The following is a 144,179-nucleotide window of genomic DNA, read 5'->3' as shown; positions in this document are numbered from 1 at the left end:
ATGGCGGCACCTGGCGCCGTATGTCCAGTGTAAAACACAAAACAAAGTTGAAAAACTCCTCCCATGTACTTTTTCTCAAGAATGCACAGGATAAGTTGTTCTAGGAACTCTCTAGTTTCAGTTTAGACTCTAATATTAGAGGGATGTGCACTCACATATGAGCTGTGTAGCCTGGGTTCGAATGTCAACCCATCTATAAACTGCCACCCTGGGCACAGTTGCTGGAAGCTTGGAGAAACACTATCCCGTGGATAGATCACCTATCCAGCAGATACGTTTTACCCACTATGTCGGTTCTGTTGTTCTAACCCTGAATAACTTTATCCGCCGGATAAATTAGTGACACTGGTGATGGCAGCTGTAACCATCAACCACGCCATTCTGTTAACATCATTCGTTAGGGCGTTGGAAAATTTACTCCTAATGACCTCGATATGGTCCTCTGCCGCCCAACACAACATATCGCGTTTGCTTAGAGAAAAATTTGCCTTCCTCTTCACCCGCCATGATTGTTTTGTAAGCAAACAAGTTTTGTCAGGAAAGGGAACCGTCGTAAAGGTGTTTACCACCATAATCCTGCACTCATTACAAAATGGGTTTTATTTGAGAATTACAAGTGCAGATAGAAAAAGACTGACATCAAGATTGAGACGCAAGGAAGGATGGTTCAGGTCACGAAGAAAGACTGCTGTATGAACAGGCATAGGGTGCAGGTTTGTGAATGACCCAGGGATGAAACAGAAAGGAAGGGAAGAGGAGGAAGCATTAGAAGAGAAGAGTATTTGTAAATGAGAGTGCAGGAATAGTAAACATTTCAAAATTGTCATTTTAAATATTTGAATTAGTGGCGTGAGTGGGGAGGAGGAAGAAAGTGGGAGAGGAGGAGAGAATTTGTTTGGGGACTGAACGATTGAAAGAATGAGCTCAGAATGAGTGTGCAAGTTGTGGGGTACCATGAACTGGTGTGGTTGTGGGGTAGCCAGAGCAGGTTAAAATCGAGCTCAAGACATGAGGAAAAAAAACAGTGCTTTGGGTCAGTCAAACAGGAATGTTTATTTACAGGAATGTTTACAAACAGGAATGTTTATTTACAGGAATGTTTACAAACAGGATGTTTATTTACAGGAATGTTTACAAACAGGAATGTTTATTTACAGGAATGTTTACAAACAGGAATGTTTATTTACAGGAATGTTTACAAACAGGATGTTTATTTACACTAAAAACTCTTCTATAAGGGTTGTCAAATAATGAATGACTTTTATTGTTATTTGTGGTGGTTTTGAGAAGAAAAAAGAAGGAAACTAGGGAAATATTTTGAGGCATGGTGGAAAAGGACATGTTTGACAAAGTAAAGAGTTTCGGAAGGATTGAATGAAGAAGTGAACCTAATTATTGAACACGCTGCCAACAAGGAAATCGATGTACAATAAAAACATGAGCCAAGGAGTCTTTTTGTTTTTGTTTTTTATAGGAGAAACAAGGAAGGAATTAGAATGAGGGTGGAAATGAGATAGAAGAGGCTATCAGACGAAGCACAGACAAACGGATGTGCAAGCCTGTTCCAGGTTGGGGGGAATTAAGTAGGCCCAAACTCACCGAGGCAGCTCACGTAAGATCAAAATAACCAAAGGGACACACAACAAACACAGTAATGAGCACATGTTACGATACGACCAACCACACACAAATTAAAAATTGTGCAACAATTTTGTTTTGCCCATCATATTTTTTATTTATTTATTACTAGCAGGAGTACCCGGCGTTGCCCGGTGATGTTCTAATCCTGTTGGCATTTTGAAGAAATCAATTTGGATTTTTTTTTCCTATTTTTTTGTGGGTGCCGACAACACTTCCCTACACCCACAAAGGAAAATTTATATTTAATATTATAATATTACACACACATAGTAATTGGGGATAATTTAATATTACCTTTCATATAGTTACAAAGGCCCAGGCACCACAGAGTGATTTTTAAAATCCCCCCCCCAAAAAATCGAACTTCCTTTTTTCAAACTTTTCTACTTTGTCTGCCTAAAACACTTCCAGGCACTCACTGATGAACCTCTGAAAGTTTGACAAAGATCCATTCAGCCAATTGAGAAAAATGGTGACACAGACAGACAAACGCCCCTCTTATAGAATAGATGCACCACTTTGCAATGGATGATGCAAATTGAAATTCAAAAACTAGCATATACTGCTCGGAACATACTCTTGGATATATCTAGCAAACATGTATCCAATACGAAGAAAACGCTGTGGGTCAGTCAAACGAGGTTTTGGTTATTTCAACAAAAACACTTCTGTGAGGGTCGTTTGAAAGGTTCTATCAACAAGCTCCTCACAATAGTGTAAACAAGCCATGCAAAAACAAACTAATCATAAATGGTTTTCCAGTTTGCTTTCTTGCTTTCAAAATGACAAACTGGAAATTTTTCTTTCTCCCATCCCACCCTATTCATTGCCCCTCCCCATGTAACTTGAGATTTTTTAGAAAAACCACCCCATGGCCGGCCAAGCAACATGCAAATCATGAGTGCTTGAGGCTAGCGGTCCACCCTCTGATAACTCGTGTTTGCCCCTCTCATTTTAGTTTCCCAGCCTCGGGCCTGGGCTGTGTAAATACAGCTCAAAATTAAAATGGTTGCACGTCTGTGTGGGGCTAGACACAGGCCTGCCAGTCCCTGTGTGATGGATTGCAAAGCTGGCTTCTTCTGTTTACTCAGTTCACTCGAGCCTAGTGCCTTCCCAGGCGCCTAAGTGTCAAAGCCTCTCTCTACGCCCTCTGACCTTTGGCCTATTAGTCCCTGGATTGGGAGTCTCTGCCTTTTGGGCCATTGTCCAATCTCAGCACGAGGCGTGAAACGCGAACGAGGGGCTGCCTTGATTTAGGTCCAAATAAACTTTGCCAAACTTTAAAGAAGCAAAAGCATTTACACCTCAAAAGAGGCTGGCACTTAAATCTCTGTAAAAGTCCACTACTTTGGGACAATAAGCACGTCGCCTTTTCAGGATCAGAAATATACTGCCTAGTAGATGCAAAATTAAGTGTCTTTTGTTGCATCATTCAAATGCATATCAAGTAACTTTAGTATATTGAGACAAATTCTTTTTGTTCAAGAAAAATATATTAACACCAAATTTTGAAAGCATTGAGGATATTATATTGACCAAAAAAAGATGGACAATGATATTTCAGTTTGGTTTCTCTTCTTGAGGTGTTTGCAGTCAACTGTCGAATGAAAGTCTTGAAAAATAATTTATCAAAACAAATAAATAAACAAACATGGAAGCAATGTAAGCACATTGTGAAGATATATGCCAAAGATTAACCTTTTAATAATTTTTAATTCGCCGTAAATGGAAGAGCTAAATAAGTAATGACGTATGATACATACACACAGGATTGGGTGATGGTGAAATTGGAAAGATTAAAATTGAGAAAAGGAGAAGAAGGGAGCATGAATGACAGAGGACTGAGAGGAGGACAGGGGAGTGTGGGAGGAGTTCTATGTACAGAAGGGGAAAATAGTTTGGGAGTTATGGGGAAAAACAAAGGGAAGTATAGGGAGTGTATATGGGAGCAAAAAAGGGGGACAGGGGACAGACAGATTGAAAATACCTCCTTATTTGTGTACAGAACATACCTCATCACATTAATACTTCAACCTATGACCAACACCATGATTCCATCTCATAAGTACTGATATGAACATATATAAATATATATATATATATATATACAAACAAGTGAGATACCCGTGCTACGCAGTGAACGATACATGAAAGCCTGCGTGGAGTTTGCAAAAAAGCACCGAAAGGACTCCGATATTGTGAGAAACAAGATTCTGTGGGCTTTCATGTCTCTTTCACTGAGGAGAGGCTTCCGTCTGGCCACTCTGCCATAAAGCGCAGATCGGTGGAGTGTTGCAGTGATGGTTGTCCTTCTAGAAGTTTCTCCCATCTCCACACAGGATATCTGGAGCTCAGCCAGAGTGACCATCGGGTTCTTGGTCACCTCTTCTTCACCTCTTGGTGAAGGGCCTTGGTCTTCACCTCTTCCTCACCTCTTGGTCACCTCTTCTTGGTCACCTCATCTTGGTCACCAAGGCCCTTCTCCCCTGATTGCTCAGTTTGCCCGGGCGGCCAGCTCAAGGAAGAGTCCTGGTTGTTCCAAACTTCTTCCATTTAAGAATTATGGAGGCCATTGTGCTCTTGGGAAACTTCAATGCAGCAGAAATTTTTATGTAGTCTTCCCCAGATCTGTGCCTTGACACAATCCTGTCTCTGAGCTCTGCAGGCAGTTCATTTGACTTCAGGGCTTGGTTTTTGCTCTGATATGCATTGTCAGCTGTGAGACCTTATATAGACAGGTATATGCCTTTCCAAATCATGTCCAATCAATTGAATTTACCACAGGTGGACTCCAATCAACGTGTAGAAACATCTCCAAGATGATCAAGAGAAATGGGAGGCACCTGAGCTAAATTTCAAGTGTCATAACAAAGGGTATGAATACTCACAGTCACGTGAAAAACTAAGTTCACCCCATGTAAAGTTTTGACTTTTTAAACATATTTCAACATAAAGCTATTTTATCTTCATTTCAACAATATTGACAGATAAAGGTGACATAATATAACAAATATCATGAAACATTTACATTTTGTAGTCCATTGTATAATTTAAATAAACATAAATGTAAATTTCGCATGTGGAAAAAGTACACCCTTGGATCTAATCGGTGGTATTGCCCCCTTTGGCAGAAACAACCTCAAGTCGGCGTTTTTTTATAACTGTCTCCCAGTCTCTAACATCGACTGGGAGAAATTTTTGCCCACTCCTCCATGCAGAATGCTTTCAGCTGTGCGATGTTTGAGGGGTTTCTTACATGCACAGCTCGTTTCAAATCCCCCCACAACATCTCGATGGGATTTAGATCTGGGCTTTGACTTGGCCATTCAAGAACCCTCCATTTCTTTCTTTTCAGCCATTCCTTGGTGAATTTACTGGTATGTTTAGGGTCATTGTCATGTTGCAAGGTCCACCTTCGGTTGAGCTTCACTTTCCGACAGATGGCCTCACATTATCCTCAAGCACCCTCTGGTACAATGAAGAATTAATAGTGGATTCTATGATGGTGAGTTGCCCAGGCCCTGATGCAGCAAAGCTGCCCCAAACCATAATATTTCCACCACCGTGTTTTACAGTTGGTAGCAGGTTCTTGTGGTCAAATGCTGTCTTTGGTTTTCGCCAAACATGTCTTCTGGTACTGTGGCCAAATAGCTCTACCTTTGACTCATCTGTCCAGAGCACATTGTTCCAGAAGTGCTGGTCTTTGCCGAGGTGTTCATTGGCAAACTTTAGTCTTGCCCTGATGTTCTTTCTGGACAGCAAAGGTTTCCTCCTGGCACACCTCCCATCTCGATCAAATTTGTGCAGCCTCTTTCTAATGGTCGACTCGTGGACTTTGACATCAACAGTGGCAAAAGCTACCTGTCGGTCCCGTGATGACATTCTGGGATTCTTAGAGACTTCTTTCAGCATCTTGCGGTCTGCTCTCGGGCTGAACTTGCTGGGGCGGCCTGGCCTGAACAAGTTGGCAGTTGTTTGGAATCTTCTCCACTTGTAGATGATCTTCCGGACAGTCAAATGATTGATTTCAAATTGTTTGGATATCTTTTTAAATCCCTTCCTAGACTCATAGGCATCTATAACCTTCTTTCTGAAGGCCTCGGAGAGCTCTTTTGATCGAGGCATGGTGACGCCACACACTTCAACAACAAAGAGCAAACCAAACTAAATGTCTGAGGTTTAAATAAGACAGGTTCCTCCAAGATCCTCTCTAACGATGATCTAATCATTTGCACCTGAGCTGGTGCACCTGATTCTAACTTTAGGTATTTGAAGTAGTGGTAAATGTAGGGGTGTATTTACTTTTTCCACATGCGAAATTTGCATTTATGTTTATTTAAATTATACAATGGACTACAAAATGTAAATGTTTCATGATACTTGTTATATTATATCACCTTTATTTATCAATATTGTTGAAATGAAGATCAAATAGCTGTATGTTAAAATATGTTGGAAAAGTCAAATCTTTACATGGGGTGTACTTACTTTTTCACGTGACTGTATGTCAATGTGATATTTCAGTTTTTTCTTTTTAATAAATTTGCAAAACTTTTTAAAATCCTGTTTTCTCTTTGTCATTATGGGGTATTGAGTAGATTGATGAGGGAAAAAATGAATTTAAACGATTTCAGCATAAGGCTACAACATAACAAAATGTGAAAAAAGTGAAGGGGTCTGAATACTTTCTGAATGTACTGTATTATATATATATATATATATATATATATATATGTGAGAAATAGTAGATGTCGATGTGAGAATTAGTAGAGGGCAAAAGTAAAAGTAGATGTGCAACCTGGAGTTGGAGAAGTGAAGAAGTGGTTGGTTGGCTACATGTGCATACTTTGCACAACTGCACTGTTTGCAGAGAAAAGGGTGTGGTAGCTAGCTTAGAGGTAAGGACACTGCACACGTAAGCATCCAAGAGGTCGTGGGTCAAAATCTAGCTCAAGGCAGCAGTTTTAGGGATTTGAGTTGAAGCTTCTGAAACCTGAGTTTGTCCCAGAAGAATTAGAGTTCCACTTTCAAATTATCACTTAAAAGCCTAGTTGACTCATTAATGACCTTCAGGTTAGGATTCTCCTGCTTGCACTGGTCATGCTCTAGCATACTTGTTCTGTCAGTCCATCTTTTGTGTTTGACTCAATGACTTCATTGGTGAAGGCAGGAAAATTATTCCAATGAAAAAGGCAATGTCATCCACAAGTAGGTGTAGAAGGAGGACACGGGGAGTGTCTGACACTTATAGGGAACAATGGATGAAGAAAATGTGTTAATTTTTCTGGATCCTAACATATAATGGGGCATATTATGAGTTCCTTGCTGTCACCAAAGCAAATGTACAGCATGCCTAGGAATCTCCACAACAGAAATTGAAAATTTGGAAAACAAAGGAGTTGTCAACCAGCAAACCTGTTGAGAAAGTAACCTGCCCTGTTGCCATACCCCCCAGAAGAGTTTAGAGGTTTTAGAATTTACTGTGCCTAAGATTAGATGAAATAAATGTCTCATCCAAACCAATGTTCTACGGTGCTATGTACAAAACCATTGTATGTTGTGAAGAACTGAAAAGAGATGAGGAAAAAGAGTCTGCCCAAACTGTGCCTACCTTTGCAAACCAGTTTTGAAACGTGGCCGACCAAGTTTACCGTATCCAACAGCAATGCCAAAATACCGAAGAAAATTAACCTCTGCTAGGGCAGTGGTTCTTAACCTTTTTAAAGGCGCCGAACCCTAACGAAACCCACCGAACACTCGTGGAACCCCTCAAATTTGAAAAAAAAATTAAGAAGAATTGCATCTTAATGCGTTTTCTGTTCTTCTTTTCGGGAGGCGATCTGGGAAATGCGTGGTTTTGTTTTGGCAAGGGCCACCCTCAAATCATTTTCGCATGCAAGCCTGCTCCTTTTCTTTGTTTTAATGTCCACCAGTTTCGAAAACGCATGCTCGCAGACATACGTTGTAACGAACGGCATGAGGATCTCAAGGGCAATTTTAGCGATGTGAGGATACCCTTCCATTTGGTGGCACCAAAACGTTGAGAGCATTGTTGTGCCGAAGAGTAGTTGTTGAGTCTGGCTCTGCTGAAGTTCGATGAGGTCAACGAGGTATTGGTCAATTGGCATCTGCCGTTGCAACGTCGAAAGTAAACGGCTGCCGCACCCATGCTGGGTATTGCTCTTGGTCTGAAAACTGAGAAATTTTAACGAAGAAAACATAACTTATAGTTACGATGATGGGATTTATTATCCACTCAACTCTATGTCACCTCAAATCCCATTATAATATTACATCGAAAACTGCGAATTGTTAGTTTTGAATTGCGACCAAAGGAGTTATATCACCTCCACCTAATTTTCTGAGTAATTCAATCATATTTTATAATCACCATCCACTTTTGACTTTAATATAACTCTGAACCCGCCCTGCATATCCACAAACATTTCCAACTTACTTTTCAATTAATCAGTAACTCCAAAGTAAGGCGCGACCAATGACACATGGCACACGGCAAGCTAATCGAGGCTATTCACTGGAATTTCCGAACACCTGCAAAGTCCAAAATCCAGTAAGTAAAGAAGCAAGGAAGCAAGTAAGCACCATCAACAGAATAATTAGCAAGTTGCTCATTGATTCAACTTACTACAGTCAGTGTGACACAACTTATCTTAAACACAGACCAGAGAAACCATGAATGGGATGGGAATACAATTACAAATAACATTTCCATTCGTTCGTAACATACATAGCAAAATAATAATAATATTAATACATAGAATGCCACTCAGTAGAGTGCATACTCCCGCCGTGGGTCAAGTTGGAATAGTACGATTTCACAAAAGTTTGAGGGAGTAATTCAGTGACAACACACGACAAGACAACACAAGACAGACACTGCACAGATATTTATATATATATATATATATATATATATATATATATATATATATATATATATATATATATATATATTGTTACGGACGCGGTTAAGATGTTATTTTGACCGAGCGGTTGGTATGACCGCGACCGTTACAGGGTCCCCGATTAGCCCGACTCCCCCAACGTTGACCAATCGCGCCACAGGTATTCAATCGGGAAACCTCTAAAGCGACCGAATGTAAAGAGGAAGAGAGAAGAAGACAGAGTACGGAGGAATAACAGGATTTATTATACACACAAGCAAAAAGAAGGAGCGATCAAAGTTATTTACAAGCAATGGATGGAAGAAGCAGTCACACAGTGAATCGTTAGCTTATACTAGTCAATTTACTTAACCCCAGGACAACGATTAGGACAGACGACGTTCACACTTACACGGGGGATATTGCAGGCAGGTATGGCTTGAGGATGGATGGTTGTTTTGGGAGGCAATGGAGGGTCCAGCGTGGATTGCTGCCTGGCACGTCCTTTTCGTGGCCTGCGGCCCCTTAGCTGCCCCCTTAGCTGCAGCGCAGCTGGTCGCACGATGGCTCGCACACACCGAGCGTTCAGGCGTCTTCCTTCTCCCCAGCAACAACGAGCGACAGCAAGCAAGAGGACGGGGTCAGAGCAAGAGGCTGGAGTGCGTCCCGCGGCGGCTTATATTGGTTTCTCACCGAACCTTCGCGCACTTTCTCGGGGGTTCCCGCTCCGCCCTCTCTTAGCCAAACCCCTTGTTCTGGGTTGAATGAGCGGGGCCGCCTTACTCCTCCCCCCTATGACGAGGGGGGCGACCCGTCTTCTCTAGCCACTCCCCTTGTTCGTAATGGCCGCAAATGGCGAAAACCGGTCAGCAGCTGCAGGTAAGGCGCCGTCACGTTGCACAGCAGTTCAGTACTGCAATAAACGGTTGCTGTCAAAGCTCAAGTGGGGGAATCCCTGGCACTTGAGCTGCAATGGATCATCGGAGGGGCCTACGCTTTATTTCGTTTGCTGCAATGCAGAGTCAATCTAGTGGGAAACACATATTTAGCCTACATAGAATAAGGAAATAAACTATTTAAAAAGATATATCGTGGCCTGTGTGTAAGTTTCATGGAATTAACTAGGAGGACGGCTGCGACCATTATTTACATTACGAGGGTGTTACACACAACAAAACCATACTTTTCACATTCGTCACACTTTCTTCAAAATTGTTACACTTCTCAAAACCGTTACACTTCTCAAATTCGTTACACTGCACCCTCCTTTCTTCAGGCCCGTACTCGGGCCTACAAAACTTTAACTTAGTGTGACACGTAGGTGTAATTCCCTCTACAATTAACCTGACCCTGAGTGTGACGATTTTAAAATACAAATAAGTATGTCCCCCTATTGCATTGCACCCTGTCTAACAGACTCAAGCCCACAGCTAACCGAATTACGGAATTGTTCTCAAACTATACATTTACGGTGGGGAGCATTATTTACAGTGACGTTATTTCTTATTTACAACGCAACCCAGGACCTGTGTTTTTTTTTCTTTTTAGGGAACAAGAAAAATAAATTCCTGTTTGGAGGGAGGAGACAGCACACATTGCATTGATGCACCAGTACCAATACCACCAAAGCACCCAAAAGCACCAAAAGCACCACAAAGCACCACTCGGTGCACAGTCACCACGGTTCATAATAAACACAACAAAACAACTGGTGGTGGTCTTCTCTTTCTCTGCTGGGCCGATGTTCTTCCCGACGTCTTCTGGCTTCATGCGGCCTACTTGGAAATAATAAAAAGCACAACTTGTGTTCATTTTTATTTAGGGCCGCAGGGGCCAACTAAGGGTGGTCCACCTGTTTGGCATAGGTGCCGCCTTACCGAGGTCCGCAAGCAAGATTCCCTGGCCACTATGGCCGGTCTCCAACAGAGGTGCCCTGCCCCAGAACCTGGGGTCCATCAAGTGGTACTTGGCCGCAGAACAGCGGTCCATAAAGTGGTACATCAACGCAATGCATGCTGGTTCTGAGAATCTCGTGCGCACAATGGCCATCTCACGCATGCTCCCCTCGGCGCCCAATGGCGCACAGGTCCTCAAGTGGGAGACAAAAGGGGGGAAGACAAATGAGCGAGGGGTAAGGTCACAAGGGTACACGTCATTAAAGGCAATGCAGGGTGAAGTGCGTACGGAGAGCGAAGTGAGAAAAACTCGTCCCTACCGTACGTCACCCCCCCTGTCACCTACACTACCCTTGCCCTTACCCCATATTTACAAGAATTTACACCTTTACAAATTCGTGACTATGTCTTGTCTTCCCCATCTTTCCCTTCTACACCAAATTCGTCTCCAATCCCTCTACTTCAAAATTTGCCATCACCAATTCATCATCAATCCTCATAAGGAGGGAGAGATGGAATTACGCACAATGTCACACCCACGTCATGATGCGTCTCACAATCCAAAACATTTGCATTAATGAAAAATAATAAAACATGGCATGGTGTGGAGTTACCTCATCTCAGGTGAGTGGATGCAGATGGTGCGAGGAGACTCCAATCCTAACTATCCTCTAAATGACTTTAACACACTTTACACTACCCAGGGTCTTTCCCTGCCAATCCATTGGCCAACTTACACTATGGGTTCTAAAAACCAAATTCCCATTGACCAAACTGTGGTGCTTCTCAATTTGGGGTCTCACTCACTCCCCCGATTCATCTCCTGGTGCCCTTGCACAATTTCTGGGCTGTGACGTGTAGCTCTCCCAGCAGGTCTACCCACCTGCACACCTCCACCACTGCAGTTGCCTCCCGAGCTTACCTGCTCCTCACCCTAACCTATCTAACTGGGGAAGGCCCCTCCTGGCTCTGTCACCCCACTCGGTGCCCTCTGGCACTGGGCTACCCGGGTCCGTCCTCCGGATCCTCGGGCCCCATCCACAACAACTCTACCCGCTCCCAGAGCCCACCTGCGGCCTCACCTGGCCGACATCCTCACAGTGGTGGAGTGCCCAAACCAACTACACACACTAACAGGCTACACGCCCAGCCATTTCCACAACACTAATGCACCCATCCAAACATCATTCTTCCACTCGCACCACAGATGCCAATATCCAACCACAATTTACCTATACCCTCTACCTAACACTTACACTACCCGCCCCGGGTATCCATGATGGGGGTCCACTCTTCCCCCATTCACACCTTCGCACCATCCACTCCACTCCATAGTTTCCATCCTACTCACTCCACGACCATCCATTCCAATACTCCATATATCCCACACTCCATGTCTTCCACACAACCATTTATTCCATACACCTGTTGGTGCACACCTGTGCACTCACACCTGGTGCCACCTGCACCCTCCTTCCTTCCTGGACCATTTGGTCAGCACAATACACAATCACCTTCACTCACTCATACACTGCTCCACACACCTGTTCAGTTGCACACCTGTGCAATCACACCTGTTCAATCCTCAAACACACGGCATCATCTCATCTAACTACTCCCCTCTGAAACTTGCGCTTCCCAGTCACCCCTTTAAACTATTGCGCTCCCACGTCATTATCATCCACACTAAACTACCTGCATCCCCACTACAGGTATCAATCACTAACTAACCTTAACGTTACCTAATGTCAATCTCTAGGTCCCTACACACGATATATCCTAACCCTCCCGGGCTAGTTTTCACTGCCATAAACCCCATAAACTAGTGCTCCTTTGCCCCCCCCCCCCCCCCCCGTGAGGGATGGCAGAGTTGCTATCCCATCACGTGGGGCATCCCTTACTACTATCAATTTGGCACACCAAATTTCAGCCAATCAAAAATTTTGCCAATCATCTGCCAATCACCGTACCAATCATCAAATTTTGCCTTTTTCTAATTTTGGGTCCAAAACACTAACCTCATCACTCGTCTACTTATTAGATCCTCTCGGTGCGCCAATTCCCTTCTAAAGCTCGGCTTCGTACAGCCGAGCAATGAATGCGGGTTGATTTGTGCCAGCGGCTGGATACGTCCCGCATTCGGGGCAGGGACGGGGGCTTACCCGGGCCGAGATCCCATGCACCACCTCGGCGCGGAGCCATCCAATTGCCCGATCTCGACCTGCCGGAACGTCTCAATAAAAAGTGGTCGCCATGACGACCCTTCCTATCGGGCTGCCCGCTCCGCCTAGTGGAGCCCGGACGCGGCCGTTCCAAGCGAGGCACAGCGTGGATCACGTACGGCGGTCCTTTCGAACCCGCCGTGGCTCGGATCCCCGCTGGTTCTCGCGGCACGCGAAGCCCGGCACGCACCGAGGGCCCGATTCGGCTATAAGTCGCTCTAACCGCTAACCCGGTTACCGTCGATGCCTCACCTGCATGCTTACACGCATACGCTACCCCTTTCTTGCCCATACATCCAGCTGTTCCCATGCTCCTCGTACCTTTCCTTACACACCTCGGTACACCCATTCCGTTCACAGACTTGGTCACACACCTGACCACCGAGCACCTTGGCACACATTCGTCGCTCGCACACCTCACCAACACACCTCTTCGCGCCCCCTCCTCGGTCACCTCCTCTGTGACAATCACAGGTGTGCTCTCACTCGCACACCCAACCACGTCCCTCATGACCAACTCAAGTGTGCATTCCCACACACGCTCTACCATTCCAGGTGTGCATCCTTCCATTCCAGGTGTACATCCTCGCTCACCTGTCACAACTAACTCACGCTCCGTGCCACTCTCACTACTTTCACCTCCACTCTCGGTCGCGCACTCACCCTTACTCTCGACAGCGCACTCTTTCCTCATGCACCTGTCCGTTACACACCTTTCTCGCGCACCCTCTTTCGTTACATCCTCTGTAACTCTCACCACAGGCGTGCATTGTCTTTCACTCTTGACAGCGCACTCTTTCCCCATGCACCTGTCCGTTACACACCTTTCTCGCGCATCCTCTTGCGCACACTCTTTCGTTACTTCCTCCGTAACACTCGCCACACCGCGCTTCCATGTGCTCCCTCGCACACGCGATACGACCGACTCACTCTCGACAGCACACTCACTGGTCGGCGCGCACTTTTTCCTCACACACCCCATGGTCGGACATTCTCGCACACCTCTTCTTTCGCACACCAGACCTGTCGCACACTTCACCAATGGCCTTTCACGAACACCCGGATCCAAACCAATCCCCAAGCCGACTGAAGCTTTCCTCACATCATATACATTGCTGAATATTTCGCCACTCACCTTGGCACCTCGTCTCCGCACCTCTTTTGCCACCTGCAAACTCTTTATTTGGTTAGTGAGCAGAACATCATCTATTGAGCACCGACCTTGTACATATTCCATTACTTCCTCCTTTATCTCCCTCTTAGTTTCTGTCCGTCCCTTCTTAATTTCACTCACCTCTTCTTCCACTTCCTCTAATTTTTGCTTCACCTCTTTTATTTCCCGCTGCGTCTCCTCAAGTTCGTCCTCTAAGGCTACCGTGACCGTCTCTATGTGCAGCCTCACCTGCCGGTCCTTTGTCTCCATTACCTCTGTCACCTCGTCCAACCTCATTGTCAGCCCCTCACGTACCATCTGACATTGCCTCTGTGTCGCTATTAAGTCATTTTTAATTTCTATTTGTGTCGCCTTTAACCGTCCTAGTACCGCAGTGTTCTTTTGAACCTGCTCCACTAACTCCGTCTGTCCCTCTGTCAGCTGTTCCACCTCCTCCGTCAGATCTTCTATTCCCCCTTGTAACTTTGCCGTCCCATTTCTCACCTCTTTCTCCATACGCTTCTCACCTCACTTTACCTCCTCGCGTAGCCCCGAGACCTCCTCACCTACACCTCGTTGTATCCCCTCTTTCATCTCCTCCATCTATTTTGTAGATGCCACCCTCATCTGTCCCAATTCATCCCTCTGAGCATCCAGTTTACTTTCTAACCCGATTTTCACCTCCTCTATCTGGTTCCCCATTCGTTTGATTTCCCTGGCAGATTGTTCCCCTATTTCCCGCAATTTGTCCTCCATCCTATTTTCTAACCCCATTAACCCATTTTTCACCTCTTTTATCCCGTTGTCTAACCCCTCAAAATTATTGTCTAACTTCCCAAATTTCTTGTCTAACCCCTCAAAATTATTGTTTAACTTCCCAAATTTCTTGTCTAACCCCTCAAAATTATTGTCTAACTTCCCAAATTTCTTGTCTAACCCCTCAAAATTATTGTCTAACTTCCCAAATTTCTTGTCTAACCCCTCACCGGTACTCCTCGCTTCGTCCCTCATTGCCCCCAATTGCTCACTCTGAGCCCTCGCTTCGTCCCTCATTACCCCCATTTGGCCCTCCAATCGCTCACTATTCTTGTCCATAAGGGCCTTCATTTGGATAATAAAGAGATTCCAATCCACCAGTGGCGCTGCTACGGTCGCGGGCGCGGCTAAATTTGGCGCCACAATAACCATGTGCGCGAGGCCGCCATTTTGTGCACCTGATACACCCTCAACCACCTCATTGCTCTCCTCCCCCCTTTCTTCCCCTAAGTCCTGGGTTACCCCTAACCTGTCTATCTCCCCCACCGACATCCGATCGCCTTGATTGTCCATGGCGCGATCTCAAAATTCGGGTTTTATAAAACAAAATTTCGGCAGCTCGTAATTTTGACCAAAAATTTTTTTCCTACACGTTTTCAAAATTTGGTTCGGGCCTCGTATCCCACTCCTAGACACCAATTGTTACGGACGCCGTTAAGATGTTATTTTGACCGAGCGGTTGGTATGACCGCGACCGTTACAGGGTCCCCGATTAGCCCGACTCCCCCAATGTTGACCAATCGCGCCACAGGTATTCAATCGGGAAACCTCTAAAGCAACCGAATGTAAAGAGGAAGAGAGAAGAAGACAGAGTACGGAGGAATAACAGGATTTATTATACACACAAGCAAAAAGAAGGAGCGATCAAAGTTATTTACAAGCAATGGATGGAAGAAGCAGTCACACAGTGAATCGTTAGCTTATCCGAGTCAATTTACTTAACCCCAGGACAACGATTAGGACAGACGACGTTCACACTTACGCGGAGGATATTGCAGGCAGGTATGGCTTGAGGATGGATGGTTGTTTTGGGAGGCAATGGAGGGTCCAGCGTGGATTGCTGCCTGGCGTGTCCTTTTCGTGGCCTGCGGCCCCTTAGCTGCCCCCTTAGCTGCAGCGCAGCTGGTCGCACGATGGCTCGCACACACCTGCTCGTTCAAGCGTCTTCCTTCTCTCCAGCATCAACGAGCGACAGCAAGGAAGAGGACGGGGTCAGAGCAAGAGGCTGGAGTGCGTCCCGCGGCGGCTTATATTGGTTTCTCACCGAACCTTCGCGCACTTTCTCGGGGGTTCCCGCTCCGCCCTCTCTTAGCCAAACCCCTTGTTCTGGGTTGGATGAGCGGGGCCGCCTTACTCCTCCCCCCTATGACGAGGGGGGTGACCCGTCTTCTCTAGCCACTCCCCTTGTTCGTAATGGCCGCAAATGGCGAAAACCGGTCAGCAGCTGCAGGTAAGGCGCCGTCACGTTGCACAGCAGTTCAGTACTGCAATAAACGGTTGCTGTCAAAGCTCAAGTAGGGGAATCCCTGGCACTTGAGCTGCCATGGATCATCGGAGGGGCCTACGCTTTATTTCGTTTGCTGCAATGCAGAGTCAATCTAGTGGGAAACACATATTTAGCCTACATAGAATAAGGAAATAAACTATTTAAAAAGATATATCGTGGCCTGTGTGTAAGTTTCATGGAATTAACTAGGAGGATGGCTGCGACCATTATTTACATTACGAGGGTGTTACACACAACAAAACCATACTTTTCACATTCGTTACACTTTCTTCAAAATTGTTACACTTCTCAAAACCGTTACACTTCTCAAATTCGTTACAATATATATATATATATTGTTACTGTCACGGTTAAGATGTTATATTGACCGAGCGGTGGTGTATTACCGCGACCTAACACTAACAGTTCCCCCGATTCTTCCCCAAACTTTCCCGAATCACCCCAACCTTTGGCCGTATCGCACCGCAGCTGCCCAATCTGGAAAAGACTAAAACGACGAATGCAAAGAGGAAGACGAAGGCAAAGAAAGGTTTGGAAATACTACTAAATTTATTTACTATTTACACACATAAGCAAAAAGAAAGCAGTCACGTTTATTTACAACACATAAGACGCAGGTGACACAGTGCAAATACTAGCTTACCTACAGTCTTAATTAACCCCGGGACAGAACAAACAAAAGACAGACTCACACGGGGAATGATGACAGGAGTTGGCTGGAAGGAGAGGATGGCTTGGAGCTGTATTGTGCAGCACGATCGGCGCGTTTAGCAGCCGCCGTTCCTTCGCGGCCCTGCTCAAAACCGCCGTCCAGGCCCCAAGCGGCTGTTGGGTGTGGTTGCTGCTGTGGCCGCCGCTGCTTTTCCAGGATTACAACAGGCTTTGTGCTTTCTGGGATGTCCTCTCCTTGGATGTTCTCTATGTTCTCTTGGTCCAATCACTCCTCACCACCGACAACTCAACGCAACCAACGCAACCACTGACCACCACAACGCAACCACTGACGACCAAAACCACCCGACTCAGATCTGCTTCTTGGACCCTCTCTCTTCTCAACGGCTTGGGCTCCCTTTTGTCTGCCGGTAAAAGCTCATCTCTCAAAGCTTGTCTCAGCTTCTCTTTTGGGAGCGTCGCGCTGCGGATTTTAGCTGCGGTCACGCCTGCTCATTCCCTCCTCTCAGCGCCTCTCTTTCTTCTTCAAAGCTCGACTGCTTGGGGAGCGTCGCGCTGTGGGTTATATAGGCCCCGCCCCTCAACCTTTGCGAACCTCCCCGATCGCTCTTCCTCCGCCCTCTCTAGCCAAACCCCTGGCTCATGGTTGGTCGAGTGGGGCTGGCTCACTCCTCCCCTCTATGACGAGGTGGAGACACGCCTTTCTTCTCCGACCCTGCCTCGTGGTCAATGGCGGTTATTGGAGGGGAGGTAATTGCCAAACGACGAAAAGGGGGAATGGAGGTTTTGGGAATGGGAATGAAGGGAATCTATCTCTTTCACTTGGTGCAATGGAGTACTTCAATTAATGGGAGACACAGCCTTACCCTAAAACACAGAATAAGATATAACTATCGAACAGGGGTATTCTATTATTGGCTGACGTGTATGCTTGTGGACTAATTATGGGATGCCCTTTGACCTTTACACAGCTCCGGAGGCAGGAGGCGCAGAATAAACAATAATAATAATTCACACAATAAAAAAAACACAATCCTCATATCCGCAACAATATATATATATATATATATATATATATATATATATATATATATACAGAATATATAGAAGATAATGTTAAAAAAAAAGAAACAAGGCAATTTCACTTACATTTTCGGATCCAGCGTTCAATTCCATATAGGTGAATGTATTATGAGGTCCGTGTGACTTAAAATAAAATTATAAGCCAGGAAAAAACGTTCGATTCATTCCTTAGGGATACAACATGTAAAACTGGCCCAAACATCAAAACAAAACTCGCTCATTTTAGGTCGTACAAGCTAATGCGACCACTCATTCTTCTGGGAAGAATCCCGTGCACATGCTTGTCACACTTATAAGTCACCTAAGTCTTTATAAGTTCATCAAATACTGACACCGCGATTGACATTCGCTGAGGAAATGTTGATATCTCTTCTGAGGTTTAAAAAAAACAGTTTTAAGCATTATACGTATCAAACGATACATTTTATGAAACGGGGAAACCTAATACACACTTTGGTGGTTTTAAAATGACAGAATGTCTTTATTAGAAAAAAAAAATTAACATTGAAGACGACGCTGCTACAAAATACACCGCTCTAACGCATAACCACGAGTTTAAACTACATTTACAACAAATATGAAAACTATTTTCATATCACAATGTTAAATATAGAATATATAGAAGATAATGTAAAAAAAAAATGAGCCCTATCTTCCAATAGTAAACAATCCTTCAAAAAATTCCTGGATCCAGAATAATATCCTGAGCTTCACCAAAAACATCAATTCTTCCTTATCCCAAGGGCAATCATCCCACCAACTTTCATCAAAATCCGTTCAGAACTTTTCCAGATATCTTGTTCACAAACACACGAACACACACACACACACACACACACACACACACACACACATACACACACACACACACACGGACGGACGGACACGATGGAATGCATTACTCCCTGGGGGGAGTTTGAGCGTAATTACACATAGATTCAAAATTGATACAAAACTAAAAACAAAAAACAAAACAAATTGCAATGCATTTCGGAGGACCTCCGCCGAACCCCTGAGACCTGCTCACTGAACCCCAGGGGTTCGGTCGAACCCAGGTTAAGAACCACGGTGCTAGAGGTTGATTGCAGAGGAAGATTGTGTTGCCTGTGAGGCAGTATTGTCGGAGGGACAAAAACATGTGGCAAAGCAATTTATAATCTCATCTAGATAGACTGATAATGATGCACCTGCAGCCTGCCTTTAGCAAGGTGAGGGAGTGGCAAGATGACCGAGAGGTACACGCACTATACCCACACAGCTGTCTAGCCTCCATTCGAATCTTGGCCCACCTACTAGCTGGCATCCTAGTGTTTGGCATTCCGGGTGAGGCATCGATGTGTCCCTTGGATGAACATTTAAATTGGGTGTCTCATCTACTTACATAGTTGGTGGATGTTAAATAACCTCGCACGGTGAGCTATCACCGGGACCCTGAACAAATTCCAAATTCCTGCTCTAACCTACAAGGGGCCTTGCAGTTGCAATCTAGGAGACCTAGATACAATTCCCACGCATCTCGATCTCTTGGTCTGTGCCCACATCCCCACGGTTAAACCGGTATTTCAAAACAAATAAACAATTCAGTTGATGACATGATGACGGAATTGTGTAGTATGAAATTACAAGATGATGATCATCCTGACATCAGGCTTATCCTAATATGCATGCGTCACTTTGAAAAACTAGAGTGCATACCTCCGTCAGACAACTCGGTAGAGCGCATACCTCTACCAGCCTGAACAGATTACGTTTTGTATCCCACTGATAGGCCGGATCTGGATCCAGAACTGAACCAAACATCAAATTGGCTTGTTCTTGTTGCCTTATCAACCTGCCCACCTAGTTTTCTCTTAATCCGTCCATATGTTTTTGAGATATTGTGCTATATATTGGTTTTGGCCATATCAATCAAAAGTGAAGAATTACTTTAAAATTCTCTGATATGGATCCGGATTCGGATCGTTACCAAAATTATATCAATTCTTCCTTGGCATGCACGCAACCTGTCCAACCAGTTTCATCCGAATCCGTCCTTAACTATTTGACATATCCTGCTTTTGCCCTATCTCCTCTCAATGGTGAAGAATCACTTCATAAATTCTCAGATCCAGTTTCGGGTCTGGATCTTCATCCGAATAAGACCACAATTGAGATATCTTGTCTTGTTCACAGACACAAACAAACAGACAGTCGTGAAAACATGACCTCCATCCACCTTCGGTAGCGGAGCCTGGTGTTGGCTTTGCGGTTAGGGTGCTGGCTTGGGATACGAGGTTCCTGGGTTCGAATCCCGGTCATCGCTGAATCAACGCCATGGGGGCCTGGGTTGACCCAGCCTGCCATCCCCCTGAGGTCGGCAAATTGAGGCCCAGTTCACTGGTAATTCCCTGTGTGTCGCAAGAGGCGACTAACAGGGTTGGTGGCAGGAAGGGCATCCGGCCATAAAACATTGCTTCAAAAAGGGGACCACGGTGCCCGAAAAAGGCCAACCCCTGCTCTGCGGCGAAAAAATGGCCTCTAAAGGTGGTTCACATTCGGTAGTGGAGGTAACAATCAGCAGGTCTGCCTCATGAGCATCATGTAACGTCTTGCATCCCCTTTCTTCAATCTTCTCACTGAGCACATGGATGAACGGTTGTTGTTTGTTTCTGGTGTTGGCCAGAAACCGCTCGTTCCTTGATTTGAGATGCTTCTCCTCTGTGAATTTCAGTACATTTTGTGAAGAACATTTTTCAGGACTTTAAGGCCAACTTCCTTTAACATATTAGCATTTTCACTTGTATCTGCTGTCACTCCAGTTGTTATGTTCTATAGGACTGGATCCTCTGCTAATGGATTTCTATCCTGGAGGAAGGACGTCAATGTTGATATGTCATCTCAATCTCTTGGTTTTCTTGCTCGTGTATCTTCTTTACGTTGGTCACTTGTGTAGAACTCAGTATACTGCTGCATGGCATTGTTGATGTCTACACAAGCTGGTCCAGCAGGTAGATATTGAGCTCGTTGCGCTTCTCACATTTCCATGTCCTCTTGTCAAAACACCTATTGTTTTAATACTTCTTTTCGAAACTTGCTCTATCACAAAATCTAGAGACAAGTCAGCCCCAAAAACGATCACTTCTTCAATGTACATGGTGTCCAGCTTCAAATCACTTGTACACATCTGGATGTTCTTTCAAGATGTTGCATAATTTGCAAGTAGACGTTAGCGGACTTTACATACAAGTTGTGTCCTGAGACAGCAAAAGAGGCAGCATTTATTTCACAGATTGGAGACGTAGATGCCAATTTCCTGTACATTCTGCTTTTTTGAACTTGTAGATTATGTCTATCATCTCCATGCGCTGAAGCCAGAGATGCAGTGAAAAGATTGCTGGGTGCCTGCTTTTCTCTCACAAACTTTTCCTTGATTCTGTCAAGAATATTCTCTTTACAGACCAACTCTACAGAACTGTCATCACTCAGTGGGATTTCATATAGCTGAGTTGTTTCTGGCAGGTTGTCTGCAGTTGTAAGCCTGCTGGTGGCTTAATAGCTAAGGTGGCTGGCTTAAAATCGCAAGGTCCTGAGTTCAAGCTCCCTACCAATCTGTTGAATTAACACCAGGTAGGTTGACTCAGCCTGTTATCCTTCCAAGGTCGGCAAAATGAGTACCAGCTTACTGGCGTGAACGAGCCTTTCGAGTATCCTGCGTCGGAGTGGCGACACGTCCAGGATTTTGCCCAATTGCCAAGAAACTGCTTCGGCAGCCCTAAGCACCTGAAGATGCAAAAAGGAGTAGTCATCATCATCTGCAGTTACATTGTGAGACTTTTGAACTGCATCACCTTCAGTGAATGTATATTGTGGATTGCATTTTACTTGAGGTAGTTTGGGCCCCCGATATGCAGGTGACTTCGCCTCAAGTTTCAAGATTGCCATTACAAGGCAGATAAAAGTATCAAATTTGGCCAGACATTCCCTCAAGAGTTACTGATTATTTTCAGTTGAGGAGCCCTTATGACATTTTTTTGAGTTTTCACATAAACACAAGAATTGAAGATGGCATATGCATTATTGAAGCCACTACAACAACAACAACAACAACAACAACAACAACAACAACATGCATTTTAAGGCCATTTTCCCTGCTAGAGCGGGGGTTAGCCTTGCGGTCCCCATGAAAATCTTCTCCATTTTGCCGTATTTTCTGCATCTCTCCTTGTTAACCCCCTTGCCCGCATTTCTTCATCTACCACCTTTAGCCAAGTCTTTCTCGGTCTTCCCCATCCTCTACTTCCTTCTACATTCATTTCCATCACTCTCCTCAACCAGTCACTTTCATCCTTCCTCAACACATGCCCAAACCATCTCAACCTGTTTCTCTTCACAGCATCCATCACAGGCTCTATTCCCATCATTATTCCCATCATCACAGGCTATATTCCCATCATTATTCCCATCATCACAGGCTATATTCCCATCATTATTCCCATCATCACAGGCTATATTCCCATCATTATTCCCATCATCACAGGCTATATTCCCATCATTATTCCCATCATCACAGGCTATATTCCCATCATTATTCCCATCATCACAGGCTATATTCCCATCATTATTCCCATCATCACAGGCTATATTCCCATCATTATTCCCATCATCACAGGCTATATTCCCATCATTATTCCCATCATCACAGGCTATATTCCCATCATTATTCCCATCATCACAGGCTCTATTCCCATCATTATTCCCATCATCACAGGCTATATTTCATATTCCCATCAGTGAAGACACTGAATCAAATTTTTGGCAATGCAACACCACAAGCACGTGATGCAATATTAGTTTGAACTATAGCTAATATTGCATGTTACTTAATTGCAAAATTAGCTATTTATGCACAATATCCCAACAGACATGTACTTATATTTCCAGCATGTGACCACACAACATAATCACAATATTTTAATAGACACGTCTTGACCGGACTCGTTGCACCAGTTCCGGGATATTGAAGCACTCCCAACTAAACTATATTTTGGGAGTGATGAAAGTGCTGAAAAATTTGTAACTCATTGTGAATCTTGGCACAAATCCTGCCATTTTAAATTTAACAATTTCAAGCTGATGGAAGAAACACAGTTGAGTCTGAAGAGAAAAGGCCCAGCAAGTGCCAGGCACTGAACATTTGAAAGTGCTTCTTCTGTGAGAAATGGAATTAGGAAGGTGATCTCTATCAGGTTTCAACATTTGATGGTGACACCAACCTGCGGGCCATGATCACTGAGCTCTACGATGCCCCATCTTCTTTCGAGAATTGTTGGAGGGGATCTCATTGCAATGGAGGCAAAGCACAATCTTAAATGCCAAGTCAAGCTGAGAAATCGTGACTGCAGTCGAATCAAAAGGTCAAACCAGGAACCAGAAAACACGAATGAGAAAGTGAATGAGTCTCGGAGTGTTTGAAGCGCTGACGAGGTACATTGAGAAAGCTGTCGATTCTGGAACTCTCTTCTTAAAGCTGCCTGAACCCCACTCTCTCGATGTAAATCATTTTGGAGACCTAGGTACCATATCAATAAATTAATCAACAAGACCATTCTGAAGGATCATTTGCTGGAACAATTCCCAGATGCACAAGAACGGTATGATCAGAGAAACACTGTTGTTATTTTCAAAAGAGTGATAAACATAGTAAAGGAGGCTGTGAATAAACGACGTTTCTCCGAAGACGCTGTTATCTTGGCCAAAGCTGCTATAATAATCAGAAAAGACATCTTCAGCCATGAAGGCTTCAAATTCACTGGCTGCTTCCCATAACAATGTCAACAAGACTCTGCCCTCAAGCCTAAAGCATCTCTTCCCCTGATCTTTAATGGCACCAGCTTGAAAAATCGAGACAGACATGAATCCCCAAGCTTGTTTCACCAGGTGATCCTCCACAACACACAGAAAATAGCATCCGGTTCTAATGTGAAAACAAGGCACTCTCTGGACTGTGAGACACCTCTCCTCGTATACATCGGCCTCAATATCCATGGACTGACCAGAAGTAAGAAATCATCTTGCAAGGATACCTTGGGAAAAATACTTGATGCAGCTGGATGTTTCTTCACGCGGTCAATGGTAAAACTGGAAATGGTGAATCCACAAATGTCACGGGTGGAAACCTTCACATCATTTCCTCATTCTGCTTTAAACTCAATCTCTCTATTCTTCCATTCCAAGCGGCATCATTCAAATCACAAATTAATACTATAGCATTAATATAACAAAATACAATGTTACAAACACTCGTGAGGTAAACAAATATGACGTCGTTCTCATGTGGTAACCAATACAGACGAATCTGCCGGCGAGAAAGGGCGGATAGGAAACACTTTGTATGGATCGAAAGTCATAATCATAATTGTAATGGGGAATTTATGAAACTTCACACCTACCTTAGGACACGTGCTGGGGCCCCAAAACGGTTCACAGAAGGTTTGGTGGGGCAACCCCAAAACTGAGGGAGGTAGTATGAAGCATCGACACTGAAGCACAAGATCCATGTCATTCCTTGACCACAGACAGCTTGCCTGGAGAATGAGATGAATGCCTGGAGAAAATGAAGAAACTCCTCTCTGCAGTTGTAAAGGCAAGTCATATTGTGACAGTTTGAAGAGCTTATTAAGACCATTGTAGCAAACCCACGACACCTTTAAGAAGTTCCATCCAAATGATGACAACTCCAAGGTAGATACATTATTGTTTCAGTCAATGGTAACAAACCACCATTTCAACTTGGTGTGGAGGTCGGTGAAGGATTTGCTCCTTATTTCACACAGATAAGCGAAAGTAGGGCAGGGATTTTCGATCAATAGACAGATTGAAATGGAGAACTTGCATGAGGAGTCAGTGGTTGCACAGTGCCTTATATCAGTTATATGTGACCACGTGGACAGTGCTCGTGGGACACAAAATGTGAAAATTTCTAAGCAACTTCTCCTTTCAGCATCCTCAGCAAGCCAAAGATATGCCCACCGAGAGGGGCAGAGAATACTAATAGAAAATGCAGAAGCTAGTAGGAAAAGGACCTACTCTCTGACATAGATGAGCAGAAAAAGAAAAAGAAGCCACATGAAACTGATGTCGGTGAACTCCAGAAATCAGCTGATCAAAATTCTGAGCAGGCAGAGGCCGCTAGCCAGCTGACCTTCATCACAAAGTCAAGTATTCTAAGAAGACCTGCTAAAGAGAAAGAGGAGCAGCTCATCTCTGTATTTTCTCAATTGGAGGAAGTGGTGCAACAATTGAAGAAATAAAATGAGATGTCCAAAGGAAAGTAACATTTAGCCGCTGATATTGACATGATATAAAACATTAGCTAAACACTCAGTGGAGCGCATACCTTCGCCTGGTGAACAGTTTACGTTTTGTATGCCACTTATAGGCCGGATCTGGACTCGGACCTGAACCAAAATCACATCCACCAAGTTTATTCATAAGTCGTCCATAACTTTTTTAAATAACATGTTATATATCGCTTTTCACCCGATCTCTCAATGGTGAAGAATCACTTAAAAAATAAATTCTTCTTGCAGCCGAATCCAAATTCAGATCTTCACCAAAATCGAAACTATTAGTCCTTTTAACACACACAACCTCTCCACCACGTTTCGTCCAAATCCGTCCGTAACTTTTTGAGATATCGTGCTACAGTCACGTGAAAAAGTAAGTACACCCCATGTAAAGTTTTGACTTTTTCAACATATTTCGACATACAGCTACTTGATCTTCATTTCAACAATATTGAAAGATAAAGTTGATATAATATAACAAATATCATGAAACATTTACATTTTGTAGTCCATTGTATAATTTAAATAAACATAAATGCAAATTTCGCATGTGGAAAAAGAAAGTACACCCCTACATTTATCACTACTTCAAATACCTAAAATTAGAATCAGGTGCATCAGCGCAGGTGCAAATGATTAGAACATCGTTAGAGAGGATCTTGGAGGAACCTGTCTTATTTAAACCTCAGACATTTAGTTTGGTTTGCTCTTTGTTTTTGAAGTGTGCGGCATCACCATGCCTAGATCAAAAGAGCTCTCTGAGGCCTTCAGAAAGAAGGTTATAGATGCCTACGAGTCTGGGAAGGGATTTAAAAAGATCTCCAAACAATTAGAAATCAATCATTCGACTGTCCGGAAGATCATCTACAAGTGGAGAAGATTCCAAACAACTGCCAACTTGTTCAGACCAGGCCGCCCCAGCAAGTTCAGCCCGAGAGCAGACCGCAAGATGCTGAAAGAAGTCTCTAAGAACCCCAGAATGTCATCACGGGACCTACAGGTAGCTCTTGCCACTGTTGATGTCAAAGTGCACGAGTCTACCATTAGAAAGAGGCTGCACAAATTTGATCTACATGGGAGGTGTGCCAGGAGGAAACCTTTGCTGTCCAGAAAGAACATCAGGGCAAGACTAAAGTTTGCCAATGAACACCTCGGCAAAGACCAGCACTTCTGGAACAATGTGCTCTGGACAGATGAGTCAAGTGTAGAGCTATTTGGCCACAGTACCAGAAGACATGTTTGGCGAAAACCAAAGACAGCATTTGACCACAAGAACCTGATAACAACTGTAAAGAATGGTGGTGGAAATATTATTGTTGGGGGCAGCTTTGCTGCTGCAGGGCCTGGGCAGCTCACCATCATATAATCCACTATGAATTCTTCATTGTACCAGAGGGTGCTTGAGGATAATGTGAGGCAATCTGTCGGAAAGTTGAAGCTCAACCGAAGGTGGACCTTGCAACACGACAATGACCCTAAACATACCAGTATATCCACCAAGGAATGGCTGAAAAGAAAGAAATGGAGGGTTATGGAATGGCCAAGTCAAGGCCCGGATCTAAATCCAATCGAGATGTTGTGGGGGAATTTGAAACGAGCTGTGCATGCAAGAAACCCCTCAAACATCGCACAGCTGAAAGAATTCTGCATGGAGGAGTGGGCAAAAATTTCTCCCAGTCGATGTCAGAGACTGGTAGAGAGTTATAAGAAACGCCTTTTTGAGGTTGTTTCTGTCAAAGGGGGCAATAACACATATTAGAGCCAAGGGTGTACTTACTTTTTCCACATGTGAAATTTGCATTTATGTTTATTTAAATTATACAATGGACTACAAAATGTAAATGTTTCATGATATTTGTTATATTATATCACCTTTATCTATCAATATTGTTGAAATGAAGATCAAATAGTTGTATGTTGAAATATGTTGAAAAAGTCAAAACTTTACATGGGGTGTACTTACTTTTTCATGTGACTGTACATATCATTTTTGGCTCTATCACTCAATAGTGAAGAATCACATAAAAAATTATACTAGCTGGATCCGGATCTGGATCTTCACCAAAATTGAATCGATTATTCCTCGTCACACACATAACCCTTCAACAAGTTTCGTCCAAATGCATCTATAACTTTTTGAGATATCCTGCTATATGTTGGTTTTAGCCTTATCTGCCAATGGTGAAGAATCACTGAAAAATTTAATACTTCTCATATCCGAATCCATCTTGTGATCTTCACCAAAATCTAATCTATTTGTCCTTGTCAGACATCCAAACGGTCCACTAAGTTTCGTCCAAATCCGACAACAACTTTTTGAGATATCCTGCTATGTATCGTTTTTGGCCCTGTCTCCCAATGGTGAAGAATCACTTTAAAATTTTTACTAGCCGGATCCAAATCCGTATCTTCACCAAAATCTAATCATTTCGTCCTTGTCACACATGTTACCTCTCTGCGAAATTTCGTCCAAATCCGTTTGCAACTTCATTAGATATTTTGTTCACAAACAGACAAACAGACAGGGGTGAAAACATAACCTCCATCCACCTTTGGTGGCAGAGGTAAAAAATCATGATCTTGAACTTAAATCGCATTAATATTTCTGTTGAAATTGGGTAATTTACTGCAAGAGCGCTCATTGAAAATGACTTTTGCTGACCTGGAAAACTCGGAAAGCTGCTGGAGTTTTGAGTGCATGAACTGTGCCATCTGCATCAACTCTGACCACCCGGGTGTTCGTGATCGAATGTTCCATGAGAGTTTCGACTGGAGTTTCCATGTTGAGTTTTCTATTGTAGGCAGGTTTCACTTCTCATATTACTGTGGTTACTGTGGTTCTGTGGTTTGTATAAATGAATATCAATCTTGCCAAGTACAATTAGGTCCTCAGATGTTGCAGATATCCTTGGAACTGGTCTCTGACTTTTCATCATATTGATGCTATCGACCTAATGATAGCATCAATTGTCAAGGCCAGTGCGAGGAGTTACTTCACTTTGGAACCAAGGTGTCCCATATGTGGAATAATATTCTGGAAATTATGGATGTAAAACTTAAAGATTTTAGGTCTTTTTCATTTTCTGCCGCCCAGACTTTTCTAGACTTTTGATATGTTATTTAGGAAATACCCCTCCGCATTTTACGCAGTAAATAAATTATTTTGCGATTTGTTTGAGGTTACAACATCGATTCGCTGGACTCGTTTATGTGTTTGGTTGTATGCAGTCATGTGTGGATGTCATTGTTGTCACCAAAGGAGATGCACAGCTGTGACAATTTTGAAAATAATTGTCTCACCCATGACAGGCTGGTTTGTCGAGGTTGAGCCTTGGGATAAGATTGTGACCCCGGGGTTTGAATCACTTCCATCTGTTTGCAAATCACAAGCACATTATCCATGGACACATCATCATAGCAGTGGCTGGCCCCTAGAAGCACAGAGCATGCATAATATGGAGCGCTTCAGTCGCGACACTCTTGCCACAAAGGGGCCTCTTGTGGATTTGAAGATGCAACTGCCTCTTTGAGCTGTAGTTCTAAAGAAGGTCGATTGAGTAAACATGCTGGAATTTTTTTCCTGATGCACAAGGGGCTATCTTTTTATTACATATGCAAAATGGCGGAATGGTATCTCTCCCGATATCGCTCACATACTCCTTCCTTCACATTCCCCTGCGCCCTCCAATCTATTTGCACTTTTCCCTCCTACCCAACTCTCCTTTTCTCAAATATAGCTTGTACTTTGTCGCACAACCTATATCAATGCACACATAATATATACAAGGTTTCCAAAATATTTAATATCAATGCGTCTCAGAATATACTAATTATTTATCTACAATATATATATATCTATATATATATATATCTATATATATATATATATATATATATATATATATATATATATATATATATATATATATATATATATATATATATATATATATATATATATTGTTACAGTTTTGAAATAAAGGTGAATTCCCCCTCTTAATTAGTTGCACCACAACATGTAGCCTCGCGATAGCTCAGTTATTTCTTCGTAAATGTAAGCGTAGTCCTTTCCTGTGTTTAGTTTTGCATTGAGTAGGCCAGTGAGCTTAGGTGTTCTTTTGGCGCTTTGCTTTGATGCTTTTGGTTTGGCGCTGAAATGCCATGCGGCAGGCCTGAACAAGTTTACCGAGGCCGAAGGGACGAGCTGCAGGGGGAGTGGCCGGTAAGCAACGAGCCACCAATCAGGGCTCGAGGGGAGTGGCTTACCACTGCGGCAGGAGGCGGGGCTTGGAACATTCGGGTAAGATCGGGGAAGGGCCATATAAGGTCCTGCCACGAGCCCATTAACCAGAACAGAACAGAACGGTGAACAGCAGCAGAATGCAGGGAAAGCTCTCCGTTCAAAGAGACCGAGACCCCTCGAGGCCGAGCCATGACAACGTACCTCCACATGGAGGGGCTCATAGTTTAGAGGACTGGGGGGAGTAGTGTACCCCACGTGGGGGAATGGTAGTGTAACCATTCCTCCCATGGGGGGGGGGGGGCATGAGCATTAGTTTAGGTGGATGGCAGTGTTAGGCCCATGGAGTGCACAGCAATGGTTGCCTCCATGGGGCACTGAAGCTAGCCGAGGGAGGGCTAGGATAATGATAGGGATTTAGAAAGACATTAGGGACAAGATTTAAGTGGTGACACCTGAACAGCAGAGGGGACGTAGAGAGTTCTGGTGGGTGTTAAAAAAGGGTGTGCATAGTGTTATGGATTCGTCACTTCCGTCGTTGTGGTTTTCATCCACTATAAGCATCTTGGGTTCCATGTACTAATATTGTTATCGTTTAAGTGAAAAGGAGATAACTGTTTTCAAAAGGTGAAAAATTAGTGTTTTAAAAGAAACCGGAAACCGGATCGGGAGAAAACCTGAAGAGGAAGAGGAGGAACAAAAGCTGAGCAAGTGAGGTCGAGAAGAAAAAGCCGAGCTGCTTTGAGGACTCGAGGAGATGCTGACAAACGTGAGTCATGAGCGAACTTTGGTTTTCCCGGGAAAGGGATTCCTGGGACAGAGTCGTGATCGCAGGGACAGATAAACCTGCGTGACGGGTTTTGCGGTTGATTCCGAAGAGAATCATTGTTGGAGAGCAGGTATGCCTCCATTACGGGCCCACCCGCCATTTCGTCTCACTCCCGCCATTTCGCATCGCTCCAGCCTTTTCACCTCGCTCCAGCCATTTCACCACACCCAGCCGTTAGCCTGGTTTGCGTGTGTAACGTGGATTTCGAGTGGGAATATGTGGTTCTCCGTTTGGGAGCCACTGAACGTTCATACCCGAAGGTGTGATTTCCCAGTCGCCTTTTGGGTGCACCTTTGCGCCTCTTTTGCAGCGTTGACTGTCAGCCGACCTGGATTCTGATCTTGATACGGCTTGTTACTTTTGATCACAGGAGCATGGATTGACTTTGGCTTGGTGCCGGGACAGAGTCTTTGGGGAATGTTCTTTTTGCTCACTTGGAGCACAGTGAGTTATTGAGTAAGAAACTGGTGGTACCATCATAGGAAGTATATGTTATTTTGGTTGTGCAATTCAAAGTATATTGTACTTGTGCTGTTATTCTTGTGTGACATTAATACAATACTTGTTTTTTGGTAACAATTGGTTGGTGTGGTTTCACCATTGGTCATTGACACACATAATAACACATCTTTCTGCCGTGACTCCTTTCGGGGCTCGGAGGTACACCATGACCGGGGTTTGGGGAGGAGCACGTAACATTAGTGTGAAGGGACGACGAGGGAAGCACGAGTTTTAGGGGAAATTAGTTAGGTAGATGATGCTGTGTGAGTGAGAATAAACGGAGTTGTGTTGTCGTGTGAATTGTGAAAAGGTGTGAGAACAAAAGGTGTGGAATGCATGGTGTGCAGATATTTGGTGTGGAATGCACGGTGTGGAATAATTGGTGTGGAATGGATGTTGCGAAGGATTGAATGGGGGGAGTGGAACCTGTTCACGAAAGCCCGGGGGGGGGGGGGGTAGTTTAAAGCTAGGTATAGGGTATAGGTAAATTGCATGCATATTGACACCTGTGGTGCGGATAGTGGAACGTAGTGTTTTGCAAGGTGCAGGAGACGGTGGAATGGCTGGGCGTGTGGTTTAATTGGTGAGTATGGTTATTGAGGCACTCCGTCGCTGGTAGCTTGTCGGCCAGGTAAGGCCGCAGGTACAGTCACGTGAAAAAGGAAGTACACCCCATGTAAAGTTTTGACTTTTTCAACATATTTCAACATACAGCTATTTGAATTTAATTTCAACAATATTGATAGATAAAGGTGATATAATCTATCTATAATTCCACTAATCTCTGTGTGTGTGTGTGTGTGTATGTGTGTATGTCTGTGTGTGTGTTTGTTTGTCTGTGACCGCTGTTTCTCGACAACCACGGGTCCGATATACTTGCAACTTGCCAGGTATATTGCTGGGGACCCGAGGATGTGCCTTTTCAAGGTTTCATATTAATTGGAGAAGTAGTTACCGAGCTATGGCGATTTCTTTACCAAACTCCGCAAGCCGTTCGCTTTGGACCAAACCATTTCATGTAAATAGAGGGGGGGGGGGGATTGTCACCGTACTCGCAAGCCGTTCGCTTTGGCTTTGCGAATGAACCAAACCATTTCATGTAAATAGAGGGGGGGATTGTCACCGTACTCGCAAGCCGTTCACTTTGGCTTTGCGAATGAACCAAACCATTTCATGTAAATAGAGGGGGGGGATATAATTTTAGATATATATATATAGTACGGGCATGCCCTAGTATAACAAATTTCATGAAACATTTACATTTTGTAGTCCATTGTATAATATAAATAAACATAAATGCAAATTTCACATGTGGAAAATGTAGGTACACCCCATGAAATGTTTTTAAAAATCTTTTTAACATATGTCGACATATCAATATTTGATCTTCATTTAAACAGTATCTATAGATAAAGGTGATCTAATTGAACAAAAAAACAATGAAATATTGAATAATTTATTCAACAACAAATTGTTGCACAGCATGCACAATTGCATGCACAGCTCGTTTCAAATCCTCCCACAACATCTCGATGGGATTTAGATCCGGGCTTTGACTTGGCCATTCCAGAAACCTCCATTTCTTTCTTTTCAGCCATTCCTTGGTGGATTTACTGGTATGTTTAGGGTCTTTGTCATGTTGCAAGGTCCAGCTTCGGTTGAGCTTCAACTTTCCGACAGATGGCCACACATTATCCTCAAGGTCCCTCTGGTACAATGAAAAATGCATAGTGGATTCTATGATGGTGAGCTGCCCAGGCCCTGATGCAGCAAAGCTGCCCCAAACCATAATATTTTCACCACGATGCTTTACAGTTGGTATGAGGTTCTTGTGGTCAAATGCTGTCTTTGGTTTTCGCCAAACATATCTTCTGGTACTGTGGCCAAATAGCTCTATCTTTGACTCATTGTCCAGAGCACATTGTTCCAGAAGTCCTGGTCTTTGCCTAGGTTTTCATTTGTTTAACTTTAGTCTTGCCCTGATGTTCTTTCTGGACAGCAAAGGTTTTGTCCTGGCACACCTCCCATGTAGATCAAATTTGTAAAGCCTCTTTCTAATGGTAGACTCATGCACTTTGACATCAACAGTGGCAAGAGCTACCTGGAGGTCCCGTGATGACTTTCTGGGGTTCTTTGAGACTTCTTTCAGCATCTTGCGGTCTGCTCTTGGGCTGAACTTTCTGGGGTGGCCTGGCCTGAACAAGTTGGCAGTTGTTTGGAATCTTCTCCACTTGTAGATGACCTTCAGGACAGTCAAATGGTTGATTTCCACTGGCCTCCGCTTCCGGTCCGATATGAAGAGGATGCAGGCGTCACATGCTCGCCGCTTCTTCGACCGGGCCACTGTCAGTTGCTTGGTTTTTTGGTGGTCGTGCAGATTATTTGGCCATTGAGTCTGCCCTCTGCATAGCCCCGGCTCTGCTCCCTGCTTCACCTGCCCGGCTCCTTCGCCTGCTCGCGGTTTCCTCGGGCACGCTCTCGTGGGTTGTGACCATCGCAGCGGTTTGGTGGCGGTTTCCCGCCGTGATCTAGATTTGTAGCGGCGGTGGTCGATTGCCGCTGCATTTGCCGCTTTGCTGTGATCAACCTTGGCCTCGTGATCGTCTCTTTGCTCCTGCCTGCCCTCTGCTTGGTCCCGGCTCTGCTCCTAGCTTCACCTACCTGGCTCCTTCTTTTCCTCGGGCCCGCTCCCGTGGGTTGGGACCATTGTTTCACCTCCTCAACCTTGGCCTCATCTCGTCTCTCCGCTCCTGCCTGGCATGGCTCTGCGGTACTCCGCCGCAAGGCTCCTTCTGCTCAATACCCGCTCCACCCCATCATGCATCTCTGCCATCAAATCAAATGGACTCCTCCGACGACCCAGGTACATTCACCATAGCTCCGGTCGTACGTTTGTATATTTGCAATCAGGTCACTCCATCCCCGTCCTCTGGTCGGCTCAGCGCACTCTCACTCTTCGTCCCAGCGCACCTGGTCACAGCAACGCACACAATCGCACCTCCTGCCTACGAACCCTGGCTAAATCACCTGAATTCATCCCTGCTGTTCAAAACAACATCAAGCTCACCCTGTTCAACACCCGGTCCCTCAACAACAAATGCCTCATCCTGAACGAATACATCCTGGATAACAAACTGGACTTTCTCTGTCTCACCGAAACCTGGCAACAACCTCTGGACTACTACACACTCAACCTCACCACACCCAATGGATATTCCTACGTCAATAAACCACGCTCGGGGGGCCGAGGTGGTGGAATTGCCGTTATCCACCGTCAAGACATCAGGACCAGCCTCATCCCCATCGCCTCATCCTCATCATTTGAACACCTGGCTTTTAAACTCTCTGGTCGCACGCAGTCAGTCATGGCTGTCGTCTACCGCCCTCCCAAGCCACACCCATCATTCCTGTCTGACTTCTCCTACTTTCTGACCCAGCTATGTTCCCTCTCCCCCTCAATCCTCCTCCTTGGTGATTTCAATATCCACATGGACTCCACTGACTCCACAATAACCACTGACTTCACTGATTTACTCACCTGCTTTAACCTCAGTCAACATGTCGACTTTCCTACCCATATCCGTGGTCACATTTTGGACCTTGTCTGCTCCACTGGATTAAATTTGCACCATCTCTCTGGCTCCGACCTCACCCTCTCTGACCACTTAGCTATCACTATGACCATCAACATCCCCACCCCAGCACCAAGGCATTATCGCACTATCAACTTCCGTAAGCTAAATGCTCTTTCACCTACCTCATTCTCATTCACCCTCTCTGAAAAAATGTCCACTTCTCCCTTCGTTGACCTCCACACCCCTTCCGGCATCACTGACTACTACAACCACACTCTCTCCTCCTGCCTTGACCAGCTTGCGCCTGTAAAAACCAAAACAGTTTCTTTCACCCATTCTGCTCCCTGGTTTACCCCTGAATTCCACCTGATGAAAACTCGTGCTCGCCAACTTGAAAGACTCCGCAATAAAACAGGTCTCACAGTTCACTCCCAAGCCTACAAGGACCACCTACAACACTACAAAGATGCCCTCTCCCGCGCCCGCTCCGCCTACTACTCTCAAATTATCCACTCTGGCTCTGGAAACCCAAAAGCACTCTTCTCGACAATAAACAAACTCCTCCGCCCCCTGAACACCACCACCCAGTCATTCACAGTAGACAACTGCATCTCCTTCCTCTCTTTCTTCCAACGCAAAATTGACAACATCTACAACAGCTTGACCACCGCCGCACCCGCTCCCCCTCCAACCACCTGCCCCCCATTGTCCTGCCATCCCCTGTCTCGGTTCTCCCCAATCTCCCCTACTGACGTCTCTGAACTCCTCATAGGAATGAAAACTGCCACCTGCACTCTTGACCCCATCCCCTCCAGCTTTGTCAAGGCCTCCCTCCCTGCTCTCTCTCCACTTATCATTGCAACAATAAACTCCACCCTGTCTACAGGCATCGTCCCACCTTCCCTCAAAATTGCTGCTGTTACCCCCATTCTAAAAAAACCTGGTCTAAGCCCTGACACCCTAAACAACTTCAGACCCATCTCCAACCTACCCTTTCTGTCAAAAGTTTTGGAACGCGCTGTAGCCTTTCAACTCAAACATCACCTCTCTGCCAATAACCTGTATGAAACATTCCAATCCGGATTCCGCTCCAACCACAGTACTGAAACTGCTCTCCTCAAAATCACCAACGACCTTCTCCTCTCCTCTGACGCTGGCAACCTCAACATTCTCATCCTCCTCGACCTCAGCGCCGCCTTTGACTCCATCAATCACACCATCCTCCTCACCCGACTTGAAACCACCTTTAACATTACCGGCACTGCCCTCTCTTGGATCAAATCATACCTCTCTGACAGACGCCAGTTCATCTCCATCAATAACTGCAAATCCCCCACTGCTCCCCTCCCCCAAGGTTCAGTTCCTGGCCCCCTCCTCTTCATCCTGGACCTGTTCCCCCTTGGTCACTTAATCCGCCGTCATGGTCTCCAATTCCACTGCTTCGCCGATGACATCCAGCTTTTCATCTCCACCAAGTCCGTCTCCACCGACACCCACTCTATCCTGACAAACTGCATCACTGAAATAAAATCCTGGCTTCAAATCAACTTCCTCAAGCTTAACTGTGATAAATCTGAAATAATCATCATTGGCCCAAAAACGCTCACAAAATCCACCCATAACTTTGCCCTCAACATCGACGGTATCCCAGTATCCACCTCCCCTCACATCCGGAATCTTGGCATCATCTTTGACCAAACCCTCTCCTTCGACAAATACACTAAACAGATCACAAAGTCAGCCTTCTTTCACCTGAAAAACATTGCCCGTCTCCGCTCATCCCTCTCCTCCATGGCTGCAGAAACCCTCATCGACGCCTTCATCACCTCCCATCTGGACTACTGCAACAGCCTCCTCTATGGTTCACCCTCAATAATCATCAATAAACTCCAATACATTCAGAACTCCGCTGCCCGTCTACTCACCCATTCCCGGACCCGTGACCACATCACCCCCGTCCTTTACAAGCTTCACTGGCTCCCCATCCCCCAGAGAATCCAGTACAAAATTCTCCTCTTGACATACAAAGCCCTCCATAACCTGGCCCCATCCGACCTGGCTGACCTCCTCTCCAGACACACTCCCACCTGCAACCTCCACTCTGCTGGTACCAACCTCCTGACCCCCTCCATCCGGACCAAATTCAGATCCTGGGGGGACAGGGCCTTCTCCATCGCTGCTCCCACCCTCTGGAACTCACTACCTCACACCATCAGAGATTCCTCCTCACTCACCACATTCAAAACATCACTAAAGACCCACCTGTTCAACACTGCATTCAACATTCAACCCACAGCATTTAACCCCTGACTATCTCTTCTCCTTCTCCCTCCTTTTGCTTTAAATATTTCCCTATTGATTCTTGTCTTTTTGCAATTGTTGTTTTCATGTATTGTTATGAATTATGTTATCCACTCTGTCAAAGCGCCTTTGAGCTTCTTGAAAAGCGCTATACAAAATAAATGAATTATTATTATTATTATTATTATTATTATTATTTCAAATTGTTTGGAGATCTTTTTAAATCCCTTCCCAGAATCGTAGGCATCTATAATCTTCTTTCTGAAGGCCTCATAGAGCTCTTTTGATCTAGGCATGGTGACGCCACACACTTCAACAACAAAGAGCAAACCAAACTAAGTGTCTGAGGTTTAAATAAGACAGGTACCTCCAAGATCCTCTCTGATGATGTTCTATTCATTTGCACCTGAGCTGGTGCACCTGATTCTAATTTTAGGTATTTGAAGTAGTGATAAATGTAGGGGTGTACTTATTTTTTCCACATGCAAAATTTGCATTTATGTTTGTTTAAATTATTCAATGGAGTACAAAATGTAAATGTTTCATGATATTTGTTATATGATATCACCTTTATCTGTTAATATTGTTGAAATGAAGATCAAATAGCTGTATGTTGAAATATGTTGAAAAAGTCCAAACTTTACATGGGGTGTACTTACTTTTTCACGTGACTGTAGGCTCTGGGAGCCAGTTAGGTTAGCATGTGAGTGGGGCCCGAGGATCCAAGGGAAGGACCCGGGTTGCCCAATGCCAAGGGGGGCATCGAGGGGGTAAGTGCCAGGGAGGGGCTTCCCCAGTTACGGTAGTTGTGAGGAGCAGGGAAGCTCGGGAGGCGGCTTCAGTGATGGAGGGGCGCAGGTAAGTAGACCTGCTGGTAGAGCCACACGACCCAGCCCCGAAATTGTGCGAGGGCACAGGGAGAAATTTGTTGGGTGAGACCCAAATTCAGGAGGGCACCACAGTGTGGGCAATGGGAATTCGGGTTCTTAGAACCACATAGTTTAAAGAAGGCCAATTGGCAGGGTACGACACCGGGTAGTTTAGATGTGTAATGTTATTCGTGTAGTTATGATGTGAGATCCCCTCGTATCATCCACAGCCATTCACCAAGGAGGACGAACTTCACACCATAAGGCTCTTTAAGCTGTTTGGAAAGTGAGACGCATCATGACGTGAGTGAGACATTGTTTTGTTCCATCCCTTCCTACCTGGGAGGGATTTGGGGACAAATTTGGCGTTGGAGGGGGATATGGGAGACAAGACGTAGAGACGAATTGTAAATACAAGGGGGGGCTAGGGTAGTGTAGCATGGGCTGTGTGGGAGGGAGAGGGCCTGGGGTGTAGTGGGGCATACGTACGGTTAGGGATGAGCTTGATCCACTCACTCTGCCGCATCCCTCGCACCGCACCAGGTATGGTGGTGTCACCTTGTTTTTCGTTTGCCACTGTCTGCTTTTCCGTTTGATTGTTGCGCCTTGTCTTCCCCCCCGCCCCAGGACCATTTGGAGGCCGAACTGTGCAGCATCTTGTTGCCAATCCATCTTATACTTATGGACCACAAGCCTTGTGGCCCCGCATCTCTGCTGTGCAGCATCTTGCTGCCAATTCATCTTGCACCTATGGACCTACTGTTGAGTGGCACTGACGCCACGCAGTTGGACCATGTGTCGAGTGGCCCTGCTTGCGAATAAAGAAAGTGTGTGCCATTCGTGAATGTTTAGATGGCCCTGATGTTCAAATGGCCTGTATGCCGGTCAGGGCCAGTCGGTTTTTGTTAGCCTGCACACAACACAAGAAGATGATGCAAGATACAAGCAGCAAGTGTCTTCATTTCCTTCCTCCATTTCTTTCTTTGAGTGCAGGTCCTGGGTTGTTGTATTGTAAATAAAGGTTAAGTCCTGTGCTTGTAAATATAAGAATGTGCCCCCCGGCTATGTGTTTAGTTTAAAAATTCCGGAAATGCGCGGATAGTTGTGGGTGTGAGTCTGCTAGATTAGCTGCTCAACGCATTAGGAGGGACATATCTAGTGCAAAGAATGTCGCACACGTGGGTTAGAGTAAATGTTAGGAGGATTACACTGATGTGTCACATTAATGGTAAAAGTAAATTGCATGCCAGACTCTACGGGTCGTTCCGACTGAGGTCGACTCGGGACGAGTCTGGTCAGAGAGGGGGGTTGTGTTGCGGTTTTTGTAAATAAAGGCAACCCCCCTATAGTTAGTTGCACCACAACATGTAGCTTCGCTTAGTCAGTTATAATATATATGAATGATCGTTTTGAGGACATTTTCCCCGCTAGAGCGGGGGTTAGCCTTGCGGGCCCCATGACAATCATGGTTCCCTGTTTGAGGCAATATTTTTTATGGCCAGATGCCCTTCCTGGCGCCACCCTTGGTCACGCTCTGACGATGCACAGGGATATTTGTACCTATTCTAAATCATATTCTGGGCATCCTCCATCGTGTGAAGTCCTTCCTTGGCACACCTGCACTCCTCACCACATACAAGGCTTTCATCCGCAGCTCAATGGAGTACTGCTCTCCCCTCTGGGCTGGTGCTCCTGCCTCACACCTAGCTCGTCTTCACGCTGTTGAAACCAAAGCATTCAGAATCATTGGAATCTCCCGCGATGACGCTATCTCCGAGGGCCTTTCACTTACTCACCACAGGCAGGTTGGTGGTCTTTCAGTCTTCTACCGACTCCTCTCTGGCCTTGCTCCCCCAGCTCTCTCTGGGCTCTGTCCCCCAAATATTCCTACAGGTCGCACAAGATCTGCTGCAACCCTCTTATGGTTAAACTGCCAAAATCAAGACTCTCTGCTCACCTTCACTCCTTCATTCCTCTTTTTTCCCACCTCTGGAACAAACTCCCTCACTCTCTTCAATCCCACACCTCCCTCCAGGTCTTTAAAACGGCTGTTCACCACCATCTCTTATCATCCCCAATCCAAAACCTTGATCTTTTCTACCCCCGCTAATTTCACCCCAAATCCACTTTTTGAGGTGTCGACTTCTTTCCTGGAAGTCCTTGGTGTCCTTGCGTTTTATACCTATCCTGCCCCCCCCCCCCCAGGCCCTCTCCCTCCCACACATCTCCCGGTGTCCCTGCTCTCAAATGTTGTGTTTGTGTGCTTCCTCCCCTTTATCCCCATCTTGTCGACCGCTCCCCTTTTTATATACTTTGGTTGCTTGTTTGTTTGATTTGTTTGATTGATAAATGTTAGCTCTTTCACGAGCCTCGACTCTGTATACAAAAAAAAAATAAAAAAAATCGGGGTACACACCGTGATCATTCATCCCAAGCAAGCTGGTACTCAATTTGCCGACCTCAGAAGGATGACAGGCTGAGTCAACCCCCCCTGGCGTTAATTCAGCGATTAGACCAGGATTCTGAATCCAGGATCCTAGGATCCCAAGCCAGCACCCTAACCACTAAGCCAACACCAGGCTAACTGGCTAAGCCAGTCAGTTATTTCTTATTAAATGTGAAGTATAGTCTCCTTCCCAGTGTTAGTATGTGTTGAGGCAGATAGAGAAAGGGTAGGCCTCATTGAAGCCTGGAATGCCATGTCATGTCCCTCAGACAAGTCTAGGAGGCCCGAGGGAGGAGCTGGAGGGCGTGGCTGGTAAGCAGAGAACAGCCAATGGGAGCTTATGGGAGTGGCCAATAACGGTGGCCAATGAGAGCTAAGGGGAGTGACTAATGAGGGGCTGTCACAACACGTGACCCCCGGCGGCCAGTGGAGGCCCGTGGAACATTCTAGTGGGGCTCAGGGGGATATAAAACCTGGCCCGGACCCCCGAACTCTCTCTCTGCCCCTGGAATCTGACGATCTCTGGCTCTGGATTCGCTCTCTGGTCTCTCTCTGTCCCGGGATTCTGAACACGCTCTCTGCCCTGTCAACCTCTGCCTGGACTACCTGCACGTGCTCTTTGCCTTGCTCACTTTGGGACACGCTACGTGGATTCCCGTTACGTGCTCGACTGAGATCGACGTCCATGCCGCGAACATCCTCGGGGGAACCGCCCAATGAGCCGTCCAGGCGAACTGCACCAAGCGGCCGCGCTTTGTGCGCGTCCCCCTCTTCCTCCCCTTCCCCGGACGAGTCTGAGGGCCCTTGTCTGGGAAAAGTAAGTAAGGCTGTTGAGGTTCTCCTCTATGTCCCTTTTCTATAACCATTGTACATTTGTGAATAAATCCTGTGGTTTATTTCCAACTTGGCCGTCTTCGTCCCTTCACCATTGGCCTAGCATTGCATAAGTTAAAACCGCTCGATCGGGTTCATAGTGATTAACGGTACGAGTTACGCGACACACAAACCACTCGGGCGTACCAGACCAGCGTGACTCATGCGAGGTTCAGCCCCCGTTCTCACAGCTGCGTGTGTCGAAGGTACTCGGGTTGTGACTGGTAACCCTTCCAAGCGTTAGCTGCGAGCTCGGGGGTTGGAATTGCCCAGCAATCCGTCCTCCATGAGTATAGCGTGGGGGCGGCCTCGTGGACTCGAAGCTCGAGGGGGAGCAGGGCTTAACCCCCCCTCAGTACGTCGACGAGTTCGAGATCTGCGACAATATATATGTATATATATATATATATATATATATATATATATATATATATATATATATATACAGTCATGTGAAAAAGTAAGTACACCCCATGTAAAGTTTGACTTTTGAAACATATTTCAACATACAGCTATTTGATCTTCATTTCAACAATATTGATAGATAAAGGTGACATAATATAACAAATATCATGAAACAATTACATTTTGCAGTCCATTGTATAATTTAAATAAACATAAATGCAAATTTCACATGTGGAAAAAGTAAGTACACCCTTGGCTCTAATAGGTGGTATTGCCCCCTTTGGCAGAAACATCCTCAAGTTGGCGTTTCTTATAACTGTCTACCAGTCTCTGACATCAACTGGGAGAAATTTTTTGCCCACTCCTCCATGCAGAATTCTTTCAGCTGTGCGATGTTTGAGGGGTTTCTTGCATGCACAGCTTGTTTCAAATCCCCCCACAACATCTCGATGGGATTTCGATCCTGGCTTTGTCTTGGCCATTCCAGAACCCTCCATTTCTTTCTTTTCAGCCATTCCTTGGTGGATTTACTGGTATGTTTAGGGTCATTGTCATGTTGCAAAGTCCACCCTCGGTTGAGCTTCAACTTTCTGACAGATGGCCTCACATTATCCCCAAGCACCCTCTGGTACAATGAAGAATTCATAGTGGATTCTATGATGGTGAGCTGCTGAGGCCCTGATGCTGACCCAAACCATAATATTGTTGCGGATATGAGATTGGCATCCATCCATATCCGCTTGTAAATATTCCCCTATTTCCTCCATACTTCCCAACTATCCCCAATCCCCCATTCCCTAGTCCCATTTTCTGTAAACAACACTCTGTAGACCCGACCTTCCCCTATTTCCCCCATTAAATGTCGCATCCAGGTCCACCGCATCTCACGTGGACAACTATAGGACATCTTGCTAGTTATTCTTAGTCTATGTCAGTTAAGGACTCGTTTCCATTAATTCTGACTCTTCGTTGCACCAGAATGTGATTGTATGGCACCGTTAGGAAGTTTAGGACCTCCCAATACCTCCCCGCAGCTCTTCCTCACGGTTCAGCAACAACAACAACAACAACAGCAACAACAACGGCGGCGGCGCGGGTAGTGCGCGTCCTCACTCCGGCTTGGTTAGCCGCCATCGAACATGTGCTCGACGGGGTTACCACGTAGGGGCTCGCTGTCAGCTCCTCGTCAAGGGCGGAGCTCGGTAACCCCCCGCACCCAATAGAAGCGGCGGACCGATCCCATCTTGGGTGGGGCCAACGAGCCGAGGGCGTGTCACTCCCCGCTGAGCATGCGCAGGAAGATGGAGGTGATGTCAGATGCGCGCTGGACTTGAAGGAAGAGAGACGCCACCTCCGAGCGCTGCAATACCTCCCCGCATCTCTGGACCGGACCGTGTTTGATTCTGCCCCTGAGCCAAGGTGCACCTTGTGCTATCGACTGCCTGTCCTTCCCTGCCATCAATCCCTGTGTAAGTCAGTCTTGTTCCGTTTGTCTGTGGTCTGTCGGGGATAGATAAGATTGTGTCTAAGTGCCCATCTTTTCTGTGCTTTACCTCTTACCTTGTAATCTACCCCTTTTCTGCACCACCAATTATATCCTCCTCCAGAGGTCTTGAGAACTGTACCCCTTGTGTCGTTTCATTTATCCCAGCCGTTGTGTCCTTTCCTTCATTGATTTAGCATAGCGCGATTTGGTCAACGTCGGGTGGAATCGGGTAAACTGTGCGAACACGGCGGCCATTCCGCTCGGCCCATCATAACATCTTAATAAGTCGTGTCCGTAACAATATTTCCACCACCATGCTTTACAGTTGGTATCAGGTTCTTGTGGTCAAATGCTGTCTTTGGTTTTTGCCAAACATGTCTTCTGGTACTGTGGACAAATAGCTCTACCTTTGACTCATCTGTATAGAGCACATTGGTCCAGAAGTGCTGGTCTTTGCCGAGGTGTTCATTGGCAAACTTTAGTCTTGCCCTGATGTTCTTTCTGGACAGCAAAGGTTTCCTCCTGGCACACCTCCCATGGAGATCAAATTTGTGCAGCCTCTTTCTAATGGTAGACTCGTGCACTTTGACATCAACAGTGCCAAGAGCTACCTGTAGGTCCCGTGATGGCATTCTGGGGTTCTAAGAGACTTCTTTCAGCATCTTGCGGTCTGCTCTCGGGCTGAACTTGCTGGGGCGGCCTGGCCTGAACAAGTTGGCAGTTGTTTGGAATCTTCTCCACTTGTAGATGATCTTCCGGACAGTCGAATGATTGATTTCAAATTGTTTGGAGATCTTTTTAAATCCCTTCCCAGACTCGTAGGCATCTATAACCTTCTTTCTGAAGGCCTCAGATAGCTCTTTTGATCTAGGCATGGTGATGCCACACACTTCAACAACAAAGAGCAAACCAAACTGAATGTCTGAGGTTTAAATAAGACAGGTTCCTCCAAGATCCTATCTAACGATGTTCTAATCATTTGCACCTGAGTTGGTGCACCTGATTCTAATTTTAGGTATTTGAAGTACTGATAAATGTGGGGGTGTACTTGCTTTTTCCACATGCGAAATTTGCATTTATGTTTATTTAAATTATAAAATGGACGACAAAATATAAATCTTTCATGATATTTGTTATATCACATCACCTTTATCTGTCAATATTGTTGAAATGAAGATCAAATAGCTGTATGTTGAAATATGTTGAAAAAGTCAAAACTTTACATGGGGTGTACTTACTTTTTCACATGACTGTATATATATATATATATATATATATATATATATATATATATATATATATATATATATATATATATATATATATATCCACAGGAACTTACATTGTAATTTTAGCTAAATTCACACAATCTCAAAAGTCTGCCATATTTTTCCTTGTTTTATTCAGCTGTCCAATTTGTATTCGCATTACATTGTTAGATGTTCTGCATAAACATATGGATAAATCTTGGAAATGTATTGTTGGTGACAATGGTTTACACTTCTTTAACTTGTATTACAAGGATCGAACATGCTGGATTTCTTTGAGGTTTTGATTCAAATGTTTCTTCACACAGAGCACTCTTTGGTGAAAGTACTGTCCCGTTATATCATACATATGTTGGTCAAGAAAGTAGATTTCTTAAGTGATTGCTTACAATTCGGAGAATGGGCCCAATGATGTATAGCACTCTGTCTCAAAAAGTTCTGGACGGATTCGGATGAAAATCTGTGGACCGTTTGGTGTGTGAATGAATGAATGAATGATTCGATTTTGGTGAATGTCCGGATCTCGATACTAGATTTCTCAAGTGATTCCTCACAATTGGGAGATTGGGCCCAATAATGGATAGCCCTAGATCTCAAAAAGTTATGGATGGATTCAGACGAAACTTGGTGACAGGTTGGTTATGTGACAAGGATTAATTGATTCATTTGTGGGAAAGATCCGGATTTGGATGCAATTTTTTTTTAATGATTCTTCACTATTTAGAGATAGGGCCACAAATGATATATCGCATGATATTTCAAAAAGTTGTGGACGAATTATGACAAAACTTGCTGGATGAGTTGGGTCGGTGACAACAACAATCTGTTTAGATTTTGGTTTAGTTCTGGATTCAGATCCGACTGATCAGTGGGATACAAAACGTAAACTGTTAAGCCTGGCGGATGTGTACGCTCTACCGTGTGGCCGTTCTAGTTTTAAACAGCTTCAATGATACAAGTTCATTTAATTCACAGGTGTGCTATATTCTACATCTTTCATGGATATTTAAAAATGGCCATAGTTAATAGCTACAGTTGGTTTGTCCAATTTTACAATTATTCTCTCTCTCCAAAAGAATATTTCATTTTCAACCAAACATCCAGAATAACGACGCAATGTATTCAAAGGCTGAAAATTGAACTCATGCTGCAAACATCTGAGCTTGTACCATCTGGTTTTCACCTGTTTGGACAAAGGAAGGAGACACTTCTGGACATAAATCTGCAGTTTCACAGTCTACATTGAACAACCTTTAACCTTCTCTACCGAAGCAAATGAGCTTACCATGCAATGGCAAGCATCTATTATCGTTGCCAGGGGAGTAAGTTTAGAAATTAAAGGAATGGATTTAATGTACAATAATTATATGCTGGACAATAAGTAAATATATGTTACTTAGTGAATTTCCCTTCGTTTCATGTGCATGACTTGGTTCTCCCAGAAGTTTGTTACGCTGATTGACTCAGTGATGTCACTTTGAGTACCTCAATAGGTAGTAGTGAGGTGTAAAAAAAACATTCAAAGCTTGGTAGCTCTTATGTAGAGAGAAAGAAAGTGTTGCCTTTGTTCACAAGTCGACAGTGAAACTTGTATACTATTTCAAGCATGCTCAATGTTTACGAACTTCACGAGGCATTGAACAGTCAGTAGCGCTGTTGCAGTTGTAGTCTATATAATAATATGCAAAAAGTGTGTGGTTAACCAAAATAAACTCCTTCCCCGCTGCCTTTCGCCCACCGCAACCCGTCCCGATTGACCGGGGGCCTCGCCCGCTACGGAACGCGATATTTCGATTTTCATGTCGTGGTCGTCATAGTCGGTGATCAACTGAAATCTGCTGCGGTGATCTACTACAATCTACTACAAGCACCTGCCCCTTAAAGGAGTGGCAATGGAGTGTTTTTTTCTCCCGGACAAGTTGGACAACTTCTCGGAATTTTGATTTATTAATTTAGCGATAACATCCAGTTTTTAAGTTATTCTGTCCAGCGGTTTATTCGATGAAAAATTTTCATACAGAGATTCTTCTATCTTCTCCTTTCCTTCTGCTATATAATAATACGCAAAATTAAGTGCAAGGTTAACCAAAACAATCCCCGTTGCAATGGTTGACTGCAAGTTCAGAAATAAAAGGCATGACTTTGAACAATATACTGTATTAGGCAACCAGTGAGTGGAATCTCAAAATCAACACTTGTGCTGTTGGGCGGTCTTTACTGCACATGTCATGGGTGAATTGTGCAATGATGTTATGAGAAGTTCCGAAAGACCTTTGGACGCACAATAGGAATTTATTGACATACTCCAGAAAGCCAGAGAAAGCCAGTTAATCTTTTTTATCAAGTTCCCTAAATTCTGAAAAATGATGAAGACTTGTAAAAAGCTTTTTTTGATTGTTTGTTTTTCTGGACGATTCACTTTTCCCTTTCGTTGTGAATAATGTACAAGAGGTCGAGATAGAAAACCATTAAACAAGAATGACCACACTGTAGTCACAACCTGCAACACAAAATAATTATATTTTTTGCCTCCTCTGTCCACTGAACTCATTCATCCTTGCTGTTGAAGGTAATTCATCTCTGAAGAAACATAATTCATCTCTGAAGGTCTTCACGGTTTGGTTCAATATCAATTACGAGTCTGATGGACAGCTGGGTCTGGTTTCAGGCAACAAGTACACACACTCCGAACAAGAATGGGTTATGTTATTATTCTCTGTGATAAAAATCCGGTTACGGACCGATTGGGAAACACGCATTAAATGCGCATATGTTGCGCCATACAAAAATTACGTAATGCTATTTTTTAAGTAGGGGTTTAAGTAATTACGCTACATTATGTAACACTAATGTTAGGCCGACCAGGAAACAAGATGCCGGCAATATTATTTTGTCGGCACTATGGTGAGAGGAGTCAAGCAGATATGGGTGTGGTCCGGCAGCTGTCTGACGAATGGGTGCACGGTCTGATAAAAAAATAAACCCCCAACAACAACAACAACAACAACAACAACAGTAATGCCAAGCTCTTGTAAACCTATGACGCTGGGGCACGATATAGTCAGGTTCACTATGTCAATAAATTATATTTCGTTCAAAATCATGGTAGATTAGCAAACCTATACATTTTTGGAAAGGTTATAGCATAAGGAAACTAAAAATCAATGTTTACATTTGGAGAGATACCTGTATGGCGGCCATTTTGGATTTTCAAAATGGCCACTGTAAAATACATATTTTGTTCTATTTCTGCCTCTAATTACCCTAAAAACTTTTTAAAATATACGAAACCTATATTTTCAGGGACAAGGAATCCAATGAAAGTATCAAATTAGTGCTATGGGGAATGGTAAGACACGAATCAAAGGTTTTGAATTGCAAAATACTGTCTTTATATTCGCGATACGTTGCATAATCAAATACATGTTATCATTTTGTACAGGCAGTTAATAACATCAAAATGTGTCACAATAATTCATATCACCAAACATACACAGGCAGTCAGCAAAATCATATATACACGTGCAGTCAGTATAACTTCACATCTGCACAGGCAGTCAATGACAAAATATACACAGGCAGTCAATGGCATCAAACATACACGATTACAGAATACGCCATTTAGAGTTCGTCATCACTGTCCTGTGTGTCGTATCCGACAATATAGTCCGCATCGTTTTCACAGTCCGTTCCACACAAGCATTGTCGGTCAAATTGATTGGCAAATCGAATTGGTCGAATGGTCGATCGAATCGAATTCGATGAATCGAATCGAATCGAATCGATCAAATTGGTCGAATGGTCGATCGAAACGATTGGTCGAATGGTCGAATGGTCGAATTGGTCGAATGGAATTGGTCGATTGGTCGAATTGGTCGAATTGGTCGAATCGAATTGGTCGGAATTGGCAAATGTAAACATTGATTTTCAGATTTTCCATGTAATAACGTTTCCAAAAATGTATAGGTTTGCTAATCTACCATGATTTTGAACGAAAAAACATAGTGAACCTGACTAATATGGACGTGAGTTTTAAACATGGGTGAAATGGATGAAGAAGTTTTTCACTTTCAAGAAAAGGTTTTAAAATAACTCCTGGACCTACAGTGTACATATACCTGAGCAATCTCAATTTAACATCACTATATAAGTATTGGAGAAAGTACTAATAGATTCTGAAAACTATTTACCTTTGATAATGTAGGAAGTGCTACGGTACAACGAATATTTTGCACAAGCTCTTATAAGTTTAAATAAAAAGAAGAAAGCCACAAACATGCAAGCTGGTGTGAACATGTGGTACAACGTCATTTGGTGTTGCTATGAAGATATAAATGCAGATACCTTTTCATACACTATATAATGATAAATACCTTGGCAATTGGTAGTCGAATAGTTGGTGCCCTTGGGATAACAGCTTGGGATGAGTTATGCTCTTTTCTTCACTCACAAGGACTAGGGTTTCAGGAATGTGTGGTTGCAGTGTTGACACAGACCTGGTTTTCAACATTCTCTTCAACTTCAGTCCCATTTGAGCAACACTTCTGATAGCCCCGGTCTAAGGTGTGTTTGTCTGAACATATTTTAACATGTTGGTTTCAAGCATTCAACATGAGGCACAGCCAACACATGCACATCCATAATATACACCTCAGAGTTTATTAGAAAGTTTAATAACATAACACCAGCACCAGGAAGAATCCAACACAAAAACCAGGGCCTGCACCATCTTCTTTTTTAAGCTGACTCGTACACCCACTCACTACAGGAGTGGCAGGGGGAGTCATGTTATTATCCTTATTAATATTGCGAATTATTATTTCTATTACTTACATTCATGTGAAAAAGTAAGAACACCCCATGTAAAGTTTTGACTTTTTCAACATATTTCAACATACAGCTATTTGATCTTCATTTCAACAATATTGATAGATAAAGGTGATATAATATAACAAATATCATGAAACATTTACATTTTGTAGTCCATTGTATAATTTAAATAAACATAAATGCAAATTTCGCATGTGGAAAAAGTAAGTACACCCTTGGCTCTAATAGGTCGTATTGCTCCCTTTGGCAGAAACAACCTCAAGTAGGCGTTTCTTATAACTGTCTACCAGTCTCTGACATCGACTGGGAGAAATTTTTTCCCACTCCTCCATGCAGAATTATTTCAGCTGTGCGATGTTTGAGGGGTTTCTTGCATGCACAGCTCGTTACAAATCCCCCCACAACATCTCGATGGGATTTAGATCCAGGCTTTGACTTGGCCATTCCAGAACCCTCCATTTCTTTCTTTTCAGCCATTCCTTGGTGGATTTACTGGTATGTTTAGGGTCATTGTCATGTTGCAAGGTCCACCTTCGGTTGAGCTTCAACTTTCCGACAGATGGCCTCACATTATCCTCAAGCACCCTCTGGTACAATGAAGATTTCATGGTGGATTCTATGATGGTGAGCTGCCCAGGCCCTGATGCAGCAAAGCTGGCCCAAACCATAATATTTCCACCACTATGCTTTACAGTTGGTATCACGTTCTTGTGGTCAAATGCTGTCTTTGGCTTTCGCCAAACATGTCTCTGGTACTGTGGCTAAATAGCTCCACCTTTGACTCATCTGTCCAGAGCACATTGTTCCAGAAGTGCTGGTCTTTGCCTGGGAGTTCATTAGCAACTTTAGTCTTACTCTGAAGTTCTTTCTGGACAGCAAAGGTTTCCTCCTGGCACACCTCCCATGTAGATCAAATTTGTGCAGCCTCTTTCTAATGGTAGACTCGTGCACTTTGACATCAACAGTGGCAAGAGCAACCTGTAGGTCCCGTGATGACATTCTGGGGTTCTTAGAGACTTCTTTCAGCATCTTGCGGTCTGCTCTCGAGCTGAACTTGCTGGGGCGGCCTGGCCTGAACAAGTTGGCAGTTGTTTCGAATCTTCTCTACTTGAAGACGATCTTCCGGACAATCGAATGATTGATTACAAATTGTTTGGAGATCTTTCTAAATCCCTTCCCAGACTCATAGGCATCTATAACCTTCTTTATGAAGGCTTTATGAAGGCTTTATGAAGGTTGTCCACAAAAAGTAAGTTCACCCAATGGAAAGTTTTGACTTTTTCAACATATTTCAACATACAGCTATTTGATCTTCATTTCAACAATATTGACAGATAAAGGTGATATAATATAACAAATATCATGAAACATTTACATTTTGTAGTCCATTGTATAATTTAAATAAACATAAATGCAAAATTCGCATGTGGAAAAAGTAAGCACACCCTTGGCTCCAATAGGTGGTATTGCCACCTTTGGCAGAAACAACATCAATTAGGCGTTTCTTATAACTGTCTACCAGTCTCTGACATCGACTGGGAGAAATTTTTGCCCACTCCTCCATGCAGAATTATTTCAGCTGTGCGATGTTTGAGGGGTTTCTTGCATGCACAGCTCGTTTCAAATCCCCCCACAACATCTCGATGGGATTTAGATCCGGGCTTTGACTTGGCCATTCCAGAACCTTCCATTTCTTTTTTTCAGCCATTACTTGGTGGATTTACTGGTATGTTTAGGGTCATTGTCATGTTGCAAGGTCCACCCTCGGTTGAGCTTCAACTTTCTGACAGATGGCCTCACAATATCCTCAAGCACCCTCTGGTACAATGAAAAATTCATAGTGGATTCTATGATGGTGAGATGCCCAGGCCCTGATGCAGCAAAGCCTCCCCAAACCATAATATTTCCACCACCATGCTTTACAGTTGGTATCAGGTTGAATGATCGTTTTCAGGCCATTTTCCCCGCTGGAGCGGGGGTTAGCCTTGCGGGCCCCATGACAATCATGGTTCCCTGTTTGAGGCAATGTTTTTATGGCCGGATGCCCTTCCTGACGCCAACCCTCAGTTGCCTCTTTCGACAGGCAGCGATACGGTGTACCTATTCTAAATCGGGGTACACACCGGGAAAGGTTCTTGTATCATACCTGGTATGTATCAGTTTCTTGTGGTCAAATGCTGTCTTTGGTTTTCGCCAAACATGCCTTCTGGTACTGTGGCCAAATAGCTCTACCTTTGACTTATCTGTCCAGAGCACATTGTTCCAGAAGTGGTGGTCTTCGTCTACGTGTTCATTGGCAAACTTTAGTCTTGCCCTGATGTTCTTTCTGAACAGCAAAGGTTTTCTCCTGGCACACCTCCCATGTAGATCAAATTTGTGCAGCCTCTTTCTAATGGTAGACTCGTGCACTTTGACATCAAAAGTGGCTAGAGCTACCTGAAGGTCCCGTGATGACATTCTGGGGTTCTTCGAGACTTCTTTCAGCATCTTGCGGTCTGCCCTCGGGCTGAACTTGCTGGGGCGGCCTGGCCTGAGCAAGTTGGCAGTTGTTTGGAATCTTCTCCACTTGTAGATGATCTTCCGGACAGTCGAATGATTGATTTCAAATTGTTTGGAGATCTTTTTAAATCCCTTCCCAGACTCGTAGGCATCTATAACCTTCTTTCTGAAGGCCTCAGAGAGCTCTTTTGATATAGGCATGGTGACGCCGCACACTTCAACAACAAAGAGCAAACCAAACTAAATGTCTGAGGTTTAAATAAGACAGGTTCCTCCAAGATCCTCTCTAACGATGTTCTAATCATTTGCACCTGAGCTGGTGCACCTGATTCTAATTTTAGGTGTTTGAAGTAGTGATAAATGTACGGGTGTACTTACTTTTTCCACATGCGAAATTTGCATTTGTTTATTTAAATTATACGATGGACTACAAAATGTAAATGTTTCATGATATTTGTTATATTATATCACTTTTATCTTTCAATATTGTTGAAATGAAGATCAACTAGCTGTATGTTGAAATATGTTGAAAAAGTCAAAACTTTACATGGGGTGTACTTACTTTTTCACGTCACTGTATGTGCCTTGAAAAACAAAATTGTACAATTCTGTTGTTCCGCATCAAAGTCATACTTGTGATGAGTATACTTCTGACATTTACTTTTTTAAATCTCATTTTAAAACCAATGCAAACTAATAAGTTGCACATCTTAGTGCGTATGGAAATTGTGATAACGATCAAATCAAACTTTAGAAAGACAGTGATTTTAAAGAATATGCATTAATAAATTTCAAGAGATCTTTTTATACATTTTTGCAATCTTAGCAGATTCAAATCCAACTCACCGTGTGCCCATTTTTATCCTATATAGTGCAACATCAAATGAAAGAGTCTCTTTTATGATGGTTTAAGCTGCTTGTAAAAAAAGCCATTTTGAAAGACTTGAGATATTTTACATATTGTTTTCATGAAATTCTGATGCGTGCCATGTTTTCATTCTAACTTATGTAATGCACGGATGTATGATTGTGCAGGAGCTGGAAGCACAGGTGCTAAAAACTCAGTCGGTTTCATAATGACTTGATTTACTGGAAGACTTGAGTGGAATTTAGCCCCGAAAAAATATCCATTCGCTGGAGCCAAGCATCTCTTTACAAGGAGAGATATGGCAAGGGATTTTGAAAATTTATGAGACATGCCCTCTGACAGTATGAGAAATACTCTGCACTTTATGCTAAATTTTATCATACTCTGCTGGAATAAAAACTAATTTATGCCGGTGTGTGACCTGCGGTCTAAGTAAGCTATATAATATACCATAAAACTTCATGCAGACAACGACCAAGACAGTAAATTTTTCCAATTTAGCCTGTAAGTTAAATTAGCACCAGTAATCATTATGCAAGTACATCAGTATCATATATCACAGCTATCACTCACGACTTCCACATTGGGCCTGAGTCCAAAGATTTCCCTGGGGACTGCGGTAAATCCTCAAGTGAAAGGTTCTATGGAAGATTTGTTAGAAGGGCCATTCTAAGGGTAGGACGACCGAGACCGCTCCGCGACCGCAAAGCTGATGCGGAGGCCTGGAGGCAGTTTGCGAAGCAGATGGATTAATTCAGGAGCAAGGCATGGCCGATGGAGAGCGTTGGGCCGTGGGACATACGAGGGCCAGAGGGGCCACTCGAGGAGGGGCATACTTGCTGGAGAAGTCTTCACAGGGAATGTGTCCTTGGTGCCCGTGAGAGTTCTGCTTCACAGAGAGGCACTTACGGTGGTAGCGGAAACGTGCCCGCGCCCGCATCACATTAAAATTGTATTTCTTTTTTTTGAGTACATTTCACTTTGGAGTTGATTGTAAAATTTGATTAAAAGCCTCTGTGACTATAAATCTCAAAATGAAAAAAGAAATAAAGACTGCTGAAATTCTCTCTGTTCTCAAACTTGTCAAACTTGAGCTTAAAATGGCAGTTATTAACTTGTAACACAATATGGTGCAACATTTTTCTTTCATCTCTCAATTCATTTGGAGGAGTGAGAGTTTGAATCCATAGAATAGTGGATAGAGAAAAAAAAATAGGACTGCGGGTCCTGAGGTTCACCTGGATCAGGAGCAACAGTCACTCAAAGCCCTCACAGACCCCCTCAGACCCTGATTTTTTATGCCGTGAACAAACTTTGGCACAACATGGGCCATGAAGGTTGTGATCAAGTTTCATTGACATTGTGTGTGTAGTTTCGGAGAAGAGAGAAAATACCTATTTTTTTTAGGGGTGGGGGATGGGTAAACTCTTCCCCTCCCCCCCCCCCCTTCCCAGTAGACCCCTCAATGAACGCAGATGTTGATACAGTCAATACACCTTCGTTAGGCATCAGATATGAAGTTTATGGCCAAGTTTCATCAAAATCGTGTGTTTGGTTCAAGTGATAATGACTGAAGTGTTTACAGACTCACTCACTCACTCACTGAGTGACTTACATACGGACACGTCTCGATCATGTATCCTTACCGGACTAAAGTCCAGTTGAGCTAAGAATGTGTATGAGAAGTGGTTTATGTATTTGTGTTTATGTAAATATAACACTTTTGTGTACATACTTTGTGAATGTGTGTGAGTGGGTCAGTTGATAATAATTAACGTACAGTCGATGCCACATGTCCCACGGATCCAGTTCCCCTTCCTCCATACCTCCAGTTTATCATTTTATTCAATGATAAAGCCAACCCTCTTTGCCCTGTATGTAAATATGGACACCCAGAGTGATCTGCATGGGTTTCGGTTGGTCTTCGAGGACCTGCTTCAGCCCACCCCTTTAAGAGCAGATCGGATAACGCCAGATGAGTTGGGCATTTGGGGACAGACGAGTTGGGGAATTGGTGATCAAGGTGAGAAGACAAGTTAGGGAGTTAGCCATAGATGAACCAGAGCTTGTGGCTGCTGTGCTAGTTGCATTGGAGTCGGGGGCCCAGGCATTTGGAGACTGGCGGAGATCCTCACTGCATCCCAAACCAGTGGTGCCATCTGTGGTCTTTGCATGACCCACGTACCTGAGGCTGGCCCAAGAGCTCCCCATTATGACACACAATCTACGTCTCCGTTCGTATTTTATATTCGTCCTGTACCAAGTTTTCAGTGGATTTGTGTGTGTTTTATTTTTACTCTTTGCATTACTATTTTAATATCAATAGATTATTGGCAGATTGTGAGTCTGCCCATCTTGCTCTGGAGTCTTGGTGGGCATGGCAGTAAGGCAGTGGAGGAAGCCATTGGTTGGAGGCCACATAACCACACATCCATGCCCATGGTCAACAATCCTCCACCTCCTCATTAATCTACTCCTCTCCCTCCCCATCCTCTATCCCCTCCACCACCTCCCCCCAACCCTTACATGGAGGAGGTACACATTATTAAAGCTGAGACCAAAGCCCAAACATCAATTTTTTCTTTGCAATAACAGAATAGAGTACCAAGAAAGTTGGGAACTTTATTTTACAGACTTTTATTGAAATAAAGGGAAAACTAAATGTATGTTTAACTAGCAGGAGCGTTGCCCGGTGATGTTCTAATCATGTTGGCATTTTGAAGAAGTCAATTTTTTTTTTCTATTTATTTGTGGGTACCTAAAACACTCCCCTACCTACACCCATGAAGGAAAATGTATATTCAATATTGTAATATCACACACACGAATCGTGGATAATATAATTTATTATCACATTTCACATACCGATAAAGGCTTAGGTAGGCCCAATAGAGCGATTTTTTAAATTCCAAAAATAATCGAACTTTTTTTTCTATTTTTTTTTTTTGTTGTTGAAAACACTCCCCGGCACTCATTGATGAATCTCTAAAAGTTTGACGAAGATCCGTTCATCCACCTCTGAGAGAAATGGCGACAGACAGACAGGCAGACGGCTCTCTTATAGTATAAAGTAAGAGACTCCACCAGCAGACTCCACCAGCAGACTCCACCAGCAGTCTCCACCAGCAGACTCCAGCAGCAGTCTCCACTAGCAGACTCCACCAGCAGACTCCACCAGCAGGCTCCGCCAGCAGACTCCACCAGCAGTCACTTACACACTATTTATCCAATGAATTAATTTCTCCAAAAATACTCCAAATTGTAACTTAAAGTGATTTCTTTCTTTTTACAAAGTAAAAGTTCAAAATTAAAATGCAGCTTGGCAATGCAGGCTTAACCATCGTGCCAATGAAGGCTTAACCCCCACTCCACCTCTCAAAGGGTAACTCACATGTAAACTCAGCAATTCACACGTAAATGCCCAAACAGGGAGGGGAATGGTGAGTGGTGATGGAGTCAGGCGAATGGAGATTGTATGGATGGTCTTGCATGATCATTGTTGATGTATGAAATGTATGATTATAAATGGGTGTGTGCAGATGTTAAGTTTAGACTAAATTAACGTTAATAATTGGATTAGTACATAGAATATTTGCAAATCCACTGGTTAATTGAATGGGGTAGGGCAAAAAGGAATATCTCCACCCGTCCCGTGTATAAATAATGAATAGTTGGTCCCTCATTGCATTCCTACTAATATTTAGTACTTTAGATTTGCTAGAAAGCTGAAATTTTGCATATTGATGTACCTCGAAGCCATGATTCCGGAAGAAAAAAAAATCACAAAACTGTCCATAAATATCTGTAATGGTAAGTCTGCCGGTGGAGCTTCGCTCCGTTCACAGAACATCACTTGACCAAGGCCAATGTCTGTCTGCCTGCAGTGGATCACCGAACCAAAAGTTTATCATCGACTTGGGAATGGAACCCAGACCAGACAGCTCAATGGCAGAATGTCTATTTCTCTAGCAGCCTATTGCACAATCGTTACTGATCTAAATTCATTCAACGTATCAAAAAGGAAAGATGCTATCCTAAAAGGATATACACAGATATAAGAGGAACTTTGGAGGAAGCCAATCGTGTCTGCGCTACACAAACACCAGATACCTTCACATATTGACATACAAGGCACCTACTAGTCCTGCCAATATCCTTGTACACCTCGACCTCAAATGTATTTAGCTACCTATCTAAGTACAATTTAAACCCAAATACTCCTTCTGTTGCCACTTCGCTTCCAGGCAGACTATTCCATGCATAAAATCCTCTCTGAGTGAGAGATCCTCTCCCTTACTACTGTCTGAACTCTCCTCTTCTTTACTCTCAGACTAGGGCCCCTGGTCCTATCACTGTATATTTTGCTGAAAACTATTCTGCACTTATTTTGTCTTTACCCTTCATTATTCTAAACATCTCAATCGAATTTCCCCTTGCAATCACCTCTTTTCTAGTGTATAAAGTCGTCTCCTTCAACCGCTCCTCATAGCGAAATCTAGTTTGCTTCGGAATCAATCTAGGAGGCCCACATTAAACCCTCTCTACGGCAGCGTATCTGCTTCCTCAAATGTGGTGAGCAAAACTGAACACAATATTCAAGATGCGGCCTCACTAAATTCCTGAATTAAACTACATGGTATTCAGAGAACACTTACCGTTTTTTTCTGTATTTTTAAGGGTTTTTTCCCTTGATCCAATATGGCTGCCAGACCACATGACCAATGACATCACAAATTTACATTCTCCAATATAATTGTTGCTTAGATAATGCTCAAGAAATTTCAAACTGATCCGACTAAGCGTTGTACTTGTCGGATTATACTTTATCCCATACGAATACGACCTAAAACCCAGTTAGTTGTACCTTTAACTGTCTGATTGATGATAACTCAAATTGACTCTGCTCTCAACTTCATGCAATGTGAGAACGTCTACAAGATGAGGAGAAACAATGTTTGTTTTTCACTTCGGGTCATACGCTCCAACCCTTCACATTTCTCTTTGACTTAGAACCAGAAACGCAGCCTCCTTATTGCCTAGCAACCCATAACACCATAAACAATCGTTCTATTTTATAACTTTTTACATTAGAAAAAAAATTAAAAAAATTTGAACCCTGCTGTATTATCAAATATTCATTGCTCTTTCTAACGACTGACTCACTGACTCATAGTGGGGCAACTTAGTATAACAATTGTGCATTTTGTGAGGAAAGCACCAAATTTGGCACACTAGTAGAATATCCTATTATGAACAGACTTGGATATTGGGCCATCTAAAATTCAGCCCCTGATGGCTGTGGCAGCCATTTTCCAAAATGACACCTTCAGCTTGTTCCGACGAATTGCATCATCAATTGGCTTGGTCCTTTCCACCAGGCATTCTCTGGTGAAAGCCTGGAACTGCTCTTGGCCAATCTTCTTCACATTCCTGACAGTCTCAACTGCAGCAGGACCTGCAATTTCCTTTGTGTCAAGGACAAGCAGATCCATGCTCTCTTCCTCAAAGGGGTTGCCAAGCTCTTCTATGACGCTGACAAAGGCGCGGACATCGTTGGTGAAAGAGGTCTGCACACTTGGTGTCTGGTCGTGATGACGTGTGTCCTCTCGCCTCCCCCAGTGTTGATGGCCATCTTGGAACTCTTCTATGGCCCTGGCAACTTCTGGCCCGGCAATCATCCAACGCCGCAGTGCACTTGGGTTGTCGGTGAGGCCGACTGCTCCACCATCTCCTTTGATGCAGGCGTTATTCTGTTCATGCACCTGGTCGATTGGGATCGAAGAGAACACCTTCTTCGTCTTCTGTACAGTGAAGTTGCCAGCCCTGAATTATCTGGCTACATCTGGGTGCTTCATTGGGAGTGCAACCATGTCCCTCAGGTGAACAGGGACCCACCTGGCATAGTGTGTGTGGTCGAAGGCATGGAACCATGGGACCAGTTCCGTCAGGGCATCAAGGTACATCGTGAATGAAGCCTGCCGCAGAGAACGCACGTAGACCAGTACCAACATCTCTAGTTCCAGCACAGTTGCCCAGTACTGAAAGTTGGGAATGTCTTCTCCTCTCTGGTGATACCAGTCTTCGAACTCAGGCAGGTCTTCTGCATCATCAGCATATGTCATACAGTGGCGTTCATACGCACGGTGTTGCAGGATGTGCAGTGCCACTGCAGTGATTTGATGAGCTCTTCTTGTGCGGGTGACGTGGGCAGCTCGCAGGAAGGAGTCGGCCGTCCCTGGCGTTGCAATCTCAGCTTGAAAATCTGCAAAATCTGCAAATCTTGCAAAAATCAAATCTCTGAATCTGAGATGGCCCAATATCCAGATCTTTTCATAATATGATAGTCTACTAGTGTGCCAAATTTGGTGCTTTCCTCACAAAATGCACAATTGTTATGCTATATTTAGCTTAGCTGCCGGACTATCATTACACACATTTTGCATGCTATCTGTGGCTGCTGGTTGCATCATTGCTGGGAGCGCAGCTGTGCCGCTCATGCAGTGTCCTCTGGTTCAAGTAAGTTGGTGCTCATTTTGCCGACCACGGAAGGATGACAGGCTGAGTCAACCCACCTGGTGTTATTTATCGGCACAACAGGCACTCAAACTCAAGACCTAAAGCCAGCCACCTTAACCGTTAAACCCACACCAGACTGACTCACTGATGTAGATGTGTAGTACTTTTTATGTGGACTATAAAGCTGATTTTTTTTTTTGCATTTTGCATACTGGTACAGCTTGAGGCCCCGATTCCATTAAAAAAAAAACTCCGTAAATGGCAGTAAATGAAAATATCTTCAAACAAAAGATGGCCCTTGGAGGGGCGGAGCTTGAAATACATCGGTAGCGCATCACTTCCTCGGCCGGGAGAGGGAGGATTTGACTGTGCATAAATGAAGAGCTCATACTACTCACTCGTTCTTCATTTAATTGATTTATTTATCTGTTTCAGACTGCAAGGATGCCCCACAAACTTCTAGTGTAATGAAAAGGAATGGGGGTTAATTAGGTATAGTTATTTCGTAAATGATGCAAGCATGTCTGTTGTAGCACCCTGTTTAGTAACTGCCAGGACCATGTGTATAGAAAGCTCCTTGTCGCCCTAGAAGCCGTGTCTGTCTCCTTCATATTTATCTCTCTGTATTTAATGTTTCTTAATCCTTCCCCATTTTACTTTCGTACCTCCAGTAGCGGACTGGGTCTTAAAACCGGCCCGGGCATCCTTCACCTAGGTCGGCCCATTATTCATTTATATGTTGCTTATCTGAGAAAATAGACGAAATGCTTGAAAAAAAAAAAAACTAAATAAAATCCACTAAAAATTAAATTTATTTTCAGTAACACAAGCACATGTCATGTCTAAGAGAGTAGGTGCCTGCGCAGTTCGCTGCTTCTGGCAGCCACACCATCAATGATATCCTTAGTGTCAAGTTTGGCCAGGATCCCTTTTTCCACAGACATCAACATGAACGCCTCAAGATGTTCTTGTGTCATTGTACTTCGCAGACGGCTTTTGATTCTCTTCAAAGCAGAGAAAGACCGTTCTCACATGCCACTTGTGACACAGGCAGCGTTAGCAGCAGCTTGTAGGCAAGCCCAATGCTCTTGTAGACATCAGTGAAGAGGTTCAACTTGAGGAGCACCTTGTAGCAGCAGAGAGGACAGGCTTTACATGACTTACATGTACTTGGCAGAGTCTTCCTGTCCTGTTCAGACTCGCTGTCCTCCTGCACTGTATAAGCATCTGCTGCTGATTGTTTCAGTGTTGACCATTGTTCTCCAAGGCTTCGCAGTTCTTTTCGTAGTTGTTCCGCAGTGACACCATCATCAAATCTCAGCAAATGTTTATGCAGCTCTTCCATAGCTCCCGATGGCACTTGATCAAAGTTCCTTGGGTGAAGAAGTGAGAGATCAGCATACAATGTTGATCTTTCTGATCTGTCAAACCGCTGCTCAATGCTGCTCACAATAGTGTCCACTATTCGGTTGGACACTTCAATGCGATACTTCTTTACTGGGTCAGAAGCTGATGTAGCCCCATCTATGGACAGTTCGCCATCAATACGTTTGTGCTGTCTTTGCCGTTTTATAGGAAGGGACTCTTCCATAACAAGATTTACATCCATTTCATCCAGCTGGTCATTAGCCCATTGAACAAAGTTTGCAGCTGCATCATGACAAGCTTGGAAGTCATCCCGTAGCATCTGCATATTCTCTAGCAATTCATCCACCATCCGGTGCACAGTCAGCAGATCCAATTGCACAGTTTGTAGATACTTGGAGAGCGCTGTAGTGCAGGAGAATACTTGCAGATATACTTGTGCAGTCAGAATTGTTTCAAACTGCAGGAGACTTGCAATGTATCCCTTCACCTTGGCCTTAACAGCTGCTTGGATCTGGTCAGCAACTAGTATGGCATTAAGAGTGGTGATAACTTCCATGAAAAGCGCTCCAGTTGGGTTGTTGAATGAACCAAAAACCTTCTTCAAGGCGGCATCCTTTGACCACCATCTCGTTTCTCCGATAGTTCCCATTCGTTTCACAGTAGTGGAGTGTCGACTCCAGATGTTCATTCACTAATAAGATTCCCGAAAGAATACTGCAATGTTATTCAGTAGTGAGAACAGTGATGCGCTAGTCACCACAACACTTGTAGCTTCGGTCACAACGACATTTAACACATGTGCGTGGCACCAAACATGGATCTGCATTGGAGCTTCCTTTGATAGCAGAGTACTGAAGCCTTTGTAGCACCCCTGCATGTTTGCTGCACCATCAGTTGAGTTTCCAACACAGTTCTTGAGGTCAAGATTCAGTCCTAACAAGACTTCAGAAACAAGTTGCACAAAAGCTTCGCCAGTACATTCCTCACATTTCACCACACTCACTAATCTTTCTTGGATAGTGCCAGTGCTATCAACATATCTAAGAACAACAGAGCACTGGTCTTGCTTGAGTTGAGATGTCTTGAGTGGTATCAATTTCCACAGCAAACATGTCTGTTACTTCTTCAGAAATCCACTGACATATCTTATCCTGGATAACTATGATAACATAATTTACTGTAGTTTTAGACAGCAAAGTTACCAAGGAGCCTCGACCTCGTGAACTCTTTGCCTTCTCATGTTGCTTCTTGCTGTTCTGGACATTCTGCAGGAATCTGCAGGAATCATACTACCGAAGTAGTTTTACAACTTCCAGAAAGGCACCATGGTCGATCTCCTCATTGTCAAGTGTGTATGCTGCTTCTTCATTACTTCCTCTGTAGCTCAGTCCCCTCTTACCAATGAGTTTGACCACATCCACAACTCTTTCCATCACTTGTCGTCTCTTTCTAACCTCATCATGATGGCTACGTGCGAGCAGGTGAGAAACGCTGGACTGTTGTCGATCTACCAGTTATGCTGTAGAGCATCTCAAATGAAAAGAAAAGCGTTCATGTTCTTCAACACGTGTATGTACATGTCAGCAGTCAGTCATTCCCTCGATGAACGTGGACCAGTCTGAGGTGCTGGAAAACGCCAAGTACACTGAACAGTGAAGAGAATGATTGTCCTTGTTGTATGACAACCACCATCTGTTTGTCCCATCTTTTCGCATGAAACACCGCTTGACCACTCGGTTGTCAGTTTTTTGATTAGGGTGGTAATTCCAAAACAGCAAACAATCTTCATCTCTACATGGTTTCTTAAAGTAGTTAATCGAGGGGTATTCCTCCTCTGCAAGTGTAGCAGCTGCAGCAGGTACATCTCCCTCAGCTGACCGCACCTGTTAGTGTTCACCAATTTGCACCAATTCTGCCCCTTCAGCTGCCAATTGGTCATCTACTGATTCAGCTGCCACTTGATCACCTACCAATTCAGCTGCTGATGGTCCAGCTACCGATTCAGTATCCTTATCCCCGTGTTCACTGACTTCACCAGGCCCAGTATTAGTACTCTTGAACAGATCCAAAAGGTTTCTGCACTTTGAAACACTATCTGACAGTTTCTTTTTCTTTCGATCACGTTCCTTCTCAGCACCTCCGTTTCTTCTCTTCTGGTTTGCTTTATCCATTGTTGGTTACAGATGCAGATGCTGAAATAAAAAATTAGCATCGTAAGTCAGTTTGCGACATTGTTATCAATACTAGATCAGTAGTCAGTAGACCTATCGAAACTAACTTGGCCTGTCAGCTCAAAATCCTTTTTACTGTTGATTTGGTAGTTTTTACAATGAAGGAAACATGTATCGGGAGTACATACGACATAGCGATTGTGAATGTAACAGCTCTGAGGCGTCTTTCGCTTCGCATCGCAGTGACAGTGAGCACCAACATGGCGGCTGTAAGACTAAAATCTGGCTTAAAACCCCCTCACCTCACAGCCCACAGCCTTCAACCAGACATATTAACACGCTCCTCCCCCTTCATTCCCGTTCTTCAAAGCAAAGCGGTAAAAATTGTTGTGTCGCCATTATATATGACGAGCAACGGTACCCGCCCTGAGGGCGGGGCTTCAATTAGGAGGCGCGATTTATTTTAACATCCGTTAAATATCACACGCAAATAATCAAAATCTAAACAGTATTTTTAGAATTTCAATTAAAAAACCACATCACTGTTCATATCGATAAATATTATTCCATCGTGTTTCAAATCGTGATTTAGACAAGTAAAAATTTGAGGATTTTCGAATAGTGTAGGCATTTTGTGTTAAAAGTGATTAAACAAGTTTTTTAGGATAATTCGAGGGTGCTGAATTCAAAAATGCTGTTTAACCGCTTCAATTTTGGAGTCTTAACCTTCAAATTGTAAAAAACAAAATGGCCGCCATTTTCAGCATATATTTTGCCATAACTTGAATTTTAAGCAACATAGAAGGCTCAAAATAGTGGCAATACCCATGTTTGTGATACTGAGGATTCCAAATTTACTGTTACCTAAGTTGTAACTAGTTTGGTTTCGCCGCCATGTTGAATTCCAAGATGGCCGCCATATTTTTGGTAATTTCTGGGGTGTATTTTTTTATGTACATCACTTTCACTGGTCAAATGCGCTTTTAGCAGCTCTGAAAGGAGGTTGAGTAATACTCTTAGAGTTGGCATGTACAGGTAAGATATCATTCATGGCATCAGGAATACTCAATGTAGTATTTTTTGAGAGTTTGATACCATCTAGGAGACTGCCAGCAGGTGGTCCTCTCTGCCAAGCAGCAAATTGTGTGGCATGGAAGGAGTTTTTCCCATCAAGCGTGTTTTCGTTAATATCAATATTGTCAGCAGAGAAAAAAACGAAACGATCTTTCACTAAATTGGGTGGTAAGACAGCCCCACTTTCATCCATTCCTTGCAGCGTACTCTCTGCTAAGGCTGTGTCTAATCGACGTACGTCTGTGTAGCTTATAACATGTCCAGCATTGTGAAACATCTGCACTAGTTCCTTTGAGCGAGTTGCTTGGTGCAGGGCACTGCCTAATCCGTTGTGTTTTGGAGTCAAGTGCTTGTCACCACTAGCTGTGTAAATCAAATCTTGTGCAATACTGAGGATGCGGCATCGTCTTACTGACTCCTCTTTGCTTTCATCATAATCCTCATCAATATCTTGCTCTAGTAGACGCTGGCCGCCCAGCATCATGTTAAGGAACATATACAAGCTATCGGGTACGCATTCTATTGCTGTCTGCTCACTGACGTCCACTCCTTCATGTGCTGGTTGTGAAAGAATATCACCTCTTAGTTTCAGAGCAACATGTACCATAGAGAGCAATTAATCTTCTTCCTGTGGTTTATAGGTGGGGATTGTGACTGGTGTCGTCATCCTCTTCACGTGTTATCTTTGAAATGGGTATGTGGGCAAACTTCAGTGGAACAAAGACACTGCGTCGCTCACTTGCTTCGTTATCACGAAGTACAAGTATCTCATAGAATTCACCAATCTTATCTGCCAATTTATCCGTGAAGGTGCTCATTCTGCTGGTAAATGACACTGGAATATCTATGTTGGATTCTTCAGCAATTGTACAATACCGGTTCTACACTTCTTTTAGCTCTAATACATGACCGTGCTCAGCAGAATACTTGAGCTCATCGCAAAGCCACAGCATTGCAATATCAGCATGTTGAGAATCCTGTTTAGTTTGGGTTGTCTTTCTGGTGAACTGCACATAGCAGGAGAGATGGTACTTTCCTTCTGCGGCAATTAGGTCACTAACACCAGCAACACGCACTCGCATTTTTTTTTCAAACTCAGAAGCTTCCAATATTTCAGTGCTCTTCTTGAAGGTGGTGACTGAAGTCAACTTCTGCTTGGCCTTGTCCTCTTGGCAGAACATGCAGAATTCCCAATTAATGGGCGGTGAGCTACTACGACGATATGAGGAAGGTTGGGTTTCTGTTCTTGATGCTGATGAACTAGAGGACGGGCTACTCTCTGCCAATGAGTCCGCCTTGAGTTTATCTAGTTTCGTTTTGTTTGTATACATAGCATAGCATGATTTATGCCAAACTAGTTGTTTTTTAGAGTCGTGTTTCAGGGCTTCTGAGAGTCTGTCAACTGCATCCTTGTACTTGACATGTCGTAACTTTTGTCGCTCGTGGGTAACATTTGATAATGTGTTGAGGCCTTTTTCTGTGGCAGCAAACAGTTTATCGTTTGTCTTTATATCTTGGCATATTATGCACAGGTTGAGCGAAACTGGGACAGGTCTTTTAAGGCTAAGTAATGCATCCATGGTGAGGGAGTTATCGCACTACCTGTAATAAAAAAGAAAACAAATTACAATTAACGTTTTAAATTACTCATTTCTTATTTTCAGAAAATAATCATCATATCCATATTCGTCTACCACGATATCCAAAACCAACACCTCAGCCATCGACTCACTTATCATGTTCATTTCTGAACCACTTCTCACCTCAAACTTCACAATTTGACATCCATGGGTGGCATCAAAGTAAGGGGGTGAAGTATGGGCGTCAAAGGATTTTAGCAAGACTGGGCACCTACGCAAAGGTGCCTCAGTGGTGCTTCGCTTCGTTAATGCGGTGTTAACATGTTTATTCCCGTGACCGAGTCACATATCAGTAATGCCCGCAAGAGGGTGTTAATAGTGTTTACAATCACAGGTATACAATACATGTATAATCAATATACATGTCAATAACCCAGATAACATACTGGCGGAGAGCTCTTCCATGAAAGGGTGGCTATGAATCACGCGATCGAATGGCCTCCACGGTTACCGGACCTGACCCCATGTGACCTTTTCCTCTGGGGTCACATGAAGGCGAAGGTGTATGTAACTCAACCACAAGACCACAATTCCTTCATTGTCTCATTTTACTCGCTTTTCAAAATAGTCCAAAGCACACTTTGCAAAAGACTCCAGGCGTACTATATTTCAATTTGTTTCTTTGTATTTAAATCCAACATTGTGGCCATCTTGATGATCAATATGGCGGCCATCTTGGAATTCAACATGGTGGCGAAACCAAACTAGTTACAACTTAGGTAACAGTAAATTTGGAATCCTCAGTATCACAAACATGGGTATTGCCACTATTTTGAGCCTTCTATGTTGCTTAAAATTCAAGTTATGGCAAAAGATATGCTGAAAATGGCGGCCATTTTGTTTTTTACAATTTGAAGGTTAAGACTCCAAAATTGAACCGGTTAAACAGCATTTTTGAATTCAGCACCCTCGAATTATCCTAAAAAACTTGTTTAACCACTTTTAACACGAAATGCTTCCAACATTTTATATAAGCACAAATTCTCAAATTTTTACTTGTATAATTAGTGATATCAACTGTACGCTTTTCTTTAGGGAAAAAAATTGAATGATTTTGTACGGTACCTCTTCTTCAGCTTAGAACTTCAGGATACACGACATTGCTGATTAAAGTTCCTTTTCTCTCTTTGAAGTTCTTGGCAAACATTTTTATATTGTCACTGCTGCCAACGCGACGCCATGGCATTATTCATAACATTCATTCATTCATTCATTCATCTAATGATCATTAAACATTATTCTTCCGCTCATTAAACGTTCATTAAACGTTCATTAAACGTTCATTAAACGTTCATTAAACGATTAAGAAAATAAAAACGAAAAACATTTCGAAATTACGTTCACACCGTCTCATCAAACACTACGTGAACACAAAAGTCATAAACATCGTCACAAACGTTACGTTACGTAATTCAAACCGTGAACACATCGAATATTGGAGAGCCCATTGCGCAAACGATTTGTTTTCTCTGGTACGTGTTACTGGGCGGGTACCGTTGCTACTAATTATAATGAGGCGTCTGGCACGACCTTTTGAACTTTTGATATTTAGCGGGGAATCCCCGGGGATGGAGGCGGAAGTTTTCCGTGACAAATTTTTTTTCAGCAGTTTTGTTATCCAGCCCAGCGGCCCATTTTTTACTCAGCGGTCCCAGCCCACCGGGCATTGCCCAAATGCCCTATGGCCAGTCCGCCCATGCGTACCTCCCATGTGAATAGAAAGTCAAGATAGTCGTGCTATCTCTGGGGGTGGTGTTGGAAATGCCGCAACCACATGTGCCATCTTTGGTGTGCAGTCGAGACATGGCAAACACGTGTGTCATATCCAGAAAGGGACGGACCCAGTAGCAGATGATGTGAGGGACGCATGTATACAAAGCCGTCGCAGAAGCACCGAGGACATAGAGTGTGACCCAGATCGCAGGGCCAGTGGAGTTCCAGAGAAGACCCGTGGGCCAAGGAGATGAGTCAGAAAAAATCGGCAGCCTTAAACCCCAAGCACACCCAACAATACCTCATTGACCGATGCCTCACTGTCTCAATTCTTAACAAAAATAAACCGGACGCAATAATTGGGCTTGCTTACCATACCAGAGTTCTGGGGAGGGGAGGGGTGGGTACAACACTAGGGATGAAGAGGCGAGGGGAAGGAGGGAATGGTATCAAAAGGGAGCGCGAGGCTTCCCTCCTGCCTGGTGGGTGAGGCCTACCAGACAGGATGAAGGCCGAGGAAAAGCTGGAAGGGAAAAGAGAAATGACAACACAGGACAAGGACTAAAAAGAAAGGAGAAACAAGCAGACAAGATGGGGAAATAAAAAACGCGCAAACAAGTACAACAGGGCACACTGGTACAAGTACAACAGCACAGAGCACAAATCACAAAGAAAACCTTGTGCCAAAGAGGCTCCTAAGCATGTGCCACATGCAATGTCAAATTTTCTTTTTATACTAGGGCTAAGGCTCGTAATAGAGCTGACACACACACACATACACACAAGGACATACTGATGAGACAAACACTCAACACAGCCACTGAGCTTGGTGGAAGTGCCGTCACCACTGTCACTTTCCAGGATACTCTGGGTACCAGCGGTCATAACAATGGTGCCGCTTTTCTCACAGCTGTACACAATTGGGCATTTCCTGAAGAGGAATTTCCTCCTCCCCATGGATGCCAACCAATGGGGATTGTCCATGCCCTATCCTTTTCAAGCAAGGAAGCAGCATGTACCATTTAAAACTTTTTGGTATGACTTGAACCGGTCCAAACCGGATGGGTGTTTTTTAGGAGACACCATCTCCTTACTGGATAGCCGTCAGCTCTTTACGGGAGCGCTTCTGCCCTTTGCCGGGTGTTGTTTTTGGTCATGTCTGGGTGTCACAGTCACCCTCACCACTAGCAAAGCCAGTGAGGGGTGTCGGTTTAGTCGCTGACAACCCGACAATAAATGCATTTGGGTAGTGGATTCTCAAATGCATTTACCATTTGGTACCACTACCCAAATGCGTTTATCAAATCGTATCGCTGGAAATCCAACTACGGCAACAACCATCCAACCACACGTCCTCACACGGTGGCACTTCCATACACACAACACGCATCTGAAACCACAAGCCGCATTCTATGTGAGTACAACATCAGCATCACCCACAAAACTTACGAGCACAGCTGTCAAAGCCAAAAGACCAGGTGAACAAATTTGACGGAAAGAATGTCATCTACAACATACAATGTGAAGATTGTGAAGCCAATTATTTGGGCCAAACATCCAAACGCTTAACCACAAAGCTAACTGAACACCAACGTGCTGTAAGATGGCAAGACAGGTTGTCATTGGTTGCACCCCACATACACACACACACACACACACACACACACACACACACACACACACACACACACACACACACACACACCAACACACATTCTCATGGAATCAGACCAGGATCTTTGAGAGTGAACCGCGAGATTATCGAGGCCTGGTACTCTGATAAAAACTCCATCGACCAACACATCATCTTACATCCCACATACAAAGCACTACGCAATCAATTACAACGTCAAAATCGGCAGAGTCATTTGAATGCAGGGCAGCCCTGTGATTGGCAAGGACTTAGACCAATCCCTCAGTTAAACCGTCCCCAACGGAACTTAACGGTTAACACCACACTCAACGCCTCTGAGGAAGAGAACTATTTTTTTCTCGAAACGTCAGGCTATTAATAAATAATTTTTAATTATTTTTACTGCTCAGTGTACTATCCTCTTCCAATATATATATATATAGATATATATATATATACATATATATATATATATATATAAATATATATATATATAATTATATATATATATATATATATATATATAATTATATATATATTATATATATATATATATATAAATATATATATATATAATTATATATATATTGTTGTGGATATGAGAATGTTTTTTAAATTTTATTGTTGTGGTAAAATGTTGTTGTAAAAGGTTGTTGTAAAATATCACCCCTCCTCCCTCCGTTTGTGGTTGTATAAAGGTCAAAGGGCGTTCCCGTAGTTAGTCCATAAAACATACATGCAGGACACGATATATCTTTTTTGACAGTTATATCCTTATTATGTGTATTAGCATAAGGCTGTGTCTTCCATTAATTGAAATACTCCATTGCACCAGTGAAAGAGAATAGATCCCCTTTCCTTCCCATCCCCAAAATCTCCATTTCATATTACATCCCCTCTCGTCATTGCCGAGCCTCGATTGCCCATATTACCTCCCCTCCAATAACCGCCATTGACCACGAGGCTCGAGTCGGGGAAGAAAGGCGTGTCTCCACCTCGTCATAGAGGGGAGGAGTGAGCCAGCCCCACTCGACCAACCATGAGCCAGGGGTTTGGCTAGAGAGGGCGGAGGAAGAGCGATCGGGGAGGTTCGCAAAGGTTCAGGGGCGGGGGCCTATATAACCCAAGGCAGGGCGTGTCCAGGAGGAGATGCGTTTTTACAGAGGAGAGCAGAAGACAGAAAGGCCAGAGAGTTGGTCACAAGGAGTTGGTCTGAGTCGGTTGTCAGAGGGAGTTGGTCTGAGTCGGTTACCAGAGGAGGGTCAGTGGTCAGTTGGTTGCGGTGAGGAGTCGGTGGTGAGGAGTGAGAAAACCAAGAAAGAGTTGAGGGTTTGGACCAGACGAGTGGGACAAGGCCTGGCAAAGCACGCGACGTAAACAGCAGCCAAAACAGCAGCGTGGGGCCTGGCCTGAACGGCGGCTGCTAAACGCGCCGGTTGTGCTGCGGGACCCCCTTTGGACCTCCCTCTCCCTCCAGCCATCCACCTCCTGCTTTTCCACCCTTCTTGTATACGTGAGTTTGTTTTGTTTGTTCTGTCCCTGGGTATTTAATTAAGTCTGTAGGTAAGCTAGAATTTGCACTGTGTCACCTGCGTCTTATGTGCTCGTAAATAAACTTGATTGCTCCTTTTTGCTTGTGTGTAAATAGTCAATAAATTCAGTCGTATTTCCAAACCTTTCTTTGCCTTCGTTTTCCTCTTTGCATTCGTCGCCTTTGTCTTTTCCCTATTGGGCAGCTGTGGTGCGATACGGCCAAAGTTCTGGGTGAATCGGGTGAGTCGGGGATCCTGTTAGGTCGCGGCAATACCACCGCTCGGTAAATAACATCTTAATCCGCGATCAGTAACAATTGGTGTCTGGGAGTGGGATTCGAGGCCCGAACCAAATTTTTAAAACGAATAGAGGGGAAAAAAAACAAAAACATTTGGTCAAAATTACGAGCTGCCGAAATTTGTTTTGTGTAAAGCAAAACCCGAATTTTGAAATCGCGCCATGGCTGGTCAAGGCGACGGGATGCCGGTGGGAGAGCTAGAAGAGGGGTTAGGAGTAACCCAGGATCAAATGGAGGGGGGCAATGAGGAGGCGGTTGAGGGAGTATCAGACGCACAAAATGGCGCGCTCACGCACGTGGTTGAAGAGTCCCAAAATAGCGGCGCCGCGGAGGGCGAGCCCGCGGTGGCGGCTGGGGACGCTGGGCAAACCGGGTTTGACCTCAGATTATTCTTGACCCAACTGAATGCAAAAATGGATAGGATGGAGGGGGTAATCGGGAACCGGATGGATGCTCAGAGTGAGCAATTGGGAGTAATGAGGGACGAAGCGAGGGGTACCGGTGAGGGATTAGACAAGAAATTTGAGGGGTTAGACAACGGGATAAAAGAGGTAAAGAATGGGTTAACGGGGGTGGAAAACAGAATGGCTGCCCAGGAGAATCAGTTAGAGGGGGTGAAAAATGGGTTAATGGGGCTAGAAAACAGGATGGAAGGCAAATTGCGGGAGACAGGGGAGCAATCCGCCAGAGAAATTAAACAAATGGGAGAGCAGATAGAGGAGGTGCAAATCGGGTTAGAAAGTAAACTGGATGCTCAGAGGGATGAATTGGAACAGATGAGGGTGGCATCTACAAAAGAGAGGGAGGAGATGAAGGAGGAGATACGACGAGGTGTGGGTGAGGAGGTTTCGGGGCTACGCGAGGAGGTAAAGCGAGGTGAGAAGCGTATGGAGAAAGAAGTGAGAAATAATACGGCAAAGTTACAAGGGGGAATAGAAGATCTGACGGAGGAGGTGGAACAGCTGACAGAGGGACAAACGAAGTTAGTGGAGCAGGTTCAAAGGAACATTGCAGTACTCGGAGGGTTAAAGGCGACACAAAAAGAAATTAAAAATGACTTGATAGCGACACAGAGGCAATGTCAGATGGTACGTGAGGAACTGACAATGAGGGTGGACGAGGTGACAGAGATAATGGAGACAAAGGACCGGCAGGTGAGGATGCACATAGAGACGGTCACGGTAGCCTTAGAGGACGAACTTGAGGAGACGCACCGAGAAATAAAAGAGGTTAAACAAAAATTAGAGGAAGTGGAAGAAGAGGTGAGTGAAATTAAGAAGAGACGAACAGAAACTAAAAGAGAAATCCAGGAGGAGGTGATGGAATATGTGCAAGGTCGGTGCTCAACTCATAATGAGGTGCTCACTAACCAAATAAAAAGTTTGCAGGTGGCAGAGGAGGTGCGACGACGAAGTACGGAGGTGAGTGGCAATGTATATGATGTGAGGGGAGATTCAGTCGGCTTGGGGGGTGGTGTAGACCCGGGTGTTCGTGAGGGACCAATGGTAAGATGTATGACTGGTCCGGAGTGGATGGACAGGGGAGGTGTGCAAGGAGGTTTGGCTATGGGGAGTGAGGGGGGTGCTGGTGAGCAAGGATGTGGGGGTATGGCGTGGGTAGCGGGTTGCGGAGGGGCGACCCAGGCATCGACACCAGGAGGGGTAGTGTTTGGAGGGACGGGGGACGCGCGGGAGCCCCCCGGGAATAACGTACTGTGGGAGCCCGAACGGGTTGGTCCCGCGTTGATCCCGCAAGGAGTGACGCGCGGGGTCCGACCTTCGGGCGCCCACAAGGTCCCACTCGCGCCGTATGACGGCAAGAGTGATTTGAGGGCGTACCTGGCGCAGTTTGAGTACGTGTGTAAAGGCAACGGTTGGAATCCGGACGAAGGTGGAGTACACCTGGTAGGGGCACTGCGCGGTGCGGCGGCGGAGGTGCTGACAGCTTTACCACCGGGTGTTCTCACCCTGCCGGCTCTCCGTGCGGCTTTAATTAACCGTTTCGGTATCGAGCAGCAAAGCGAGCTTGTTAAAGCTCAACTTGCGCAGCGTAAACGCAAGCCCCAGGAGACCATCGGGGAACTTGCTCACGATATTCGCCGCGCAGTAGGGATTGCACACGCGGACATGGCAGCGAGTTCCCAGGAAAGCCTGGCGCTGGATCACTTTATTCAGGCCCTTCCGGATCTGGAGCTCCGACAACAGCTCGCCATGTGGCGCCCGCAGACCATGAGTCAGGCGGCCGACGCTGCAGCCCGTTGGGAAGCAGCGAGGCCCCAGGCCCGGGGAGGCGAGCGCCACGCAGTGGCGGTGCGTCAGATGGGGCCCGTGATGGGGGGCGGCCCCCCAAGGGGGCCCGCCCCCAACGGGGGCCCTGACCTGGAGAGCATGGTCCGGAGGTTAGTGGATCGGCGCCTGGCGGGACCTGGACCATGGCAGGCGGCCCCAGCGGTGGCACCCGGTAGTCCACGACAGAGTACCCCAATTCGGACATACAGGGGGGGGGGGGGGGGATTTGGAATACCGGAGGCAAGCACCTTACCAGGTAAGGTGCTATAATTGTGCTCGGATGGGTCACCGTGCATGGGAGTGTCGAGCTCCGCGCCGGGACGTTTCCCGCCAACCGATGCCCTCAACTCTGCCCCGTATCTAGATCGGCCTAGCCGACCTCAGACACCCCCCCGCCAGGGCCCGGGAAACTAGAACGTGCCGGGCATGCAGGGCGGTGTTCGGCAGTAGGGGATGGGGAGAAGCCCTCGTTGACGCGACAGGTCATTCATTGTGGCCGAATTGGGACGGGTAGTTTGACAATTCGGTGCAAAATTGCCGGCGTGGGGGTAGACGCCGTGGTGGACACGGGAGCCAGCGCTACGATCATCAGCCCCGTGGTCCTTAATTCGAGTGCAGACGGCTGGGGTAAAATCCAGCGTCTGGAAAATCATAGTTTGCAGTTGGCTACCGGGCAACGGCTCCGATCATAGGGCGTGGTTTTGTGACCCTCAAGTTGGGATCGGTAAAGCAAGAGATAGAGGTTTGGGTGGCGGAGGTGTGCGACCCATGCTTAATAGGGTTGGATTGGTTGACTGCCAGCGGTTGTAAAATCGACTTGAGTCGGGGGATCCTGCGATGGGGAGTGGAGGAGCTACCATTGGAGGGGGTGAGCACGGCCGAGAGGGTGGAGCTGGAGGCTCCTGAGGCCGTGACCATCCCTCCAGGGGCCGAGGCCATCGTGCCGGCCCGATGGTCAGCTCGCCCGACATGGCAGGAATCCTGCGGCCTGGTCGAACCGGTGGCAGCGCTATCCATACCTGGTTTAATCGTGGGCCGTACCCTTGTAAAAACGGACGGGCCGGTGGTGGCCGTCCGAGTAATTAATATTAGCACAGAACCACGCACTATAGTGAGGGGCACGAAGGTAGTCGAAGGTAACTGGCTGCACCCCAGTTAGAGAAGTCGCGTCAGTGAGGGGCGAGAACGTCCAGCCGAGCCGGCCCCAGGGGGAGCCTTCAATAAGTTCTAGGAATTGGCCCGATCCCATTTGCGAGATGGTAAATCGTAGTAGTGTAGAGTTGGGAGGTACCCAGAGGGAGGCCTTACACAAACTGGTTGGGTCCCATTTGGACCTCTTCTCCTTGTCCACCGAGGATATTGGACGTACGGGCCTGGTGAAACATCAGATCCACACCGGTGAGGCCCGGCCTATTCGTCAGGCCGCCCGACGGCTCCCTTGGAGCAAGAGGGCGGAAGCTGACGAGCAGGTTGAAAAAATGCTCGACGCAGGTGTGATCGAGCCCTCGGGAAGTCCTTGGATGTCACCTGTTGTGCTGGTCAAAAAGAAGGATGGGACCACGCGGTTCTGCGTGGACTATCGCCAGCTAAACAACGTGACACTCAAGGACTCATATCCCCTGCCAAGAATTGATGACACCCTCGATGCCGTTGCGGGCTCAAATTGGTTCTCGACTTTGGACCTCAAGAGTGGGTATTGGCAGGTGGAGATGGATAGGGCAGGGAAGGAGAAAACGGCATTTTCCACAGGTAAGGGACTGTATCAGTTTACTGTGATGCCGTTTGGTTTGTGTAACGCCCCCGCCACCTTTGAAAGATTGATGGAGCATGTACTAGGCGGCATGCCATGGCAATCATGCCTGGTGTACCTGGATGACGTCCTAGTACATGCCAAAACGTTCCCCCAGGCAGTAGCTAATTTGGACCAGGTGTTCGGGTGCCTCAGACAGGCAGGGTTGAAGCTGAACCCGAGTAAGTGCACTTTGTTTGCAAGAGAGGTGGCCTATCTAGGTCACGTGATCGGCCGCGAGGGGGTAAAAACGGACCCAGACAAAATTAAAGCGGTAGAGGAGTGGCCCGCACCACGTACCATCAAAGAGGTGCGTGGATTTTTGGGACTCTGCGCCTACTACCGGCGCTTTGTGGCGAAATTTGCGGAGTTGGCCCGTCCCCTCCACCGGCTTACGGAGAAGGGGACGCGATTTAATTGGACACGGGAGTGCCACGAGGCCTTCCAAAAATTGAAGGGGTGTCTAACATCCGCACCCCTTCTAGCTTACCCCACTAGTGACGGGGCATTTACCCTGGACACGGATGCGAGCCAGGAAGGATTGGGCGCAGTTTTGTCTCAGACACAGGAGGGCGTGGAGAGAGTGATTGGTTACTATAGTCGGGCCTTAAGTAGGCCCGAGCGAAATTATTGCGTCACTCGCAAAGAGTTATTGGCCATGCTGGCTGCCATGAACCATTTCCACCCGTACCTGTACGGGCGGAAATTTTTGGTTAGAACTGACCATTCCTCCTTGCAATGGCTCCTTCGGTTCAAGGAACCGGAGGGCCAAATTGCAAGGTGGTTGGAAAAGTTGCAGCAGTACGATTTTGATGTGGCCCATAGGGCCGGGAAGGCCCATGGTAATGCGGACGCACTCTCTCGGCGTCCTTGTCTGGGGGAAAACTGTAAATTTTGTGCGAGACACGAGGAGAGGGAGCAATTGGGCGATTCTGCCCCGATTCTCGTCGTCCGGGCAACCCGGGTGAGAGGGCCAATTTTGCCACTAACCGCGGACGAGGAATTTGGAGATTTGGCATGGAGCACGGCCCAGCAGGAGGATCCTGTCCTGGGGCCAGTGTTCATTTGGGTCAAATTGGGGCAAAGACCAAAGGGGGAAGAGGTCACCCCCCTCGGGGCGCAAACAAAGGCGTATTGGGCTCAGTGGCAGACCCTGGAATTGAAAGGCAACATCTTGTATCGCAAGTGGGTGGAGGTTCCCTCTGATAGAACTTCCTGGCTGGTGATAGTCCCTGACAAATTCAAGAACGTCATATTGCAACAGGTGCATGGTACCCGCTCCGGCGGCCATTTGGGCAGGACAAAGACAATATCTCGGGTCCGCCGGAGGTTCTATTGGGTGAATATGGGGCGCGACATACAGGACTGGTGTCGGAGATGCGACGCCTGTTCTGCCAAAAAGGGACCAGCACGGAGGATGAGGGCCCCCCTTCAATTACATCAGGTGGGGGCCCCCCTTGAGCGGGTGGCTATGGATATTCTAGGACCGCTGCCCCGCACCCGCCAAGGTAATAAGTATATCCTCGTTGTAATGGACTATTTCACCAAGTGGCCGGAGGTCTATGCCCTCCCCAACCAAGAAGCAGGGGTGGTAGCACAGGCTAACGTAGAAGGATTTGTATGTCGGCACGGGATTCCACAGGAGCTGCACACCGATCAGGGTCGAAATTTTGAGAGCCAATTACTAAAAGATGTGTGCAGACTCCTGTCAATTCGGAAAACAAGAACCACGCCCTTGCGGCCACAATCTGACGGGATGGTGGAACGGTTCAACAGAACATTGATACAACAACTGGCATTGTTCACCACCACCCGTCAGGATGACTGGGACGAACATCTCCCATACCTGTTGATGGCCTACCGAACTAGCCAGCACGGGGCCACCGCATGCAGTCCAGCGTTGCTTATGTATGGGCGGGAGTTACGGGCTCCCGCCGACTTGCTATGCGGTCCCGTGCCAGATACCACGGATACACCGTCGAGGGAGGGTTACGCACGTCACCTGGAGGAAGGCATGGAGCGGGTCCATGCCTTCGCCCGCCGCCAGCTCCATCTGGCGGGGGCCAAGATGAAGCGCAGGTACGACGACCGGAGCCAGGGGAGTCAATACGCTCCGGGGATGAAGATTTGGTTCTTTAATCCCCGGAGGCGGAAGGGAAGGTGCGCAAAACTCACCTCCCCCTGGAAAGGCCCAGGAGTCGTCCTGTCGCAAATCTGTGACGTGGTCATTAAGATCAAAATGGGGCCACGGACCCCCCCTCGGATCGTCCATGCCGACCGGATAAGACCTTATGCCGGCGAGCAGGCGCCCTCATGGATCGCCTCGGCTCTAGATGCCGAGGCAGGACCCAGTACCTCTTGCGACGGGGGCTCATAGCGTCAGAGGCCTGGGGGGATGGTAGTGAGAGATGCCCCGCTGTGGTGGGATGGCAACGCTGCCATCCCTCACAGAAGGGGGGGCAAATGCGCAATAGTTTATGGGGTGGCTATGACAACCGAGCCAGGGAGGGCTTGGATAATTGTAGGGATCTAGTGAAGATGACATTAGGTAACGTTAAGGTTAGTTAGTGACTGATACCTGTAGTGGGGACGCAGGTAGTTTAGTGTGGTTGATAATGACGTGGGAGCGCAATAGTTTAAAGGGACGACTGGGAAGCGCAAGTTTCAGAGGGGAGTAGTTAGCTGAGATGATGCCGTGTGTGTGAAGATTGAACAGGTGAGAATTGAACAGGTGTGATTGCACAGGTGTGCAACTGAACAGGTAATGGAGCAGAGAATGAGTGGTGTGGAGAGGGTTGGAGTAAGTGGTACGGAGTGGTGTGCATGGTGCGAAGGTGTGGATGGGGGAAGAGTGGACCCCCTTTCACGAGTACCCGGGGCGGGTAGTGTAAGTGTTAGGTAGAGGGTACAGGTAAATTGTGGTTGGATATTGGCATCTGTGGTGCGAGGTGAAAGAATGGTATTTGGATGGGTGCATTAGTGTTGTGGAAATGGCGGGGCGTGTAGCCTGTTAGTGTATGTAGTTGGTTGGGCGCTCCACCACTGTAAGGATGTCGGCCAGGTGAGGCCGCAGGTGGGCTCTGGGAGCCGGTAGAGTTGTGGATGGGGCCCGAGGATCCGGAGGACGGACCCGGGTAGCCCAGTGCCAGAGAGGGCACCGAGTGGGGAGAGCGCCAGAGGGCCTTCCCCAGGTAGATAGGTTAGGGTAAGGAGCAGGTAAGCTCGGAGGCAACTGCAGTGGTGGAGGTGTGCAGGTGGGTAGACCTGCAGGGAGAGCTACACGTCGCAGCCCAGAAATTGTGCGAGGCACCGGGAGATGAATCGGGGGAGTGAGACCCCAAATTGAGAGGCACCACAGTTTGGTCAATGGGAATTGGTTTTTAGAACCCATAGAGTAAGTTGGCCAATGGATTGGCAGGGAAAGACCCCGGGTAGTGTAAAGTGTGTTAATGTCATTTAGAGGATAGTTAGGATTGAAGTCTCCTCGCACCATCTACATGCACTCACCTGAGATGACGTACCTCCACACCATGCCATGTTTTGTTATTTTATTGTGCAGATGTTTGGAATGTGAGACGCATCATGACATGGGTGTGACATTGTGTTTTGTTGTTCCATCTCTTCCTCCTTATGAGGATTGATGATGAATTTGGTGATGGTAAATTTTGGATAGAGGGATTGTGGAGACGAATTTGGTATAGGGGATATATGGGGAAGACGTGACAGTAGTGACGAATTTGTAAATGTGTAGATTTTTGTACATATGGGGTAAGGGCAAGGGTAGGGTAGGTGACAGGGGGGTGACGTACGGTAGGGACGAGCTTTCTCACTTCGCCCTCCGCACGCATTTCGCCTTGCATTGCCTTATTGATGTGTACCCTTGTGACCTTACCCCTCGCTCAATTGTCTTTCCCATTTTGTCTCCCACATGACCTGTGCGCCACTGGGTGCCGAGGGGAGCGTGCGTGGGTCGGCCATTGTGCACCCGAAATTCCCAGAACCAGCTGTCTGCATCGATGCACCACATTATGGACCACATGTCTGTGGCCGAGCACCACCTATGGACCTCATGGGTTGGGGCATGGCCCCTCTGCTGGAACCGGCCATGAGGGCCCGAAATCTTGCTGGCGGACCTTGGCCACAGGGCACCGATGCCCCACAGGTGAACCACACGTAGTCGGCCCTGTGGGCCATAAATAAAGAAAATAAAAAGGACACATTGGGCACACTTTATTGCAAATAGGCCGCCAGTAAGCAAAGCAAAAGAATGACAACAACTGGAAGAAATAATAATAACCAGCAGAGGGAGCCGAAGAGCAAGAGACCACCTGCAGGGTTAGGGGTTGTTGATTTTATTTTTATTGAACATTGTTGAACAGTGATGACTGCACCGATTGGTGCTTGAGGGTGCTTTGGTGCGTTTTTGGGTGCTTTAATGGTGCATTGATGCAGAGCAGACTGTCTCCCCCCCAGAAAGAACAATTACAGGTCCTGGGTTAGTTTTGTAAATAAACATAGCGTCATTGTAATAATGCTTCCCACCGTCAGTGTATAGTTTGAAGACCATTCCGCAATTCGGTTAACTGTGGGCGTAAGTCTGTTAGGCAGGGTGCAATGGAGCAGCGGGACACATTTATTTATGTTTTAAAACTGTCGCACTCAGGGTCAGGTTAAAAGTAGAGGGAACTACACCTACGTGCCACACTAAGGTAAAAGTTATAGGCCCGGGACGTGCCTAAGGGGAGGAGGGTGCAGTGTTGTGGATATGAGAATGTTTTTTTTTTTTTATTGTTGTGGTAAAATGTTGTTGTAAAAGGTTGTTGTAAAATATCACCCCTCCTCCCTCCGTTTGTGGTTGTATAAAGGTCAAAGGCGTTCCCGTAGTTAGTCCATAAAACATACATGCAGGACACGATATATCTTTTTTGACAGTTATATCCTTATTATGTGTATTAGCGTAAGGCTGTGTCTTCCATTAATTGAAATACTGCATTGCACCAGTGAAAGAGAATAGATCCCCTTTCCTTCCCATCCCCAAAATCTCCATTTCATATTACATCCCCTCTCGTCATTGCCGAGCCTCGATTGCCCATATTACCTCCCCTCCAATAACCGCCATTGACCACGAGGCTCGAGTCGGGGAAGAAAGGCGTGTCTCCACCTCGTCATAGAGGGGAGGAGTGAGCCAGCCCCACTCGACCAACCATGAGCCAGGGGTTTGGCTAGAGAGGGCGGAGGAAGAGCGATCGGGGAGGTTCGCAAAGGTTGAGGGGCGGGGGCCTATATAACCCAAGGCAGGGCGTGTCCAGGAGGAGATGCGTTTTTACAGAGGAGAGCAGAAGACAGAAAGGCCAGAGAGTTGGTCACAAGGAGTTGGTCTGAGTCGGTTGCCAGAGGGAGTTGGTCTGAGTCGGTTACCAGAGGAGGGTCAGTGGTCAGTTGGTTGCGGTGAGGAGTCGGTGGTGAGGAGTGATAAAACCAAGAAAGAGTTGAGGGTTTGGACCAGACGAGTGGGACAAGGCCTGGCAAAGCACACGACGTAAACAGCAGCCAAAACAGCAGCGTGGGGCCTGGCCTGAACGGCGGCTGCTAAACGCGCCGGTTGTGCTGCGGGACCCCCTTTGGACCTCCCTCTCCCTCCAGCCATCCACCTCCTGCTTTTCCACCCTTCTTGTATACGTGAGTTTGTTTTGTTTGTTCTGTCCCTGGGTATTTAATTAAGTCTGTAGGTAAGCTAGAATTTGCACTGTGTCACCTGCGTCTTATGTGCTTGTAAATAAACTTGATTGCTCCTTTTTGCTTGTGTGTAAATAGTCAATAAATTCAGTCGTATTTCCAAACCTTTCTTTGCCTTCGTTTTCCTCTTTGCATTCGTCGCCTTTGTCTTTTCCCTATTGGGCAGCTGTGGTGCGATACGGCCAAAGTTCTGGGTGAATCGGGTGAGTCGGGGATCCTGTTAGGTCGCGGCAATACCACCGCTCGGTAAATAACATCTTAATCCGCGATCAGTAACAATATATATAATTATATATATATATATAATTATATATATATATATATATATATATATATATGGTGCTTATATATATATATATGGTGCTTATATATATATATGGTGCTATATATATATATATATATATATATATATATATATATATATATATATATATATTAGCTTGGTGAGGCTCGCTGCGCTCGCCTCTCCAAGCGTTGTTACTGAGGCACAGGCTTATTTTAGCTGAGGATAATGACTGTACCTGAGTTGCTGTGTTGTCATGATGTACACCAATAATAATACAACCAAATACTTTGCACAAATGTGTTTGTTGTGTTTGTGATATTACATTTTTATAGGCAATTTAGATTGAAGATTTAGGTTGAATGTTTTTTTTTCAAGAAAGAACCCCTCAGCACATACCTAGGGGAGGGGTAGGTGCAGACTGGAAGTTTGGGACGATTACACCTCACCACCACGTAATTCAAAACACCTCACCACCAATGATTCAAAACACCTCACCACCAAGTAATTCAAAACACCTCACCACCAAGTAATTGAAAACACTTCACAGCCATAAAACACGTAATAAAAACACCTCACCACCAAGTAATTCAAAACACCTCACCACCACATAATTATAAATACCTCACCACCATGTGATTTAAAAACACCTCACCACCAATGATTCAAAACACCTCACCACCAAGTAATTCAAAACACCTCACCACCAAGTAATTGAAAACACTTCACAGCCATAAAACACGTAATAAAAACACCTCACCACCAAGTAATTCAAAACACCTCACCACCATGTGATTTAAAAACACCTCACCACCATGTGATTTAAAAACACCTCACCACCACGTCATTTAAAAACACCTCACCACTACATAATTCAAAATACCTCACCACCACGTGATATTAAAACACCTCACCACCACATAATTCAAAACACCTGACCACCATGTGATATTAAAACACCTCACCACCACGTCATTTAAAAACACCTCACCACCACATATTTCAAAATACGTCACCACCACGTGATTCAAAACCACCACAACGTTATTAAAAACACTTCACAACCACGGAAACAAAAGTTTGAGGGAGTCGTTAAGTGACAAGACAGACACTGCCCAGATGTGTAGATATATAGATAAATGACTGTACCCGAGTTGCCGTTTTGTCATGGTTTAAACCAATCATAATTCAAACAATTATTTTGCACAAATGTATTTGTAATATACGTGATATCACATTTTATAAACAATTGAAGTTGAAAACAAAAAAAAATTCCCCAAAAATTCAAATATATATATTGGAAAAAAATTCAAATAAAACACCCTTAGGACATACCGACGGGGGAGATATGTGCATACCAGAAGTTTGGTACGATTTCACAAAAGTTTGGGAAAGTAGTTCAGTGACAACACAAGACATGACAACACAACACAGGACAACATAGGACAGGACAGACGCTGCACAGATATATATCTATATATATATATATGTGTGTGTGTGTGTATGTGTGTGTGTGTGTGTGTGTGTGTGTGTGTGTGTGTGTGTGTGTGTGTGTGTGTGTGTGTGTGTGTGTGTGTGTGTGGAATTTTTTTTTAGCCCCATTTAAAAAAAATTCTTTCACACAACTTTCAATGTTACAGGAACCTGTTTACATGAAAAACAAACAAACTTAAACAAGAGATTACAATGATGTCTAAAAACACTCTCACATGACGTAATCAAACTCTTAGCACTTTAACCCCTCTCTAACATGATGGAATACATCTTCTTAGCACGAAGCACAAAATCATTCTTAACATAACTAATTCTGGCAAATCTAATGAGCTGAGATGAAAACACATTGTAGCCTATCTTAACCGGTACATTACTAGATGGGAAAGTATACAAGATAACTGGAAAACGAAAATAGTCAACTTCATAATACACATTTGCACTAAAACAATTATTGTTTCCAACTGTAATCTAGAAAGCATCTGAAAATGCAAAGGCAGTCGCATCCGTTTGTATTCAGATGTCTTTGTCTTCTTCTTCCGTATGCTCAAAATAACGAAAACGATTTTAAAAAATATAGAAAATGAAAATTGATGATTTTATGCAGCCTTCACCTTTGAGCTTTAGATCTAAAAAAAAAAATCAGCTTCTAGCTTTTGATTGGTGAACCAATTATGTGACCCAATATGCAAATTCTTAAAATTTCAGGTCAATTGGATGAAAATTGACAATTTTATACATCCTTGACCTTTGATCTTTTGATCGAAATAAAACAATGGGCTCCTACCTTTTGATTAGTGAACCAATTTAGTGCCCCAATATGCGCATTCTTAAAATTTCAGGTCAATTGGATGAAAATTAATGATTTTATGTGATGCTGACCTTTAAGCTTTTGACCAAATTAATAATTTGCCTTCTCCATATTCTCATAATAAACCTTTGTTGCAAATTTGATGACAAAACTCAAATGGTAAATTTACATTTCGGGTCAATTGGATGAAAATTGATGATTTTAGGTGACAATGACCTTTAACCTTTTGACCTTTTGACAAAATTATTAATTTGGCTTCTCGATATTATCATAGTAAAGCTTTGTTGAAAATTTAATGACAAAACTTTAATGGTAAATTGGAATTTCAGGTGAATTGGATTGAAATTGATGATCTTAAGTGATGCTGACCTTTGACCTTTTGACCTTTCACAAAATTATGAATTTGCCTTCGTATTATCATAATGAAGCTTTTGTGAAAATTTGATAATAGCTCAAATGGTAAAAAGTTACGGCCTGGACAGACACACACACATGGACAGACACACAGACAGACACACGAAAGTTATTCTAAAACCCTGTCTCCTGTTGTGCAGGGGACGGGAAAATAACACCGGGGCACTCGCTGCTGGTCTGGGTATGTAATTTTCCCACATATATCAATTTAATTATTTAATACTGTTCATTAATCTAATTGCTTCGCTATGCTCCCCAATAGTGCAGCAGATAAACACAAAAATTGTGCATTTTACGAGAAAAGCATGAAATTTTTAACATAGTTAGTGCATACCATAAGGTTTATTTTCAGATGTGGAGGGAAGTCAGATTTGACCTCTGAGAACCGTGAGAGGTCAAATCCAAAATGGCGGCCAGTCCACCGAGTCTAATGTTCAAACGCGCTTAATTTTGGAACCAAATAGTGTAGAAAAACATTGTAGGTGTCATTTTCAACTAAATTGGGGATGCCCAGAGGTGAATGATGCTTTCAATGAACTCCTAGGCATGCCAAGTGAGGTCAGTGAAGGCTCAATGTTACTGCTAGAGCGATTTGTGGTGCTGATGTACGATAGAACCAGTGAGAGCACGGAAGTGAATGATGCCAGGAAACAGCTCTTCACACAGATGTGTAGAACTCTAGAGAACATTCCTCCAACCCAGGCAACACTCAAGCAGCACATCAAGCACACTTGCTACCCAGAGCTAAAGCTAAAGCTAAAGGCCAACTGTTGTAACCAGGCATTGGTCATGGATCCAGAGATGCCAGACCCAATGACTGGGGCTGGACAAAGGAGACAACTGGGTGGCAGCCTCTTTGGACCACTCTTCCTGAAGCATCAAAATTGTGCCATGAATTGATCGACTGTGGCTGCAAGAAAGGGTGCACTGGACGCTGCAAGTGTGCCAAAGCTGCATTCAAGTGCACTGCACTGTGCTTCTGTTCTGGAGACTGTTAGATTTTGATCATTAGCAATTATCATCATTGCACTTGATTTAATGTAAGCTTTGGTGGACATACTTGGTTAACTACAGTTATTTTTTCAGAGGTTATTGCAACATTCCTTGCAGTGTAAACACTTTTTTTTCATCATTTCTGGTCTTTGGGTGTTCTGTACCTATCCCTGTACCTGAAAAAATAAAGTTTTAAAAGTTCAAATGAACTTTTTCCAATAGCAGTTCCAACTGCAGTATCATAAAAATAGATATTTAACGTAATTTGACCTTGACCGTGACCTAAATGCATGTCCTTGAGTTCTGGCGATCTCAAAAGTATCACCAAATGAATGGGCATCCCCAATTTAGTTGGAAATGACACCTATAAGCGCGTTTGAACATTAGACCCAGTGGACTGGTGGCCATTTTGGATTTGACCTCTCACGGTCCTCAGAGGTCAAATCTAACTTCCCTCCACATCTGAAAAGAAACCTTATGGTATATACTAACTATGCTAGAAATTTCATGCTTTTCTCAAAAAATGCACAATTTCTTAAAATATGAGAGCTTATCCGCTGTACTACAGTGGTGTTTGTAATAGCGGACATGGATTTGTTCCCCCATTGGAGGAAGACCCTCTCGTGTTCAGGCCGTTGGTGCTCCGATGTTTGCGAGCAGCTAGTGCCCCGGATGCAGTGACGGAAAGAGAGTGGCAATTATATGTGTGGGAAAAGTGCATGCTCAGTCAGGGTCTCCCAGAGAGCTCAGATGGCAGAGCACTGGTACAGTTTTCTAGAGGGCCTGGGTTTGGTTCCTGGTCTGGGCATGTAATGTAATATTCCCACATATATCAATTCATCACCAAAGTCTCTTTTTTTTTTTTTTTTTGGCAGGAAATGACATGGCACCATTTGTTTGATATTATGAACAATCCACCACGAATTTAGTAGTGTGCATATTGATTTTAGCTGCTATTGACATGATGTTCTCAATAAAGTCAAGAGTGGGCGGCTTTCTAATAATAGGTCAAATTTCCTAAAAGCAAACAGTGCTGGTTTTATGATTGTGTGTTGGATCTATTTGGAAGGTATTAGGTGATTTAATGTTCATGTTGGAGTGGTTTTTCTGGTTATCTGCAAAGTAAATGCTAAAAAGAATTGTCACCTTTATTTTCGAATGTTCGACGACAAAGAGCAGGTAATGATTTGGATATTTAAGCCCGGTGTAATAGTACAAGCCGTATGTAATTATGTGTGATAGTAAATCTCTCAGGCCTCTCGTTTCTCATGCAGTAACCCTTGTGAAACTCAATTTGAAGTCCATTCCATAAATGCACTTTGTGGAGGATTACAATCCATTCGAATACCACCAATTACGAAAAGCTTTCCGAATTAATTTGCAAATAAACAATATTCATAACTGTGATTACATTAATGTAACAAAAGGATTACAAAAAAGAAAGAAAGAAAACATTTATTGCCGATTGGATGGGAAAGAGTCCAATGTATAATATTTTCAGTGGCAAGACCAATGGCTTCAGGTCTTCGTTCTTACTTTCCCTCATCGCTCCTCCATCCCTCGCTTTCTTCCCTTCCTTCCGCCTTTTAAGAGCAACAATTTTGTTTCATCAGTTTAGTAAACACTTTGTTTAATACTCTGGGTTTGTTTGACGGCAAACAAACTCCAAAAAGATCCACATACAAATTGGTGCCCTAATGCTTTTCAGGCAGGTCGTCGCATAACATGGTATGCCATCCTTTTTGAACGTGATGTTACTCTGACAGTCCTGGCAGCCTGCATTTACTAGAAAACTAAAAATCAACTCATGATTTTCAAAAAGAGTTGACCGCTGTGTCCCAGTACCATGGCCAAACTCCAACTTGCCCTAACCCTATAACTACTGTTGCAGAAGAGATAGGCACCAGTGGGTGACCATTACAACTTATTGATATCCACTGCCATTCTTGCCACCTTAACCTTTGCTATAGTTATGGGACAAACAGAGATTGGTGTAAACGTTTCTGTTGATGTTTTGGCGTTAAACAGATTGCTCGTTGGATATTGCTGTCTTGTGAAGAAGATGCTGATTGGTTACATAATGCAACTACGTGCAGAAAACTTTCTAAAACAACCAAACCAACACAAAAAGCTTCTCAGACTTTTGCATTGGTGAATGCATTTTTTTTTTTTTGGTCTGCCAAACGTCAGCAACAACCACAGCCTTGTTGCACCTTCAAGCAGAATGCAATGCTATTCCAATAACTGCGTGGAAAGAGTGCAATGCAGCGATCTAATGCACTTTTTCCTTATTCAGGATGGCATATTGCTGGATTTGTTATCCAGTGAAGTGTTCAGTAAATACTGAATATAACGACCCACGAAAGGCACTTAATTTTCTGCCTAGTTTGTTAAACATGCGAACGTAACAGGAATGAGGAAATGATGATCTCAAAAACTCTTGAGGTCACGGATGTCTTGTCGAGCCCTCGTAAAAAATGTAATTTGATATCCTTGAGATTATGCTATCAGCCATGCTCCAGTGGATGATAGGACATGGTATATTATCTTTAGGTTCAGGCAATCATTCTACCATTCCTCTGCTGCCTCCCACTCCAAACACATCCATCTTTTCGCATCCTGGTGCAGCCTTGAGTGACAGACGAGCACCTTTCTTCTTTTCACAGTTACTCCCTAGAAAATAAGCAACTGTCTGAATCTCTTCTATCATAGAATTGTGCTGGGAGTCTATCTCTGAAGAGTGTGATGCTGTAGGGATTACTATATTATTTGACTGAGAGAGCTCAATCTCAACCCTCTTTGGAAGAAGTGTAAAAGCATAAAAAAGAAAGCACGTCTGAAGGATTCCAAAAGAGTGTTGCAATTGATGTGACATGCCCAGTATAAACAGTTAAAAGCAACAGCTCAAAGTTTTCCAACTTCACTTCATGTACCTAATATGCTATCTTCCTTTAAGCAGGAGAATAGCTGCAGGTGTCAGACATTTTTCTCTTTGTGACCTTTCCCTCCCTCTGCACACCAGGTGTAAAATCCTCAGGCGACACGAGAAACATCAAAGCTCGTGATATGACGAGCAATGGGATGCTTTAGTTGTTTATCATTCCTGCTGGACAAGCTGGAAGAGGCTTCAGTCTGTCATTTCCCATGAGAAACAAAGCTTACACATCATGATCTGCTCACCATCAGCTAAAATATGATTTCATGGACATAAATGAGAAGATATACATCAGAAAACTGTCAGCAAAAATACGACAAAACTGTCAATGCCCATTCTAGTATATCTAGAAGAACTGTAAATGATGTATTTAAAGGGTCATTTAATCCAACAGGAATATTTCCTATTTATTTATTTCTTTATTTGTTTGTTTGTTTATTTATTTATACATACATACGTACTGTATAAGTGTGTGTGTGTGTGTGTGTGTGTGTGTGTGTGTGTGTGTGTGTGTGTGTGTGTGTATGTGTGTATGTATGTATATATATGTATGTGTATATAGTTTGGAATTTAGTTTGGAGTTTTTGTACGTTTGGTTAAGTTTGTGGTGAAGTTAGTTGTTGAGTGTTGTTTGTTTCCTCCCTCTGCAGGAACAACGAAATGATTGTAAATATTTGATTGCATCATTGTTAAGGGGATTAGAATGTTAAGAAGCACAGGTAGGAAGTCCGACTCACTTCCCACAGCCCTCCTGATTTATTTCATAGGTTAATTAAGTGTGAGACAGTAAGTGTTAAGACTGGAATGGTAGCGCCTGCAGTGAACCTTGCAGGAGCTAAGGTTCCGGGGGGTGGGGGGGGGGGGCTGTGTTATGTCGGTGGGGGTAGTGATATGTAGAGCCAGATAGATCTGTGTAGGTAACGTGCTTCGTCTGTCACGGTAAGGAATCTACCTTGTAATAAGTTTCATGTGTCGGCGTTTTGTCGGTTAAGAATATACCTGTGAGCATACCAGGATGTTCGAGTGATAAGTAGAGTTAGGGATTAAAGAATAAAGCCCCTATATGTCTCCCCTGGTCAGCCAAACCTTTGTCCCTTTTGGCACCGCAACCACTTAGACACTTAGTTCGGATCTCCTTAGTGCAACATTAAATGACTCCCTTCCCTGACAGTGACTTCGGAAGGAACAGGTAAAGAAACCAGGCCGGGGCACCGCCGATGATGGCCGCCGCCAATTACACCTCTGACAGGCCTAACCACATCGAGTGCCACGTGCTATCACCACGCTACATGCTATCGCCACGCTACGGTCCTGTGATTGGTCGGCGCGCTGGGCGCGAACCTCCAGCCAACGAGTCGGTGTAAGTCACTGGTTGGTAGAGCGCCAAGACTGACGTCACCGGCAAGGTTATTTAAGAGCGCCCCGAACGCCATTGCTGGTTCTGGCAGCTGAGTCTTGCGCCATTTGAGTTGGTCTGCAGAGTCTCTTGCGGTTCGTGCTCTTGTTTGCGCAGCTAGCCTTTTTGGACATCCGGCGCTTCGTCTTGCACAGCCAGAGTTGAGTTGAGATATAGCCCGAGTGGAGTTCACTTGCTTCTTGCACGTTTGCTTCGGGAGAGCTGACTGGGACGTGGCAGGCCGATCGTGTGTAAAAATCGACCTTGTGGTGCTTGGAGCGGTGCTCGGTACTTTGGAGCTTGGAGCGAGGCCTTGTGGTGCTTGGAGCTAGGCGTTGTGGCGCTTGGAGCGAGGCCTTGTGGCGTTTGGAGCGAGGCCTTGTGGCGCTTGGAGCGAGGCCTTGTGGCGCTTGGAGCGAGGCCTGGTGGTGCTCGGAGGCAGACGGAGAGGGCCGCGTGGACGTCGGCGCACACGACTACAAGACTGCAGACAGATAAGCTCGCACCCCACATTCCCCAATAACACGACTAACGCGTTCTTTTATTAATTCATAATCCCTCGTCTGTTTCTGATATCTGTGTGTGAGGACGTCCCGATTTAGGACATTTTATTACCGGCGCGTATTTTCCTGTCCCTGTCTTTATTGGTAATAAACCCTTGAATTATTTTTCATTCCCTGTTAAACCTGTGCCCGATTGAATTAATTTCCTTGCAGGATCGAAGCTGCCATCGTTTCACCAAGGTAAGTGCTTTTACCGCAGCCTTCCATTTTCCTTCTTCCTCCCGCACTTATTATAGCACAATCCGAGTTTGGTCATTGCCTCCGAATAAACCGTTTAGGCCTATCCGCGACCTTCTGGTGTTAACCGGGAGTCACACGACAGTATGTATGTATGTATGTATGTATGTATGTATGTATGTATGTATGTATGTATATATATATTTATATATATATATACACACACACATATATATATATATACACACACACACACACACACACACACACACACACACATATATATATATATATATATATATATATATATATATATATATATATATATATATGTATATATATATATATATATATATATATATATATATATATATATATATATATATATATATACTGTACATGTTGCTCCAACATTAGAAGGTAATTTGCAGTATTCACAATTTCTTCGAAAAATATTGGTGTGTGTGTGTGTGTGTGTGTGTGTGTGTGTGTGTGTGTGTGTGTGTGTGTATGTATGTATGTATATATGTATATATGTATATATGTACAGTCACGTGAAAAAGTAAGTACACCCCATGTATAGTTTTGACTTTTTCAACATATTTCAACATATTTCAACATACAGCTATTTGATCTTCATTTCAACAATATTGATAGATAAAGGTGATATAATATAACAAATATCATGAAACATTTACATTTTGTAGTCCATTGTATAATTTAAATAAACATAAATGCAAATTTTGCATGTGGAAAGAGTAAGTACACCCCTCCATTTATTACTACTTCAAATACCTAAAATTAGAATCAGGTGCACTCGCTCATGTGCAAATGATTAGAACATCGATAGAGAGGATCTTGGAGGAACCTGTCTTATTTAAACCTCAGACATTTAGTTTGGTTTGATCTTTGATGTTGAAGTGTGCGGAGTCACCATGCCTCGATCAAAAGAGCTCTCTGAGGCCTTCAGAAAGAAGGTTACAGATGCCTAGGAGTCTGGAAAGGGATTTAAAAAGTTCTCCAAACAATTTGAAATCAATCATTTGACAGTCCGGAAGATCATCTACAAGTGGAGAAGATTCCAAACAACTGCCAACTTGTTCAGGCCAGGCCGCCCCAGCAAGTTCAGCCCAAGTGCAGACCGCAATATGCTGAAAGAAGTCTCTAAGAACCCCAGAATTTCATCACGGGACCTACAGGTAGCTCTTGCCACTGTTGATGTCAAAGTGCACGAGTCTACCATTAGAAAGAGGCTGCACAAATTTGATCTACATGGGAGGTGTGCCAGGAGGAAACCTTTGCTGTCCAGAAAGAACATCAGTTCTAGACTAAAGTTTGCCAATGAACACCTAGGCAAAGTCCAGCACTTCTGGAACAATGTGCTCTGGACAGGTGAGTCAAAGGTAGAGCTATTTGGCCACAGTACCAGAAGACATGTTTGGCAAAAACTAAAGCCAGCATTTGACCACAAGAACCTGATACCAACTGTAAAGCATGGTGGTGGAAATATTATGGTTTGGGGCAGCTTTGCTGCATCAGGGCCTCGGCAGCTCACCATCATAGAATCCACTATGAATTCTTCATTGTACCAGAGGGTGCTTGAGGATAATGTGAGGCCATCTGTCGGAAAGTTGAAGCTCAACCGAAGGTGGACCTTGCAACATGACAATGACCCTAAACATACCAGTAAATCCACAAAGGAATGGCTGAAAAGAAAGAAATGGAGGGTTCTGGAATGGCCAAGTCAAAGCCCGGATCTAAATCGCATCGGGATGTTGTGGGGGGATTTGAAACGAGCTGTGCATGCAAGAAACCCCTCAAACATCGCACAGCTGAAATAATTATGCATGGGGGAGTGGGGAAAAATTTCTCCCAGTCGATGTCAGAGACTGGTAGACAGTTATAAGAAACGCCTCCTTGAGGTTTTTCTGCCAAAGGGGGCAATACCACCGATTAGAGCCAAGGGTGTACTTACTTTTTCAACATGCGAAATTTGCATTTATGTTTATTTAAATTATACAATGGACTACAAAATGTAAATGTTTCATGATATTTGTTATATTATATCACCTTTATCTTTCAATATTGTCGAAATGAAGATCAAATAGCTGTATGTTGAAATATGTTGAAAAAGTCAAAACTTTACATGGGGTGTACTTACTTTTTCACGTGACTATGTATGTATGTATGTATGTATGTATGTATGTATGTATGTATGTATGTATGTATGTATACATAGCATGGGGTGGAATTTCACCAGAGTGCCAGAGATAGCTCGCCTACTTTTCACAAAGTGCACTGTAGGATATTTGCTGGCAGATTGGGCACCCCATGTAACGTCCACAATGATGCCTCACCGAGTTGCCCTACTTGCAAGACACCAGGATGACCAATTAATAACTGGACCGAGATTCGAACCCCGGCTGGAAGGCTGGAACGTGAAGACCTATTGGGCACCCTACCAGCCCAGTGTTTGTATTGTAGCTGTCCTATTCAGAGTTCAAACTTTGGCAGGTCGAAACTCAGTGCTGCAATAGTGGTATAGCTAGCAGAAGGTGCTGCATCTACATATTTGAGACAGGACTTTAAGCCGGCTTGCTCATTCGAGTTCATGGGAGTGTAAAATACATCTCATATTCCCATAACAAGAAGCCTGTAGACCAGTATAATGGTCCGTTAAACCGTGAAAATTTATTGAATCTGGAATAATGAAGCAAATTCGATTTGTATAGAAGATGCAGATTTGTGCTCAGTAAATGATGTCATTACAATATATTTTGAAATGTGGAGCAGACAAACATGATAGGTCAAATGATGTGCCATCAGAAGCAGAAAAGGTGATGATTATACACAGAACATTTATACTTTCTTCTCCCTTGTTTAAATCAGGCATCAAATGTGTTGTTACATGAAAATAAATAGCCCCATGGCGAACTGAAGGATATTTCCCCAGGGTTTCTGAGAAGATTTTTTCATAAATTACCTGAATTGAGGCGAAACCCTACTTTTGAGCCTCTTCTAGGGGGCGGATCCGGATGAGGAACGCATCCCCATGAGACCTTACTGTTCTGATATATTGTACCGATTTTGGTCCATATCATCAGGTCAGCAAGGTCTCATGGGGTTGCGCTCCTCATCCGGATTCACCCATTTAACGAGGGTGAAAGAGGGGCTTTGCCCCAAATATTGGTTTTTCAATCAAAAATATTCTCAGAAACTGACAACTGGATCCAGACCAAACTGGCCCATGCAGTTTGTGAGGCATATATGTTTTAGTGAATATGAAGAATTAGAGAAGGGAGCCCGTGGCCCCCTTTCTAGGCAAGATATGGCCATGGGGAGAACAACTTAAGGTCAGGGCATGGTCATGATGCCGCATGGCCAGTTTTGTCTGGATCGGGTTGTTCGTTTCTGAGAAGAAGATGTTCAGAAGCTCTCGGGTCCCCCCCCCCCCCACCCCCTCTCCATGCATATTCTCCGCTATATTTGACTGAATGTCTCGGAGTGTTAAGCTCGTTTGGTCATCTGTGTCACCCTGCGATGTTCACCACACAAGGTAGTCACACGACGATACGTACGGATGGCGGGACACCGAGACCCACTCTATGAGGTTATTTCGAAGAAATTCTGATCATGTAATTTATGGTGGTTGTTTTTGTTGATGTGGTTAGTTTTAGGTGATGTCATACATATCTATATTATATTCTCCGGAGGTGATTCTGTCTGTCTGTGAGTCTGTCCATGGTTGTGGCTTCCCCCATTGCGGGAGTAGCTCCACTCATTCTGTAAGAGGCTTCAAAAACAAATGACCACCATTTTCTTTCCTTGCATAGCTTTGAGGCCTCTTTTGTTAGGCCCACGGTGGCTTGCTCTCTCTCTCTCACAGTTTTATTTCAACTCTAATTCGATATCTCATTTCCTTTTTCATAGTCGCTGACGTGGTTTTAGACTCGATTGCAAAAAACGAATAAAATTTGTTTAAAGTTACCATTTATAGAACAAAATGTATTTTCAAAGGTCTGCAACATAAAGGTCATTCATTGAGTCTCCCTCATGGCTTTATCTCGACTCTAATTCACCATCACAGTCTCTGGGATAGTTCAAGTCTCAGTTTCAGCTAAAGTTGAGAAAATTTGCGACATGTATTCCAACAACCGTTTTGAATGTGTTGACTGGTTGGATGAGATGTGGGCACGGGGAAGGAGAGAGGAGAAGGAGAGAGGGCATGAGAGAGGGAAATGCGAAAGGGAAATGAGAAAGGGAAATGAGAAAGGGGAAGGAGAGGAGAGAGCATTCCCAGGACTTCGTTATTTATATTTTTACTTAGTAAAAGTACAGCGACTGAATACTGTAGTTCGGGCTCGAACCGAGGTCTAATTATATATTTCCATATTCTTGGGGTGTTTTTACAGAGTTTGTTTAAAGCGTGTGAACTATTTTCCAACCATGGAATTAAACAATACAGTACTTCAAAAATGTACATAATAATGTAAACTAACTATGGAATACAATATTCATGAATAACGTTTGGTTTTAATCTATTTTTACTTTTTAAAGCGAAAAGTTTTCGATATTTAAGTTTAGAAATGAAGAAGAGTCATGGCTCCATCGGCCTCTGACAGGCCTCTGATGTGCATTTTGAGACTGAATCAACATGTCTTCGATCAAAAATCACTTTTTGAAGAAACAAAGGTACATTTTGATTACAACTCAAGCAAAGGAAACCAGGTAATGCCTGTTTCGTTCGGAGCGATGACACACCGCCCAAAGAAGATGCGTTTCATAGCTACAGGAAAAAAAATAGTGAAATCTTTAATAAATTTATTTTGCTTCTTTAGCTCAAAGTTAGATAATGTGGGGCATGTGGGTGGTAATTCCTGCTTCTTTACGTCAGCGCTGTCTCAATGAGTTGCATGAGGGTCATTTGTAACTGCCATTTTCAAAATGAATATAAGAATGAGAGAACAGAACAAGACCACCAATGAATGTCGTGATCCTCTCCCCACTACCCCGTGTGTGACCCACTCCCACTCACCCATGTGTGACCCACTCCCACTCCCCCGGGTGCGTCCCACTCTTCCGTGTGACCCACTCCCACTCCCCCGTATGTGACCCACTCCCACTCCCCCGTGTGTGACCCACTCCCACTCCCCCATGTGTGACCCACTCCCACTCCCCCATGTGTGACCCACTCCCACTCCCCCATGTGTGACCCACTCCCCCATGTGTGACCCACTCCCCCATGTGTGACCCACTCCCACTCCCCCATGTGTGACCCACTCCCACTCCCCCATGTGTGACCCACTCCCACTCCGCCATGTGTGACCCACTCCAACTCCCCCATGTGTGACCCACTCCCCCGTGTGTGTCCCACTCCCCCGTGTGTGACCCACTCCCACTCCCCCATGTGTGACCCACTCCCACTCCCCCATGTGTGACACACTCCCACTCCCCCATGTGTGACCCACTCCCACTCCCCCATGTGTGACCCCCTCCCACTCCCCCATGTGTGACCCACTCCCACTCCCCCATGTGTGACCCACTCCAACTCCCCCATGTGTGGCCCACTCCCACTGCCCCATGTGTGACCCACTCCCCTGTGTGTGACCCACTCCAACTCCCCCGTGGGTGACCCACTCCAACTCCCCTGTGTGTGACCCACTCCCACTGCCCCATGTGTGACCCACTCCCACTGCCCCATGTGTAACCCACTCCCCCATGTGTGACCCACTCCCACACTCCCATGTGTGACCCACACCCATTCCCCCATGTGTAACCCACTCCCCCGTGTGTGACCCACTCCCCCATGTGTGACACACTTCCCCATGTGTGACCTACTCCCATTCCCCCATGTGTAACCCACTCCCCCATGTGTGACCCACTCCCCCATGTGTGACCCACTTCCACATGTGTGCCCCACTCCCCCATGTGTGACCCACTTCCCCGTGTGTGACCCACTCCCACTCCCCGATGTGTGACCCACTCCAACTCCCCCATGTGTGACCCACTCCCACTCCCCTATGTGTGACCCACTCCAACTCCCCCATGTGTGACCCACTCCCCCGTGTGTGTCCCACTCCCCCGTGTGTGACCCACTCCCACTCCCCCATGTGTGACCCACTCCCCCATGTGTGACCCACTCCCACTCCCCCATGTGTGACACACTCCCACTCCCTCATGTGTGACCCACTCCCAATCCCCCATGTGTGACCCACTCCAACTCCCCCATGTGTGACCCACTCCCCCGTGTGTGTCCCACTCCCCCATGTGTGACCCACTCCCACTCCCCCATGTGTGACCCACTCCCACTCCCCCATGTGTGACCCACTCCCACTCCCCCATGTGTGACCCACTCCCACTGCCCCATGTGTGACCCACTCCCCTGTGTGTGACCCACTCCAACTCCCCCATGTGTGACCCACTCCAACTCCCCCGTGTGTGACCCACTCCAACTCCCCCATGTGTGACCCACCCCCACTGCCCCATGTGTGACCCACTCCCCAATGTGTGACCCACTTCCCCATGTGTGACCCACTCCCCCATGTGTGACCCCCTTCCCCATGTGTTACCCACTCCCCCATGTGTGACCCACTTCCCCGTGTGTGACCCACTCCCCCGTGTGTGACCCCCTCCCACTCTCCCGTGTGTGACGCACTCCCACTCCCCCATGTGTGACCCACTCCCCTGTGTGTGACCCACTACCCCATGTGTGATCCACTTCCATGTGCAGGACCTACTCCCATGTGTGTGGCCCACTCCATTGTGGGTGATCCACTCCCACTCCTCCGTGTGTGACCCACTCCCCCGTATGTGACCCACTCCCCTGTGCAGTGTGCGTGATGTGGGAGGGATGGGTGTGGGGAGGGAGATTATTTGAGCTCTTGAAGTCACATTTATATGAGATGTAATTACACATTTCAAACTGTATTTCCCATGTGCATGCACCTGCATTCACATGTTATCAAAAGTAAATAAATTGTGTAGATTACATCATTTGTGGATCTGATGAATTGCCAGTAACCATTTTGTAAAACTGAATGTGCAGCAACTAAATGAAGATGTCCAAATGTCACACACGTCCATGCCCGTGGGATTCCCACGGGTGACCCCACTAGTATATGTATAATACTTGTAATTGTTGTCAGTCAAAAAAGGATTGTTTTTGATATCTCGTTAATTTTGGAATGGGAACATAGTGAATTGTAAATTATATTAATAATCAGAGTGCATTGGATGTGGGATACTGTGAGCATTTAATCAGCATCAATCTAGCAAATGGGTCATCCTGATTCAACGTGCTTGTACATAGGTGAGCCTAATGTCAACCGTAAGTGACCAGCAAAGACCTTGCTTGAGAGACACCAGACATGTCTAGCAATCCCAAAGGAGGCTGGGTGTTGTGGATGGACCCAAGGCGTGGCACAGCATCATCCAATTAGTCAAGGCTTGGCAATGGTGTTGTTGTGTTGTTAGCCCTTGGGATGCGAAATGTTGTGTTTGATATGGAGAGCATAAGCGTGCTCAAACAGTCAGCCACTAGGCTAGTTCTGCCAGTTTTCACCTTCACTCACCGTCGTTCTCACAGTCTTTTTGAGAGTGCAAGCTTATCAGCCAGAAAGATCTCCCGTGAGTTCATCATTGCTCTGCGGAGGCTCATGGCACCTGAGAGCTGTCATTCATCAAGAGGTCAATCTAGGGACCAGACCTTTCCAGCGCATGGGGATGTATGGCTGAGGCTGCGCCGCAATTGTTTAGGCTTCTCTTTCTCCAAACTTTTTGTGATTCCAGTGGCTCCATGCATTTTAATCACGAAAGGCTTTATGGCGGGCGATATCTCATTAAAAAACACAAAAACTATAGCCATTTTCTGTTACATTTTGGGACTTTATGAAAATCCCGATGCCCAGTTGCTTCGGAATGTAAGCCATATTGGACCAACTTCGTGGGGAGTAGGTATTGCCTTCGGAGGCAGCCATATTGGACTGATGACTCTGCACATATTCTGTCCTTTTTGAATGAACCATTAATAAGTCTCTCCATAGTACCACCAGAAGTAACTTTTATTTTATTTTTTACCAGATTTAGTACCAGAACTGGTTTTTTCACGACCAAGCTAAATTCTAAATGACCCTATTTTTGATTATGTTGTATATGCATTACATACATACACCTCTATTGTGAGAATTGGCGTGTATCCGATTCTGTTGTACATATTACACCAATAAGACTTTCAGTTAAAATTTGGTTTTCTGCACAGCCCTGAATGAAGCATTTGGTTTCTGAGGTTATTGAAATACTCCCTGAATTCAACTGAAATGCATAAGACTATCCTTTTAACTGCTGTAGTTAAGGATAAGTATGAATTTTAGGTTTAGGATGTTTAGTACTGATATAACAATGACATAGCTGTGCTAATTGTTAAATAAATATTTATTTTCTTATTCACAGCAATGTGGTATGAGTGCTGTTCTCCGAGTAATACGTTAATTGGCCTCTTCTTAACCCTCCGGTCTTCTTAACCCAACAAGCAACTCCGCAATTCTGTGTGTGGATTCTGTTTTTGGGAGCGTGGTCAACACTGGGTGCACCCTGTGGGCGATTTCGACCTCTGAATGTGTGACAACATTCCCTTGCACACAAACAAAAAGTATGTATGAAGATAGCCGAAAATGCATCTACTGTATATTCGCAATAATTCTCAACGCTTCTTTACTTGAACGTAAAGAAAAAAAAAACTTTTTCAGTCCCTTTACGATGATTGTTGAATATTTTTTTCCGAACAAAGTCAATGCAATAGTGCTCGAAATGCCGATGTTTTTATTTTTCGAAATATAAGTACAGGGTGTTTCAAAAAGAGTGAAACAACTTTAAATGTTTATTTACAAAGAAATAGAAACCTCAGGAACGTGAACCAAACATTTCTTGAAAGCTTATGACATGCTATTTTCTATCACTGATTGCTATTAGTCAGGTTCGCTATGTTAACAAATATAATTTCGTTCAAATTTTGGGAGATTAGCAAACCTGTACATTTTTGGAATCATCAGAGCATGGAGAATCCGAAAATCAATGTTGGCATTTGCACAGACACCTGCATGGCCGCCATTTTGGATTTTCAAAATGGCCGCCATAAAATACATATTTTGCGCTATCTCGGCTTCTAGTCAACCTAGAAACTTAATTAAATATGCTAATCCTATGTTTTCTGGGTTAAGGAATCCAATAAAGGCCTCAACATAGTGCTCAGGATTATAGAAAAGCAACAAACAAAGGTAATTGAAAACCATTGTCTTTATATTTGTGATATAACTGTATTACATAATACATGATATTGCAAGTCCTTTGAAGTTATAGGTATGGGTTTATAAAGCAAAAAAGCAGCCTTGTTAGTATCAGATTGAACTATAAGTCCTATACACAGGATCTACTAGGTCTATACCGTTCAGGAATATGCTTTTACAGATCTTCATCACTGTCCTGAGGGTCATTTTCGCAAAGGTGTCTATGCAAATGCAAACATTAATTTTTGGATTCCTCATGCTCTGAGTATTCCAGAAATGTATAGTTTTGCTAATCTACCAAAATTTTGAACGAAAAAACATAGTGAACCTGACTATATTGCAGCAAGTCAATGCTAGAGTTAGTGAGAGGCCAAGGTCTGAAATTGGCATTTATGTAAAATACTTATAATTGACGTTCTCGATGTGTGCCCCTCCACGGTTCAGACAGACATTGATCCTGACTCCAAAGTTCGGTCCAACTTTCCGATAGGTCTCATGTGGCACTGCCTGCAGGTAGTCTGACACCTCCTGCTTCAAATTATCCAGTGTGGAAGGGCGGTTGACGTAGACGAAGCGGTACCCAGAGCAACGAGGCGGTTTTTGAGGAGCTGCTGCAGGAAAGTGATGGTGTCACCAGCTGTATGTAGGGGTGCACCATCCTGCATAAACCAGGTCATGCTGAGCTGGTTTGGGTTGACTTTTGGGCTAGATCATTATGGAACTTCTGGAGCACGGCCCGGTATAGCTCACCGTTGATTGTCACCGTCCTGCTGTTGTCATTCTCAAACCAGTAAGGCCCTAGCATTCCCCATCTGGCATTGAAAGCGCAGAAGCATGTGACCTTAGGCCCTTTCAAGTACCTCTCAGTGATCTCCTCAGGCGTTTCTGCCCTCCCAGAAAATGGTGTTGTGGTTATTGATTTAGTCTCATACCACAGGGCCACCACTTTTGTCTTCTGCTCTACTATCAATGGCATAGTTGAGCTACGGAGCTAGAAATCCCATTGAACAAATACCATGATAACATCACCAAACCCTGCAAAGGAATATGGTATCGGTCATAAAACAAAGAAATGGCAGGAAGTGAAAGTTGTATCAATCTTTTTGAAACACCCTGTGTTTTTTATATTGAATAGCAAAATATTAAACAATGAATAGCAAAATATATTTTCCTACTTATTATATATGAAAATTTGTCAAAAAAACACCCCTCATAAATTGTTAGTCTTGCCCCGAAGGGGATGTGGAACTATTGCACTATCTGTGCATGTGTCCATGTCTAAATATTTTCACTTTAAAAATCTTTTTCTTTGCAACCGCTTGTCCGATCGATGCAAAACTTTAAACATAGGAGGGAATATTCCCCATGGAGAATATTTTATTGCTAAATTTGACATCATAGGTCACATGGTATGGCAGCCGTATTGGATTAAAGGAGAAATAAATTGGACATAATTTTCTCCGAAACCGCTGAACGAAATAAAACTGAAACAATGTGTATTGAAATATTCAATTTATGACATCATAGGTCACATGGTTTGGCAGCCATATTGGATTTAATCTAAAACCTTTAAAAAAAAACCTTCTCCCAAACCACCAAATTGATTGACTCAAAACTTTATGCGTGTCATTGACTAGGCATGGTGATTAAAAGATGATCACGAAAACATCATTGGTCACGTGGTGTGGCAGCCATATTGGATTTAAAGAAAATATTAAATAATTATATCTCTGAAACCGCTCACCCTATTGATGTGAAATTTTACAAATATCATCGAACCGCACTGTTGCATATAGTTTGAAAATGATGCTGGTATAGGTCACGTGGTTTGGCAGCCATCTTGGACAGAAAAACGAACCTTATCCAATCAACATGAAACTTCACAAATTTAATCACCGACCCATATATTTGCCAAGTGTACATTTTGTAACATCATATGTTACGGGGTCCTCCCCTATCGAGTCCCCGGCAGAAAGATGTGTTGTCCTTGTGTGAAAACCAGCCAATCAACCAACGAGTCCACACCAAGGGATACGAACAAACCACAATGTATTATGACACTTCAAACCCACAATATTTTATCACACTTCAAACACCATATAATTCATCCCTCCAGGTGGTACCACCTTATTGAGTCCCTTCACCCCCAAACTCACGGCCCTTTCCCCAATGTCTCTGTACTCCTCCAAGGCGACGTCGATTCGCTCCAGCGCATGGAATCAATGTCCGGTTCCAATCCGTGGAAGCGGAGACGATCGATCCAAACCGCAGGTCACGTGGTCCAATCCCCAGCACGATAGCAGTAGAATGGGAAACCGGCCAAAGATGATTTCGGGTACGTACCCGGTAGCGGTTCAATCCGCGAGTCTCCTCAATAACCCTCCCACAGCCGCGGACTTGTGGGTTGCACAGTCGTCCCTGGCAGCCCGCCGGAGAGAAACGCCTGGTCGACGCGCCGCCAAAAACCCGGGCACAGCCGGTGATGCGCGTGGCGAAAGCGGCGGTCGGCTTTCTCTCACTGCTCGGTCGGGAGCTGCAATCCGACCACGTTTCACTGCTCCGTCGGGAGCCGCAATCAGAACACGTTTCCCTGCTTGGGCGGGAGCTGCAATCAAAACGCTCTTCACTGCTCGGTCGGGAGCGGCAATCAAAACGCTCTTCACTGCTCGGTCGGGAGCGGTAATCAAAACGCTCTTCACTGCTCGGTCGGGAGCAGCAATCAAAACGCTCTTTGCTCCACCCCTTTTCTCCGCTCCACTGCTTCCGGTCTCGATCTGGATTTCCGGCCACATTTCCCCAGGAGGGCTTTTAATTCTTCTACCCACAACAACCCTTTCCCATAAGTCACCATAAGCATAATCTCTAGGATACTTTGAACCCACAACAGCATTCATAACAATCATCATTAGGGCCGAATACGTAACACTTCCCCCCCTCAAGAAAGAAAGTTGGAACACCGCGAAAACTTTCTTTGTATGTCCTCTTTGAACAGGCAAAAGTAAATGCACAAACCAAATCAGCAATCCCTGGGGCAACAATATTCAACCTTCCCCCAAAATAGAGCAACCAAAATTTTACACAACCCCCCAGAACTTTCCCAAAGCTAATTCCCTCTGGACCAAGCGTCAACAACTTCTAGTTCCTCTTGAATGAAGGTTAAGGTGGGTGGTGACCAAAGCCCCAAAGTTAAACAACTCGATAGCACTTTTTCCGGGAGGCCAAGCTGAGTATTCACTACGTGGACGCCTTTAGGAATGTGGAGTTCACGGATAGTCCGGCGAGGAAAGTTCATTACATGGACGCCTTCATGAACGTGGAGTTCACGGTTAGTCTGTGCAGGAAGGTTCACTACCGGGACGCCTTTACGAACATGGCGTTCACGGTTAGTCCGTGTAGGAGTCTGGACTCGGCGGCTCCGCCGTATCTAGTGCTTCAACTTCTCCGGACTCCTAACAGTTACGGTGGGACCACTTGTCACAGTAGCCACCTGACTGGCGGTCTCCTTCTCGGCCAGTGCTCTGACACTCATTCTTTCGGGGGATGCCGTAACTCTGGGAGCCTCCATAGTAATATCGGCTGCTGCCACCACCAAAACTACCGCCACGTTGTCCTCTTGTGTAGACCTCCCGATGCCTACGAAATGCCTTCCCTACTGTTATGGTCCGACCCTCCAACTCCTTACCATTCCAATTCTTCTCTGCCTCTCTGGCGTCCTTTGTGCTTGCAAACGTGACAAAACCGAACCCTCTTGACTGTTGCGTTTCCCTGTCTTTTACCCACCGCACTTCCACAAGCGGCCCATATCTGTTGAAGACAGAGGTCAGAACTTCCTCCTCTGTTTTGAAGTTCAGTCCCCCTACAAATAACTTGGTATTTTCGTCGCCATCCCGAGCTGGTGTGGGGTTATTTTCCCTGCTGGGCTCTTTACCAACCCTCGGGTTACCATTAACTTGACCCCCGGCCAAATCATTCCCGATAACCACAGATACTCCCTCTACAGGAAGAGTGGCTTGTAAACCGACGGTGACCGGTCCTGACACCAAATCGGATTCCAAATGGATGACATGAAGTGGGGCACTAACACAGCCACCGATCCCTTGTAACCGAACACTATCACCAGTTGCTGTACTCTTTAACAATGGCAAAATGCCTTCAAGCATTAAGGATTGATGGGCTCCTGTGTCCCTCAATACCCTATCAGGTCTTGGGTTAGTCAGGTCTCCCTCTAGTGAGACAAACCCCTCATAAATAAATGGTTGGTAACTCTTCTGTGGGCGATTTCTTACGTTTGCCATCGCATTCGGAGTTGTACTAGTCGGACTCCGCTCTGGGTTTTCCCTTTTCATGAGGTAACAACTGGACATCAAGTGTCCAGGTTTCTGGCAAAAGGCGCAAGTAGGCCCGAAGGGGAACCTCATGGTCTGTCTCGAGCCCCCCAGAAGATAAGGCTGTCTTGGGCCCATAGTCTTCTGATTTCGAAAAGTGGTGGTATCAGAGTGGTCCCCATAATCCTCTCGAGGCCGCCCCCATGGATTCTCGTTCTCCGCCCCTGATGTACCATAGCTCCCCTGGCTAGGCCTGGGCGAGAAGTTCGGGTTGCGGAACCCCATCCTGTGTGTTAATGCATAGTCATCTGCCATGGTGGCTGCCTCATACAGCTTTGGTACCTTCCTTTCCTCCAGATTAACTTTAATGTCCTCGTGGACACACTGTTGGAATTCCTCCACTAGGATCAATTGTCGCAATAGTTCGAAGTCTTTCCCGACCTCTTTTGAATCACACCACCTATCAAACATGGTTTCCTTCACTCTGGCAAATTCCACATGGGTCTCCCTCTCCATCCTCCTGGAATTCCGGAATTTTTGCCGGTAAGCTTCCAGGACCAATTCATAAGCTTTGAGAAGGTGTTTTTTTAATACCTCATACTCTGCACATTGGTCAATCGGTAAAGCCGAATAAATCTCTTGAGCTTTACCCACCAGAACACTTTGTACTAGTATGGACCAGTACTCCTCAGGCCACTTTAACTGTCGAGCCACTTTCTCAAAGTGGGGAAAAAACTTGGCTACCTCCTTCTCATTGAAGGGTGGGACCAGCCTCACATGTCTGCCAACATCCCAGGTGTTCTGACTAGGTGTCGAACCAGCTGGCATGGATGGTACCTCTCCCCGTTCTCTTATTAACTCCAGCTGCTTGATTTTAATTTCCTGCTGAAGCTCCATGTCACGTTCCTTTAACTCCCTTTCGGCTCTTCTTTCCTCCGCTCTTTCCCCTGCTCTTCTTTCATCGAGGGCTCGGTCCTGTTCTATTCTTTTTTCCTCAAGTTCTCGGTCGTGTTTTACTCTTTCCTTCTCTGCCTTCCTTTCCTCTGCTTTTAACCTTTCCTGGCTCTGCAGTTGCATCTCCAGTTTCCAGAGCTCCACATTTTCTTGTTCCTCGGGTAACCAATCCAAGGCTACCTCTGTCCATGTGCCCTGTCCCACCAGAGCTTCTATCACCAATGTCTGCATCTCTGCTTTCCTCATATTAACTCGGACCTCCAAGTTAAAATGTCTGGCCAATATCAAGAGTTCAGATTTTTTTAACACTTGGAACTGTGCCTCACTAGGAGACGCCGCAAACTTTTCGGCATCAAACACCATGGTGACTATCCGGGAGCACCTGTTAACCTTCACCCAAAAATTTCCCAACAAACAAAACAAAAGTTTTTCCCCCTTCTTTTTTTTTTTGTTGTTGTTGTTTGTTTTTGGGAAAAATTTGGGAATTTGGAAAAAGTTCCAAACTTGGGAATTCTTTCCCGGACTAAATTTAGGAATTTCTCAGATCCCGGACGCAGACCCAATTGCGAGTCCACGAATATCAATTGGACGAGCCCCCAATTTCTGTTACGGGGTCCTCCCCTATCGAGTCCCAGGCAGAAAGATGTGTTGTCCTTGTGTGAAAACCAGCCAATCAACCAACGAGTCCACACCAAGGGATACGAACAAACCACAATGTATTATGACACTTCAAACCCACAATTTTTTATCACACTTCAAACACCATATAATTCATCCCTCCAGGTGGTACCACCTTATTGAGTCCCTTCACCCCCAAACTCACGGCCCTTTCCCCAATGTCTCTGTACTCCTCCAAGGCGACATCGATTCGCTCCAGCGTGTGGAATCAATGTCCGGTTCCAATCCGTGGAAGCGGAGACGATCGATCCAATCCGCAGGTCACGTGGTCCAATCCCCAGCACGATAGCTGTAGAATGGGAAACCGGCCAAAGATGATTTCGGGTACGTACCCGGTGGCGGTTCAATCCGCGAGTCTACTCAATAACCCTCCCACAGCCGTGGACTTGTGGGTTGCACAGTCGTCCCTGGCAGCCCGCCGGAGAGAAACGCCTGGTCGACACGCCGCCAAAAACCCGGGCACGGCCGGTGATGCGCGTGGCGAAAGTGGCGGTCGGCTTTCTCTCACTGCTCGGTCGGGAGCTGCAATCCGACCACGTTTCACTGCTCCGTCGGGAGCCGCAATCAGAACACGTTTCCCTGCTCGGGCGGGAGCTGCAATCAAACGCTCTTCACTGCTCGGTCGGGAGTGGCAATCAAAACGCTCTTCACTGCTCGGTCGGGAGCGGCAATCAAAACGCTCTTCACTGCTCGGTCGGGAGCGGCAATCAAAACGCTCTTCGCTCCACCCCTTTTCTCTGCTCCACCGCTTCTGGTCTCGATCCGGATTTCCGGCCACATTTCCCCAGGAGGGCTTTTAATTCTTCTACCCACAACAACCCTTTCCCATAAGTCACCATAAGCATAATCTCTAGGATACTTTGAACCCACAACAGCAATCATAACAATCATCATTAAGGCCAAATACGTAACACATATGTCATGTGGTATGGCAGCCATATTAGTTTGGAAGCCGTTATTTTAAAAAATCCCTTCTCTAAAACTGCTTCACCAATCGATGTGAAACCTGTCATGTCTGGTAAAAATTTGATACTTGAGAACAGCTGAAGGGATTTAAATCAAACTTATTTCTTTTTAGGACAGTGAACAATGGCATCTACTAATTGTGGGACTATGCGGAGGCATATTGGTGACATAGTCGCATTGTTCTAGTTATTTTAATCATTTTAACCTTCTCGCAGTTGTATAACAAAACTAACATTTTTTTCAAATCCTGTTTTTTTGCAAGCAATCTTTAAAAAATTGTCAGTGCTTGTTGAATATTGTGTATAATTGTTCAAAACAAGTAGCTGGAATAAGTCGATCAGCTAACAGTTTCAACACACACACGGCATAAGATAGATGTACATGTGCTGCGTTAATTTGTCTGTTTTGTCATGATGACCTTTGCCTCTTTACACAATAAAAATTTACATACAAGCACCCATTGCCTCCAATAGTTTCACTTATTGCATAAGACACAATCAACTAAAGATTATGGAAAAATAAGATATAATTTAGACTTGCATGGGTTGTTTCACTACCCATGTTTTAGTGATTGTCTTGACGAACAAAAATATATTTGATATGACTGACTATAGAATGTCAGCAAGCTCAGACAAATAGGTTAGACAGGCAGTGGAAAGTGAATACACCTGTTCTTTTCCCTGACTTTTTAAAAGAGCATCAATTTTCTTGAAACAAATAGGTTGTCTCAGACAATCAAAAATTCATTTCCATATGGGACTGTTTTAAAGTATGCAGTTTCTTTCAATTTAATTATTAGTTCCATGTTAATAAAGTATATTTGGAAGACAGGAATGTGGTGTGAACGTTTCACACAAGTGCTGTGCTCATCTTTTCATCACTGTGATGCACTCCCTGCCATTCTCTGCGGTTTCCTTGTTCTGAGAGGAGAGGTCAACTGTTGGTCAAGAGGAACCGAGGTCTGGGTTCGATAAAATGCAGAGCTGGCAAGGAACGACTGCCTTGTCAACAGCCAAATTAATGCAGCATGTGTGGTGCACACAGGGGTTAAAGTTCACATGTGGAGCCGAAATGCAAGCAGACCAGTCAGACAAGTGCCATTGCCTGGAGGCTTGATTAAATCCTTCACGGGACACAGGGGGAAAGATATGGTGAGCGTCATGAGTGGCCAGCTTTGACTGTTCAATGGAGCGCTCCAAGACTACTGGGACCCTTCGATCGATATGTTACTGCCCTGATCTCTTTGCAAACCCTTGAACCTGGGTCATTTGCAGTGCATGTATTCCTAACAGCCTGGGCCAAGCATAGCTGACAGTGACGGTAATCAACTAAAGGTAACCCGCCCTCCTGTCCTCCTACTTAACGAACTGTCCATTCACTGCCCAATGTCATAACATGGTCGGTGCACATTGACTGGTTTGGACCAGTAAAATACCAGCCAATGCAAGTATAAACATTTAATCAGAACAAATGAAAGCCCTTTTTTGATCCAACAAGGAGTTCATTCTGAAACTCCACCTTTGCTCCTTGCTTCCCACAGTGGTTAGCATACCTCAAACAACGCTCTGTTGATGTCATACATTGTTCTACCTGTGCGGCAATACAGACTGTTACTCTGGCCATCGCAGAAGGTTGATTCTACTGAAAAAAAAAAAATATATATATATATATATACATATTGTTACGGATACGGGGGATGGCTCTCCCGTTAGCAAGGGGTGATTAGCCCCTTGTCCTGTTAAGCTGGCCGTCTCCCCGTTCCTTGTACTTGTAACGCTATCCCGCGGGATGGAACGGATCAGGGTTATGGGTCCAGGGTCTATCCCGAATACCTTTATCCGTCCCTCCGCAGACTAGGGAGACAAGTACCGCTCGAACCCCGGTTTGGATGGTCTAGTTAGTTGCCGAGCGGTTTTTAGCAACCCGACGTTCGAGCCATTACCAAAGACTAACCTGATTCTCAACGTTGGCCGAATCGCGCCACGTACACTCAATATGGAAACCTCTAAAGCGACCGAAAGAGCATGAAGAAGTAAAGACAAAGTAGGGAATAACAAGATTTATTACTATTTATACACACTAAGCAGAAAGGAAAAGAAAGATGATTTATAAGGCAATTGAAGGAGCAGGAGACATAGGGCAATGATTAGCTTATATATATGGCAGTCTTAATTAATACCCCAAGACAACATGAAAGACGGACAAACGGGCACACTTACACAGGGGAAATGATGGCAGGAATCACTGGAGGGAGGAGAAGGTCCAAGCCGATGGCAGGGCAGGAAGGTCCGGGCAATTCCACACCGTCGAGGTCCACGTTCCGTGCTCGAAGCGAACAGCAGCTGGCAGCTCCGCGTCTTCACAACCGGCAATAGGGCCTAGAGGGTCTTGGCGTATTGCTGCAGTATCAGCACTCCCCCCCCCCCCCCCTCATGTCTCGTTCTCTCTTGGCTGCTTTAGCTGGATCGCGCATCTGCCGCACCTCTCTCTCAATCTTCTCCGGACTCTGTGACTTCTCCAGGACCTCAATCTTCTCCAAAAAGCTCATCTCTTGGGGAGCGTCGCGCTGCGGGTTATATAGGCCCCGCCCTTCAACCTTTGCGAACCTCCCCCAAGTGTTCTCTCTCCGCCCTCTCAAGCCAAACCCCTTGTTCTGGGTTGGATGAGCGGGGCCGACTTACTCCTCCCCTCTATGACGAGGTGGAGACCCGCCTTTCTTCTTCGTCGTTACCTCGTGCGTAATGGAGTCAAATGCAGCAAAGTGCCTAAAGAGTCAATTGCAGCAAAGTGCGTAAAGAGTCAATTGCAGCAAACCTGGCAAACCTGGCACTTGGAAGCTGCCATGGGGTGTCGGAGGGGCCTACTCTTATTAATTTGGTGCAATGAAGAGTCAAACTATTGGGAAACACATCCTTAGCCTACATAGAATAAGGGACTAACTATTTAAAAGGATATATAGTGTCCTGTGTGTAGGTTTATGGAATTAACTAAGAGGATGAGCTTCGACCTTTCTTTACATTATGAGGGTCAGTTACACACAACAAAACCATAATTCTCACATTCTTTACACTTTCTCAAATTCGTAACACTGCACCCTCCTTCCTTCAGGCCCGTCCTCGGGCCTATAAAACTTTACTTTTAGTGTGACACGTAGGTGTAATTCCCTCTCCAATTAACCTGACCCTGAGTGTGCCAATTTTAAAACACAAATAAATATGTCCCCCTGCTGCATTGCACCCTGCCTAACAGACTTGCGCCCACAGGATAACCGAATTGCGGAATTGTTTTCAAGCTATACATTTACGGTGGGGAGCATTATTTACAGTGACGTTATTTCTTAGTGGGGAGTGCCACCTGCACCCTCCTTGGTCCCTGGACCATTTGGTCAACACAACGCACAATCACCTTCTCTCACTCATACACTGCTCCACACACCTGTTCAGTTGCACACTTGTGCAATCACACTACAACTCACAATCATTTACTCATACCCTGCTCAATACACTTGAATACACCTCCAACACTCACACGGCATCATCTGAACTACCTGTTGCCCTGCTAACTTAGTGCTCCCCGTCTTCCCTTTAAACTAAGCACATACCACGTCATTATCATCCAAACTAATCTACCTGCATCCCCACTACAGGTATCATTGTCACTAACTAACCTTACCGTTACCTAAGGTCATCTTCTCTAGATCCCTACACACTATATCCTAACCCTCCCGGGCTAGTTTTCACTGCCATACCCCAGAAAACTAGTGCTCCTTTGCCCCCGCTGTGAGAGATGGCAAAGTTGCCATCCCACCACATAGGGTATCTTCCACTACCAATTTTGCACACCAAATTCCAACTAATTAAAGATTTGCCAATCACTACCAATCATCTGCCAATCATCACTCTGCCAATCCTTTGCCAATCATCAAATTTTGTTTTTCTAATTTCGGGGCCAAAACACTATCCTCATCATCACAGTCTACTCACTAGTGCCTCTCGGTGCGCCAATTCATCTCCAAAGCTCGGCTTCGTAAAGCCGAGCAATGAATGCGGGTTGCTTGGTGCTGGCGGTTGGATACGTCCTGCATTCGGTGCAGGGAAGGACGCTTACCAGGGCCGAGATCCCACGCACCATCTCGGCACAGAGCCGTCCAATGGCCCGATCTCAACCTGCCGGAACGCCTCAACAAAAAGGGGTCGCCATGACGACCCTTCCTATCGGGCTGCCCGCTCCGCCTAGTGGAGCACGGACGCGGCCGTTCAAAGCGCAGCCCGGCGTGGATCCCGCACGGTGGTTCTTTCGAAACCGCCACGGATCCCCGCGGCACGTAAAGCTGCCCGGCACGCACCGAGGGCCCGATTCGGCTATACGTCGCTCTAACCGCTAACCCGGTTACCGTCGATGCTCCACTTGCATGCTCACACCCCGCAGCCCGTTCCTTGCTCATACATCCAGCCGTCTCCATGCTCTTTGTCATTGCACCTTCCCTGACACACCCAGATACACTCATTCCGCTTACAGACTTGGTCACACACCTGACCACCGCACACCTTTGCACACACTCGTCGTTTGCACACCTCACCAACACACCTCTTCGCACCCCCTCCTCGGTCACCTCCTCTGTGACAACCACAGGTGTGCTCTCACTTGCACACCCAACCACGTGCCTCACTACCAACTCCAGCGTGCATTCCCATACGCGCTCTACCATTCCAGGTGTGCATCCTTCCATTCCAGGTGTACACCCTCTCTCACCTGCCACAACCAACTCACGCTCCGTGTCACTCTCACTACTTTCACCACCACACTCGGTCGCGCACTCACACTTACTCTCGACAGCGCACTCTTTCCTCATGCACCCGTCCGTTACACACCTTTCTCGAGCATCCTCTTGCGCACTCTCTCCCGTTACACCCTCCGTAACACTCACCACAGGCGTGCACTCTTTCGTTACATCCTCTGTAACACTCACCACAGGTGTGCACTCTTTCGTTACATCCTCTGTAACACTCACCACCGGTGTGCATTCTTTCGTTACATCCTCTGTAACACTCACCACAGGCGTGCACTCTTTCGTTACATCCTCTGTAACACTCCCCACTATGCGCTTCCATGTGCTCCCTCGCACACGTGCTACGACCGACTCACTCTCGACAGCACACTCACTCCTCGGCACGCACTTTTTCCTCACACACCCCAGAGTCGGACATTCTCGCAGACCTCCACCTTCGCACTCCATACCTGTCGCACACTTCACCAACGGCCTCTCACGAACACCCGGATCCAAATCAACCCCCAAGCCGACTGAAGCTTCCCTCACATCATATACATTTCCGAATATATCGCCACTCACCTTGGCACCTCGTCTCCACACCTCCTTCGCCACCTGCAAACTCTTTATTTGGTTAGCGAGCACACCATCACGATTTGAGCACCGACCTTGTACATATTCCATCACCTCCTCCTTTATCTCCCTCTTAGTTTCCCTCCGTCTCTTCTTAATTTCACTCACCCCCTCTTCCACTTCCTCTAACTTTGCTTCACCTCTTTTATTTCCCGGTGCGTCTCCTCACTTTCGTCCTCTAAGGCTACCTTGACCATTTCTATGTGCGTCCTCACCTCCCGGTCCTTCGTCTCCATTGCTTCTGTCACCTCGTCCAACCTCGTTGTCAGTCCCTCACATACCATCTGACATTCCCGCTTCGTCGCTATCAAGTCATTTTTGATTTCTTTTTGTGTCGCTTTTAACCCTCCTAGTACCGCAGTGTTCTTTTGTACTTGATCCACTAGTTATTTTTGTCCCACAGTCAGCTGTTCCACCTCCTGCGTCAGGTCCTCTATGCCCCCTTGTAACTTTGCCATTCCATGTCTCACCTCTTTCTCCATACGCTTCTCACCTCGCTTTACCTCCTCGCGTACCCCCGAGACCTCCTCGCTTACACCTCGTCTTACTTCTTCCCCCATCTCCCCCATTTCTTTGGTAGATGCCACCCTCATCTGTTCTAATTCATCCCTCTGAGCATCCAGTTTACCTTCCAACCCGATTTTCACCTCCTCTATCTGGTTCCCCATCCGTTTGATTTCCCGGGCGGATTGCTCCCCTATCTCCCGCAATTTGCCTTCCATCCTATCTTCTAGCTCCGTTAACCCATTCTTTACCTCTTTTATCCCGTTGTCTAACCCTTCAAATTTATTGTCCAACCCCTTAAATTTATTGTCTAAACCCTCAAATTTATTGCCTAACCCCTCCAATTTATTGTCTAACTTCCAAATTTGGGCATTGGTACCCCTCACTTCGTCCCTCATTGCCCCCATCATTCTGTTTTCCATTTTTTCCATTTCCCTGCTTCTTTTTTCGTTGTCGCACTTTGACTCCGCCATATATTCGCCGAACCGTGCCATGAACTGCTGCATGTCAAACGGCTGCATGTTAAAGCCCGCTGGTACAGCGGGCTCGGCTACCGCGCGCTCAAACGAGGCGAGGGCGCCATGTTGTGCGCCTGATACTCCCTCAACCACCCCACCATTGCTCTCCTCCACCATTTCTTCCCTTTGGTCCTGGGTTACCCCTAACCCCTCTTCTAGCTCACCCACCTGCATCCGATCGCCTTGACTAGCCATGGCGCGATTTCAAAGTTCGGGTTTTTCTAAAACAAAACAAATTTCGGCCGCTCGTAATTTTGACCAAATTTTTTCTAGATGTTTTTAAAATTTGGTTCGGGCCTCGTATCTCACTCCCAGACACCAATTGTTACGGACACGGCTAGGATGTTGTTTGCCGAGCGGATGGCCGCCACGCCCGAACAGTTACCCCAACTAACCCGATTCCTGAACGTTGGCCAAAATCGCGCCAGAGGTATTCAATGGGGAAAAGACTAAAGCGAGGGATGTGAAGAAGAAGAAGACAGAAGTAGGGAATACGGATATAATTTATTTGCTATTTACAACCAAAAGTAACCAAGGAGAAGGAAGGAAAATAAAATAATTTACAGAAGAAATCAAAGAGACACAGTGAAAATCGCTAGCTTACCTAAACAGGCTTAATTAACCCAGAGACAAGACACACAGAACAAACTCACGTACACGAATGGGGAAACTGCAGGCAGGAATGACAGGAGGTGGGTGGCTGGAGGGGGAGGAAGGCAAGGAGCTGGCTGGAGCTTGATCCCGCACGGGACGTCGGGCTGGACCTCGACGGCCGCCGATGCCACCGATCCTGTCGTGTGCGCGGGGTAACGGGTCGGAGCTGCTTGGTGGAGCCAACGCTGCTGGTGGGGGGGTCTGGCGTGATGGGTTCTCTCTCCCTCTCTCACAAACTCCAGGACTCTTTCTCTCTTTGCTTCGCTTCGCCCCTTCTCTCCTCTCTCTTTCTTAGTCCAACCCAGTCCAACAACTTCCTCTCTTGCTTAGTCCAACTCTTAGTCCCACTCAGTCCAACTCTTAGTCCAACAACAACTTCCTCTCTTACTTTCGCGCGCGCTCTATATAGCGCCTCAGGCGATCAAGCCGCTGGTGTCCAGGACACGCCCATCGGTCAGCTCGCCTCGGCCCTGATTGGTCAGCACGGCCCTCTGGCTCCGCCCTTGATGATGATGGGCGGGCACGCCCAGGAGTCGGCAGCTCCTCCCCCTTCTTCTCCGAGCCGACCTCGTGGCGAATGGAGTCACGGAGGGAACAGTTGGCAATTGTTGGAAGGGGAAGGTGAAGGGAATCTACTCTTATTTCACTTGGTGCAATGGAGTATTTCAATTAATGGAAGACACAGCCTTACACTAATACACATAGTAAGGATATAACTATTGAACAGGGATATATGGTGTCCTTCGTGTATGCTTTATGGAATTAACTACGGGAACGCCCTTTGACCTTTATACACAGACTGGAGGCAGGAGGGTCCAGAATAAAGCAAAAAAACAAACAAAAAAAAACACAATCCTCATATCCACAATATATATATATATATATATATATATATATATATATATATATATATATATATATATATATATACATATATATTGGTATATATATATACAGTCATGTGAAAAAGTAAGTACACCCCATGTAAAGTTTTGACTTTTTCAACATATTTCAACATACAGCTATTTGATCTTCATTTCAACAATATTGATAGATAAAGGTGATATAATATAAGAAATATCATGAAACATTTACATTTTGTATACCATTGTATAATTTAAATAAACATAAATGCAAATTTCGCATGTGGAAAAAGTAAGTACACCCCTACATTTATCACTACTTCAAATACCTAAAATTAGAATCAGGTGCACCAGCTCAGGTGCAAATGATTAGAACATCGTTACAGAAGATCTTGGAGGAACCAGTCTTATTTAAACCTCAAACAATTAGTTTGGTTTGCTCTTTGTTGTTGAAGTGTGAGGCGTCACCATGCCTAGATCAAAAGAGCCCTCTGAGGCCTTCAGAAAGAAGGTTATAGATGCCTAAGAGTCTGGGAAAGGATTTAAAAAGATCTCCAAACAGTTTGAAATCAATCATTCGACTGTCCAGAAGATCATCTACAAGTGGAGAAGATTCCAAACAACTGCCAACTTGTTCAGGCCAGGCCACCCCAGCAAGTTCAGGTTGAGAGTAGACCGCAAGATGCTGAAAGAGGTCTCCAAGAACCCCAGAATGTCATCATGGGACCTACAGGTAGCTCTTGCCACTGTTGATGTCAAAGTGCATGAGTCTACCATTAGAAAGAGGCTGCACAAATTTGATCTACATGGGAGGTGTGCCAGGAGGAAACCTTTGCTGTCCAGAAAGAACATCAGGGCAAGACAAAAGTTTGCCAATGAACATCTAGGCAAAGACCAGCACTTCTGGAACAATGTGCTCTGGACAGATGAGTCAAAGGTAGAGCTATTTGGCCACAGTACCAGAAGACATGTTTGGCGAAAACCAAAGACAGCATTTGACAACAAGAACCTAATACCAACTCTAAAGCATGGTGGTGGAAATATTATGGTTTGGGGCAGCTTTGCTGCATCAGGGCCTGGGCAGCTCACCATCATAGAATCCACTATGAATTCTTCATTGCACCAGAGGGTGCTTGAGGATAATGTGAGGCCAGCTGTCAGAAAGTTGAAGCTCAACCGAAGGTGGACCTTGCAACATGACAATGACCCTAAACATACCAGTAAATCCACCAAGGAATGGCTGAAAAGAAAGAAATGGAGGGTTCAGGAATGGCCAAGTCAAAGCCCGGATCTAAATCCCATCAAGATGTTGTGGGGGGATTTGAAACGAGCTGTGCATGCAAGAAACCCCTCAAACATCGCACAGCTGAAAGAATTCTGCATGGAGGAGTGGGCAAAAATTTCTCCCAGTCGATGTCAGAGACTGGTAGACAGTTATAAGAAACGCCTACTTGAGGTTGTTTCTGCCAAAGGGGGCAATACCACCTATTAGAGCCAAGGGTGTACTTACTTTTTCCACATGCGAAATTTGCATTTATGTTTATTTAAATTATACAATGGACTACAAAATGTAAATGTTTCATGATATTTGTTATATTATATCACCTTTATCTTTCAATATTGTTGAAATGAAGATCAAATAGATGTATGTTGATATATGTTGAAAAACTCAAAAAATTCAAAAATTCAAAACAAAAAGCCAAACAGTTCAATCTTGGTTTCATCAGACCACAGAATCTTGTTTCTCACAGTCTGAGAGTCCTTTAGGTGCTTTTTTGCAAACTCCAAGCGGGCTTTCATGTGTCTTTCACTGAGGAGAGGCTTCCATCTGGCCACTCTGCCATGAAGCCCAGATCGGTGGAGTGTTGCAGTGATGGTTGTCCTTCTGGAAGTTTCTCCCTTCTCCACACAGGATCTCTGAAGCTCAGCCAGAGTGACCATCAGGTTCTTGGTCACCTCTCTTAACAAGGCCCTTCTCCCCCGATTGCTCAGTTTGGCCGGGTGGCCAGGTCTAGGAAGAGTCCTGCTTTTCCAAACTTCTTCCATTTAAGAATTATGGAGGCCACTGTGCTCTTGGGAACCTTCAATGCAGCAGAATTTTTTTTCTAGGCTTCCCCAAATCTGTGCCTCGACACAATCCTGTCTCTGAGCTGTGCAGGCAGTTCCTTCGACCTCATGGCTTGGTTTTGGCTCTGATATGCATTGTCAGCAGTGAGACCTTATATAGACAGGTGTGTGCCTTTCCAAATCATGTCCAATCAAATGAATTTACCACAGGTGGACTCCAAGCAAGGTGTAGAAACATCTCAAAGATGATCAAGAGAAATGGGAGGCACCTGACCTAAATTTCAAGTGTCATAGCAAAGGGTATGAATACTTAGGTCAATGTGATATTTAAGTTTTTTCTTTTTAATAAATTTGCAAAACTTTCTAAAATCTTGTTTTCTCTTTGTCATTATGGGGTATTGAGTGTGGATTGATGAGGGGAAAAATGAATTTAAACGATTTCAGCATAAGGCTGCAACAGAACAAAATGTGAAAAAAGTGAAGGGGTCTGAATACTTTCTGAATGCACTGTATATTCCAGCATTAAAACACACATGCTGCGTTGAGCAAAAAAAAACAAAAAAAAAATACAGTAAAGTTTTTCCAAATTGAGAGGCAGCTGAAACTTGTTTCATGGGAAAGGTGAGCTGAGTCAGTTTTTGTAGTAACACGACAGAAATACACCCTTGCGTGGGCAATTTTTGCACCCTGCAGATTGCTCTTTTTGAAGGTCAGTACTTATACAGATACTGATGCAGCATTCTGTTTTTTATCATCTGCTCAGCAACGTTTAACTGAGCCTCAGACGTCAATTCTGCATTCATCTCCAAACACTAATTGGCATATTTCGGTTCTTGATGCACCATGTTTGAAGGCGATTTATTTATTGCAAGGTAGGTGACCTCGCTGGCCATGGAATATCGCAGTTTCTGGAAATGACATGCTTTGGAAAGAGCGCCCTTACAGTCGTCATGGACAATCTGTCGGTGTGGGAGGTTGCACCATCTTGCTGAAACCACGTCATTGGGCTCACTTCTGCAAATCTGTTTAATGATCTGGGGAGGAAGTTAGAAACCATATCGGTATATTGAGCTGCAGTAACAGTGACGGCATTTCCGTTATCGTTCTCAAAGAAGTAAGGCCCTATGATGCCGAACGACGAAAGTGCACACCACACTGTGACTTTGGGACTGTGTAACGGTTTCTAACAAGAAGACTCTACTGATAAGAAATGTACATCCTTTCACAGAATGCCTTTTGCATCATAAGACAGGGCTTTGCTGCACTGTTTATAAACGACGATCTGTCATGTTACATGACATGTTACAATGAAGAAGGCACGCCATGGTCACGTAAGCCACGGCTCTGCTCGCAGTCGGGTGATCAGAAAGGTGTTGTCTGGGGTAGTGGCCAACACTGTGCACAACAAATGGGTCTGCGTTTGTTTGATGGAAACCTTTTCTGTTTTGCTATCAGGAGGGGTTTACCCCTCAGTCAAGAGGAGGGACAACCAACCCCTCGACACATTGAGAGGTGGCCATTTGTCAATGTTTTGACCTGCTGTAAACATTTGTTTGCCATCCATCCCCTATACTCAGGGCAGCAGTTGCTGGAATGGGAGAGATGTTGGGATTGCAAGGTGGGAGTTGTGAATGGTGGGGAGTGCATTGGGGGGAGGAGGAGAATGGGTTAGTGGGGACGGAAGAGGGTGGTGAGTTGGAAAATTTGGGAACAGAAGGAGAAATGGCAGGGAGCTGAGGCTAAGACATGTCAAGCGACAGGAAGGATAAAATATTGACTGCAATCAGCTTGCCAAAATTGAGCTATTGTGTGAAGCCAAGCTATCTGTCATGCAGACAATGCTGAATGGTAGCTTGATGGTCGTCACCATCATTGTAGAATTGCTTGGAGCTGAGTTTCGTGGTGTTCTTGAGTGACCATAGCTTAAGGTGTAATATTGCCCTGTGTATTATTTCCAGATGTCGACACGGAAATATTACATCAAGAGAACGATCTCATCTTGCCTGCACATTGGTGCACATGGTTAGGAGAAATATGTGTTTAAATATTTAGTAGTGGTGTCGTGACATGAAAACAGACATTTAGAGGATGTGCATTCAATAAGTTTGGTCACGTAATAAACAGTAGTTTAGTAATCTTTTTTGTATACAAAGTAATGGCTCGTAGCAGAACTAGAACACAGAATGAACTAGAAAGCATCTGAAAATGCAAAGCCTGTCCACGCCCATTTGTATTCAGACGTCTTAGTCTTCTTCTTCTGTATGCTCAAAATAACGAGAACAGTTTAAAAAAAAAATACAAAATGGAAATTGATGATTTTATGCATGCTTGACCTTTGAGCTTTAGATCTAAAAAATAATCAGCCTCTAGTTTTTAATTGGTGAACCAATTCTGTGACCCAATAAGCAAATTCTTAAAATTTCAGGTCAATTGGATGAAAATTGACAATTTTTGCAACCCCGACCTTTGACCTTTAGATCTAAAAAAAACAAACGAATCAGCTTCTAGCTTTTGATTAGTGAACCAATTCAGTGACACAATATACAAATTCTTCAAATTTCAGGTCAATCGGGTGAAAATTATTGACTTTACACAACCTTCACTTTTGACCTTTTGATCTAAAAAACAATCAGCTTGTAGATTTTGAGTGATGAAACAATTTAGTGACCCAATATGCAATTCTTTAAATTTCAGGTCAATTGGGAGAAAATTGGTGATGTTATGCAACCTTGACTTTGGACCTTTTAATCTAAATAAAAACAATCGGCTTTTATCTTTTGATTGGTGAACCAATTCAGTGACACAATATTTATATTCCAAAAAATTCATTTCAATCGGATGAAAATTGATGAGTTTATGTGATGCTGACCTTTGACCTTTTGACCAAATTATTAATTTGCCTTCTCCATATTCTTATAATAAATATTTGTTGAAATTTGATGACAAAACTCAAATGGTAAATTTAGATTTCAGGTCGATTGGATGAAAATTGATGATTTTATATCACACTGACCTTTGACCTTTTGACACAATTATTCATTTGCCTTCTCCATATTGACACAATATGCAAATAATATAATAATAAAGCTTTGGTGAAATTTGATGACAATAGCTAAAATGGTAAAAAAAAAAGTTCTTGGTCGGACAGACACATACACACTCACATAGACAGGCACACAGACAGACACATAGACAGACAGAAACACAGAAGTGATTGGAAAACCCCGTCTCCTGCTGTGCAACGGAGAGGCTAACTAGAAGACACTTGGTGGAGAGCATACATCGACCAAGCTGAACAGTTTACGTTTCGTATCCCACTGATAGGCCAGATCTGGATTCGGACCTGAACCAAAATCGAATCGGGTTGTTCTTGTCACCTTACCATCTTATCCTTCTCGGTTTGTCATTAGTCATCTACAACTTTTTGAAATATCATGTTATTTATCGTTTTTAGCCCGATTCCTTAATGGTGAAGAAATACTTTAAAAATTGAAACATTCTCTGATCCGAATCCATATTCAGATCTTCACCAGAATCGAATCGATTCGTCCTTGTCACACACCCAAAATGTCCACCAGGATTCGTCCGAATCAGTCCACAATTTTTTGAGATATCGAGCTATACATTGTTTTTTTGCCCTTTCGCTCAATGGTGAAGAATCACTCGAAAATTATCGGACCCAGATCCAGATCCCGATCTTCACCGAAATGAAATCATTTTGTCTGTGTCACATACCCAACCTCTCCACCAAATTTCGTCCGAATAAGTCCATAATTTTTTGACAAACAGACAAGCAAACAGACAAACAGATAGGGGTGAAACAAAACCTCAATCCACCTCCGGTGGTGGTGGTAACTAGAATAAATAGCACCGCAAAGCAGGCGTAACCCCTCAGCCCATGCATGGTGGAAACCAATTTCAAGATGGCTGCTGTAGCGGCCATATTGAAAATCGAAGCGCGCACATGAACCTTCCTCGACTCAACCCCAACACACACTGCAAAAATGGATTTAATTGGACATGCCGTTCTGCTCGAAATTGACGGAAACCAATTTCAAGATGGCTGCCGTGGCGGCCATATTGAAAATCGCAGCGCGCCCATTTTCGAAAGGAACCTTCCTCTACTCAACCCCAAAACACACTGTAAAAATGGATTTAATCGAACAAGCCATTCTGCTTCAAATTGACTGAAACCAAAAGTTGACGGACGCTTGGATGGCTGCCATGGCGGCCATATTGAAAATCGCAGTGCGCCCATTTTCGAAAGGAACCTTCCTCTACTCAACCCCAAAACACACTGTAAAAATGGATTTAATCGGACAAGCCATTCTCCTTGAAATTGACGGAAACCAAAAGTTGATGGATGCCCAGATGCCCGGACGGCCGGACGCCCGGACGACGCCCGTGACGACAATACCCCTTAGCCCAATTTGGGCTGAGGGGTGAAAAGCAATCAGAGATTGCAGCCCCTCACCAGGATGTGTGTGATTTTGTCCTTTGGTTCCTCTGGGTCTTTTATGTCTTTTGGGTCCTCAGGATATTAGGTCGTTTGGGGCCTCAGGGTCTTTTGGAGCTCTGGGTCCTCTGGGTATTTTGGTTATTTGGGTGGTTTTTAAGGGTCTTCGAGGTATTTGAGGTATTTAAGGGTCTTTTGGGTCTTCTGGGTCCTCTTGATATTTTGGGTATTTTGGGTCCTCTGGGTCTTTTGGGTCCTCTGGGTCTTTTGGGTCCGAAAGGGTCTTAGAATTAGAAAGGCTCTTCAGGTCTGAAATGGTGTTATATTAGGCTTATAAGGGTTCTTTGGGTTCTAAAAGGCTCTAAAGTGATTTAGGTGTCTTGGAGGGTCGGGTCTTACTGGCCCTAAGAGTTTTAAGGGTCCTCGAGTCTTTGTGGGTCTTCATGGTCCTTAGAGTCTTTGTGGGTCTTCATGGTCCTTAGAATCTTTGTGGTCTTTTTTTTCTTCTTTTTTTTTTGTATACAGCATCAAGGCTCGTGAAAGAGCTAACTAACATTTATCACACAAAAAATCAAACAGACACACAAAGTATATAATAAGGGGAGCGGTAGACAAGATGGGGAGAGAAGGGGAAGCACACAAACACAAAATTTGAGAGCAGGGACATCGGGAGATCTGTGGGAGGGAGAGGGCTTGGGGTGAGGAGGCGTGGGAAAGGGGGGTGGGGGGGGGGGTGGGAGAAGTATAAAACACAAGGACACTGCAAGGACTTCCAGGAAAGAAGTTGGTATTTCAAAAAAGTGGATCTGGGGTGAAATTAGCGGGGGTAGAAAAGATCAAGGTTTTGGATGGGGGAAGATAAGAGATGGTGGTGAACTTGAGTCTTAATGGCCGTTCTCAGGGTTGTAAAGGTTTGAAAGTGTATTAGTAATCGTAAAGTGTCTTAGGGTTATAAAGCGTCTAATGTAATTAATACACATACTCACGTTTTGTGCAGACAAACAAATGGACCCAAATGCAATGCCTTCTCCTCTGGTGCCAGTAATCAGGACACAACAGAACAAATGGGACAGCAGAAAGAGAGGAAGGGGGGAGGAGGAACACACCAACAGTGAAGTTGATGGACAAAATGGAGGCAAGCTTGGACAAATAAGGAATGTGGTGTGGGACAGGACATACGGGATCGACAAGATGGACACAGAAACAAACTCTCAGGAAATTTACTCTTAGTCTTTTCTTCCGCCTCTGGAACAAACTCCCTCACTCTCTTCAATCCCACTCCTCCCTCCAGGTCTTTAAAACGGCTGTTCACCACCATCTCTTATCTTCCCCAATCCAAAACCTTGATATTTTCTACCCCCGCTAATTTCACCCCAAATCCACTTTTTTGAGGTGCCAACTTCTTTCCTGGAAGTCCTTGGTGTCCTTGCGTTTTATACCTATCCTGCCTCCCCCCAGGCCCTCTCCCTCCCACACATCTCCCGATGTCCCTGCTCTCAAATGTTGTGTTTGTGTGCTTCCTCCCCTTCTCTCCCCATCTTGTCGACCGCTCCCCTTTTTATATACTTTGTTTGCTTGTTTGTTTGATTTGTTTGTTTGATAAATGAATGTTAGCTCTTTCACGAGCCTCGACTCTGTATGCAAAAAAAAAAAAAAGGCAAAACTGAAAATTTGTAAGGTGGGGTTGTTGATGAATTTAGGTGACACTGATATTGGGGGGGGGGGGGGGGGTAGGGCTGTTAACCTTGGTAGAAAAGATCATGGTTTTGGATGGGGGATGATCTGAGATGGTGGCGAAAAGCAGTCTTGAATACCTTTGGTGGATAATGAGATTGAAGAGAATGTGGAAGTTTATTCCACAAATGCGGAAAAAGAGGAACAAACGAGTGGAGGTGAGCAGTGATTCTGGATTTTGGGAGTTTCACCAAAAGGGTGTTGCTGGTGGAACCACGTGCACCCTGCAGAAACCTGGAGGGGACAAAGCACGGAAAGAGCAACGAATGCAAGACCAGAAAGAAGGTACTAGAAGACTGAGAGAGCACCGACATTAATGTTGGAGATTCAAATGATCTTGAAGACTATGGTTTCTTTTGTGTCAAGCCAAACAAGGTGTGAGGCAGGGGCACCAGCTCAGAGGGGATTGCAGTATTCCATCAAGCAGTGGATGAAGGCCTTGCTTGTGGAGTTCAGGTGTGCCAAGGAAGGACTTTGCATGAAGGAAGATCCACATTGAAATATGGTTTGCCCAAGTAGTGTTTACTTTAATCATCATCATCATCACCATCATCAGGATGTGTGCTCTGCCCAAAGGCAAGTCCTTACCTCATAGCCTTCTCCATGACTCTCTGCCCTGTGCCAGTCTTTTCATTTTGCAGTAACTTCCGTCAATTTTTGTAAGTTGATATTTTAATAACTTTTTGATAAATTTTTTGATAACTTCATAATTTTAAAGGTAACTTCAATTTTGTAGTAAATTCAGCATTGATATTCTCCGCCTTTCTCTTCTTATTTTTCCTTGAAATAGCATGGCTTCCTTTATCATATCTCTTACCTGTCTGTTTCATTTCAGGATGTATCCTGCTCAGTTTATCTGCCTTTTCCTAATTAAGTTTAACAAATATCTTTGATCGTTCACTCTCCTCAACACTTCTTCATTTGTTACGTATTCTGTCCATTTGATCTTTTCTATCCTCCTCCAAACACAAATTTCAAAGGTATTTGTTTAATGGTAAAAAGGTATTTACAAGTTATTTATGCAGCCTTTCCCATTGCTTTCCTTGTTTTATTACTTGCAAAATCGAAGATTTTTCAAGTTATTGGACGGTTGTGTTTGTGGTTCTGTCTGTTTGTCTGTCTGTTTGTCTGTTTGTTTGTCTGTCTGTTTGTCACCGGCCTACAGGTCACAATTTTCAAGCGATCTTCACGAAACCTCACCAAATGGTAGAGTTGGTCAAAAGCATGAAGCCTATTGTTTTTGGGGCCAATAGGTCAAAAGATTAACATAGGCCAAAGGTCACCAACATTGCTAAATTTCTAAAATCCTCAATTTTCATCCGATTGACCTGAAATTTGAAGAGAACTTGTACATCTGGTCGCTCAATTCAACCACCAAGTATTTTTGAGGTCAACATAGGCCAAAAGGTCAACATAGGCCAAATTGCTAAAATCCTCAATTTTCATCCGATTGACTTGAAATTTGAAGAGGACTTCCAAATCTGGTCACTGAATTCAACCACCAAGTATATTTGAGGTCAACATAGGCCAAAATGTCAACATAGGCCAAATTTCTAAAATCCTCAATTTTCATCCGATTGACTTGAAATTTGAAGAGGACTTGCATATCTGGTCAATGAATTCAACCACCAAGTATTTTTGAGGTCAACATGGGCCAAAAGGTCAACATAGGCCACATTTCTAAAATCCTCAATTTTCATCCAATTGACTTGAAATTTGAAGAGGACTTGCATATCTGGTCACTGAATTCAACCATGTATTATATTTTAGGTCAACATAGCCCAAAAGGTCAACATAGGCCAAAATGTCAACATAGGCCAAATTTCTAAAATCCTCAATTTTCATCCGATTGACTTGAAATTTGAAGAGGACTTGCATATCTGGTCAATGAATTCAACCACCAAGTATTTTTGAGGTCAACATGGGCCAAAAGGTCAACATAGGCCACATTTCTAAAATCCTCAATTTTCATCCAATTGACTTGAAATTTGAAGAGGACTTGCATATCTGGTCACTGAATTCAACCATGTATTATATTTTAGGTCAACATAGCCCAAAAGGTCAACATAGGCCAAAAGGTCAACATTGGCCAAATTTCTAAAATCCTCAATTTTCATCCAATTGACTTGAAGATTGAACAGCATTTGCACATTGAGTCACTAAATAGGAAAACGAACTATTTTTAGGTCAAAAGGTCAAAGGTCAACTCAAGGTCAACTTTCAAAAATCATCATTTTTCATCTGAAAAATCATCACTTTTCTTTCTATTGACCCAAGCTTTTATCAAGATTGTCAATTTTAATCTTGATGAAATGGACCATTTGCTGTATCAATGGAATTTTTTTTCTTGGGGAGGGGTTGGGGGGTGGATTTTGCAAGTGTCGTGCTCCGCATGACGTCTTCTTGTTAATTTAGTGTACGTTTGCATACAGCTCTTGTTGAATGGTTTTGTATCGGGATCACTTGAGATGGTGGTAAACTGCTGTCTTGAAGATCTGGAAGGAAGAATGAGATTGAATAGAGTATGGAAGGTGGTTCCACAGGTGGGGAAAAGAGGAATAAATTAGGGGGTATGGTATGAATGAGAACAGTTGGGTATGTGCGAGACTTCAAATTCCAAGTTTCATTTTACTTAAACGAGTTGCCAATTTTATATCAAGAATATCGAACAATAATGTTCCACTCGAATGCCAAACACAAGCGATGCTTGATATAAATGAGGGTATTATGGTATATAAATACTTTACATACCACAGCTGTATGCTCCAATGCCATTCATCTGCATGGTCGTTGGTGTGTTGAAAACTTTTCTTGCAACTACAGAGTAAGACGACTTGGATTATAGACAGGAAATGACACAAATATCAGCAATAAATAAATAAACAGCTATCTTTGAACAACATTAAATTACGAGGGATTTTATTTCTGCCAAACGCTAAGGGAATTGAAGGAGGATTTGGATGGTTATAATAAAAAAAGAGAAAGAAGGAAAGTGAGGAGGATAAGAGTGGCATCTGGTCAAAATCTTCCAATCTGGCTGCTTAATGTGTGTACGGCCTCCAAGATCATGAATTCTTTTCCTGGACCATCATTCTATCCCTTTGTTCACATATGAAACACTACATTTACACTCAAACTGATTCACAGTTTTATTACAACGAGTTGTAAAGTACATTTCCTCCATAACGAGGTTGTGCTTTTTTTTAACAATCCCACTCCATGTTATATTCTTTCAGTAGAAACAAAAGCTACATGATCTCACACACACACACACACACACACACACACACACACACACACACACACACACACACACACACACACACACACACACACACCAGAATAACAAGGGTATGAGCGAGACTCCAAAATCACACATCGGGCTGTAAACATTGCAACATTCGAAAGGGAAGTGTGAAAAATATTCCACTAGAAGAAGAATGGTGTTACCAAGAACAATTTACAATCCGCCGTCAAATGTTATTGAACGCTTTTTACCACCCGCCGATGTTAGGATAGAGAATTTGATGCTGATATTGAAAGATAAACAAGAAGCAAACATTCGCCTTTGCTGAACCAGAGTTTTCAACGAGGTGCGACCATGGAACATACAAAACCTTAAATTCAGCAGCCACGTGCTGGGCACGAGGGACGAGCTCTGATAAATATCATGCGATGGAGAGAGGGGGATTGGGGGCTGTGACCCACTTCTTACAGTGAGTGCATCTCTCTTTATGGGAACGGCCACAGCGAGAGTTATATTCGCAGCAGGGAGCCTGCTCGGCTATGTCGGTTGAGCGTGCTCGCTTTCATCTCTTAGGTATTTGACACTCAGTAGTAATGCTCATGCACCTGTCATATGCTAAGTCCCTTAAATGGATTCTTACATCTGGCAATAAAATTTTAATGGAACATTAACATTAGCGTTTCATACCCACTTGAGTCTTGGAAATTCACATCAGATTGTATTAATTTAAAGTAAACTAAAATAAGCCTGTTTAGTTCCACGAGATTTGTGTATTATATATATACCGTACCTGTATTTTAAATTTGAAACCTGCTTATTATTTGCCTCAAATTGCTAAATAATAAACAGGAATACTACAAACTATCAGGGATCATAAAACATCTCACTTTCCATCCTATTCCACATTTGAACTCCATAGATTTCCTGATACAATGTAGGAAGAATGAAAAAAAAACAGATGTGGACACGGGAAATGGAAAGAAAATGAATTCCACTGATTGACTCTTCAATTGAATCCTACTTGGAGCCTAACACGCCACTGTTTCAAGACAAATGTATGCTTGGTGATGCTCACAGGATGGTGAGTGGTGAATAATAACAACAGCAAAGAAGAAAGAGCAATCAGAGATTGCAAACACTCACCAGGACGAGTTTGTGTGGTGTATTTCGTGTGGTGTTTATTAGCTGCTGTGTTTGTGTGGTTTATTGACGATGTACATTTATGTTCAATCAAACATGCCCGCCGAACTACGTCACCGATGACGTCATCAATTTAAATTCCCCATACAATTTTTGTGTAGATCATGCTGAAGAAATTTCAAACTGATCGGAACAAGCGTTCTTCTTGTTTAATTTTGACGTCATAATGAAGGCACTGATTACATCATCATGAATATAACTATGTTGTTCCCCATTGGGAGTACTTGACAATGAGTCATGTTTCAGTTTTTTCCATGGAGCGGTTTCAGAGATATAGAGGTGCAAAGTTATTCGGTTTTTCCAAGATGTAGCGCGTACCATGTGACCTATAATGTCATAATTATCATTATACAGGAAAAAATATTCTACAGGAGGAGGCGCTCCGATGGTGAAAATTTCTTGGCAATTAGACCAACAGTTGCAGAGAAAAGCATACTCGCGTTCTGTGTGGCCAAACAAACAAACAAACAAATGAAAAATCGGTCAGAGACCGAGGACTTGCCAGAATTTACATTTTATCAGCCATTTAGGACAAATATGGCGGCCGAACCACGTGACCGATGATGTCATCATTAACATATTTTATTCCCCATGAAGAGTTCTTTACAATGAGCCATGTCTCAATTTTTCTATTCAGCACTTTCGGAGATACGGAGGTGCAAGGTTTTTCGGTTTTTCCAAGATGGCGGCTGAACGACGTGACCGATGACGTCATCATTAACATATTTTATTCGCCATGGAGAGTTCTTTACAATGAGCCATGTATCAATTTTTTCTATTCAGCTTTTTCGGAGATATGGAGGTGCACAGTTTTTCGGTTTTTTCAAGATGGCGGCCGAACTACGTGACTGATTACGTCATCATTAAGATCTTTTATTCACCATGGAGAGTTCTTTACAATGAGCGATGTCTCATTTTTTTCTGTTCAGCACTTTCGGAGATATAGAGGTGCAAAATTTTTCGGTCTTTCCAAGATGGCGGCCGAACCACGTGACCGATGACGTCATCAATTGTGCGCAGTCTATTCCCGGGCAAGACAAATACGTGTGCAAAGCTTGGCGATTCTACGTGCAACGGTGTAGACGTAGAATAGTGCTGGAAACAGACAGACAAACAGATGAAAAATCGGTCAGAGACCGAGGACTTGCCGGAATTTACTTTTTTATCGACCATTTAGGACAAATATGACGGCCGAACCACGTGACCGATGACGTCATCATTAACATATTTTATTCCCCATGGAGAGTTCTTTACAATGAGCCATGTCTCAATTTTTTCTATTCAGCACTTTTGGAGATACAGAGGTGCAATGTTTTTCGGTTTTTCCAAGATGGCGGCCGAACCACGTGACCTCTGACGTCATCATTAACACAATTTATTCCCCATGGAGAGTTCTTCACAATGAGCCATGTCTCATTTTTTGTATTCAGTACTTTCGGAGATATGGAGGTGCAAAGTTTTTCGGTTTTTCCAAGATGGCGGCCGAACCACGTGACCGATGACGTCATCAATTGGGCACAGCCTATTCCAGGGCATGACCAATATGTGTGCAAAGTTTGGCGATTCTACGTGCAATGGTCTAAACGTAGTGCTGCAAACAGACAAACAGACAAACAGACAAACAGACAGACAGACAAACGAACAGATCAACATACTTGCCGGAATCTTTTCCGGCAAGTAACAAACAGACAAATGAACAGATCAACATACTTGCCGGAATCTTTTCCGGCAAGTAACAAACAAGAGAGACGTCATGCAGCGCACGATACTTGCAACATCCACCCCCTACTAAAACAAAGTTGCCATGGATACATAAAATTGTCCATTTCATTGCGATTAAAATTGCCAATCTTAATCAAAGCTCGGGTCAATCGGAGTGAAATTGAGTATTTTTCAGATGATAATTGATGATTTTTGGAGTTTGACCTTGAGTTGACCTTTAACCTTTGACCTCAAAAATATTTGATTTCCCAATTCAGTGATGCACTATGCAATTGTTCTTTAATCAGCAGGTTCATCGGATGTAAAATGACAATTTTTCAGACGAAAATTGATGATTTTAGAAGTTTGACCTTGAGTTGACCTTTGACCATTTGACGTCAAAAATAGTTGCTTTTCCAATTCAGTGATGCAATATGCAGTTATTATTCAAATTTGAAGTCAATCGGATGGAAAAAGATGATTTTTCAGACGAGAATTTATGATTTTAGACGTTTGACCTTGAGTTGACCTTTGACCTAAATGTTTTTTCCCCAATTCAGTGATGAAATATGCAATTGTTCTTTCATCTTCAGGTTAATCGGATGTAAAATGACGATTTTTCAGACAAAAAAATGATTATTTTTGAAGTTTGACCTTGAATTGGCCTTTGACTTTTTGACCTCAAAAATTGTTGCTTTCCCAATTTAGTGATGCAATATGCAGTTATAATTCAAATTTGAAGTCAATCGGATGGAAAAGGACGATTTTTCTGATGAAAATTGATGATTTTAGAAGTTTGACCTTGAATTGGCCTTTGACCTCAAAAATCGTTGGTTTCACAATTGAGGGACCCAATTTGCAAATCCTGTTCACAAACAGATAGACAGGGGTGAAAAACATAACCTCCATCCACAATCGGTGGTGGAGGTATTTAAGAAAACTCAAGCCTTTCCCATTGCATGAGTTTTAATCAGGCTTTTAATCTCCTGTGGTTATTTTATCTTATCAGTTTACTTTGTTTTGCCTTCATTGCATGAGCGAGAGGTTCGCTCATCGTTATCACAAGTGATTTGTTGTTCTAAGTTCACCCAAGGGGGTAGCATTAAGGAGGCTGATTAATTCTAAGGCAACATGTACCATGTTTTCATGCATAACTAAATAACATCAGCTCTTCATGGAGCTTGACAGTCTGATCTGGTATCAGTATCAAGTTTATTACATTGTACACTTACAACCTTTATAACAAGCTTATCCGGTGTCTCCTGTTGTTTCTTCAATTCTTCTTAACCTCGGTGTACACCTTGTGATTAACCTCATCTGCACCAAAAATTATAATCATGTAGATGGTATTTCTGCACTAAGTATCATAATCGACAGACAAGGCTATCATTAATATTATAATCAACAGACACCACGAGACTGTCATAATATACATGAGGATTTTGTGATATACTGGGGGTGGTGGCAAACGGTGTAATTCATTCATTCATGAGTGCTACAGCACCTGGCTGCTGCTTTGGATCACTCCTGGATGTGGCTGATGCAATGCCTCCCATATGTCATGGCAGAAATTTAGACTAGACTGCTAGACTGTCCGACTAAATTGCTCAAAGCAACTCACTGTATAGTTATTGATGGAAATTGTAATCAATTGTTGTGTTGTAAAATATTTTCAGTTATGATGTAGGCTAATAAATCAGTGAAGATTACCATGAGTTTCTCAAATCCATACTATGTATTAAATTATATCAGGTGTATGTATGTTAATTTATTGCATTACTTGTTATCGATGTACAGTATATACATATTGCCTGAAAAGTGATTCAGTAGATGCATGTTGAAGCATCTGATGTTATCTTTACTATTGTACTGGTTCAGGCGTAGGTCTTTCTGGCACGGGATGAGAGTTTTCCTGGCGCTGCACAGAATTTTCAGCAATTGAGGGAATGTGTGGCTTGCCTGTCAGGTTGGGTGAGCAATGAGGATCGAAGGCTGCACTCCTAGGTTCAGGGGTGAGTGTCTGGGCTGGCGTAGAAATTGAGCAGTCAAGTGCAGACTGCAATGAGGCCAGCCCTGGTCCCTGGTTGCAGACATCACGTTACTTGACTTGCTTGGCTGTGCACAATTTATGCTGTGACTAGCTTGAGTCTGCACAAACATTCATGATTTGTATTTTTTGTTTGAATTTTTTTTTGCTTTTCCAGTTTTTATTAAAAGAACGACTTTATATAGCATAGTGAGCCATGTAGACAATACCTCTGGGGTCATATAATAATGATGTGGGCATGAGAAAAGGTGTGCAAGTTGTGGGTGGTGATGGGTACGGGGTTGCGTACATACATAATAATCAAGATTCTCAATATGTGTTAACATTGTACTTACACTATTTTCCAAAAAATGATTTCTGCCTAAAATCTTTTTAACTAGATGAAAAATTTAACTGTGGGCAACGATAATGTCAGTCCACACACTTCATGTTGAACTATTGCCACTACTTTGTTTTAATATTTTCAATTTTCAAAAATGTGAGTCAATTTGGTTGAAATGGCTAGAAGGCATTAATAAATTATTTGTAGCCAAAAAACCTTTTCAATTATAAAGGAAAATATTTTGTGTTGGATCAAGCGATAATTTTTGGTTTCGGATGAGTAAACGATTAAAGGGTGAAAAAGATACGAATATTTGGAAATAGGTTTATTTTTTATTAATATCTAGATGTGCCAACCTTATGTTTGTTATATGTTAATGAAAGTAATAATGAACAGAAAATGATATCTATAACATTGTTACATTTACCACCCAATGGGTGCAGCCTGTGACTAACATTTCAATAGGCGAATGAACGCTCAAAAAGTTTTGCTCACTACCTCCAAAACATTATTTAAATCGCACATCAAAAGATGTATTAATATATTAGAATGTCAAATATACTATTTTTAGCCGTGTCGCAAGACGCTGGTCAGTGGTCATAGAGTGCCCTCTGCTGTTGTTGTTGTTGTTGTTGTTCTTCTTCTTCTTCTTGTTCTTCTTGTTCTTGCTTCTTGTTCAAAAATTTGCACCTCCATATCTCTGAAAGTACTGAATAGAAAGAATTGAGACATGGCTCATTGAAAAGAACTCTCCATGGGGAATAAAATAAGTTAATGATGACGTCATCTATCACGTGGTTCAGCCGCCATATTTGTTCTAAATGGCCGATAAAAAGTACATTCCGGCAAGTCCTCGGTCTCTGACCGATTTTTCATTTGTTTGTCTGTCTGTTTGTCTGTCTGTCTGTCTGTCTGTCTGTCTGCAGCACTACGTCTACATCGTTGCACGTAGAATCGCCAAACTTTGCACACATGTTGGTCTTGCCCAGGAATAGACTGTGCCCAATTGATGACGTCATCGGCCACGTGGTTCGGTCGCCATCTTGGAAAAACCGAAAAAATTTGCACCTCCATATCTCTGAAAGTACTGAATAGAAAGAATTGCGACATGGCTCAATGTAAAGAACTCTCCATGTGGAATAAAATATGTTAATGATGACGTCATAGGTCACGTGGTTCGGCCGCCATCTTGGAAAAACCGAAAAACTTAGCACCTCCATATCTCCAAAAGTGCTGAATAGAAAAAATTGAGACATGGCTCATTGTAAAGAACTCTCCATGCGGAATAAAACATGTTAATGATGACGTCATCGGTCACGTGGTTCGGCCGCCATATTTGTCCTCAATGGCCAATAAAAAAGTAAATTCCGGCAAGTCCTCGGTCTCTGACAGACAGTTAGTCTGTCTGTCTGTCTGTCTGTCTGTTTGTTCGCAGTACTACATCTACACCGTTGCACGTAGAATCACCAAACTTTACACACATATTTGTCTTGCCCTGGAATAGACTGTGCCCAATTTTTAACTCTCTCGGCCCAAGGCCTCCATTATGACGTCATAATTTGATAATTTGACAAGTACAAAACTTCATCCAATCAAGATGCAATTTATTGAGCATGATGTCGGCATAAACTGGTGGAGAAAAATAATAATAATGATGACGTCAGCGGTCACATGGTTCGGCCGCCATCTTGGAAAACCGAAAAAATTTGCACCTCTATATCTCCGAAAGTGCTGAATAGAAAAAATTGAGACATGGCTCATTGCAAAGAACTCTCCATATGGAATGAAATATGTTAATGATGATGTCATAGGTGCCTCCATTATGATGTCATAATTCGACAAGTACAAAACTTCATCCGATCAAGATGAAATTTCTTGAGAATAATCTAGGAATAAATTAGTTTAGAAAACAAATAACGATGACATCATCGGTCAAGTGGTTAGGCCGCCATCTTGTAAAAACCGAAAAAATTTGCACCTCTATATTTCTAAAAGTGCTGAATAGAAAAAATTGAGACATGGCTCATTGTAAAGAACTCTCCATGGGGAATAAAATATGTTAATGATGATGTCATAGGCAGCTCCATTATGACGTCATAATTCGACAAGTACAAAACTTCATCCGATCAAGATTACATTTATTGAGCATAATCTAGGAATAAATTAGTTTAGAAAACAAATAATGATGACGTCATCAGTCACGTGGTTCGACCGCCTTATTTGTCCAACATGGCCGATAAAAAGAGAACATTCCGGCAAGTCTTCCGTTTCCGGTCTTGCTGGCGAGGGTTCGTTTATTCGCAGCTCTACACGCTCTCCATCGAAATCGAAGTTAAGTAATTGTTCCCATTTGTATTTTCGTTATAACTGTATTTATTTTATGGTGTATGTACGTATATTGTCCCGACGAAGATTTTAGGTGCAAATCTTTCATACCTGTATTGAAAATCGTGTTAATTCGTGTCATGTCTTGAGGCCTTGTACAGTGAACACTGTACAACCTTGAGGCTTTGTTTTTCTCTCAGCGGTCCGTCGTTTGTGAAACCAATAACTTTCGTTCTCTGTTTTCGCAGTCTTTTCACCCCATAGCCTACTTCCTTATGTAAATCTCAACTCAAAAAAACAAAAAAAATAAGACATTACCTTCTCTGTGCTCATTCGTTTATTCATTCTTATTCGTTCGTCCGTTCTTCGACCACGTGTTTCTCCCCCATTTCCCCAGATAGATTGTCAAATTTCAACTCGTTATTTTATCGTCCATGCGATATTGTTTGATTATAGTTAGTTTTGGTTTGAATTTCCTGTAACTCGTAATTAATTAATCGTGTTCTGCTCCTCGTGTGTGGCCTTGTAGTTGTACCCCCGTCGGTGTTTTGTTAACTTAAGCGTGTTTTGCTTGGCTCTTAGTTTTTTCCCTTCTACCCCGAACATAATACTCTGTCTAACGTTCTAAATCCCCACCGCCCCCCCCCCCAAAAAAACAAAAAAAACAAAACAAAAACAAAAAACATTTATTTTCCTTTCTCCACGTGTACTGTTGTCTCATCCTGTATTTTCTGTCCAGGTGTGCTGTTCGCCCCGCCCCCATTATCTCCTTGCCATCCACCGTTTGCCCTGTTCACGTGACTCGTGGTGGTCCCTCTCGGCTCTCCCCCCGTTGGTATTTTGTGCATGGAAGATTGTTCACAGTTCTGTTTAAATATTATTTAAATATGTTTAACCTTTCCCCTTCTGTGTTTATTTCAGTGGTATATTACAACACGCTGTTTTTCTTCCTATTTAAAAGGCTTTTCTCAATTTCCTCTCCAACGCATTCCACTTCAAAAAAAAGAAATTCAATATCTTATACGTCTCCCTCACTACATGGTCTAAATTCACATTCATTCCATCCCTCCTCCATCGTTCTGAATCGGATTGCTAACTTGAAAATCACAACAAACCCAATTTGTTATCAATGTTCGTCTTTCATTAATCATCCACTTTCTAAACTCCCCTCTTGCCCCTCCCATCCAAATCCCCCCCCTTGCACCTCCCATCCAAATCCCCCCCCTTGCACCTACACTCCTAAACTCCCCCCTTGCCCCTCCACTCCTGAACTCCCCCCTTGCCCTTCCCCTCCTAAACTCCCCCCTTGCCCCTCCCCTCCAAATCCCCCCTTGCCCCTCCACTCCTGAACTCCCCCCTTGCCCTTCCCCTCCTAAACTCCCCCCTTGCCACTCCCCTCCAAATCCCCCCCCCTGCCCCTACACTCCTAAACTCCCCCCTTGTCCCTCCACTTCTAAACTTCCCCCTTGCCCCTTCCCTCCAAAACTCCCCCCTTGTGCCTCCCCTCCTAAACTCCCCCCTCACTCCTCCCCTTCAAAACTCCCCCCTAACCCCTTCCATTCAATTCTCCCCCCATACCATTCCTCTCCAATTCTCCCTCCTCCCCCCTCCTCCTCCAAGCTGCCTCCTCCCCACTTCGTCTCCCTTCTATCTCATACCTCCACCCCCCCAAACCTTCTACTTTCCTCTGCCCCCCCCTCAAACAACCCCTCACTGTGCCTCATCCCTTCACCATCAAACCTTTCATCCTCCTCATCCTTCCCTTTCTTGGAACTCTTCTGCAATATCTGACACACTATCAACTGCTCTCCCTACCTCCCCCTCTCATCCTTCATCTTACCCTACTCCTCCCCTCCCCTGTCCTGTACCTGATGCTCCCCCTCTCTCTTCATTAACGGTATGGACCTCAAACATCCGGGGCCTTCGCTCAAACCTGACTGATCTCTCCATATAGTCTAGTCAAATTTCTGGGAAACGTGAATTCATGAGGCATTTTTGAGTAAAAGCAAGCAAACCACTTTTTCTGGGGTAGTTTTTCGTGCTGAATACGAATCTGTTGTTTGCCAAGCCCAAAAATGCGTAATTAGGTCACTAATCAAGGTCAAAGGTCAATGAGTGTGAAATTCAAAATTTTTGAAAAAATGTTTTATTTTACATCACCTATCTGTACATTTCAATTATTTTACAGTATTTTGTCTGGTAAGGTTACTACAGCTTTTCACAATTATGAAAGTAAAGGGAATTGTGAAGGGAAAAAATCAGATTTTTGTGAATATATCCGTAATGAAGCAACTTTTCGTTTTTTGACATACTGTTTTAATTCACTTGAATTGTTGCCTTAAATACCATCAGTGAAGTGGTTTACCTGAGTCCTATATAATAGCAAGATTGTTTTCTACACTAAATGTCAATATTTGACTAATTAGCCACTTAATTAAGGCTAACGGTCACAAGGCGCAAAGTGCACTTACATGGCACAAGGCGCAAAATGCACTTCATGGCAAACATGTTTGGAGTGCAGGCAGTTGATCATTATCACATGTATTCTTAATTAATCCTGAATCAATTGCAGTCTGTCAGACTGATTGGCTGGAAGGAGGAGCCATCCAGGGGAATGCCAATTAGCTTAACTGTGTAAGCTCTGACCCCCCCCCCCCCCCTACTTTGGCCTGTTTCGACATGGTGTTTCACTGGCATTGCACTTGCAGGCCTCAGTGCAGAACTGTTTCCCCCACTTCCGACAAGAGCAACTATCAGAACTGCAACCTTTCTTGCAACCACACTGAGTAAGTTCTCGGCATCCCTTTGGAATTGACGGTAAAGTTGTAAGAACCGGTGACAACTTGTCATCAACGAGTTTCCATCCACAATCAGTCGGCGGTGGCAGATCTGTCATTGGATTACTGGCCTCTCTCCAAATGAAACTTTGGTAGTTTGCACGCTCTATGTGGAACTTTGCTGCATCACTAGATGGAGGTAGGGTCTCCGTTGCATGGCATTTGTTGAACAGTTTAATGCGGGCTTGATTACAGTTCTCAGATGGTTCCTTGTAGATATGGCAAATGAACTTTTCAGCATCTTCTGTGACCTTCTTTGATGGTGTCGGAAACTGCTGTTGTTGGATCTTTTCAACTGCTGTTGGTATATCCAACGTTGACGTATTGGATGGTTTGATGTCTCCAAGACCGCTTTCAGCAGATGGCCCCCTCTGCCAGGCAGCTAACTGAGTAGCGTGAAATGTATTTTTGCCATCTAGGGTAGAGTCATTGATGTCAATATTGTCGCCAGAAAAATGCACAAATCGTCCCGAAACCAGGTTGCTGGTAACAACTGCCCCAGTTTCTTGATCAAGCGCTTTCAGAGTGTTTTCAGCCATGGCAGTGTCATACCTAAGAACCCGGTTATAGCTGATTATGTGCCCAGCATTATGGAATAGCTCAACTAATTTCTTTGATCGAGTTGACTGGTGCAGCGTCATACCCATTCCAACGTGTTTAGGCGGTGCCTTCTTGTCTCCACATATACCATAGACCATGTCTTGTCCAATGCTAAGGACCCTTGTCTTCTTCACCCAACCAGTTTCAGACATCTCACTTTCGTCAAACTCAGCATCGACACTACTTTGGCCTCCAAGCAAGATATTCACAAACATGAGTACAGATGGTGGTACACTTGCCAACTCTGCTTTTTCGCTTACATCGCAACCTTCGAATGCAGGATGTGACATGATATCACTGCGGAGTTGCAGAGCAACGTGCACTAAAGACAGAAAATGATCATCCTGTTGTCTAAATATGGGAATATAGTCTGCACTGTTCTGACCGCACACCATTTCTGAAAGAGGTATGTGACTGAAATGTCGTGGAAGAAGCAAAGTTTGTTTCTCTGAAGGCGCCAAATTTCTTAGCACAAGAAATTCATAAATGTCCCCAATGCAATTCGACAAAGTTTCTTTAAAAGTCCCCAGTCTACTAAGATACGATGTAGGAATTGTGCCATCGCACTCACTGGCTAACTCTTTGTACCTCTCGAACACTGCAGATAGTTCAAATACGTGCCCTTTCTCAGCAGAGTGACGCAGCTCTTGACACAACCATGATATCGCCATGTCTGCTGATTTGCTTTCAGTTTCCGCCCTTTTGACATCCCTAAAGAATTTACTAAGACAGTTAACATGGTAACATGCCTCAGCTGAGATTAAATCATTCTCATTTGCAGTACGGACTAAGATGTTATGTACAAATTTAGCTTTTTCCGTAATTTCAATACTCATTTTGAAGGTTGTGACACGACATGTCTTCTGCTTCTTGTCAAAGTTCTGGCAGAACATACACAATGTCCAGTTCATCTTAGTAGTACTACTGCGTAAAAACGGACATGCTTCAGCCGAAACACTCTTTCTTTCAGGATATTTTTCGTTTTTCGATTGTTCCTTGGCTAGCTTAGCATTTATTTTCCCCTTGTGTGTGTATGCAGAGTAACATAGCTTATGCCATTTAAGTTTGGGGAGACTTTCTGGAGGCTCTGCAAAGAGAGTCGAAAGCCTGTCCACGGCTGATCGAAATTCATAGTGTCTAAGTTTGCATCGGAGCTCGGTCGCCTCTCTGATGGCAGCAATACCCTGGTTTGTCTGGTTGAAAATCGTATCTTTGACCTGGCTAGTTCCCTGACAAATGATACAAAGTTCAAACGACACATCCTCACGCTGTCACTTGAGGCTGGCAATAGGTTCCATGGTTGGCCTGAGGGGAGAAACAGAAACCAAACTAAGCACCAGGCACGCATGTTCTGACCATGAAAACTACAACGTTGTATGATATACTGCAACAGCCCTTAAATGATCGAATAAGCGCAGGCAGTGTTGGCCCGGGTTTTAATCTTATTCTCAAAGACACAAAGTAAAGCTTCTTCAAGACAAAACATCTAACCGATATCACTAATTCATTAGTGGTAGATGCATTAGGCACTCATCGTCAATGCCCATGCCCTGCCTGTCTTTTTGCTACTGTTAGGTAAATGTACATGTATGTAGGCCTGCCTATGATGTGAGATGTCAAGCATACATTACACATTTGTATGTACATGTATCTCACCAAAGAAGAATGCATTCCTTTACTTTCATTTGATTTTATATTTCATTTTTTAACAATCTTAAAAAGACCCTTACCTGTACTCCTGAAATGTTTAATGCCTGATGCCTAGGGTACGAACTAGATGGCTTATGCTAGGCTATTAGATTCATTCTTCATCATTAAGGGTCTATTGAAGAACACCCTGCTCTGTCTGAATGGAAATGATTTGACAAACATGGCAAATGCATTGGGGTCAGAAAGATGAAGCCACTTTCACTGTTGAGTGAAAGGGATGGTTTCAAGTGCAAGTAACTGTTACGTCATTGCAAGACTTTCGCACTCATTGACCTTTGACCTATGTTGTTTACCGGTGACATTTAGATTCTGTCTTTATAAAATCTATCTCTAGACCATCAATAGGAGCATAAAAACTCTGCCCCATTGTGCATTTAGAGGTTAAACTGCAAGCAAATTACGCAAAAACTAATTGTCGCCCCTTACAGAGATAAAGGCAAATGAGCATAGATGTGTCCTCACGTTTTCCTTTAAAAATAAGATTTTGAAAAGCTTTAGCAACCTTACTAGACAAAATATTGTAAAATAATTGAAATGTACAGATAGGGGATGTAAAATAAAGCATTTTTTCAAAAAAATTGAATTTTGCACTCATTGACTTTTGACCTTGATTAGTGACCTAATTACGCATTTTTGGGCTTGGCAAACACCAGATTCATATTCAGCATGAAAAACTACCCCAGAAAAAGTGGTTTGTTTGCTTTTACTCAAAAATGCCTCAATCATTCTATGAAGGCACATTTTCAGATTTTTTGACTAGGCTAATACAGGTTGCTTCTGACAATCCAGACTTGATCTGCTTAACAGAGACTTTCCTCCTTCAAGATGTCTCTGATTCCTTAATATCTCTTCCTGGTTACTCACTCCTCCGGTATGATAGACCTGAGCCTCGGCCTGGTGGTGGGGTGGCTATCTTTATCAAAAACTCTCTTCCTCACTCTCCTTGCACTGCCCTCTTTCCTCCTCACCCCCAGGAGTACCTCTGGCTACGGCTCCCTCTCCGCTCCCACCTTTTGTTCATATGTGTTCTGTACCGTCCCCCAAACAGTGATGACTCCATCTACATTTCACTGTCTGACAACATGGACCAACTTCTATCCACTCATCCCAACTCTCTCTTCCTCATATGTGGTGACTTCAACTGTCATCATGCCACCTGGTTGGGTGTGGGTTCCTCTCTCACCAGTCATGGCACCTCAGCAAAGGACTTCTGTGACTCACTGGGATTTACACAATCTGTCAATTTCCCGACCCGGATCTCCGCCAATGGAGTATCTTCTCTTCGAGACTTGGTTATGACAAACTTCCCTGCTAATGTCTGCTGCTCTTCTTCTGCTCCAATCGGTTCTTCTGATCATGTGCTTGTCAAAGTGGACATCTCTCTGGCCATTCTCAGAGAGCCTCCTCAGCGTCGACGAGTCTGGCATTTCACTCAGGCCAACTGGGACGGTCTTCAAGCAGCCATCAATCGTCTGGATTGGTCTCCCATCTCCACTGCCTCTGACATCAATTCTTCCTGGGAATTCTTCCAAAGCAAACTGATCTCTCTCATGCACAGATTTATCCCATCTCGCCTTCAGTTGTCTTACCCTTCCTCCCGTCCATGGTACACTGAATCTTGTGGGGAGGCAGTTGCCCTGAAACAACTTGCCTTTGCCTCTTGGAAGGCTAATCCAACTGAAGGCAATCTCAGTTCCTTCCACCAAGCTCGGAACAAGTGTGTGTCTACCCTCAGGAGTGCCAGGAAGCACTATCTCTCCTCACTCAAGAATGAACTCTCAAACCTGTCTCCTTCCTCCAAATCCTGGTGGCATCTGGTCAAATCCATTTCTGGTGTTTGTGTCCCCCTCCATCCCCTCCCTTACCTCAAATGGCCACACAGTTGACATCGCACGTGACAAAGCCGAATGCCTCAACTCTGTGTTTGCCTCAATATCCTTAGTCCCAAACCCATCTCTCTCTGTTCCCACCTTTCCCAGTCGAATCCAACTGCTCCTGAACTCTGTGTCCTTCTCTCCTGACAAGGTGGAGGAGTTTTTGTCAAACCTCGACCCTGATTCTGCAACTGGACCAGACGGCATCAGCCCACGGGTCCTAAAATCCTGCTCTGCCGCTCTATCTCACCCTCTCTCTGTCCTTTTCACCCTATCGTTTGCTCAAGGTCATCTGCCAGCATCCTGGAAATCAGCTAACATTACCGCTTTACACAAAAAAGGTGCAAAAACAGATCCTTGCAACTACAGACCAATCAGCCTGCTCCCAATTATCAGCAAAGTCATGGAATCCATCATTGCTTCGGATATGAAATCTTTCCTCTTCTCCAATGGCTTGATCTCTGATCATCAATTTGGTTTCAGACCAGGTCACTCTACTCTGGACATGCTGCTTCTGCTGTCTCAACAATGGATGGAGGTCCTCAATGCCAAACAGGAAATCAGAGCTGTCTCCCTTGACATATCATGTGCCTTTGATATGGTCTGGCACCCAGCTCTGCTCACCAAACTCTCCTCCTATGGTATCCATGGAAATCTCCATGCATGGCTTGCGGACTTCCTCTCTGGTCGTAGTCAACGTGTGGCCCTAAATGGATTTCCCTCATCTCCCCTTCCTGTTCAGGCTGGAGTTCCCCAAGGCAGTGTGCTGGGCCCTGTGCTTTTTCTGGTCTTTATCAATGATCTCTCCGACTCTCTGGAAAATCCTCTCTATCTCTTTGCTGATGACTCCACTCTCTGCCGCTCCATTCCTCTTCCCTCAGATCGGCAGTCTGCAGCCTCCTCACTCTCTGAAGACCTGGACAAAATCACAGACTGGTCAAACAAGTGGAACATGTCTTTCAATCCTGACAAATCTCACTCTCTTACTATGTCTCTCCGAAAAGATCGACTGGACAACCCTCCCATCTACTTTCTCAACAATCCTCTCCAAGAAGTTCTGTCGCTCAAGCTTTTGGGTCTCACTATCTGCCATGATCTTTCTTGGGAAAACCACATTTCCAAGCTGGCCTCCAAAGCCAGTCGCCGACTGGGCATCCTCCGTCGTGCGAAGTCCTTCCACGGCACACCTGAGCTCCTCACCACATACAAGGCTTTCATCCGCAGCTCAATGGAATACTGTTCTCCCCTATGGGCTGGTGCTCCTGCCTCACACCTGGCCCGGCTTCACGCTGTTGAATCCAAAGCTTTCAAAATCATTGGAATCTCCTGCGATGAAGCTACCTCTGAGGGCCTTTCACTCACTCACCGCAGGCAGGTAGGTGGTCTTTCTGTCTTCTACCGACTCCTCTCCGGCCTTGCTCCCCCAGCTCTCTCTGTGCTCTGTCCCCCAAATATTCCTACAGGTCGCACAAGATCTGCCAGCAACCCTCTGATGGTTAAACTGCCGAAATCTCGGCTTTCTGCTCACCTTCACTCTTTCATTCCTCTTTTCTCCCGCCTCTGGAACAAACTCCCACACTCCCTTCAATCCCACTCCTCCCTCCAGGTCTTTAAAACAGCTGTTCACCACCATCTCTTATCTTCCCCCATCCAAAACCTTGATCTTTTCTACCCCCACTAATTCACCCCAGATCCAACTTGTTTGAAATTCCAACTTCTTTCCTGGAAGTCCTGGCAGTGTCCATATGTTTATACCTCTCCCACCCCCCCCCCCCCCCCTTCACATGCCTCCCCCCCAAAGCCCTCTCCCTCCCACAGATCTCTCGATGTCTCCATGTCTCTCGGTCCCTGCTTTCAAATGTTGTGTTTGTGTCCTGCCCCCTCTCTCCCCATCTTGTCTACCGCTCCCGATGTTATTTGTTTTATGTGTCTGTTTGTCTTTCTGTGTGATTAATGTTCGCTCTTTCACGAGCCTCGATCTTGTATACAAAAAAAAAAAAAAAAAAAAAAAAAAAGTCCTCGGTCTCTGACCGATTTTTCATTTGTTTGTCTGTTTGTCACCAGCCTACAGGTCACAATTCTAAACTGATCGTCACGAAACTTGACCAAGTTGTATAGGTCGTCCCAATTGAGAAGCCTATTGATTTTGAGGTCAAAGGTCAAAGGTCATCTGGAGGTCAAATTTCTAAAATCACCATTTTAAATCTGATTGACTTGAAAATTGAATAGCATTTGTGTATTGAGTCAATAAATTGGGAAATGAACTATTTTTGAGGTCAAAGGGTCAAAGGTCAACTCAAGGTCAAATTTAAAAAATCATCCATTTTCATCTAAAAAGCCGTCAATTCTCAACCGTTTGACTTGAAAATTGAACAGCTTTTGCATATCGAGTCCCTAAATTGGGAAACATACTATTTTTGAGGTGAAAAGGTCAAAGGTCAACTCTAGGTCAAACTTCCAAAATCATCAATTTTCATCTGAAAACCCATCAATTTTCAACCGATTGACTTGAAAATAGAACATCATTTGTGTATTGCCTCACTGAATTGGGAAACCAACTATTTTTGAGGTCAAACGGTCAAAGGTCAACTCAAGGTCAAACTTCTAAAATTATCATTTTTCATCTAAAAAATCGTTACTTTTCATCCTGTTGACCCAAGCTTTGATCAATATCATAAATTTTAATCTTCATGAAATGGACAATTTGCTGTATCAATGGAAAACTTTGGGGGGGGGGGGGGGGGGGGAGAGACGGATTTTTCAAGTATCGTGCTCCGCATGACGTCTTCTTGTTTTCTTGTTTAGCCTTGGAACACAAGTGCCTTGTCTGCCTATTTCCTTTCACATCATATCAAAAAGCTTCTTTTTATCCTCATGAGAGCCATGAGTAGTAAAATGTCAACATGGATTCAAATTAACAATGCCAGTGATGTGAACACTATTTTCAGATTAAAACGATCTATTGTGGTTCCGCATGTTCATGTTCTCATGTCAACCCTTGGCTCACAATGCTGCGAACCCAGGTTCAAATCCCATATGTTTGTATATTGCCTTCTAACGTCCTTGTAAATCCTGTAAAAGTGCATTGATGTCTACTAATGTCTTTCTTCTGCATGTGGTTTATTTACAAGCTCTACTATGATCAATGTAACTAGACATTAAATAAAAAGGACAAAGTGTCCATGAGAACTCACATTTTAAAACATGCCGCAATCATATGTGTCACAATAGTCATCCAACAAGTCATCCAACAAGTCCGTTTAAATAGATTGTTAAAATGAAGGAAACTAAATTACTCTTAAAATGGCATCAAATTAATGTTTTGTTGACGTGGCTTGTTTCACGGTGCTAATTAAGGAACAAAGGTTGGAATCCGTGACGATGCAATAACGAAGCACAATTTTCTGCCATTTGATCAATTTCTGCAAACATATTTCATCACTAATTGAGTCTTTCACCTGACAGAGCTTTGCTACAGTGATGCAAGCTCAGTAACACATTTAATGGGCGTCTTTGCAAAGGGTGACATAGTCACAATTTCGGTCTTCGAGGCCGGCCGATAGGCACAGTGTGACCAGAAGGGACGAGGTTCTCCTGACCGCGTGGCCCTCGACTCGGTGGGGTTTGTCCGCACAACGTGGGTGCATCAGGATGAACTTTAGCCGGGGAGCGTTTGGGTGCGTGGCGCCTTTGGGCGCCCCGGTCTGATACTGCCGCCCACGCGCAGAACACCTTGTGAGTGCACGTGGGTCCCGGCGGTCCCAATGGCCTAGCGCTACCATGTTTAGACAGCGAAATCCGTCCCCGGGCACCGGCAAGCCAGGCACGGTAGGACACCCGCGGAGCCCCGGCGGACCAGGGATGCGCGAGCCTACGCGTTAGCGGGCTACGGCGGAATCAACGGCTTCAGCCACGTCCGGGCCGATATTCGGCCCGGCCGCACCGGAAATGAACTGGTTCGACGCCCGCACTAGAGAGGTCACGGGCGACTGAGATGTTTTAACAAATTAGTTAATTAATTTGAGATGTCCGATTTCTAGTGTTTGGAAATTTGGAAGAGCTTGACCCTAGCCTTTCCCTTGTGAGGGCAAGGAGGAACTTAACACTTGACACTTAAGCTTAGTTTGAAGTACACCCTGCCAGCGCCCACGGCGGGACGGCAGGGCAACCAGAAGGGACGAGGTTCTCCTGACCACGTGGCCCTCAATCTGGGAAGCGAGAGGCGTTCCATTAGTGGACGCGCCCCTCACGCCCGACTTTTGGGCGGCCCCGGCAGGCCGTTTGTTTTGACGTTCCGTGACAGGCCCCGCACCCCCACCTCCGGGCCGACCGGGCGACCGGAATGAATCCCGGTGTCCCGATCCGAACCTTCAGAGCGGGCCGGCTGCACTTTCCGTCCCTGCGGTCCCAAATACCGGAACCACCCGCATACCACTTTATTCGACAGAATGAGGTGCGGCCTACAGCCTTAGAAAACTAACCCTATATAAGTCAATACCTCCAACGACACAGGCGCGCATTCGTGCCGCGTGACGTGGTGACGTCATCGCGCTTTCACCTTAAAAGATTTATTTGATATAAATTGATATTTGGATATAAGCCTTAGAAAACCAACCCTACAGAAGTCAAATGGTCCAATAAAGGGTGATGGGAGGGTGATGGCAGGGTGATGGGAGGGTGGTGGGAGGGTGATGGCAGGGTGGTGGGAGGGTGATGGCAAGGTGATGGGAGGGTGATGGCAGGGTGATGGGAGGGTGATGGCAGGGTGATGAGAGGGTGATGGGAGCGTGATGGGAGGGTGATGGCAGGGTGATGGCAGGGTGATGGGATGAGAGGGAGGAGTTTGTTTTGACGTTCCGTGACAGGCCCCGCACCCCCACCTCC

This window comes from Myxine glutinosa, chromosome 2 (assembly GCF_964187855.1).
Source record: "Myxine glutinosa chromosome 2, kmMyxGlut1.1, whole genome shotgun sequence".
Lineage (NCBI taxonomy): Eukaryota > Metazoa > Chordata > Myxini > Myxiniformes > Myxinidae > Myxine > Myxine glutinosa.
The sequence above is the reverse complement of the archived record's forward strand: the minus strand, read 5'-3'. Positions refer to the sequence as shown.